Source organism: Diceros bicornis, chromosome 8, assembly GCF_020826845.1.
Source record: "Diceros bicornis minor isolate mBicDic1 chromosome 8, mDicBic1.mat.cur, whole genome shotgun sequence".
Lineage (NCBI taxonomy): Eukaryota > Metazoa > Chordata > Mammalia > Perissodactyla > Rhinocerotidae > Diceros > Diceros bicornis.
Window position 1 is genome coordinate 20,422,023 of NC_080747.1, and position 144,179 is coordinate 20,566,201.

At 40.5% G+C, this 144,179-nt stretch overlaps 2 protein-coding genes across 6 annotated transcripts; both read left to right on the forward strand.

Moving 5' to 3' along the window:
• The first annotated feature begins 6,800 nt into the window (after positions 1 to 6,800).
• Positions 6,801 to 68,669, forward strand: ZCCHC4 (zinc finger CCHC-type containing 4). 5 transcript variants are annotated; one of them, XR_009220949.1, is made up of 14 exons: positions 6,801 to 6,952; positions 7,724 to 7,842; positions 8,622 to 8,704; positions 20,461 to 20,736; positions 21,187 to 21,267; positions 30,484 to 30,556; positions 34,854 to 35,004; positions 36,833 to 36,933; positions 46,487 to 46,608; positions 47,102 to 47,177; positions 48,682 to 48,733; positions 49,249 to 49,393; positions 53,467 to 53,700; positions 68,400 to 68,669. XR_009220949.1 is itself a non-coding variant. In XM_058546826.1 (13 exons), the coding sequence occupies exons 1-13, from the start codon at positions 6,826 to 6,828 to the stop codon at positions 53,600 to 53,602; spliced, it is 1,542 nt and encodes a 513-aa protein (XP_058402809.1). In that variant the 5' UTR covers positions 6,801 to 6,825; the 3' UTR covers positions 53,603 to 54,170. The 5 variants fall into 5 exon arrangements, 3 of the variants coding, with proteins under 3 accessions (XP_058402809.1, XP_058402810.1, XP_058402811.1); XR_009220948.1 differs by lacking the exon at positions 68,400 to 68,669 and adding an exon at positions 63,279 to 64,606; XM_058546826.1 differs by lacking the exon at positions 68,400 to 68,669 and having other exon boundaries at positions 53,467 to 54,170.
• A 103-nt stretch (positions 68,670 to 68,772) lies between these two features.
• On the forward strand, positions 68,773 to 104,808 carry ANAPC4 (anaphase promoting complex subunit 4). The gene is made up of 29 exons (XM_058546829.1): positions 68,773 to 68,851; positions 68,943 to 69,081; positions 72,487 to 72,592; positions 74,330 to 74,462; positions 76,237 to 76,311; positions 76,456 to 76,482; positions 76,575 to 76,619; positions 77,268 to 77,352; positions 78,037 to 78,141; positions 79,526 to 79,609; positions 81,013 to 81,099; positions 81,511 to 81,575; positions 82,276 to 82,318; positions 82,432 to 82,508; positions 84,012 to 84,112; positions 84,219 to 84,270; positions 90,294 to 90,349; positions 93,062 to 93,108; positions 94,330 to 94,386; positions 94,724 to 94,780; positions 96,627 to 96,720; positions 100,047 to 100,144; positions 100,730 to 100,791; positions 100,870 to 100,908; positions 100,995 to 101,096; positions 101,902 to 101,976; positions 102,871 to 103,044; positions 103,940 to 104,063; positions 104,462 to 104,808. Exons 2-29 carry the CDS (start codon positions 68,953 to 68,955, stop codon positions 104,687 to 104,689), a joined length of 2,427 nt encoding a protein of 808 aa, XP_058402812.1. The 5' UTR covers positions 68,773 to 68,851; positions 68,943 to 68,952; the 3' UTR covers positions 104,690 to 104,808.
• Positions 104,809 to 144,179: the final 39,371 nt, after the last annotated feature.

Consider the following 144,179-nt stretch of genomic DNA (forward strand, 5'->3'; position numbering starts at 1 on the left):
TCCTTTCTGGCTGGGCTACAAATTAAATTGACATGAGACAGAATAACAGGAGAAAATCAAACAAAGCTTTATAACATGTATACATGGGAGAGACCCAGGAAAACTGAGTGATTTGAAAAAATGGCAGAAGCGCTCATCTTAAATACTATCCTCAGCTAAAGACAAAGAAGGATGTTGGGGAATCAGCTATGAGAGATTACCAGAAAAGCACAGTAAACGAGAGTAAGGTTAATATGCAGATTTAAGTCCTTGCCTTCTGCACTGATAAGAGTTTCTAGAGATAAGATCATCCCCCCTGCTTCCTGGTAAAGAGAGGGAGATACCTTTACAGATGGAGATTTCCTTTATAAATGTAAATGTCTCTTACAAAGGATAACTTCTACTTTTACTTGGTTTTCAGAGCTTTGATAAGAATGGGCTTAGCAAGGACCCTCCCAGTCTATCCATACCCAGTGTTATCTATGGTGATGGCCTGTCCTGGGGACAGGCCTTCTATCTTAATTCTTTTAGGCAGTTAGTTGGGGTGGGAGGACAAAGTTTCTTTCAGAGAAAATAATCGAGGTAAAGAGACATATTTTGAGGTGGCCAATTCTGATCCTCCACACACCCATGTGATCTCTTTTCATTCTTCCTGCAACTGGGAAGAGAGATGTATTATTATCCCCATGGTACACCTGAGAAAGGCTCAGAGACATTAAACCACTTTCCTGAAGTTACAAAATTAATTTGTAAGCAGTGGAGCAGGATTCAAAGGGAGGTCTGTGTGACTAGCTGTACTGCTCATCACCAGGCTGAACCCTACTGCATCACCTCTGTAGTCCCAACCTTTTCCCTTTGCCCTCTTTTTGTAAAAAATACTTTGCCAACCCTCTTGACTCTCTTGTAATGAAATTCATAGATAATATAATCTACCTAAATGCCTACTTTCAAATAAAACATATAAAATATTTAAAAATAAAAGGACAGAGGCTGGCCTGGTGGCATAACAGTTAAGTTCACATGCTCCACTTTGGCAGCCTGGGGTTTGCAGGTTCAGATCCCAGGCATGGACCTACGTGGCGCTTATCAAGCCATGCTGTGGCGGTGTCTCATATAAAGTAGAGGAAGATGGGTGCACATGTTAGCCCAGGGCCAATCTTCCTCAGCAAAAAAGAGGAGGATTGGTGGCAAATGTTAGCTCAGGGCTGATTTTCCTCAAAAATAAGTAAAGTAAATAAATAAAGGACAGTTACTTACAATAAAATATGTATTTCACATGTAAATTCTCAGCATGACCACACTGTTACATTGTAATGATGTAGTTAGATGCATATACTTTCTTATAATGAGTATACTTGGGTTTAAGATAAGGCAAAACTGAATTTTTTCTTTATATATGACATTTTGAAATCAGAGCTAAATTAGGATGTTCATGTAGAATCCCTGAGGTGGATAAGACTTTTGCTCAAAAGTACTCTCTCTCTCCCCTCCACCTCCATGGGAGGAGTGTACTTTTTCTTTTCCACCTCTTGAGTTTGGGTGTGCCAGAGTGGCCTGCTTTGGCCAAGTGGGATCAGAGCAGGAAGACGGAAATAAGGCTTGAAATGTGCTGTGCAGTGGGACTTCCTCTCTTGTGCCTCTGCCATTATCATGAGAAGAGCTCCTCCCAGGTGTCTGCTGCCCCTTCAGCCTGGGCCCCATGATGAGACACATGGAGCAGACCTGAGCCCAACCCAAACTAGGAGCCAAGCCCAGCTGACCAAGTTTGAAGCAGAACCGCCCAGCTGAGCCCATCCTACCTCAGCCAACCCCTAGCTAACCCACAGATACATGGAGGAGAATGACTGACTGTTGTTTTAAGCCACTTGATTTGGAATGGCTTGTTACACAGAAATTGCTGACAGATACAATCATCATGAATGTAACAGCTATAAAGGCAGAAGAGATGGGTTGCACTGAGGATTCAGATAATGTTGCCATGTTGCTATTGGTCATGTGAGTATTCCACAATGGTGAACATTTTTTTTTTTTGCTGAGGAAGATTCCCCCTGAGATAACATCTGTGCCAATCTTCCTCTTTTTGCTTGAGGAAGAGTCGTTCTGAGCCAACATCTGTGCCGATCTTCCTCTATTTTGTATGTGGGTCACTGCCATGGACTACGGATGAGTGGTGTAGGTCTGTGCCCAGGAACCAAACTCGGGCCGCTGAAGTGGATTGTGCCGAACTTAACCACTAGGCCATGGGGCCAGCCCCTGAACAATTTTTTTTTCTGTACAAAGCAAAGTATAATTTCCCCTTGATATGCCCAGTAGTTGCAGTCCTGGCATATTCAGATATATTAAAACTGTATGCAAATACTTTGTAATTGTGTAAATCAAAGTTAGATTCTAGACTTAAACTATAAACAGATTATTCATCTATATAAAGGTCTATCCAGACTCTAAAAAAAATTGTGCCAGACTCAGAGTAACTAATTATTTATTGCACAGGACTAATCATTTCAGGCCATTTAGTGCCCAGCCCCCACCCTCCAGAGTCCAGTAGTGCCCCCAATCACTGTGACAACCCAGAACACCTCCACACATTTCCAAAATGTGCCCTAGGAGGTGGCATGGCCCTTGTTGGAATCACTAGATGAGATAACTCAATAGTCCCTTTGAGCTCAAATATTCTCAGATTTTGTGAATCTGATTTTGTCATTTAATCAATAAATATATATTAAATGTCTGTTATGTGCCAGCAGTGTGGATATAAGAATAATACAGAACCATTGCTCTCAAAGGGCTTACAGTGTAGAGGGGAGCACAAGCCAGCTATTAGGCAATTTTAATGAAGAGCAATAATTAATACCACTGATGTCCATTCAGGCTACTACAGGAGCACGTAAGAGGAGCATCTGACCTAATCTTGGGCTTTCCCAGAGGATGTGATGTCTAAACCATCCTGAGGGAGGACTAGGTGTTAACCAAGCACACAAGGGTAGGAGGTGGACAGAGGAGAAGGAGCAGGCAGCATGCTCCATTCCCTGAAGAAAGGGCAGCATGGCCTGTCTGCTGAGACTGCAGAAGGAGCATGAGCACTGGAGTTGGGAGATCGTGGTTCAAATCCTGCCTCAGCTCTACTCCTGAGCCATTATCATAACTAAGCTTTATAAATTGCTCATTATGTTCCGAGCACTTTGGTAAATGCTTTACATGGATTATCTCTTTTAATCTTCCCAACAGTACCTAAAAGGGTAGGCACTATTATTATTACTTGTCTGTTATGGAATAAGAAACTGAGGCACAAAAGGTTAAGTGACCACTTGCCTAAGCTAAGTGGTGGAAGGGGATCAGAACCAAGACAGTCTGACTCCAGAGCCAGCGTTCTTCTCACTACCCTCCACAGCCTAACCTCTGATCTTGTCTCCTCAGTTGTAAAGTGTGTACAGTAAGAGCTCCCCTGAACTGACATATGGATGAAATGGTTCATATATTTAAAGCACCAGACACATTGATGGAATATTTGAAAAAATTAGTTATTATCCAAGTTCAATTCTTCCCTTTTTAAGGGAGGAGCATCATCATCTGGACAGTATATACTGTATATGATTTTAGTGACAAATCATATTTTTGAAACCTGAAGTGCCATTAAAAAAACCTCTATTAAAATTAAGTTTGATTACATATAAGAGAAAACACAAAATATAAGTGGCTTTCTTCTCACCTAAAATGAGTCAGACAGTCCAGTTTCTCTTACCTTTCTGCCTTCTGTCTCAATTTTACCTTAAGGTCCAAGATGGCTGCTAGAGCATCAGTCATCATATCTGCATTCCACCAGCAGGGAGGAGGAGGGGGGAAGAATAAGGAGATAAACCTCCCAGTTGAGCCATTCCTTTAAGGAGGCTTCTCTGAAGTTCCATGCAGGACTTCTGCTTAGTCTGGGATTGGGCCTGACTGATGGTGGGGTACAATAGTGCCCCTCCACCCCGAAAGCAGGCAACATCCCAGTGCCAGTCATGCACCAGAGCGCCCTGTGCATCAGGTAGAGGCTCGACTCCAGCTGAAACCACATAACCACATCTCCGCCTCCTTCTACCCCTGCCCTCTCCTGCTTTTCTCACCTTCTTACAGGTCGAGATTCTCCATGTGGGGCTCTGCTTCTAGGAACCCCACAGTATGTTCTTTTTTAGCCAAAATCTGCCTCCTTATAATCTCACCCGAGTTCTACTGTGCTGAGTAACCCAGGACAAATGGAATTCTCTTCCATATCGTAGCACCTCTATATATTGGAACACAGCCATGAGAGAATAATGTAATAACTAATGTGCACATATCATTTGGCTGTTGACACAGTGCTCTTGTGTTCATTTTCTCATGCACACTAACACTCCCTCTCCTTGGCGGTAGTGTTATTTTTACAGGTGAGGAAACTGAAGCTCGGATAGTGACTTCTCCAAGGTCACTTGGAAAGTAAGTGGCAGAGCTGGGCTCTCAGGGAGGAGGACTTAAGCCAAAGGCTCAGACAAGGTGTTTTAGTTGGCTAGGGCTGCTGTAACACAGTGCCACAAACCGGATGGCCGAAAACAATAGAAATTTATTCCCTCACAGCTCTACAGGCTCGAAGGCCAAAATCAAGGTGCCAGCAGGGCCATGTTCCCTCCCAAGGCTCTAGGGGAGGATCCTTTCTTGCCTCTTCCTAGATTCTAGTGACCCCAAGCGTTCCTTGGCTTGTGGCAGATAACTCCAGCCTCTGCCCACCTCTGTCTCTCTGTGTCCTCTCCTATTCTTATAAGGACACTCTCGTTGGATTTAGGGCCCATCCTAATGACCTCATCTCTATCCTTACCTCATTACATCTGCAAAGACCCTCTTTCCAAATAAGACCACATTCTGAGTTTCCAGATGAACATGAATCTTTGGGGGATACTATTCAACCCACTACCCATGGAATTTTACCTTTCACTAGATGTACTTGTCTCCAGGTTTCATTTCTATGTGTTTATATGGAATGGTCACTTTCATGCACATAAATACATGTTCTCTTCTGCACCTGGTTCCCAGCACTCATACTAGAGGGGTGCATGCAGGCAGGAAGACATGTGGAGGCGCAGCCCCCGCAGAGCGCTGATGGAGCGCCTCCCGGGGGTCCAGGTCCTCAGGTCTTCACTGCCTTCTGAAAGGCCCGCTCCAGCGGGTCTCCTGTTTGTCATGTCCCAGGACACATGCCAAGCCCAGCACATCAGAAATGACCAGTGACTGGCCGGCCCCGTGGCTTAGCGGTTAAGTGCACGCGCTCTGCTACTGGCAGCCTGGGTTTGGATCCCAGGCACGCACCGACCCACTGCTTGTCCGGCCATGCTGAGGCCGCGTCCCACATACAGCAACTAGCAGGATGTGCAACTATGACATACAACTATCTAGTGGGGCTTTGGGGGGAAAAAGGGAAAAAAAGGAGGAGGATTGGCAATAGATGTTAGCTCAGGGCAGGTCTTCCTCAGCAAAAAGAGGAGGATTGCCGTGGATGTTAGCTCAGGGCTGATCTTCCTCACAAAAAAAAAAAAAAAGAAAGAAATGACCAGTGAATCTCAGCAGCTTATCAAAGGGTGTCCTTACTTTTAGGGTGTTTGGTTCATCAGTGTTGTTGCTGTTTTTCAGAGATCTGAGGAGGGCTACACAAAGCCCTTTGTGTCCAAGGCCTTGCCAGCCCAACTGTCACAGTTAAGGCTTTTCAGCGGTGGGGAGAGAGAGGTTTTCTGTGCTTTACTCTCAGAAATTAAAGCAGAGAGAGGAAGTCAAGGGGCTTCATGAGTGTCTAAGTCAGCTCAGGCTGCTGTAACAGAATACCACAGACTGGGGGCCTTAAACAACAGGAAGTCATTTCTCACAGTTCTGGAGACGGAGCAGTCCAAGGTCAAGGTGCTGGCAGGGTTGGTGGCTAGTGCGAGCCCTCCTCCTGCCTGGTGGATGGCCACCTTGCTGTGTTCTCAAACAGCAGAAAGAAAGAGAGAGAGCACAAGCTCTGGGGTCTCTTCCTCCTCTTATAAGGGCACTAGTCCAGTTAGGGAGGCCCACCCCCATCGCTTCATCTAAACCTAATCACCTTACAAAGTCCCCACCTTCACTACCATCACATTGGGGGTTAGAGTTCAACATATGAACTTTGGGAGAATACAATTCAGTCTAGAGCAGTGACCCTGTCAGCAGGGGAGTCACGCTGCAGAACCAGAGAGCAGAGACAGCCATGGTAAAGTCTTTGTGGTGGTCCTTTGTCACTGGTGGTCTCCCCTGACAGTATTCCCCTTAAAGAGAAGTAGGTGCTCACTTTTATGTAAATAGGGACAGTTTTATTTCTTTCCCATGTATAAATGTCAATGGGCATGCAACTACAGTGTGCAACTATAAACGCTGTCCAAAAGGTAGAACATGAGAGTGTGACTTTGACTTTTAAAAAAAAGAGGATGGTTCCATCAAGCATCTGCACCTGAAGCTATTTCTCGCTGCTGTTGGTGGTGATACTGCCTTTTGGACTTAACAACCCGACCAAATTTTTGTTCCAAAGAGTCATCTCATTTCCTGGCTGTATTCTTACTAAACGAGCGTACTTACAGGTGCTGAGGGTGAGGCAGAAAATAGATGAACTTGTACAGGTCCCAGTTGGCTGCGAGTCGTCCCACCCACTGCGTCTGCGCCAGTCACGGGCAGCCCGGGGCAGGCGGGGACTGCGTTTGGGGGCGTGGCCTGCGCCCTGGCGGCCGCAGTTCCTCCCAAGCGCGCGGGGGCGCTGTGAGTCCCTTGTGGGTCGCGGGGACGCTCTTTCTCAGTTTTCTTGGTTCGGACTGAGGCTTTCGGGACGGCGGCGGGAAGATGGCGGCCCCCAAGGGCCGGCTTGAACCCGTGGAGCCAGAGGGGAACGCGGGTCGCCAGGGGAGCTCTGGAGTGGAGGTGGTGTTTCCCTCCGATCCCGCCACCCCCGCCCCGCTGTGCCCTCACGGTGGGTCTGCGTCTGGGCTCAGCCTGGCTGTTGGGCGCCAGGGGCGTGGGTTAGCCCGAAGGTGCCGTGGGCTTTTACGGCTCCCGGATTTTTATCTGCTTCTCTCCCCCCCACCGTGTGTGATGCCTGGAAAACGCCGCTTTCGCGGGATGTTCTTTTTTTTTAACTTACTTGAGAAAACGTCATAGAAAGTCCTCACGGTTGTGCTTTTGGCTCCATGGCTGTTACATCTCTCTTTTAAGGAAGAGGCAGAGGCGAGGCAAAGGGAATTCAAGTTATTGAGTAATTCCCATTGCTAAGTACTTGGGGATTTCATTTGTTAATTTGCTGTCTTTTCAATAAAAAAAGTTAGGGAGAACGATAGAATGAATTCTTGCTTAGAAACCAGATCGAGTTTTCTTCCAGCTTGCAGAGAGGGTGTGTCCAACTCTAAAAGGTCAGATTTTCACTGAAAGAGGAACTGAGCCGGAGGTGGCCAAGTGCTCAGTTCTCTGGACCTCCTCGTTTTAGTTTCGGGACCCAGGTCATCCACCATGTAGAGACCAGCTATACTGACAATAGCATTTTCTTTCTGGAGAGACCAGTTTTCAAAAATTATTCAGTGCCTGAATGTTGTGACTGAGAGAAAAAGAAAAATATTTATTAAATAGAGTAGTGGATTTAATTATGACAAATTGTGCATAAAACTAAAACATGTTTTATTTAAGGATAGTGAAAACTAGAAATGTAAATGACTATTGTTTTACACGTTTTTCCCTATTCTGAGACTAGGACCCACTCTTCTGTTTGTGAAGGTGAACCAAGGGAAAGAAGAAACACGGAGGTTTTATGCCTGCTCAGCCTGTAGAGATAGAAAAGACTGTAATTTTTTTCAATGGGAAGATGAAAAGGTATATCAACTTTTTGGATATATGTTTTTTTTATTTATGATGTTTGTGACACTTTATTGAGATGTCTAAACCAGTAAGACTATGCAGTTTGAGCATTATATGAGTTAAATCTCTTAAAAGAGATGAAGATGCCATGTTTTTTGGTTTGAAAGACTGGAGTTTATACTTAGTCTGGACTTGCTCTGATTACTCATATCTTAAACTACTCTCTTTAAGATTTAGTTCCCTTTAAGGCTTTGTCAGGTGTTAGTGTTGGGTGGCTAATCCTTTGTTTGCAAATATAGATTTCTCCCTAAAGAGTCTAGGTCATGATCATTCCAGGAAGTGTTATAGAAAAACGCTTTTCTTGAACATTTGCTTTGAACATCCTTTATACAGCTACTGGATGACCAATGAAGGCAATTAAAGATATAGTTATGAAAAAACTTGGTATCCTTCTGGACTCAGCTCCAATTAAAATTTCTGAACGTTTTGACTAGAAAATTTTAAGCTTTGTTAGGTTTATTGGAAAACAGTCTTGTATACCACTCTTCTGCAGACCCATTAAGATCACCATCTGTCTGGTAATCTCTCAGTGCTTTAATATGTTGGGCATTGCTTCAGATTCTTATAGAATTTTCCCAGTTTATATGTTTTGTTTTGTTCCCCTCTGAAATGAATGCTTGTTTACAACACTGAGCTGCTTGGATTTCTGGCTTCTTGATGTTGGAATGTGATACCAGTTTTTCTAAGATGGTAGCAAGTTTGATAGTGTAAGTGGGTTTTTTATTCTCTTTCAGCTGTCAGAAGCTAGACTTGCTGCCCGAGAAGCTCACAACCGAAGATGTCAGCCTCCTCTATCCCGAACGCAGTGTGTGGAAAGGTACTGATGCAGTGGCATTTTTGTTTATTATTACTATTTGTTTTTTCCTGTGACTTTAAATTTACTTGTTTTTAAATTTTTATTGTGGTAGAAATATATAACATAAAATCTGTCATTTTAATAATTAAGTGTACAGTTCAAGTCGCATTCATTACATTCACAGTGTTGTGCAATCATCACCACTATGTATTTCCAAAACTTTTTCATCACCCCAAACAAAATCTATCAACATTAAGCAGTAACTCCCCATTCCACCTCCTCCCAGACCCTGGTAACCTCTAATATACTTTGTGTCTCTATGAATTTGACTATGAAGTACCTCCTATAATTGGAATTATACAATATTTGTTCTTTTGTATCTGGCTTATTTCACTCAGCATAATGTTTTCAAGGCTCACCCAGGTTGTAGCATGTTATCATAACTTTATCCTTTTTGAGGCTGAATAATATTCCATTGTATGTATATACCACATTTTGTTTATCCTTTCATCCATCAGTGGACACTGGGTTGTTTCCACCTTTTGGCTGTTGTGAATAATGCTACAATGAAATTGGCATACAAATATCTGTTTGAGTCCCTGCTTTTAATTCTTTTGGGTATATTTTTGGAAGTAGAATTACTGGATCACATGCTAATTCTATGTTTAGTTTTTTGAGGAACCAACAAACTGTTTTTCACAGTGACTACACCATTTTACATTCCCACCAGCGATGTGCGAGGGTTCCAATTTTCTCCACATCCTTGATAACACTTATTGTTTTGTGTTTTTTTGATTATGGCCATCCTGGTAGTTGTGAAGTAGTATGTCATTGTAGTGTTGATTTTTTTTTTTTTTTGTGAGGAAGATCAGCCCTGAGCCAACATCTGACGCCCATCTTCCTCTACTTTATATGGGACGCCGCCAAGCCGCAGCATGGCTTGACAAGCAGTGTGTCGGTGCATGCCCGGGATCCGAACCTGCGAATCCCGGGCCGCTGCAGTGGAGTGCGCGCACTTAACTGCTTGTGCCACTGGGCTGGCCCATTGTAGTGTTGATTTTTATTTTTCTAATTACTAATGATGCTGGTCATCTTTTCGTGTGCTTATTGGCTGTTAGTATATTTTCTTTGGAGAAATGTCTATTCAGTTCCTTTGTCCATTTTTAATAGGGTTGCTTTGTCTTTTTGTTGTTGAGTTGCAGTAGTTCTTTATATGTTCTGGATATCACAGCCTTATCAGATATATGATTTGCAAATATTTTCTCCAGTTCTGGTAGATTGTCTTTTCACTTTCTTGATGATGTCCTTTGATGCACAAGAGTTTTAATTTTTTTTTTTTTGTGAGGAAGATCAGCCCTGAGCTAACATCCATGCCAATTCTCCTCTTTTTTGCTGAGGAAGACTGGCCCTGAGCTAACATCCATGCTGATCTTCCTCCACTTTATGTGGGACGCTGCCACAGCATGGCCTGACAAGCTGTGCGTCAGTGCGCGCCCGGGATCCGAACCTGGGCTGCCAGCAGTGGAGCACGCACACTTAACTGCTACTCCACGGGGCTGGCCCCCAGAGTTTTTAATTTTGATGAAGTTCAGTTTATCAATTTTTTTCTTTTATTGCTTGTGCTTTTGGTGACGTAGCTAAGAATCTATTCCCAAATCCAGTGTTTTGAAGATTTACTGTAATGTTTCTTTTTTGAAAAGTTAAAAGAACCATAACATTTTTGAAAAGCTGTAAAGATCTATTTTTAAAATCTACATTGTTAAAATGTTTTATTGGGTGAACGGGAATTGAGTGGTAGATTTAATTCTTTGACAAACCTGTGAAAATAATTCATTCCCCTCCTGTGTCATCGGCCTTGTGCTCTGTGTGCTGGGAGAAGCTCCTTAGGAAGCCCCTGCTCTGGGCTGCTGATGACAAATAGGTTTTCACTCTCAAGGCAACTCCTTCTGGCTGCCTGGGCTGCTGTGTTCAGAAGGATTCTGAGGTCTTGTTCAGGCTAAATGCAAAGGAGTAGTGGGCTCTATTAAAAACGTCTTTCTTGAGCTTCTTAGTAGATTTTAAAGTCCTTTGATGGAGGAGTCTTCTCTTGAGATAACTGGATTGCTTCTTAACTGAAGTACTTAATCAGTGATGTCTACTTACTATATGGAAATTCAGTCAACAACCAAAAATGTTGAAAAGGGAATTAATGTAAATTGAGCGCTACTGTGAGCTAGGCTCTATGCTGGGTGTTTTACGTGCGATATTATTTAATCCTGCTGAGTGGTTTACTTACATGAGAAAATTGAGGCTTGGAGAAGTTGAGTAACTTAATCAAGTTCTTACTACTAGAATGACTTAGCTGTGACTCAAACTTATGCTTCTCTGATTCTAAAATGTTATTTTTAAACATAAAAGCAGGTAGTAATATATGATGTGTAATGATTTCATTTAAGGAGATATAAGGAGATAAAACATAAGGAGTTAGATAGAAATATATCTTGAGAAGATTATCATGATGAGATGAAATAGAATATTGAAGATGCAGAAAGAAGACCATCGCCCATGGTTTCCCCCTTACCCATCGCCTTGGTCATTGTGTGTTTCCTCCTGGCCGTTTTTTCCTATGCCGAGGTTTGTTTGTTTTACAGGGTTATAGTCATAATGTGTACATGGTTTTGTACTCTGCCTTATCACTTGCTTTTATCTGATAAGTATGTTTTTCATGTTATTACATAAGGATATTGGTGATTCAGTTAAACTCTATAAGAAATTCTAGATGATCTTGTTTCCTTGCTTAATAAAATTTTAGTCTGAAGTTAAACCACTGTTCTTGTTTTTGTACTGCCAGAGTATGGTTTTTTGATAATAAAGAATTTTTGAAATTCATGTTTCATGGTAATTAGAATATAAAAGCACTGGCTAAAATAGGAAGTATTAAAGAATTTTTAAAAGGTTATTTGTTTGGCTTACTTATAGAGGTTACCTCACAGAATCAGGATTATTTAAAAAAGAAAAAGAAAATATAGATTTAGTAAGATTTGGGGACCATATTTCATCTGTTATCTAATGTTGATTCTTGAGAGCATTTCTTAAAATAATTTTCAACATCTTAAATCGTCTGTGACCCGTAGCCTTGGATTTTGTTTCACAAGCCTCTATCCAACCATCCATCCCTCTAATCATTTATTCATTCTTTGTTCGGATCCTGGGCGCACACTGACGCACTTGTCAGGCTGTGCTGTGGTGGCATCCCATATAAAGTGGAGGAAGATGGGCACAGATCTTAGCCCAGGGCCAGTCTTCCTCAGCAAAAAAGAGGAGGATTGGCATGGATGTTAGCTCAGGGCTGATCTTCCTCACAAAAAAAAAAAAAGAATTTAAATACTAGTAATGGAGTTGAGATATATATATTCAAAGATTATACAGTGCAAAGAAGAATATGTTACGTGTCAACAGTATTCATAGACAAGACGGAGTTCTCTGGAAAGTCAGAAGCATTACAGTGAACTTGTACCTTAGCTGCTCAATACAGTTTAAGGATATGGTGTTTGAAAACAGATTTTAGAGGATGAAGAGAAGTTTAAGCTTTTTGAAATGTAATATCATTGATTTCACTGCATCCATCACTTTGGAATTGATGCTCTGATGCTTTCTATGGAGTGAAAAGTTTGAAATCAGTCATTCCTCTAAAAATTTAAAATTCTGGCTTTTTAAAATCAAAGGCTTACTAAATTACCTATTCTATGTTACTAATTACTTTTTCTGTTAGTGTGTCTTCAGTTTAAGACTAGCAGTTCATTCTTGTGTGTAAATGGACCTAAGGATGGTGTGCTATTACTTGAGATTGTATTTGTTTTCTAATTTAACTTATACAACTCATTTATAAGTTATCTTATTAAATAACTACTATATTTGAAAGTATTAAAATGCATTTAAACATAGCTATTCTAGAAAGCAGACCTTTCATCCGTTATTGTGGAGTAACAGTAGGTTTTCATTGGCTTATTTTTGAAATTGTTAGAAAGGAATGGTGGTAGCTAGCAAGATAAGTAGATCTTTGTTACTTGATTTTTATTGTGGAACTGGCAGTGCTGCACAGATTTCTAGTTCTACAGAACAGGATTTGCTATTCATTTTTCTAATCTGACTCTTTGAACCATGCTTTATATTTCCTATGTGTTCAGTTGACAGATTTACATTTTGTGCCTGAGATTTGACTTTTCTGGTGGTTTTTAGCTGCCTGTTATGCCCTGAAATGTGTTATTCTATCATATAGTATGTTGGCACCCTTATTGTGACCTATGGAGTCTTAGGGAAGATATATTTTAATACTAAAATCAGCATTAATTTATGTGCATCCAGATAGTGTTGTTTAGTTGATGTTTCATTTAGTTATGTTTTTTTCAGAGCTCATTTAAACTCAGATTTCCAAGGTCTGTTATTAGGGAAATGCCATAAACATAATTTGTCTACTCCAGGAAAGGCAAATGGAACATCAAATGGAGATCAATAAAAATGACATTTCAAAATGCTAGCCTGCAGTTTGTGAATCATGCTGAGCCATGCAGCAGAATGAATTTCTTCTCCCCCCGGGTGCGTGGAGTAAGTACGAATGACAGTGCACTGAGTAATCCTTAGCTCTCGACAGTCTCATGTTCTTCCTACCAAACTTTTAAAAAAACCTTGTGTCTGAATGTTAAATTTGAAGAAGTCTATTTGAGTGATTATGATATGATTTTGAATAAGAGAAATTTGCACAAGATCTCAGTTTATCTTTTGTCAAGAGCAGCTTAATAAACTAGCAATAAAGTTTTCTGAAAGACAGTTTTGACAAGGCACAAAGATGTTTAAGTGGCGGTTCATTTAACGTGTTCTTTTTTTTCTTCTTTTAAAAATAATTGAACTTAGCGCCTTAACATAGTCCTATATGGTGGGTGAATTGTGACACTAGCCCCTCTTCACTTTGAATTTTCTTTCTTCTCTTCCTGGTGATCTCGCAGCTTCTCCTGCCTTCAGTTGGCATCGCTTGGTGTGTGGTAGGCGATCTTTTTGAGTGTATTTAAGTAGCAGAACCTGACACGACTTCATCTACTTGGAGATGTTTTTTCTCCTTTTTCCTATAAAGCCCTCGATTGTTGTCATCATTCTTTCAACGATGAGTGTTTACTTGACTGGTATCAAATGTATGCTCCGTTGCTCTGTTTTGGTGGCTGACTGCAGCTGTTTCAGCACTGAGTCACAGGGCGATGGCAGTGAGACTGCCAGCAGCTCCAGCCGTGCACAGCACCGCACTGAAGAGATGACAGCGTGAAGAAGCAGGGCCGAGTGTGCACATGGGTGGACAGTCCCAACTATGTCATGACCTCTCTGGCTGACGGCAGTTATAAAGCACATCTCAATGTCGTAGGTGCTAAAATGCAGAAAAACACGCATCCTAGAAATTATGAAATAGAGTGGTTGGATTTTGCTTTGTGATCCAGTCTGACAGGCTTTCTTTTAACGGGTGATTTTAGCCCATTTTCGTAGTGAGTATAACAGATACGCCTGGTCTTAGTTTTGCTGTATTATTTTATACTTTCTGTTTTTATTGCTTCTTTTTGTTGTCTTTCCCTATATGGTCTGTGTTTGCTTTTCCTTTTTCATGTGTGTTTCTTCTATGTTTTTGTTCTAATGGCTGACTTTGTAACTTTTTATACTATATTTAATCCTATTTTTTTAGATAGTCTTCATCCATCTAAAAATGAGAAATGATGAATTTAGTATATTTCTTCTATCTCTTTCCTTCTCTACAATCACTATCCAATTTTATCTGATTATTTCTTTTTAGAGTTAATCTTAATGCATTAGAATATCGCTTATAGTATTTTTACTTGATTTTTTTAGTTTTAAATTATATCTTTTGGGCTATCACTCTAAAACATGAGAAAATCAGTATATTGACACTATATCCCACTTTCTCTTCCTCTTCTTCTCTCTCTTTAATTTGGATTTATTTACATTTTGTACTGTAACTATAATACCCATATTTGTTTCTGTTTTTATTCTGTGGTTAAGTGGATTCAGTGCTTACTGATGGCCCGTTGGCTGTAGTCTCTTCATTCATCTCCTATTTGGTTGAAATTCATCTTCTAGCAATTTTTATTTTTTACATTAAAGTCTTAACCAAAAAATTTTAAATCAAAATCTATATGTGGCTGTTGTATGATTCCATTTATATGAGATGTCCAGACTGGACAAATTTGTAGAGATAGAAAGTATATTAGTGGTTTCTAGAGGTTGAGGGTAGGGGGAAATGGGGAGTGAGTGCTAATAGGTACGAGGTTTCTTTTTGAGGTGATGAAAATGTTCTGGAATTAGATTGGGGCAATGGTTGCACAACTTCATGAATATTCTAAAAACTACTAAATTGTACATTTTACAAGGGTGATTGTAAGGGGCCAGCCTGGTGGTGTAGTGGTTGGGTTTGGCACACTCTGCTTCGGCAGCGTGGGTTCACGGGTTCGGATCCTGGGTGCCGACTTATACCGCTCATTAAGCCAAGCTATTTTGTCCCACTTACAAAATAGAGGAAGATTGGTACAGATGTTAGCTCAGGGCCACTCTTCCTCAAGCAAAAAGAGGAAGATTGGCAACAGGTTTTAGCTCAGGGCCAATCTTCCTCACACACACAAAAAAAAGGGTGATTGTAGTATGTGAATTATAAATTTCCTTTTTTTAAAATTTTTTTTAAATTAATTTATTTTTCCCTCAAAGCCCCAGTAGATAGTCGTATGTCATAGATGCACATCCTTCTAGTTGCTGTACGTGGGACGCGGCCTCAGCATGGCCTGAGAGGTGGTGCGTCGGTGCACGCCCGGGATCCGAACCCAGGCCGCCAGCAGCGAAGCGTGCGCACTTAACTGCTAAGCCACGGGGCTGGCCCTAGTATGTGAATTAAATTTCAGTTTAAAAAAATCTGTATGTGGCAATAGAACAAATAGTTCTGTGAGGTTTTATAAAGAACAACACTCCCGTCTCCACCCATGCATATAAAGAAGACAGTGTAAAGAATCTCCTACACCCACACCCAACTTCATCAGTTTTCAACATGCGGCTAATTTTATTTCACCTGTACCCTCTGCCTTGACCTCCAGTCTAGGTGTTATATAATTTTATCAATAAGTATTTCTCTCTGTATCTCGAGATTAAAAAAAAAAAAACATAGTCACAATACTTTAAAAATACCTAAAAAAATGAACATTTCCTTAACATTATGTAACTTGAAGTTAGTACTCACATTTCTCTGATTAGCCCATAAATTCTATTTTATAACTGGTTTGTTCAAATCAGAGTCCAAACAGGGTTCACACATTGCAGTTGGTTAATATTGTTAATCTTTTATTTGTTGAAAAAGCAGAGCCGTTTGTCCTATAGAATTTCCCACATTCTAGATTTGGTTGATTGCATTCTGTAATGTTCAACATTTATTCTGTTCCCTCTATTTTTTGTAAAGTAGAAGTGTCTTCAAACTCAAGTTCAGTTCTGGGGGGCAAGACTCTTTTGTATGTGGTGGGGTGTATTTCCTTTTGTATCACATCAAAAGATAGATAATGGGGGCTGGCCCGGTGGCATAGTGGTTAAGTTCGCGTGCTCCGCTTTGGCAGCCCAGGGTTCGCTGATTCGGATCCTGGGCATGGACCTCGTCCACCACTCGTCAAGCCATGCTGAGGTGGCGTCCCACATAGAGAAACCAGAACAACGTACAACTAGGATATACAACTATGTACTGTGGCTTTGGGGAGAAAAAAGGAAAAAAGAGTAAGATTGGCAACAGATGTTAGCTCAGGGCCAATCTTCCTCAAAAAAAAAAGGTAATGTCTAGTTGTTCACTTTCTGATATTAAGATAGATCATGTGTTCAAGTGTAAGCCAGCCAGTTGTTAACCATACAGTTGATTTTGTATATTAATATTTTATTCTGCAATCTTGATTAGCTTGCTTGTTATATAACTATAGCAGCTTTTTTGAAGATTTCCTTACGACATTGTATGTACATGATCATGCTGTCTGTAAATAAAGAAGTTTTAATCTTTCCTTTCCAATATATGTCTTTCCTTTCTTTTTCTTGTCTTATTAAAGTGGCTGGAATCCCCAGTCAGTGTTGAATAGAAATGGTAGGAGTAGACATCCTTGCTGTGTCCCAGTCTTAGGAGGAATACATTCAGTCTTTTATCAGTATTGGTGTTAGCTATTGGTTTTTCTTAGATGCCATTTATCAGGTTGTGGAAGTACCCTTTTATTCCTAGTTTTTTGAGAATCTTTATCATGAATGAATGTTTGATTGTGTCAAGTGCTTATTTCCTACATTTAATGAGATGATCACTTTTTTAAGATTGTTAATATGGTGAATTACATTGATAGAATTCAAATGCTGAAGCCACCTTGCATCCCTGGGATTAATTGCACTTGGTCATTATGTAACCTTTATGTATTGTGGTTTTGATTTGCTAAAATTTTGTAGTAATTTTAGTTTGTGTTCATGAGGGTATATTGGTCTTTAGTTTTCCTTTAATTAATTAATTAATTAATTAATTAATTTGTGAGGAAGATCAGCCCTGAGCTAACATCCATGCCAATCCTCCTCTTTTTGCTGAGGAAGACTGGCCCTGAGCTAACACCCATGCCAATCTTTCTCCACTTTATGTGGGATGCTGCCACAGCAATGGCTTGACAAGTGGTGCATCGGTGCGTGCCCAGGATCTGAACCTGGGCTGCCAGCAGCAGAGCGCATGCACTTAACCACTACGCCATGGGGCCGGCCCCCGGTCTTTAGTTTTCTTATAATTTTTTTTTCTGGTTTTGGTATTGGGGTAATGCTGGCCTAATGAAATAGATTGGGAGCTGTACTTCCTCTTCAGTGTTCTGGAAGAATTTGTATAGAATTGGTATTGCTCCACTGTCTTCTTTTTTGCATTGTTTCCAGTGAGAAATCTGATATTCTTATCTTTGTTCCTCTGTACATGTCTTTTTTCCTCTGGTCTCTTTTAAGATTTTCTCTTTTTCACTGGTTTTGAATAATTTCATTATGATGCATCTTGTAGTTTTCTTCATGTTTCTTGTGCTTTTGGGATTCTCTGGCTTCTTGGATCTTTTGATGCAATTTTGGAAAATTTCAGCCATTATTTTCTCAAAATTTTTTCTGCCCACTCCTTTTGGGGGATCCATTTTCATGTAGTTAGGCCTGTCAGTGTTTCATTTTGGATAATTTCTAAGGCTGTACCTTCATGTCACCAGTCTTTTTTTCTGTAGTATCTAAACTGCTGTTAAGCCCAACTAGGGTGTTTTTCATCTCAGACAATTTTTTAAAAATCTTTATAGGTTTAATTTGGGTCTTTTTAATATTTTCAATGTTTTTACTTAATAGGCTCGTGCTTTTCTCTACCTTCTTGAACATATGCAATATAGTTATAATAAATGGCTTTAATGTTTAGGTCTACTGATTGTATCATCTCGGTCATTTCTGAGTCGATTTGAATCGATTGATTTTCTTTTTTTTCCTAATCATGGGTCATGTTTTCCTGTTTCTTTGTATGCCTGGTAATATTTGATTTATTGCTGGCAGTGTCAATTTTACCTTGTTTTGTACTGGATATTTTTTATTCCTTTACATATTTTGAACTTTGTTCTGGGACACAGTTAAGCTCTTTGGCTGTAGTTTGATACTCTTGAGCAGGATTTGGCAAACTACAGTCTGCAGGCCAAATCTGGCCATGCCTATTCATTTACGTTTGGTTTGTGGTTGCTTCTGTGCTGACAGAGTAAGTGGTGACAGAGAGATCAGATGGCCTACTAGGCTAAAAATATTTGCTGTGTGATCCTTTACAGAAAAGGTTTGTAGTCCCTTGCCTTTGAAGGCTTATCTTGAAGCTTTTGGGCTGGATCAGAGCAGCCTTTGGGGTGGGGCTAATTTCTCCCCACTCCTGAGACATTACCCTTCTGCGCACTCTGTCTATGGTTGTGTTTATGAGGTTTCTCTCTCTGGCTTGTTGGTAGACAACCATTCTGTGCCCTGTGTGTCTATCCAGCGATTGTTCCGCCTGCTCCTTTCCAGTGGTTCTCTCCCTCGCTGTAGTTTTTTCACGTGTGTGCTGATCAGTGCTCAACTAAAGACTTGAGGGGAGTCATAGCAATCGTGGAGCACTGCTTTCTGCTCCGTGTACTCCACATATATTCTCCAGTCCTCTGCCTGTGAATTTTAGCTGCCCCAGCCTCCACGAATTCTCAACTCTGCCTCATCAACTCATTGAGCTCTGTTTGGGTTCTCCATCTCTGTGCTGCCAGCTCTCCACGGGCAGTAAGCTGGGCAGTTGTACCACTCACTCATCTGTTCCCTTCTCTTACCATTCACTGTTCAGTCTTCCAGTTTTCCAATCTTAAAACTGTGGTTTCATATACTTTGTCTGTTTAAAAAATTTTTGAGGGCCAGAGTGGTAAATCTGGTTTCTGTTACTCTATCATGGCTGGATGTGGAAGTCTTCAATACTTAACATTTAATAATGAAAGGTCATAGTAGTAATTCAGTGTTTCTGTTGCTGAAGAGTGCTGGTTTTTTCCACTTGCATTTGAAGTCTGAGGGGCCCTTTTCTCTACTGATATTCTTACTTTGAATTACGATAAAAGTTTCTTCTAATATTGCTCTCTTTTTTCTTTCCAGTCATAGATAAAGCTGTCAGATGAACAGTTATCAAAGAAATAGAAACATTTAAATTATTGGCACGATAAGCTTATTTCTTGCTGTAGCCATTCAGACTATCTATTTGTCACTGCCTTGGGTGCTTTGAAGTGAAACTGTGCTTGGATATAAAAAGTTTTAAAACCCACTTTGATTCTATGTGAAGTTCACAGTTTTTACAGTACAATTCCAGAGTTTAGTTCGACTGAAATCGCATGACTCTTATCTAACGTAATAAGAATCCTTCAGTGCACTATTTGATGTATTTGCATTTAGACATTTCTGACCCGCTGTGAGCGGGTCAGAATAAATAAAAATAAATAAGATTATTTTTCTTTTGTTTTTTTACTGTGATTTTGTAGCTGGTATGTTTTTAAAACATACTAACCATGATTTATTTTCTTTCTTTAATCATCTCTAATAAAATGAAAACAGAAAAAAAACCCCAAAGTGGTGACTTTGAAATCAGGTACTATAAGGAGGACTTTAATGTAGTGGGATATCCAATTTAGTTTTTTTTCAGGCTTTGGGGTATTGTCTTGCTGTTTTGGGGGTGAGCTTCTCAGAACTGCCTCCATAAGTACTCCTAAGAATAGAGGGACTTTGTAGGAACATTTTTTCTTTTAGGAGGTAATTTTTCTTGCTAAGTATGCCATAAGAACTTGAAGAATGATTTTAATTTCTCATCTTAAAATGACTGTTATACTGAGCCAGACTGTTTAACACTTGAAAGTTAGAACACATGGATTTATCAATAAATTTAAACATGATAGTGGTCTCCATTACTACTAAGTTGTTTGAGTAATATATTATATTCACATTTTAAATGGATATTGATCTTCATTCACTGACTAAATTGGAGTATCTCAATTCTTGTGAAATTGCTGATTCTTTTACACTTTGTAGGTATGCAGCCAGACATCAATTCCAGCCACCATGCCACAGATTTTTCTTATCTTTGCTTCTTTATGCAGTATTCTTTAGGAAATAGTAATGCTTTTTGGATACTAAAAATAGCAAAAATTAATTGTCTTTCAAACAACAAACCTAAAATATATTCCTTTGTGTTTTTTTCTGCCTTGAAGGTACTTGAAGTTTATTGAGTTGCCCTTGTCTCAGAGAAAGTTTTGTCAAAGGTGTCAGCAGTTGCTCTTACCAGACGACTGGGAGAAGCATGGTGAGCATCCGGTGGTGGGTGATATTTCCATCACCCAGTTAAAAAGGCCCAGTCAACTCCTGTATCCACTGGAAAACAAGAAGACAAATGCCCAGTATTTGTTTGCTGATAGGAGCTGTCAGTTCTTGGTAGACCTACTTTCTACCCTTGGATTCAGAAGAGTACTATGTGTTGGAACACCAAGGTATGTCATATGATTTTTTAAAAACTTCTCCCATCACCACTATATAAACTGTAAAAACATTTATCAAGTAGTTATTTACTATGTGCAGAGCTCAGCATGAAGCTGTGAGTATACAAAGGAAATATAAAGCATGGCCCCTCTCTTAAGGAATTGGTGATCTGTATTCCATTTGAGAGGAATCTGTATACATTTCTGATATATGATAGGAGATTCTTTCTGATTTTATTCCTAAATTGTTTATCATTTTAGACCTCTCTGTTTCAGATAAGTTCTACTCTTTTAAAAATATTTGCAAAACTGAGACCTTGGTTATATCTGCCAAATTCTCTTCAGTGTTTCACTGAAATATGAGAAATATCGGGAGAACATTGATGGGGTTTTTTGTTTGTTGGCTTATTGTCTATGGCATTTGTAATTTCTTATTAAATTTGCTTTTACTAATTGCCTTAGGTTGCATGAGCTGATCAGGTTGAAAGCATCAGGTGACAAGAAGTCTAACATTAAAAGCCTTTTGTTGGATATTGATTTTCGGTAGGTTTACAAAGTATAATATTTATTCTCCTTCATTGTCTCCTTTTCTTTTTTTTTTTGTTATAATTTTATTTATTTTTTTTCCCCCAAAGCCCCAGTAGATAGTTGTATGTCATAGCTGCACATCCTTCTAGTTGCTGTACGTGGGACGCGGCCTCAGCATGGCTGGAGAAGTGGTGCATCAGGGTGCGCCCGGGATCTGAACCCAGGCCGCCAGCAGCGGAGTGCGAGCACTTAACCGCTAAGCCACGGGGCCGGCCCGTCTCCTTTTCTTTTTAATGTTTTTCTCTTCTTAATTGTATGTTACCTGTTACAAGCCTTTAATTAACATTTAGAGGTAGTAATTGGTTATAAAGCACCTTTTTAGTTATATAAATTCAACATGTAATCTTCCATATTTCAGACAGGGAGGCAGTTGATTTCTGTTTTTGCTGGTGTGCTTCCTAAATTTTCTCTCTGAATGTGTCTAGTTGTCTTTGGCTTATAATTTAGAGATAAATTCCTACTGAATGAAATTTCTTCTCTATGCATATTTTTCAAACATAATTCTGACCTTCCTCCAGGATTTTGTTTCATCGTGATGTTTTACGTGTGATAAGGAATTTGTTTCATATTTTACCAAATGCTGTATAGATTGTCTTTTACGGGACATAGCCCTAAAGTGAAGGGAGTGCCAACTAGTGAACAGACAGGTTCCAAGGCAGAGGATTAGCAAACAGATGAGCTTTGTGAGAGATAGTCAGAATTAAATGGCATCTGATGCGTTGAGACAAACGGAGGTGAGACAGACAGAGGCCCACACCTTGAATCTCCCCTCTGGTGGTAATTTAGAAGATACAGACCTTTGATTTATAACACAGCATGGCAAATATGTCCATCTACACTCTCTGTGATTCTGTAAATTTGAAAAACTTCCTAGTTTCTATAATCGTTTGAATTCCAGGAGTTCATAGTGAGTCTATAAGACACATGTTCTTAGTATCTTTTACATGTTCTTGAACATATTGAAGGAATCAGGCATTGTGTTTCTTTTTATGTAATCTTATAGAGTCTATTTAGCCAATATTCCAACATTGGTGGGAGAGAATCCATGAAATTACATATGCTTTTTCTTTCTAAAAACAAGGCAGACAGATTTTTAAAGTGAAATAGTCACAATAAAAAGTATAGTATTTATAATTTATGTTTCTTTAGATTTCCAAGTCAACTTTAGGTTGTCTGACTTAAAGCATCTCAGTTTCTTAGAAATAATCCACATTTTCTGTAACTACTCATCCTTTATTAACAGGACTAGCACAGTTTACTAATATCTGCTTGACATGAGTGATCCTCAGCAAAACAGAATTCCATAAGTGATAATACAGGCTTCTTAAAGATAAACTCAATTTCTTTTTTTTAAATGAGATATAATTCACTTAAAATTTACCATTTTGAAGTATATATTTCAGTGGTTTGGGGTATATTCACTATGTTTTGCAACTATCACCACTGTCTTAATTCTAGAACATTTCCATCACACTAAAAAGAAACGCTGTGCTCATTTCCTCTGACAACCACTGATCTGCTTTCTGTTTCCATGGATTTGTCTATTCTGGATGTTTTCTATAGATGAAATCATACAATATGTGACCTTTGTGTGTGGCTTCTTTCATGTAGCATAATGGTTTTAAGGTTCATCCATATACCATATAACAGCTTCATTCTTTTTATGGTTGTACAGTATTCCATTGTATGGATATATCAATTTCCTTTTTTAAATACCACGTTCCTTTCCTGAAGTATTACTGTTAAATTATTATAGGGGCTGGCCCGGTGGCTTAGCGGTTAAGTGCGTGCGCTCTGCTGCTGGCGGCCGGGTTCGGATCCCAGGTGCGCACCGACGCACCGCTTGTCAGGCCATGCTGTGGCGGCGTCCCACATAAAAGTGGAGGAAGATGGGCACGGATGTTAGCTCAGGGCTCATCTTCCTCACAAAAAAATAAAAATAAAAAATAAATTATTATAAATATATTATTTTAAAGGTAGAAGTTTAACTTTTGGGTTCTTATAATAACAATATTAACAATAATTGGTATTTATTGAGTGCTTGCCATTGTCAAACCATGTTCTCACTTGTTTGGCCCTCACAATAGCCCTATGAGATAGATGCTCTTATTGTCCTCGTTTTCCAAATGAGAAAACTGAGGTACAAAGAGGTTAAATAACTTGACCAAAGTTACACTTTATATAAATGGCCAAGTCAGGATTCAAACCTAGTCAGTCTGGCTCCAAAAATTAATTTAGCCTCTGGAAAGAACTTTGCTTTTGAAAGTGTATGTAAGCTTTTCTTACATAGCCCATTTCTCTCTCATCATGCTTCTATTTCGCCCTTCCTTTATCTATCCCCCTGCCTTGTCCCACAAAGGTTTTCAGATGAGAATAACTGGTTTCCAGGTTATTCATATATTTAGAATAAGGTACTCATATTAGTCAGGAATCTTTCACTGGGGTCGTGGAAATCCATTTATGTCAAAGACAATTTATTGGTGCACAGTACTGGAGTCTGGGATAAGCAGGCTTTAGTACAGTCGAGATCCTGGGCCTCACCAGTGTTGTTGGGGCTCCGTCTTTGTCTCTCCACCTCTTATTCTCTTTCTCTGTGTGTTGGCTTTATTCTACAGATAGCTGCCTTCATGCTGCAGGGACTTGGATGGGCAGCAGCTTTAAGCTTATATACTTTCAGCTTAACTGCCCAGTGGAAAGAGGCAATCTTTCCTGAGCACCCAGTAGTAAAGCTCCAGGGAGGACTCTGCTTGGCTTGGCTGGGGTCACGTGCCCATTCCAGAACCATCACTGTGGCCTGGCAGATAGGGTGCTCTGGCCAGCCTCTGGTCAACCACGTGCAGTAGGTTCTCCATAGGAAACGGGTGTTTGGCGGAGGGGCCTGCAGGTGCTGCAGAGACAGAAACAGTCAGATCTCCACAGCTGAATTATTCAGGACAGTATATCTCAGTTGTCAGCAGCACTCAAATTCCTACCTTTGGCACTTTTACTTCAGTGAAAGTGGTACAGTGTTGTCTTTCCAAGTTCTTTGAAATTACGTGAAAAATTGTACAATGATTCTGATTTCATTAGACATAAGTTTTTTCCAAGTTATTTGTGCTGGAATTGTTTATACACAAAGAAACCAGAAAAAATCACAGTGTTTCATCTTAAAGAACTTGTTTGAATTCCAAGGATCCCTGGTTTATTTATTTTTTTCCTTTTTCAGGAAACATGATCTTTAATTCTATCACCCAGAGCATTCTGGATTTTGGCTTTTTGACTTTTTTTATGCATATAAACATTTTAAAAAGTAGAATCGTAATATATAGTCTTTTTTTCCGCTTGCTGTATTTCAGGCATATTTTTTTAAATTGAGATATATTTCACATACATAAAACAGTGGTTTTTAGTATTAATCATGTGGTTGTGCAACCATCACCACTGTCTAATTCCAGAACATTTCTATCACCTTGGAAAGAAACACTCTCCCAATAAGCAGTCTCTCCTCATTGCCCCCTCCCCCTAGCCCTTGGCCACCATTAATCTACTTTCAGTCTCTATGGATTTGCCTATTATGGATATTTCATACAAATGGAATCATAAAATGTACGGCCTTAGTGTCTGGCTTCTTCACCTAGCATGATATTTTCAAAGTTCATCCATGGTGTAACATGTATCAGTATTTCATTCTTTTTATGGCTGAATAATACTCCATTGTATAGATATACCAAATTTTGTTTATCTATTCATCAGTTGATGGACATTTCAGTTTCTTCCACTTTTTGGCTATTATGAATAATACTGCTATGAACATTTGTGTATAAGTTTTTGTGTGAACATATGTTTTCATATCTCTTGAGTATTGTATTAGCTTGCTAGGGCTGCCATAACAAAATGACACAGACTGTGTGGCTTAAACAACAGAAATTTATTTTCTCACAGTTTTGGAGGCTAGAAGTCCAAGATCAAGGGGTCAGTCGGTTTTCTTTCTTCTGAGTCCTCTCTCCTTAGCGTGCCTTCTCACTGTGTCCTCACATGGTCTTTCCTCTGTGTGTGCACACCCCTGGTGACTCTTTGTGTGTTTAAATTTCCTCTTTGTATAAGGACATGAGTTGTATTGCATTAGGGTCCACCGTAATGACCTCATTTTAACTTAATCACCTCTTTAGAGGCCCCACCTTCAAATACAGTCACATTCTGAGATACTGGGGGTTAGGGCTTCAACAGATGAATTTTGGAGGGGACATAATTCAGCCCATCACAGGTCTCTACCTTAGGAGTGGAATTGCTGGGTCATATGGTAACTCTATGTTTAACTTTCTGAGGAGCTGCCAAACTGTTTTCCAAGGTGACTGCACCATTTTACATTTCCACCAGCAATGTATGAGAGTTCCAGTTTCTCCACATCCTTACTAACACTTGTTATTGTCTGTCTTTTTGATGTGGTATCTCATTGTGGTATTGTTTTGCATTTTATTGATGGCTAATGATGTTGAGCATCTTTTCATGTGCTTATGGGTGATTTGTTTATCTTTTTGGAGATATGTTTATTCAATCTTTTGCCCATTTTTAATTGGTTATTTGTCTTTTTATTGTTGAATTGAAAGAGTTCTTAATATATTCTGGATACCAGACCCTTATCAGATATATGATTTACAAATATTTTCTCCCATTCTGTGGATTGTCTTTTCACTTTTGATGAAGTCCAATTTTTTTCTTTTTTCTTTGGTTGCTTGTGTTTTAGGTGTCATATCTAAGAAACTATTGCCAAGGTATATCCAATATATCCAAGGTATGAATATTTACACCTAGGTTTTCTTCTAAGAATTTTATAATTTTAGCTCTTACATTTAGGTCTTTGATCTATTTTGAGTTAATTTTTATATATGGTGTGAGGTAGGGGTCTAACTTCAGTCTTTTGCATGTGGCTAGCCTCAGCATCATTTGTTAAAACAATTATTTTCTCATTGAATTGTCTTGGTACCTTACTGAAAACCAAATGACCATAAATGTATGGGTTTATTTTTGGACTCTTAATTCTATTCCATTGATCTTTGTCTGTCCTTATGCCAGTCCCATGCAATCTTGATTACTGTTGCTTTGTAGTAAGTTTTGAAATTAGGAAGTGTGAGTCTTTCAACTTTAATTATATTTCAAGATTGTTTTGGCTATTGTGGTTTCTTTGCATTTCCATAAGAATTTTAGGATTAGCTTGTCAGCTTCTACAAAAAAGCCAGCTGAGATTTTTATAAAGATTACATTGAATTTGTAGGTCAATTTGGAGAGTATTTCCATCTTAATATTAAGTCTTCCAGTCCATGAACATGAGATTTCTTTCCATTTGTTGAGGTCTTCTTTAATTTCTTTAAGTGTTTATAGTTTTCAGTGTACAAGTCTTGCACTTCTTTAGTTAAATTTATTCCTAAATATTTTATTATTTTTGTTGCTATTAGAAATTAAATTGTTTCTTTAATTTCATTTTGTATTGTTAATTGCTAGTGCCCTGATTTCCTTTTTAAAAAAATTGTGATAAAATATATATAGTATAAAATTTACCATGTTAACCATTTTTAAGTGTACAGTACAGTAGTAAGTACTTTCACATTATTGTGCAACCACTCTCCAGAACTCTTTTCATCATACCTGATTTACTTTTAATTTGAAAGATTTATGTGGCCCTTAAATCTTTTGCCTTAAATGCCATGCCTTTGTAGTTTTACTTTTCTTGATCCTGGGGTTGTAATTTCCTGTAGAGAGTAGGGGATGCGGATAAAGTTATTTTATAACTTATGGAATGCATTGATACTTTTTTCTTTTCATGTCTATAAACCTCTGTGTGTGTTGCAAACAGAAGCCGAAGGTGTTGTAGTAGGGATCTCCTAGCTTAGTGTCTTTGATACCGTACTCTACCGTACTGTACCGCTCTGAGTCAGTTCTGTAAAAGGTCAACGGTGGGCGTTGAGAGAGAGCTGGTTTTTGAAACACATCAGTAGCCAGAAGAACTCAGTCTGTTGCCTGTACTTACAGTATGGTGGAGTGTGTGGTTGGTTCAGATTTCTCACAGGGACTGCAGATTAAATCAGGAAAACATTCCTGTGTGGTATAGAGTAGCAGTGAATTGTTAGTTTTGGCACTTTTACTTTGGTTTGCTGTTTCCTATGAAAGGTCTTCCAGGCTGCAAGAGAACTGCTTCAAGCCCAGAGTTCTATGTGGATGTGCTATAAATATCCTTTTCAGGGGATCTCAGATATGAAGTTAACATTTGCTAGGATGGATTTCTATATGCTCTAATTTTAGCACGAAAGATGTGAAACTCTATTTGGCAAACTATCATCCAAATAAAGTTATATAAAAGAAATGAATTTCTTAGATTCATTTCATGAACTAATTTTATTCAGCTCTTGATTACATTTCCTGTATGTAGAGCATGTGTCACTCTTGGTAACTGACTCTCATTTAAAGAGAATGGATGGCCAAATTAAATGACTGTCCTTTTGAGCAGTTTTCAAGTGCATGCATTTCTGATTGGTTTTGTTTGCCTTATTCAATGGAGAGAATAATTCTTTGTGGCCAATTTCATTTTAAGAGGGTAATGTTGAGTGATTTTTCATAATTTAAAATATGAATAGTTATGCTTCCTTGTTTGTATTTGATGGAAACTTAGAGCTGAAATCTTGGCTTTTTTCTCTCTGCCTCTGCCCACTGCTGCCCAAAATGTTTTGGATAAGTGTGCTGTGCTGAATTTTATATAAATAAAATTTTCTTTGTTAGTTTTTAAAGATGACTATTGTGTCTTCATGAAGCAATAAAAAAAAGGAGAGGGAGTAGAAATATATTTAAAAAGGGATTGTATTTTCCTTTGCTCACACTCCCAAAGCAATGTGAGAGACAAGAAAACCTCAAATGATAGTTGACCCACAACTGTACTAGCATTGAGATAAATATGAGGTAAATAGGAAGAAGACATTTGTTTATTAATGGTCATTGACATTGCCTCACAGTTTTTGGAATGTTCATTGGGTTACGATATATAGTTTAAATACTTTTCAGTTATCCAAACCTGTTGTTTACTTTTTCAGTGCAAATTTATTTTTTATGGAATCAGATTTATGAAGAGTATCCTAAATGATATTAAGGGATCTTGTACTGAGAATGGCGAACAGCTGTTCTCCATCTCCACACAACAAGATATGGGCTTAGATTATAGGAGGAGAAATTTTGGTTAGACGTAAACATAACTCCCTAATATTAGGGACATTAAGACATAAATCTTTATAGCTTATATTTATTAAAATAATGATACCTAACATTTCAGTATATGCTGTGTAGCTGGCATGGTATTAAGTACTTTACATACGTTGTCTCATTTATTCTTACCAAGTCCTATGGAGTAGAAACTATTATTTTTCCCGTTTTGTAAATGAGTAAATTGAGGCTCACATAGATTAAATAGCTTAATAAGGTTACACAACTAATAAGTGTGAGACCAGACCATCTGACTAGAGAGCCTGTACTGCTAATCACAGTGTAATGGGAAGAGGATAAACTGGGGATGGTGACTCAGTTACAGGCGGTAATGGAGAACTGAGAGTAGATGCGGAAGCAAAGACGCGTTGCTCTCATGATTTGGGTAAAGAAGTGGTGGAAGTAAGGATGTGTCTCTGATTTTTTCCAGTCTTTTCACTAGGTTATGAATTCCATACAAGGGTGGTGTGGTTCATATGTAAATTGTTTGTAACAAAATTATTGACGTTCAGAATCCTATTGCGATAACAAAGAAGTTTCGATAATATACGAAAAACTGAGAAATCAACAAGGAAGACATTAAGACCCATACATATAAATGAGGAAAACATAGAGACAGAGTACAAATACAATTAAGGAATAAAGAAATCTCAGTCTTGTAAGAAATCAAATAAATACAAATTTAAACCATAAAGTGGTATGAATTTTGCCTAGTAAATTAGCAAAAATTTATAAAATGTTGGGGCCGGCCCGGTGGCGCCAGCGGTTGGGTGTGCGCGCTCCGCTGCGGCGGCCCCGGGGTTCGCTGGTTCGGATCCCGGGCGCGCACCGACGCACTGCTTTGGCAAGCCATGCTGTGGCGGCGTCCCATATAAAGTGGAGGAGGATGGGCACGGATGTTAGCCCAGGGCCGTCTTCCTCGGCAAAAAAAGAGGAGGATTGGCGGATGTTAGCACAGGGCTGATCTCCTCACAAAAAAAAAAAAAAAAAAAAAAAAAAAAAATTTATAAAATGTTAATACTGAAAGCTGGTACTCTTGATCATTACTGATTGCATTTTAAAGTAGTATGTTACAAGAATAAAATGACTCAATCAATAAGTAAATATCCCTCTTTCCTGGCACTAATTAAGTATGAAATGCACATACTTCTTTTTCTTATATATTAAGAAGCATATTTTATTAAGTTAATCTGCAATAGACAAGAAAAGCTGTATTAAATAATTTTTTTGGTTAACCACAGAAGAAAATAATTAATAGCTGTTGAACAGAAATGTTGATTCAGGATTTTTGTTAAAGTTATTAACTATGAGAGGTATATTTTATTTTTTTTACTTTTTTTGTGTGTGTGTGTGTGTGCGGAGATCAGCCCTGTGCTAACATCTGCCAATCCTCCTCTTTTTTTGCTGAGGAAGACTGGCCCTGGGCTAACATCCGTGCCCATCTTCCTCTACTTTATATGGGACGCCGCCACAGCATGGCTTGCCAAGCGGTGCGTCGGCGCACGCCTGGGATCCGAACTGGCGAACCCCGGGCCGCCGCAGTGGGGCGCGCGCACTTAACTGCTTGCGCCACTGGGCTGGCCCCGAGAGGTGTATTTTAATTGCCAACCCATCTCAAGCTTAAATTGCATAATAATCTAATCAGTAACCTGATTGTTTATGTATGATCTTCTGGTCCATAGGAACATGTGTATTTTATATATGAGTATTCCGTAGTTTTGCCGCTGGCTTTTTAAACTTGGGAACATAATTTAAGTCTGTTATTTGTCGACTTATACCAACTCCCTGAGGTTTTGCGAAAATATTTTTTATTTCAAAAAACTAAAGAATCATGAAATTGATTTTATTAAAGGTGTGATTTCATAGTTTTAAAATTTAGTTTATATTTATTTATTGTGTAGCTGTGGCTGGACAAGTAACTCCAATAATAAACAAATTATTTTACAGGTATTCACAGTTTTATATGGAAGATAGCTTTTGCCATTATAACATGTTTAACCATCACTTCTTTGATGGAAAGGTAAGAATTATGTTCATTATTTCTTTTTCCTCTTATTGTGGAAGAACAGATTCCAGTGTACCTCTTTCATTATTGTTCGCGAAAGTCCCTCAAGATCAAATTGTGACTGTTCCACCATCTATTAATATTTATTTTTGTTGATTCATTGAGTGTATATTGAGCATCTAGAAGTGATCATGTTGTTCCCTTTTTGTGACTTTTCACTGCTTTTTGGATAAGACCCACTTTCTTACCAAGGCGCACGTGGCTCTGTGATCTGAGCCCTGGCACTCTCCAGCCTCTCCTCTCCCTGTTCCTGCTTTGCTGTTTGTGTTCAGGGCACACGACTTTCATCTCAAACCGGCCTTTCCGCCACGGGGTCTTTTGCCCATGCTGTTCCCTCTGTCTCTGCTCTCTCTTTGCCTTCTTAACTTCATCTCATCCTTCAGAGCTCTGTTCCAAGTCTCTTTCTCCAGCCTCCCCTCGCCACCAGGCAAGGTTAAGTTCTCCTTTGTAGATTTATGATGCTGTAGCTAAATAATTCTGTGGTTAGTTGTTTGGTGTCTGTCTCTCTGATAAATTTTATGTCCCAGTTAAGGGATTTTATGGTTTTATTAAACTAATCCTTAAAAAATACACAGTGTCAAGAGTGAACCCTAATGTAAACTGTGGACTCTGAGTCAGAGTGACAATGACTTGTCAATGTGTGGTCATCATTTGTAACAAGTGTCCACGCTGGTGGGGAATGTTGATAATGGGGAAGACTATCCATGTGTGGGAGCAGGGGCCATGTGGGATGTCTCTGTACCTTCCTCTCAATTTTCCTGTGAACCTAAAACTGCTCTAAAAAATAGTCGTAAAAAAAAAAGGTAGTGGCTTAAAAAAAAGCTTCTTTCAATATGATGTTAATAATGTCGCTGTGAATAAACAACCTAGCCAAGCTGATACTGATAGTCCTAGTTTGAGCTCTTTGTCAGTCCTATTATAAAACAAAAACTATAACCAGCCAAGTAATCACACCTGACAGGAGGTTGGCCAAAAACGTTTTGAAATTATCAAGACTACTTGAAGTGTATCCATACGTATATGTGTATATATCAATTTTTTAAAAATTGTGAACCATGCTTAAGTATATATTGTGCTTTAAGATATTAGCTAATGATAGAATGAAAACCAGGCAAGACTAAAAAACTAAGCATTCAGGAAATGAAAACGAATTCTAGATTGTTGGTTGGGATTGAAAAATGAGTCTCCTGATTTAGTAAGTATAGCCAGTGATGCACTCCTTCCATCAGAATCAATTTAGCATTGGGATATATATTTTTCAGCTGTGATAGCCCTGAAAACCAAGTATTGAAATAAGTAGCAGTTAGAATTAGACGTATTTCACAGTTTCCCAAAGGTCTTATGTGGTTGATGATCACTAGGATTTGAGAAATAATTAGATGAGCATGAAGGAGAGCGAGGAATTGAAAAATCACTTGACAATAGATAATGAGGGACTTCTCAGCTAGGACAGTGGCAGTGGGAAAAAGAGGAAAGAAGTGGATTCTGTAGGTATTTAATGGATGAAACAGAAAGACTTGGGGATAAGCGTACCAGGGGAGAAGTCAAAGATGACTTGGTGGTGGCTTGGATTTGTATTTCATTCTTCTAAACAGAGGGTGGGAAGTTTGGAAATGTTGTGGGGCTGGTGGGGTATTGATGTGAAGGTGTCCAGTATGGCCTCTTGAAACCATGTGGCCTTGAGTTCAGGGGTGTAGTCAGGGCTAGCGACATGCTAGTCAGGAAGTAACTGAGTTTATATTACTGCTTGATGCTGCTCTAGTGGGTCAGGGGTTGGTTTGTTTATTTGTTTTTAATACCATACCATGATTTTGCTTTTTATTTTGAAAAACAATGGCAAGAGTAAAATTACATTTAAATACCTAACAGTTGGCTAGCAATTTTATATATTTTAAGAAAGTAACATGCAATTAGCCTTTTTCTAAGAAATTCTATGTGACATTTACTGAAAGTTTATAGAATTACCTTATAAGTTTCTAAAATAACAGTTGGAAAAAGCTGCCAAGACTGAGCTCTGCTTTTTCTTTCTCAGAAGAAAACCGTTGTCCAGCTCAGGCTTTCCTTTCTCTGTATTTTAGGAGCAGCCTCTAAGCAGCACTGCAGCTGTAGAGACTGATCTACAGAAAACTATTGTTTTAATGATTTTACTTTCTACCCTTTTCCTACCTACTTCCTGAATCAAGGTTTTCAGTAGAGATTTACTATCTACTAATCAATCAATAAGTATTTAAGCGTCTGCTCGGTGTCTGTGGAGGTGTAGGGGGTACGTAGAGGCTATAAGCTCTGCCACTGCACGTAAGCACTTTGCAGTCCACTGGATTAAAGAGCAGGAGTTCCCTGCACAGAATTTTCTCGGAGCAAATAATACGGTCTTTCAGGTAATAAAAAATGTCATATACCTTAATGGTAAAGAGGGTTAAAATATGCAGAGGATGGCTATTTAAAATGCCAAGCACTTTTTTAGTGATAACTGAGATGAAGAAAAGAGTTGTCACTGTCAACATTGGTGGCATAATTGAGCATCTGTTTTCCATAGGTGGTCAACATTAGGACCCTCAGCAACTCATGATGGGACGTTACACCATTGATCCTTACCTGGAAAGATTCTTTAATGTTTTTTTAATCTAGTTGATTTTAGGCATAGTTTACTTATTTTTCTTTTTTCTACTTTTAACTTTAAAGAACTTGAAAGCTTTTCAGGGCCGGCCTAGTGGCGTAAGCGGTTAAGTGCACGTACTCGGCTTCGGTGGCCCGGGGTTCGCTGGTTCGGATCCGGGCACGCACCGACGCACCACTTGTCAAGCCATGCTGTGGTGGCGTCCCATATAAAGTAAAGGAAGATGGGCACGATGTTAGCTCAGGGCCAGTCTTCCTCAGAAGAAAGAGGAAGATTGGCATCAGATGTTAGCTCAGGGCTGATCTTCCTCACAAAGGAAAAAAAAAAAAGAATTTGAAAGCTTTTCAGTAACATCATCGGTACTTTAAGTCCTTGTTCGTGTAGGCAGGTTAAGAAAGTGCCAGGCAGTACTTGAAAAATGATTAACTTTCTTGACACACCATCCTTTTGTTGTAGGACTTCCAGTAGGAAGTTAATAAAGACTCTCTTGGGGAAAAGCGATTAGGATGTTGTGGATTTTCCTCTCATCAGTTGGGTCTTCTAAATTGATTTAGTATTAGAACTATATATATATATATTTTTTGTGTGTGTGTAAGGAAGATCAGCCCTGAGCTAACATCCGAGGCCAACCCTCCTCTTTTTTGCTGAGGAAGATTGGCCCTGGGCTAACATCCGTGCCCATCTTCCTCTACTTCATATGGGACGCCACCACAGCGTGGCTTGACAAGTGGCGCGTCAGTGCGCGCCTGGGATCCGAACCTGCGAAGCCTGGGCCGCCACAGCGGAGCACGCGCACTTAACCACTGTGCCGCTGGGCTGGCCCCTAGAACAATATATATTTTATTGTAAAGTACATGTAGGTTTATTAAAGTTTAAAATGCCATTAAACTTTAAAATCTTATGCCATTTTGTATACTGTAAGTGTTGATTTGCTTTTATAGATGAATACTTGAAAACTACTACAAAGTCAGTAGACTAGTTAGTATTATAGGTATATCTCTTATTAACTTCTCCCAAAGCAAAAAATGATAAATATCCTAGACAGTGGTTAATGTTTACTTTGCAATTATTAAAAACACTTCAATCAATTTATTGGGAAAAGGTGTTAATAGCATGATGTCATGGCCTGGATAAGCTTTGTTATTTGTGATCTTTCATTTATTTACTTACTGTGCATGTTCAAACATGTCTGTCATTTACCTGGTACTCAAAAACATGTGCATGTTTAACTGGTAATTTGTAGCTCTTATTAAACTGAACTCATGGCAGGGGACAAAGCAGATAGGAAAAAAAATCTCTTATTCGTCTTTGTGTCTCCAGTGTTTAGAGCAGTCCCTGCTTCTGTTTGGTGAATTGAATATAGCATTTTAGATAGTCTTCATGGGTAATGAGTTTCTCTCTTTTAGGTTACTAAATTTAGTTAATTTAACCATTTGAAATGTGTAGTCCTCTGATAGTGATGGTGTTTGAATTTGCAATTTAAAAAACCTGCTTCTTAAGGAACACAAAGATAACATCTTACGGGGGCTGAGTGAGAGAGGCTTCAGGATGTCACTGAGGGACTCTGGGGTGGCAGGATGGGTGAAGTTTCGGTCCTATAGTCCTAATTTAAAAATGAATTTTTATTTGTTCCAGGCTGCCCTTGAAGTATGCAGAACATTTTTACAGGAAGATAAAGGTGAAGGAGTCATTATGGTGACAGATCCTCCTTTTGGTGGCTTGGTTGAACCTCTGGCTATTACATTCAAGAAGTTAATTGCTATGTGGAAAGAAGGTCAAAGCCAAGGTGTGTAGTTTATTACTTACTGCAAAGTAAACACGTATCTATGTATCTGCTTTCTGTCAAATATTAGCAGAGCTCAGTGAATCAGAGCACTGATAAAATATACATGTCTTAGGTTCCTTTCTTTTTTTTAACAATAGGCTTATTTGATGATGTGGCAGACTTCATTATCATGATACACTTTGTATTAGCCTAATCATGTGTTTTTAAAATGGCTCATAGGTAAAACATTTGTTTGTGGTAGGCATAAGAAGACATTATGAAGAATAGCAGTGAACTGTTGTCATTTGTTCAATAAATATTTACTGAGTGTCCACTATGTCCCAGGTACCGTTTACTTGCTAGAAATAGGGTAGTGAACAAGACAGACACATATCTTTGCCCTCCTGGACCTTATATTCCATGTTTCTGAAGTCTTGCCCAGAATTCTAAGAGTGCACCCAGCATCTGGCCCAGAACTCTAAATTGTGCGAAAATTTGAGTGGGAAGATTGGACATCCACTAGCCTAACCGTGGTTATTAGTGGCACATAGATGCCCACACAGATAGAGGTGGGTTAATGGCTGGGGGTTATTGTTCTGTTTAAAGTGGCTTAGGGGGCCGGCCTGGTGGCGTAGTGGTTAAGTTCATGCTCTCTGCTTCGGCTGCCCCGGGTTCGCAGGTTCAGATCCGGGGCGCACACCATACACTGCTTGTCAAGCCATGCTGTGGTGGTGTCCCATATAAAGTAGAGGAAGATGGGCACGGTAACCCAGGGCCAGTCTTCCGCAGCAAAAAGAGGAGGATTGGCAACAGATGTTAGCTCAGGGTTGATCTTCCTCACCAAAAAAAAAAAAAAAAGTGGCTTAGGACTTTAAAGTATTTTGTATAATTATCTCTTTAGTTGGTACATTCCTTTTTTAATTTCCAGCTTGCAAGTTAATAAACTGTAAGAGTGTCAGGAATTTGTGATCAAGCTTCTCCATTAACTGTGCTACATAGACACTGTGCTTTGAGGACAGAATGCAAACCAAATCTAAAACATGTCTCATAGTGTTAAGTATTCCACTTATTTTCAGTTCGTAAGTTCACTTATCAGCGTGGATAAAGTCAGTGTTATTGGGGAAGCAGGAAGAGCTTTGTGGGCTTCAATTCCAGTTCTGCCATTTATTAGCTGCATGAACTTGAACAAGTTCCTTAAATCTTGTGGCTTCAGTTTCCCCATCTATAAAATGGGATTATTAATATCTAACTCTAGGGGTTATTGTAAGGAGATAATATATAAAAAGTACCTAGCATTGTGTGCAGCCTATACTAGGTGCTCTGTAAATAATAGCTGCGTCCCCTGCCTCTCCTAGAGTTATTTGTAAGAATCTTCCATGATTCAGAAACGATTGCTTCATCTCTGAAAATGGACGTAATGAGCTGTGGCTGAGCTAGGATCAGATCTAAGGCTCTGCCTTCTAGTCCAGGGTTCCCTCCACCGCATCACGACTACCTTTGTGCTTCAAAGTGATGCTTCTTTTTTATTGCCCACTTTTTTGGTAATATCTTTGCCTTTACCTAGACTGTAGTTAGTGATATGCATGTAAGGATTACTTTTACATACCCTTTGTAGCTGTGTTTAGATATAAAAGAACTTTTAGCTATAAAAGATATAAAAGTTTCCATTGACTTTGGGAAAGGTCAAGTTATAAATGGCACTCTGGTAAACATTTTCTCTTTTTATACGATTTGAGTGTATTGAATGATTTCATTTTGTCCCGTTACCATTTCCAGTTTTAGATATCTGTTTTATTTTTTCTTTAATATCAGTTTCTTGTTTTCTTTCCCCTTTTTTGTGATCCATTAGATAACAGTCACAAAGAACTACCCATTTTCTGGATTTTCCCCTATTTTTTTGAATCCCGAATTTGTCAGTTTTTTCCAAGCTTCTGCATGCTGGATTACCAGGTATAGTAAATATTCTGTTTTCTGGCATGGTTGGGGAATGGATATTCTGCTTAAATAAATATTCTGATAAGACCATCCATTTATTTAAGTAAGTGAAAATACTATATAAGCTGTATTAAACACTAAAATTATACCATATGTAGCTTACCAGTGGTTCCTAAATGTCCGTAATCTGTAGGGTGCTTGTTAAAAATATAGATTCTTGAGTACCAAAATAAAACTACTAAATCAAAATCAGAGGGTAAAATCTCAAGAAAAAAAATATTTTACTAGGCTTCCCAGGTGATTCTGATGTGCAGCTAGGTCTTAGACCAACTGATCTAATGTTTTAAAATCACCAGATTTCACAGCATCCCAGGATCATCATTATGAACGTGGGTTTTCTCTGTTCAGAGGTTGTAGAGAAGTAAATCACTTTTTCTGGTCAGTGGAATGCCATGTACACTTTATTGTGCCACTCAGAGGATGCCAGGAGCTCTAAGGAGACGTGTGCCCAAGGTTGTGGGGTGTCACAGAAGCAGAGCTGCTGAGGTCTGTTTGTGAGTGTGAGTGTGCTGATTCAGGGTAGAATTGACTAGACCACCTTCACATCTCTGCCCAAGGCCCCGGGAACCTGCTTTCGATGACCATAGACACCAGTGGCCACCGTAGCTCCACTCTGCCCCTCAACTCATTTTTCTGCTTTAATGTCGACTTTCCTGTATTCATTTCCTTGGGTTCTGAAGTTAACTCCATTGTCACCATCACTATGTGTGGTCACCAAGTGGGCACTACTTCCTCTTTTGTAATTATATTTTTCTATTTGAGTTTTCTGAGCAGTTGACTAGCCTCTGATTAAGGCTTTTCAGCCCTAGAACTGTAAATGTCTTCACTAGTTGTTCCAAACCAGCACTTGGTTCTAATCTTTCCAATCTGGAAGGCATATACCATTATGAAAATTATTTAGAAATTCTGAAAGAGACAGTGTTACCAAAAATGAGAGGACAGACCCTACCTGTGATTCCACTTCAAACAGCAATATTATAATTTTGAAGTATTCACTTCCAGTCTTTTTTAAAAACACTTTTACATATTTGTAATCATGGCAGATGAATTTGAATTTTACTTTCTTACACAGTGTCTTATATAAGTGTACATTTTTAAATGTACCTACATAATCTTTATGCTTTTAAGAACTTTAAATCATTTCATTAACAGGCTATGTTATCATTTTCTTCTTTTTGGACTTCCAGGTTGCTTCCACCTTTAAGGTACTATAAATAACACTGCCATAAACATCTTTTATTCATATCATTTTTCCATATTTTACATAACTTCTTTAAAATAAATTCCCAAAACTAAAATAGACTTCCAGAAATTATGTTACCAAATTTAATGGACATTTTTATCGCTGTTGAACCATATTAACAAGTTCCTTTCCAAAGTATGTAGCACAAGCCATTTTAACTTTGACTTCTTGAGCTCTGCTTTGGGCAGAATCCACATCATAATTCTCAAAGCTGGTTTACTTTCCTCTTCAGGGCACCAGTTTTCTGTGTCTTGTCAGAGGGATGCTTCTAGTATTACATTTGTGGTGCAGAGAGAGCTGACATATCCTAAAGATGTTAACTAAGTCAACAAGTGTGGGTGTGGAGGAGCACCTGCTGTGCTCGACAGTGAATAATTACCTAGTGCAATGCTTGGCACATGGTAGGTGCTCTATACCGTTGAATCAATAATTGAATGAAAAAGAGCATGAACTCTGGAGTCGAAAAGGAACTGAGTTTTAATCCTGGTTCTGCCACTCACTAGCTAGGTCTACACGTTTTATTTAACTCTCTGAAGCTCATCTTACCTGTTAAATGAGCATAGTAATAATATATATAACTCATAAGGTTTTAAGAATTATATGAGATAATACATTAAAAAGGCTTAGCCGAGGCCTTGACACACAGCAAATGTAGAGTCAAGGTTATTGCTATCAGCATTGTCGTAACCATCGCTATGTTGTCATCATTCAGATGGTCCCAGGGTGGGGGTAAAACTCTTCTTCAGGTCCTTTTGTTGTACAGTATCTGAGACATTAAAATTGCAAAACACAAGATCCCTCAGAAAACTGTTTCATCCATGTTTAGAGAGATGAGTTTTCACTGTGGACAAGAGTTTGAAATGGTGAGGAGGCAGAGGAAGGCAGATCCAGAATAAAGCAGATGAGAGAGATTAACGTGGAGTAACCAATTGTTGTTTGTTTAGACAGCCTGTGTTACTAGGAAAGAACGTTGAGAAATATTGGAGTTTTAGTTTTGAGAAATAGTTCCAAAGCCCAAGCTTATTGAAAATAATTATACAATTCACAGTATTGGTGAAAAAAGGTTCTAATTAGGTCATGTGTATCAGACAGGGTGAAAAGCAGTCTTTTCAATAAAGAGAAAGCCAACCTTTGAAAAGAAAAATTAGAATAAAATCTATAAAACAAAAGAAACCTTTGTTTTTATGACTCCTACTAAAGATAAGAACACTACTGCCCATTACATGCTCAGTTGGAGAAACTGATTTGGCTGTATCTCCTAGTGTATTTATTAACCTTATTTGTTGTACTTCCCCTTTGATGATTTTTCTGCTATTTTTTTTTTTAATTTCTCTGGACCTATTATTATCCTTTCTGAGCCTTTTTCTTTCTTCTGTTACTTTAACTTCATTTCATGGTATTTTTTTTTTCTTTTATATTAGCACCTTCATCAAATGAAAAATTTGCAAGTCTGCTTTCCTCCTTACAGATCTTTTCCCTCAGACCTTGATTAGGCCTTCTTTCTGACATTGCCTAAGATGATTATAAGCCCCCAAACCACAATGCAGTAAAAAAACCAAAATCACTAAATCTCTTTTTGTGAAATACTTTTCAGGTAAGAGGAAGGTGGAAATGCTGCAGATCTTCATAAAATACAAATTATGTAGACTCTTCAGTGATAAAGCACTTGATGAGTACAGACAAAAATAGTTAGCAGAGACCTAGAAAACCAAGAGTTTTATTAAGAGAAGTTTAGAAAGGAAGGATGTGATAATGAAAAGAAATTCTGATTTAGAGTCAGAAGAAGTTTGAGTCCTCGCACTGCCTTTTAGAGGCTAGTTAATCTTGGCGGAAGTCACTTTATCTTTCCAGGTCTCTGTTTCCTTCCCTATAAAATAAAATGATTGAACCAGAAAAGGGATGGCAGATAAGTTTCACATTTAGTGCTGAGCTTGATAAATTGTTAGTGACTTTCTGGAGCATTTGTTGAGACTATGAGGTTCAGTGGCAGAAAGGTGTGTGATTGATTAGCGATGTCTGCCTCAGGGTCAGGGTCAGGGAGTGGTGGCATTCAGTTCCTGTATTAACCATCTCTGAACTAAATCATCTCAGTTCCTTTCCACCTTGAACATGCTATGATCTCTTGTTTCTACTTAATCTGGGACATTTGTCTGGATTGTTAAAAGTAGAGCTCTGCTTTTTTTTAAAGCTGTCTTTTTTTAAATCATCTTGTACAGAAACTTTTTCGAGGCTAGTTTCATGTTCAGAAATGAAGATACTTTTTTTTTGTGCATTGTTTCTATTAAAATAAAATAAAATAAATAGAACTCTGTAATATTATATCAGTTAAGCCTCTGATTTTAACTATAAACCGGATGTCTGCTTTTCTGCTCTCTTGGATTTGTTAAACTTGGCCTGAACCCCACTTCTGAGGTTTTTTTTTTAAAATTTTTTATTTATTGCAGTAACATTGGTTTATAACATTGTATAAATTTCAGGTGTACATCATAATACTTCTATTTCTGCATAGATTACATCACGTTCACCACCCATATACTAATTACAACCCATCACCACACACATGTGCCGAATTATCCCTTTCACCCCCCCCCCTTCCCCTTTGGTAACCACCAATCCAATCTCTGTCTCTATGTCTTTGTTTATTGTTGTTATTATCTACTACTTAATGAAGGAAATCATACGGTATTTGACCTTCTCCCTCTGACTTATTTCGCTTTGCACAATACCCGAAATGTCCATCCATGTTGTCACAAATGGCTGGATTTCATCGTTTCTTATGGCTGAGTAGTATTGCATTGTGTATATATACCACATCTTCTTTATCCATTCGTCCCTTGATGGGCACTTAGGTTGCTTCCAAGTCTTGGCTATTGTGAATAACGCTGCAATGAACACAGGGGTGCATGTACCTTTACAAATTGGTGTTTTCAAGTTCTTTGGATAAATACCCAGCAGTGGAATAGCTGGATCATATGGTAGTTCTATCCTTGATTTTTTGAGGAATCTCTGTACTGTTTTCCATAGTGGCTGCACCAGTTTGCACTCCCACCAGCAGTGTATGAGAGTTCCCTTCTCTCCACATCCTCTCCAACATATGTTGTTTCCTGTCTTGTTAATTATAGCCATTCTGACGGGCGTGAGGTGATATCTCATTGTAGTTTTGATTTGCATTTCCCTGATAGTTAATGATTTTGAACATCTTTTCATGTGTCTGTTGGCCATCTGTATATCTTCTTTGGAGAAATGTCTGTTCAGGTCTTTTGCCCATTTTTTAATTGGGTTGTTAGTTTTTTTGTTGTTGAGATGCATGAGTTCTTTATATATTTTGGAGATTAAGCCCTTATCAGATGTATGGTTTGCAAATATCTTCTCCCAATTGTTAGGTTGTCTTTTCGTTTTGTTGATGGTTTCCTTTGCTGTGCAGAAGCTTTTTAGTTTGATGTAGTCCCATTTGTTTATTTTTTCTATTGTTTCTCTTGCCTGGTCAGACATGGTGCTTGAAAATATGTTGCTAAGACCGATGTCGAAGAGTGTACTGCCTATGTTTTCTTCTAGAAGTTTCATAGTTTCAGGTCTTACATTCAACTCTTTAATCCATTTGGAGTTAATTTTTGTGTATGGTGTAAGGTAAGGGTCTACTTTCATTTTTTTGCATGTGGCTATCCAGTTTTCCCAACACCATTTGTTGAAGAGACTTTCTTTTCTCCATTGTATGTTCTTGACTCCTTTGTCAAAGATTAGCTGTCAAAGATTAGATGTGTGGGTTTGTTTCTGGGCTTTCGATTCTATTCCATTGATCTGTGTGTCTGTTTTTGTGCCAGTACCATGCTGTTTTGGTTACTATAGCTTTGTAGTATATTTTGAAGTTAGGGAGTGTGATACCTCCAGCTTTGTTCTTTTTTCTCAGGATTCCTTTAGCTATTCGGGGTCTTTTGTTGTTCCATATAAATTTTAGGATTCTTTGTTCTATTTCTGTGAAAAATGTTGTTGGAACTTTGATAGGGATTGCATTGAATCTATAGATTGCTTTAGGAAGTATGGACATCTTAACTATGTTAATTCTTCCAATCCAAGAGCACAGAATATCTTTCCATTTCTCTGTGTCTTCTTCAGTTTCTTTCAGCAATGTTTTATAGTTTTCGGTGCACGGCTCTTTCACCTCTTTGGTTAAGTTTATTCCTAGGTATTTTATTCTTTTTGTTGTAATTGTAAATGCGATTGTATTCTTAATTTCTCTTTCTGCTACTTCATTGTTAGTGTATAGAAATGCAACTGATTTTTGTATGTTGATTTTGTATCCAGCAACTTTACCATATTTGTTTATTACTTCTAAAAGTTTTCTGGTGGATTCTTTAGGGTTTTCTATATATAAAATCATGTCATCTGCAAATAGTGACAGTTTCACTTCTTCCTTTCCAATTTGGATCCCTTTTATTTCTTTCTCTTGCCTGATTGCTCTGGCTAGGACTTCCAGTACTATGTTAAATAGGAGTGGTGAGAGTGGGCATCCTTGTCTGGTTCCTGTTCTTAGAGGGATAGCTTTCAGTTTTTCACCATTGAGGATGATATTAGCTGTGGGTTTGTCATATATGGTCTTTATTATGTTGAGGTACTTTCCTTCTATACCCATTTTATTCAGAGTTTTTATCGTAAATGGATGCTGTATCTTGTCAAATGCTTTCTCTGCATCTATTGAGGTGATCATGTGATTTTTATTCTAGAAATGAAGATACTTTGACAGGAATTTCTGATAAATGATTGTAAATTACAAGATGGCAACTGGAATAAAAACTCAATATATAATAAACATAAAACATTTAATGGGTTTGGAGTGACAAGGGGAATAACACACACACACACATATATATATAGTAACTTTAAATAAGAGGTTCCATGGGATATGGAGAATATGACTTAAAGATGTTGTTGTGGTTGATGTTGGTTATGGAGCTGACTAATTCACTTGGGATCTTTTGGATATACTAAAATTAAATAGAACACAATCCTTAGGGAATTACAAAAGTACATATACTCTGTTTTATTTCATCTTTGTTTCCTGGCCTGATGCTTGGTGCATAGTAGGTGCAAAATAAATGTTAGTTGACTTGAATGTCTTGGTTTCCATTTAACTAGTTTCAGTCGCGTGTTACAGAAGAAATTTGCGTACAGATAAAATTAAGTTAGGAATTGCAGAGGTTTTGTGCTTTCCCTCATTTCTATACAGTACTTCATCACATTAATCAGTTCCATGGGAGAAATTTTCTATTTGAAAATGCTTCTCATCATCATTGTGAGTGAAATGTCAGGGATAATGATGGGAAAATGGTGTATCAGGTCTACCAATAGTGATATGCAATTTGCAAAATTGTGTTTTCTTTACAGCACTTCCATAGGAGGTTTATTTGTGTGGATGAAGCTATGAAATATGGATGTATGTTAGAGGTACATTAATTTACCCTAGCAGCATGCATTTTACATACCATATGTTTATAGTTAATTAGTACAACAAACCCACATTTAAAAATAATAATAATCTCAATTAGGTTATGCAAAATCAAGCAATCAACCACCTTCCTGACACATACATTCTCTGACTCCTTGGGTAACCATAAAGAAATTGTTCTTTTTTTCCTCTCTTCCATCTGCTATCTATTATATTGCATGGAATATTCTATTTACTAGAAATCTTTCTAAGATACTCTTTTCCATCATTTGAAAATCTTCATAAGATTCTCTTGGGAAGAATTTTCTTTCTTATGACACTTGTAAAGGTTCAAAATATCTTTGTTGAATTTATTAAGGCACCATATATTTATTGAGTACATAGGGGAGTGCATTAGGGAAAAAATATAAATTAAATCATTTTAAAAGACAGCTACTTAAGGTACTATTTTAAGGTGATTTTGAAGTAAAATCACTTTTGTGTATTAGCTTCTAGTAGGTAACATATATTCATAGAATTTTAAAGTTGGAAAGAAACATAGAGGTAATGTCAGCTCACTTCCCAGTGTAATAATCCTCTCCACTAAGTTCATGACAGGCAGTCGTCTAGCCTCACTTGAGTGCTTTCAGTGAGCAAAGTCCTACAGCCTTACAAGGCAACTCAATTTATTTAATAGCTCTAATCGTTAGAAAATTTTCTCATATTGAGATAAAATATGCTCCCTATTAACTTCTAACCATTGGTCCTGCTTCTATTCTCCGAAGCAATGAAGGATAAGTCTAATTTCTATTCCACATGACACCCCTTCAGTTATAAAATAGCTATCAGATCCTCCCAGTCTTCTCTTTTCTGAATAAACACTCCCAGTATGTTAAAGTATCAATCTTATTCATTCCCCTTGCTTTCAGTAGAAATGAACTGGTTTTATCAATGTCTCTCTTAAAATGTAGTGACTGAAGGCAGCGCTTCAAATGTGATCTAACCTCGTCCTTTGCTTGTATGATATTACACTTCTGTGGAGGCCAGCTGTGAGCCTGCACCAGCTTTTACACAGACCAGAACCCCCTAGGGTTTTTTTCACACTGTCCCTTGTAACTGGGTCTCCTTATCCTGTACTTTTATTTTCCCCACTGCTGAATCTTCCTGAATTTGTTCACCTGTAAATCTAGTAGGCATTGGCAGGGCCGTAGAGAGAGCTTAGGAGTCTCCTATTAAAGGCCTCTCTTCCATTGTCATCAATTCTGTACATTCTTTTTGTGTGTGTGAGGAAGATCAGCGCTGAGCTAACATCCATGCCAATCCTCCTTTTTTTGCTGAGGAAGACCGGCTCTGAGCTAACATCTATTGCCAATCCCCTCCTTTTTTTCCCTTTTTCTCCCCAAAGCCCCAGTAGATAGTTGTACATCATAGTTGTAGATCCTTCTAGTTGCTGTATGTGGGACGCCGCCCCAGGATGGCCGGACAAACGGTGCATTGGTGCGCGCCCGGGATCTGAACCCGGGCCGCCAGTAGCCCACCCAACTGCCAAGCCACGGGGCCTGCTCCCCATTCCTTACATTTTTGTGATTTGCTTATTAAATACCTAGCTTGCAAGCCAGTTCTGTTGGAAATTCTTAAGTGTATTCTTTTCTAGAATCGTAAGAATTCATTACAACTTATTTGCAAGTTGGGATCTATCTGTATTGACCTCATAAAAATCTCATGGTGTTCTTATGGATAATCTAAAGCAGTGATTCGCAAACTTTAGTGTACCGGGAGGGCTTGTTAAAAATACAGATTGCTGGGCCCCAATACCAGAGTTTCTGTTTTATTTGGTCCTAGGTGGGGTGAGAATTTGCATTTCTAACAAGATCCCAGGTGATGCTGATGTTGCTGATCTAGCCACTACACTTTGAGAATTACTGATCTAAAGAAAGATGGACTTAGTGGCCAGTTGGATTCATAGCAGGTTTAAAACCAAATTGAAAATGTGTATAGATAATAGAGAGGTTGAAGGAGACGGGAGCAAGAAGCTAATAGAAATCATGCTTGTTAGCTTCAGTTTACTTTCAAGATAATCTGCTGAAACTGGAAGTTGAGTTAGGGATCTTGAGGAGAGAGGTAAATGTTTGCAATAGTCATCGTGGGGAGGACAACTGTAGTTCTGAATCTCTCTCTTCATGTCCATCTTTCTGTCTGTCTCTACCATATACCAGGCCCTGAACTCACTGTTTTACATTCATTATCTCATTTAACCTTCACAACAACTCTAAGTATCAGTAACCTCCTTTTCCAGATGAAAATTATGCAAATTTGCCTAAGGTCACATAACAAGTGAGTTGCAGAACCACTGTCTGGCTCCCAGACCTGTGCTCTGTCAAACAGGGTAGTGGAGGCTATACTGAGGCTGTCCTGAGACTTGGTAAGCTGAAAAATGTTATGTAGTGAATTTCACAACAAAAAATGAAAAGCTCCAACCAAGCTGGTGCATATCTTCAAAGGTGGAATTTTTTAATGCCAAAAGCTAAATTCTTAATTACATAATAGCCGTTCTTGTAAAGTCTGTTGTATTGAATAAAAGATTAGAGTTGTTCTCTTAATACTAGGTGACATGTATTTGTCATAACAAATTTTACCTTTTTTATAATGAAATTTCACTGCCATAGAGGCCTCTCTGAGGCTGTTGATTAATAAGTAAACTCTTGCTTTTAAGAATTTCTTATTAAATACTTTGGTTTAACTTGTATCTTGGCATCAGCTTGTTCATTTATTGCCTAAAGAATCTTAACGAATGTTGACTCATTTGATTAAATTTTCTGTTTAAATTTTTTTTAACTTTCTAGGTCGATTATGATAATCATGCACTTTATAAACATGGAAAGACAGGTCGGAAACAGTCTCCTGTGCGTATTTTCACCAATATTCCACCCAACAAAATAATCCTTCCTATTGAAGAAGGGTATAGGTAAGATCCCAGTGGGACCTTGAAATACATGAGTCACTTAAAATAAAGTTTCACATATCTAACATTAAAATGTTTTTGAGGGGCCAGCCCGGTGGCACAAGTGGTTAAGTGCGCACGCTCCGCTGCGGCAGCCTGGGGTTTGCAAGTTCGGATCCCTGGTGCACACCACTTTTTAAGCCATGCTGTGGCAGCATCCCATGTAAAGTAGAGGAAGATGGGCATGGATGTTAGCCCAGAGCCAGTCTTCCTCAGCAAAAAGAGGATTGGCAGATGTTAGCTCAGGGCTGATCTTCCTCACAAAAAAAAAAAAAAAAAAAGCTTTTGACTCATGTACTTCTTCTATTACTTTTAAATTTGGCCCATAATTTTATATTGAATTGAATTCGGATTACACCCAGTTTTTGTTAACAAGTGCCTTGTGAACTTTTGTCTCCTCTATGAATCTCAATAAGTATATGCAGCTGATTTCTCCAAGTCTTTCTTTCCTCCTTAGATTTTGCCCTCTGTGTCAACGATATGTTTCCCTAGAGAATCAACACTGTGAGCACTGTAATTCTTGCACATCCAAGGTATAGGTTTCTTTAGAATGCATTTTTATTCAAATATATTTGGTTTTATTTTAGATTGCTAGTTTTATTACATTTGTTTAATATTGTTAATTTTATAATTTGTATTATTATTTATTAATTATACCTTAATATAATATTTTATATTCTAATTATAAAGTATAGCAGGCTTTTAAAAATACTTAGTTGCCTGCGTCGTCATTAACATTATTTGAATTCATTTTTATATGGTACTGTATGTAACTGCTAAAATTATTAGTACAGTGTTTCAAATAAGGCACTAAATGAGTGCTAAATTTTGTTGAGGGCAAAATTAAGGTGTTTCAAATAAGGCACTGAACTATTAGATATCATCACTGTTCTGATGAAGTAGCAACTAATAACATGTACTGTGCACATTTTATGAACCAGGCCCTTCCTAAGAGCTGTACTGACGTAGACTAACTCATTTAGTCCTCCCGACAGCCCTAGTAGATAGCTACAGTTACTCCTCGCTTTTTACAGATGAGGAAGGACTACAAGGGATGTACCTCTTATTTATTTATTTTTAAGTTGCTCTGTTATTTTAACTAAATCCAGTCAGAAGGAACATGTGAAGTTTAGTTTGGCTGATAAGCATGTATTATTCTCCAAAGGAGAGGCTGTATTTTTATAACTATTAGAAAGTACACTTTTCATGATTTTATAATTTTATTACAGGTTATACTTGTTTTTAACTATGGTAACACATCTGATTACATATATTTTCAATTAGTTTAGACATTATCTGTATACTTCACTTAAAAAAATTATGCCCAGATCATACAAAGTTCAAAATGAGGAAAACAAAACTTTATTTTTCAGAGTTGCACACCTAAGTGGTAAAAATAGACAAAAGCAAGGAAGTAACCATCACAGAAACAGAACAGGTGTTACTCAGAGGGGAAGGAGGAATGCTGGCCTGGGAAGGGGCATCTGGGGACGTGTCTGGGGGCCAGTGGCATTCTATTTCTTCACCTTTGGAGTTAATCAGTGTTTATAATACTCATTAAACTGGACATATGTGTTTTATGCACTTTTCTAGGTATGTTTTATTTCACAGTTAGCAAATTACCCAAATAGTAACCTATAATCGCTGCCTTTCTAAATTATATTAAGTTCTCAAATATGAATTTATTAAGGATTATGCCAGATAGACAATAAAAATTATGAATCATTAATTCTCTTGAAATTTTCATTGAGTCCTTTTTTGTGCAGATTGAGTTGCTTGAGCTGAAGTGGAGTTTCAAGATCATTTAGATAAATCCCCCAGTTTTAGACTTAAGGAAATTGGGACCCATCAAGGAGGCATTTGAGTTGAGTGGAGAAATGCATATATTAAAATCAAAGTATTTAATTGTGAAGCCCTGGAAAGTGAGAAATAAGGAATGAATAATTTACACAGATTTTAATAAGACATTTTAATTTTTAATTGTGAAACTTGATTTTTAGTGACGAATTAAACATAATTTAAAAATTCTTTTTGTAGGATGGCAGGAAATGGAACCATTGCTTTCTCTGCAAAAAGTGTGTAAAGCCTTGTAAGTATTAAGACATAGTGCTTGAGAACCTATGAAAACATCTGAATTTTTCTTCATCTAAATAGGATTTTTATTTAACTGTATTTATAAAAGAAAAAAATTAATATGGAGACCTGCATTAATTTACTGGCTTTTTAATTTTTATAATTACCAAAATGTATGTTCTCTCCTTCATAGAGGGATGTGACTGCTAACATGCTTCAGTGTGGCGTTTGGTTTGGCTTATTTTAATAGGGCTTTGTGTCATTCAGCCAGCCCCTGTTGTGTCAGTGGCTCTCAGCTCATGACTCATTGGAGAAGGGCTGAATTTGTTGCCATGTATCAGAAAGAAGTTAGCTGGTTTACGTGGGATTCCAACCTCTTAACCTTGACCTCTTTAGCCAAATTATAACCAGCTATGCAAACGAGTCAAAATATTTGAAGTAAACACTATTTAGCTTCCCTATCATAAAGGTTAATAAAATGAAAAATTACATTAAGTGAACCTCTTCTAAAACTTAATTTTTATTTTACAGCCTGGATCCACTGTAGCATTTGCAATCACTGTGCTCTTCCAGATCATTCTTGCGAGGGCCCTAAAGACGGCTGCTTTGTTTGTGGTGAATTAGATCATAAACGTAGTACTTGCCCTAACATCTCTACATCTAAGAAAGTTAACAAGTTAGTTGAATTCTTTTATTTACTAGAAAAAAATTTTCCTTCTGTTTTGTACAGAGCAATCCACAAAAGTATGCAATAGTTAGAGGATTCAGCAGTGCTAAATTAATTGTTGCTTTCACTCTTACGTATTGTTTACATAGACAGAGGAGGGAGGATATGGAGATGAGTCAAAGAGCTTAAAATTTTACAGGTAAGAGATGAAAATAAGCAAAATAGAAGGTAGAAAATGGCTACCTTTATATCTCCTGTGGTTCATGTGAAATTATAATTTGTGGGCTGAGAGTTCAGGCTTTACTGAAGGACATGAAGTTTAAGTCGGGACAGATCGGATATAAATGAGTGATAGCAGATAAGGCTGGAGAAGGCATTTCAGATGGAATGCAGTGTGTAATTCCACAGTGGATACATTGGAAAATGAAATTATTTCTTTAAATTATATCAGACTTCAAGAAAAACATTTAGATATTTAATATTTAAATACTTAAAAATTTTAATTTTGGGGGGCCGTCCCCACGGCTTAGCGGTTAAGTACTCACGCTCCGCTACTGGCGGCCAGGGTTTGGATCCTGGGCGGGCACTGACGCACTGCTTCTCCGGCCATGCCGAGGCCGCGTCCCACATACAGCAACTATAAGGATGTGCAGCTATGACATACAACTATCTACTGGGGCTTTGGGGAAAAAAAAAAGAGGAGGATTGGCAATAGATGTTAGCTCAGAGCCGGTCTTCCTCAGCAAAAAGAGGAGGATTAGCATGGATGTTAGCTCAGGGCTGATCTTCCTCACAAAAAAAATAAATAAATAAATAAAAGTTATAATTTTTATCATTTTTTTCTATGATTATTTTCACTTCTACCAATATTTGGCATTGGTTATAACTCAGAACAAAGTTATACCAATGACAATAGCATATTTAGAAAAACTGTTACTATTTCAACTGGGCTAACTTGAATGATTACACGTTTTTTTTTTAAACTAAAAGGGATGATAGGTATTGCATCCTCTTGTTTTATTGATATGAAAACCAGATAGCCAAGTTTAACATTACATGAAAATTGAGATTAGGATAAAAATTTTGAGCTATCAAATGACTTGTGATGAAAAAAAATCTATTAGTATTAGATGCATCTGATGCTTTAGTAACTATGATTGTGTTAGAATTCGTTTCCCTTTATTTTTTTTTACTTTTTTGGTCAGTGGAAATTATTTTTTTCCATTAAGGCCCAGCCATTTGAATTCTGCCTACTATTTAAACTGCCTTTTTCTTTTTCTTTCTTTTTTATCAAATTTACTTTTTTTGTGTGTGTGTGAGGAAGATCAGCCCTTAGCTAACATCCATGCCAATCCTCCTCTTTTTGCTGAGGAGGACCAGCCCTGAGCTAACATCTATTGCTAATCCTCCTCCTTTTTTTTCCCTTTTTCTCCCCAAAGCCCCAGTAGATAGTTGTATGTCATAGCTGCACATCCTGCTAGTTGCTGTATGTGGGACGCGGCCTCAGCATGGCTGGATAAGCGGTGCGTCGGTGTGCGCCTGGATCCGAACCCGGGCCGCCAGTAGCGGAGCATGCGCACTCAACCGCTAAGCCACGGGGCCGACCCTCAAATTTACTTTAAATATTTCCACTAAGTAATCCAGTAGAAGTGGAATTTTTTAAATTAATTAAAGAGGTCTATTAAAGAATCTTGTAAAATATTTTTCTTTAGAAGCCTTCAAAAATAGAATACAACCTAATAAACTATTGTCTGGGGTTGTTACACTATTTACAGTGTAATTCTGGTTGAAAACAAGAGCTAGTAACATGCTCAGCCTTTGATTCTATGATCTCATGATACATGGAAACTGAATTTGCATTTTGGTGATATAGTGAAGGCTCTTCATTGGTTCTTAAATAACCCTGGCTAGTCTATTTGGTAGTAAATATATTGTTTTCATTGAGGGAAGTCATCTAGTGTCTTTTTGTACTAGATTTTGCAAAGTTTAATTCAAAGAGCAAATCCCATAGGCTGTAGTATACCTGATAATTCTTAAATAGTATTACTTTCTTCTCTCAGAGAAGACTCCTAAACTCCTGTTAATAGTTATCTTCAGGTATTGCTTTAAAAAATTTTTTATAATGAAATTGACAAGTTTTACAATAGTAAAAAATAATTTTAATACCCTTTTTAGCATATGTGGCATAAAAGATCTTTTCATCTTATGTATTTTATAGCTGTCATATTAATTTGTTTTTCCTTGGTATTAATTTTCCTTTGGTTGTGAACTGGAATGATGCTGGCTCCCTCTTGTGGTTAAAGCTCATTTTATTAGTTACATAAATATCTGTGACTAAGAGGACAAATGCTAGGTCAGTTTAATTTTAAGGCAAAATAAAACAGTTAACTGATTTATACTCAATCAGTTCATCCCTGTTGAAAGACTTTATCTCTGGAAAGTTTTGTTTATTCATATTACAAATGAATATTTTCTTTCTGTTTGTGTTTACTGTATCCTCTAATGAAATCTGGTTCATGTTTAGTTCTTCTTCTAAGTGGATAAGCCAAAGAAAATTTGTTTAAATTTTGTATACAGGCATGCATAGCTTCATTGACTTTGCCATCAAGAGATTATACTTCATTAAATTTGCTGAATCATCACTTATCAGGACATTATCCTACTTTTAAAAAATGGCTGGGCCAAAAGGAGATTTATATAACATGCACAAAACAGCATAAAGATGAGTGTTTTATTTTGAACTGATAGAACACCCCAGTCCATACTGCAGAATCTAAATATGGAAAAATTTAGTTGTCAAGCTAAATTCTGAATAATAGTCATATGGAGCTATTAATAATAGCTAATATTTATTTAGTGATTATGATATGCTTAGCATTTTACGTACCTGAGTAATTTATAGTAGAGTATATAGTATCAAGGTAATTAGGAACATAGGTTCTAGAATCAAGCTAGTTCTGCCACTTCCTCCCTGGATGATTTCATAGCCTCAATTTCTTCCCCTAAAAAAAGTTAGGGAAAGGAAAGGGAAGGGTGACATCTGCCTTGTGTCAGTCTCCTAGCTCTCTGAAGGCAAAGATTATGCATTCATTTTTGTATTCCTCACACTTAACTTATATGCTGAATGAACAATAAGTGAGGCCTGAGTTTGGTCCACTGGGGGATTATATACTGTTGATGAAGCTCCTTTCCCAGGTTGGTCCTGGGAAGATCAAGAGTAAGCTTTTCCCTGGGACTTGTGGTTTAGGAGAAGGGAATCTAATGACTGATAGTGCTGGGTAGCCATGGGAAGTTTCCAGGTTTGCCAGTGCTGGCAGCCCCAGCCCATTCCTTGCTTCATGATATGATAAATGGCATGATTCTGCTAGCTTGGAGAAAGTGAATGAACAGACCAGTAATCTTTCTCAGCTATAGATTGCCTGTAACTTAGTTCAGAGGGCACCAGAAGCAAAGGATCTGTTTTTTTCTGAGTGGTTTAACGTTTTTAGAGGGTGAGTTCCAACTTGTTCATTTTGAAGCTAGTCTTCAGGAAGACAGAGACCACTAAATGTGGGCATCCCTTGTGGCACGTCAGGACTTTAAGACCCCACTGAGGAAAGGAAAATTAGCTGTAAGACTTATAAGTTGGGCCTCTTTAGTGTTGTCAGTTTTTTCCATTGTGCTATTTCATTTTTCTACCTCTGCTAACTGCCAAATTTATCTGTCCTTTTTCTGAAAAATGTAATTCGGCGATTTGGAGATTGAAGTGCTGAGTTGAGCAGTACAGATGTACCAAACCTCCCCCCCAACCAAATTCTAACTCATTGGCTTGACTATTTACCTCTGTAGTGTGTTTGTCTCAGACAGATTGTTCTAAATCTGTAGTAACCATCTTTCAAAGAAATTTCTTTTCTCAAACATTTTGCTTGGTCAGGCCTCTACCTCCTTGTTATTATGGTTAGGATTCTGAGGATTTATGCTTATAATACAGTAAATTCTTTCCCTCTGTTTTCTTATTTGGTTAGCTATTTAATTAAACTTCAACATAATTACATAATTCACTGTGCTCATTCTACAAAATAATTTAGCACCTTGTTTTTCAGAGCTGTCAGAAAGCAGAAGCAAAGAAAAAGTAATAAGATGAAAATGGAGACCACTAAAGGACAATCCATGAATCATACATCTGTTACAGGGAAGAAGAAAAGGAAAGAAAGAGCCCATCAATATCCTTGCTCTTAAATGTCCAGTGACTTGAGAATAAGAAAGATTTATAGTCCAGCCTTTGATGCCATTTTCTGAAAGTGCCACACGGGACTTAAATTCTGTCGCTTTCAGAGGTATGAGCCTTTCTAAGCTGGATAACAGGCAGGTGGTATTTGCTGGTTTATAGACCCCCTCAGCAGCCTCTCTGGAGACCTGGGGAGTTGCTCCATCCTTAGCTGCTTTACTAGCTCACTCTGGGCCTTTTTTCTCTCTTAAATCTCTTCCAATCATGTTATTTTAGCCTCTTTTATCTGAAAAATGGGAATACACCATTCTTTTTCAGAAAGTGTCAGAAGAAAATGAAAAGGAAACCTGAGGTTTTGTTTACATTGAACATAAGCGTATGTTAAATTATATAAATGTTTTAAATTAAATATTAAAATATTGTACAATGGCTTAAACTCCACTTGTAAAGAGAATTACAGCATATAGTTATTTTTAGACAGAGTCTGAAGATGATGGAAGGAATTTTGACAAAGGCAGTCTAAAGATATAAAGATTATAATTCTGGTTGCATTATTATTAAATATTTATTTTTCATGTACTTTTTGCAGTTGTCCTTTGATGGTATAGAATCAGCTAAATAATGAGGTATTTAGAATTATGACTTCTGTCATCTCAGTGTCTTTTAACCTAGGCAGTAAGTGTCTCTCTTTGTAAAGGAGTAGCAGAAAGCAGAATAGTTTCGTGATTAAAACTCCTCATTCCTAATTTGACTAACACTTCCTGGCTGTGTGTCCTTGGCCAGGTCATTCACTCTCTAGAAGCCCGTTTCTTCATTATCATAACAGGGATAATAGCAGTTACACCTCAGGTTTGTTTTGTGATTGAATTAAATGAGACACATGTGCCTGGCTCTCAGTTCTCCTGTTACTGGTGAGAAATGTTAACAAGTGAAGATGGCTACAGAGCCCTAATGGTAATCATCCACTGTTCCAGTCTTATAGCACTGAAGGGAGTAGTTTGAACTCTGAGAACACGCAGTTCATCTCCCTATTTCTCTGCTAGGCATCTGACATTATCTCCTTAAGACTGAATAATTTTGAATGGCTTGCATTTGCATAATGACTTTTCTCTTGTTCTCAAACAACTGGTTTAGAGCAAGTTTGGAGGCATCTTTGCTTGGGATTAGCTAGAGTCCTGTGAGTAAAGGTGGAAGAACTGCCCTCATCTGGTATTTAAATTCCATCTGGTGTTTAAGTTAGGACTGTTTGATGTCTGACGTGGAATACTCACGCGTGGCCCTGATCAGTGTGTTAGTGGTGTACATCAGGTGACATCAAAAGATGAGCTAAGCTCCTGGGTTAACAAGCATCAGAAAACTCTTCTCTTGCCCCCTTTTTTTCCATGGGTTGCTATGGTGATAGGAGGAGCAGATTTGGAGGTGATTGGATGAGAGATGAACCTTGTAGACTCACCGTGAGGGTTCCCTTCTCTGATTCAGGCATGGATATTGACATTGCCTGACTTGCATGGTGTCCATTTAAAATATATTGAAATCTCCCCTGAAACTCAGATACCTAAGGGACGATGACTGCTGAAGAATTGGGTCCTGATGGGCAATGGTTTATTATCATCACCATATTTCCTTAGTTTTAAGATACGGTCAATTGTAAAATGCACTATTGATGTAATCATAGCTTTTCAGGGGAAAAACTACATATCTCATTAATTATACATATTAAATTTTAGACGTATCTTATTTCAGAAATATTGAAATGTGAAATAAAAGTACATCCTGGAATTGAGGAAATATGGTATTAATTATAAACAAGAATTATGTATTTTAAAACTTTGTTACCTTAGAAAGCTAAAAATAGTTAATTTGCTGATTCTGTTCTTGTGTTCAATTATTACTAATTTTAAGGACTTAATCTCTTCTTTCTTTTCTCAGAGAATAAAGTAATAGGATATAAAAATGTCTCTGAGAGGTAAAGTGTGATGGGAGATGAAGTCATTTGTTCTAATTAGAAATCTGCATATCTGAACATTAAAATACCTACTCAAAACAGCAAGAGAAGACAATCCCTGAAATTTGACAGATAAAACTTTCTAAGCTTTTTTAAGGGACATTTAAAAAAAATTATTTTATTGAGGTCATATTGGTTTATAACATTGTATAATTTCAGGTGTACATTATTATATACCAGTTTCTGTATAGACTGCTTCGTGCTCACCACCAATAGTCTGATGTTTATCTGTCACCATACATATGTGCCCCTGTACCCCTTTCGCCCACCCGCCCATTCTCTTCCCCTCTGGTAACCACTAATCTGTTCTCTTTATCCATGTGTTTTTTATCTTCCACATATGAGTGAAATCATATGGTGTTTGTCTTTCTCTGTCTGGCTTATTTCACTTAGCATAATACCCTCACGGTCCATCCATGTTGTTGCAAATGGGATGATTTTGTCTTTATTTATGGCTGAGTAGTATTCCAATATATATACCACATCTTCTTGATCCATTCATCAGTTGATGGGCACTTGGGTTGCTCCCACGTTTTGGCTATTGTGAATAATGCTGCAATGAACATAGGGGTGCATAGATCTCTTTGTGTTGTTGATTTCCTGTTCTTTGGATAAATACCCAGTAGTGGGACAACTGGATCATATGGTATTTCTATTTTTAATTTTTTGAAAAATCTCCATACTGTTTTCCATAGTGGCTGCACCAGTTTGCATTCCCACCAGCAGTGTATGAGGGTTCTCTTTTCTCCACATACCCTCCAACGTGTTATTTCTTGTCTTGTTAATTATAGCCATTCTGACAGGTGTGAGGTGATATCTCATTGTAGTTTTGATTTGCATTTCCCTAATAATTAGTGATGTTGAACATCTTTTCATGTGCCTGTTGGCCATCTGTATATCTTCTTTGGAAAAATGTCTGTTAATATCCTCTGCCCATTTTTTGATCGGGTTGTCTTTTTGTTGTTCAATTGTGTGAGTTCTTTATATATTATGGAGATTAACCCCTTGTCAGATATATGATTTGCAAATATTTTCTCCCAGCTGGTGGGTTGTCTTTTCATTTTCTTCATAGTTTTCTTTGCTCTTTAGTCTGATGTAGTCCCATTTGTTTATTTTTTGTTTCCCTTGCCTGAGTATACATGGTATTTGAAAAGATGCTGTTGAGACCAATGTCAAAGAGTGTACTGCCTATATTTTCTTCTAGGAGTTTTATGGTTTCAGGTTTTACATTCAAGTCTTTAGTCCATTTTGAGTTAATTTTTGTGTATGGTATAAGATAATGGTCTAATTTCATTCTTTTGCTTGTGGCTGTTCAGTTTTCCCAACACCATTTATTGAAGAGACTTGCCTTTCTCCATTGTATGTTGTTGGCTCCTCTGTCAAAGATTAGCTGTCCATAGATGTGTGGTTTTATTTCTCGGCTTTCAGTTCTGTTCCATTGATAAGTGTATTTGTTTTTGTGCCAGTACCATGCTGTTTTGATTACTATAGCTTTGTAGTATATTTTGAAGTCAGGAATTGTGATGCCTCCAGCTTTGTTCTTTTTTCTCAGGATTGCTTTGGCTACGTGGGGTCTTTTGTTGTTCCATATAAATTTTAGGATTCCTTGTTCTATTTCCGTGAAGAATGTCATTGGCATTATGATTGAGATTGCATTGAATCTATAGATTGTTTTAGGTAATATGGACATTCTAACTATGTTTATTCTTCCAATCCATGAGCATGGAATATCTTTCCATTTCTTATGTCATCTTCGATTTCTTTCAATAATGTCTTATAGTTTTCAGTCTATAGGTCTTTCACCTCCTTGGTTAAATTTATTCCTAGATATTTTATTCTTTCTGTTGAAATTGTCAATGGCATTGTATTCTTGACTTTTCTTTCTGCTAGTTCATTATTAGCGTATAGAAATGCAACTGACTTTTGTAAGTTGATTTTGTACCCTGCAACTTTGCTGGAGTTGTTGGTTATTTCTAATAGTTTTATGGTGGATTCTTTAGTGTTTTCTATATATAGAATCATGTCATCCGCAAACAGTGAGTCTTCCTTTCCAATTTGCATACCTGTTATTTCTTTTTCGTACCTAATTGTTTTGGCCAAAACCTCCAGTACTATGTTGAATAGGAGTGGCAAGAGCGGACACCCTTGTCTTGCTCCTGTTCTCAGAGGGATGGCTTTCAGTTTTTCACCACTGAGTATGATGTTGGCTGTGGGTTTATCATATATGACCTCTATTATGTTGAGGTACTTTCCTTCTATACCCATTTTATTGAGAGTTTTTATCATAAATGGATGTTGGATCTTGTCAGATGCTTTCTCTGCATCTATTGAGAGGATCATGTGATTTTTATTCCGCATTTTGTTAATGTGGTGTATCAGATTGATTGATTTGCGGATATTGAACCATCCCCGCGTCCATGGAATAAATCCCACTTGATCATGGTGTATGATCCTTTTAATGTATTGCGGAATTCAATTTGCCAATATTTTGTTGAGGATTTTTGCATCTGTGTTCATCAGTGATGCTGGCTTGTATTTTCCTTCTTTATGTTGTCCTTGTCTGGTTTTGGTGTCACGGTAATGTTGGCCTCACAGAATGAGTTAGGAAGCGTTCCATCTTCTTCAATTTTTTAGAGTACTTTGAGAAGGATAGGTATTAAATCTTTGAATGTTTGATAGAATCCTCCAGAGAAGCCATCTGGTTCTGGACTTTTGTTTTTTGGGAGGCTTTTGATCACTGTTTCAATCTCCTTACTTGCGATTGGGCTATTTAGATTCTCTATTTCTCCTTGATTCAGTTTTGGGAGGTTGTGTGAGGTCTGAGAATTTATCCATTTCTTCTAGGTTATCCAATTTGTTGGCAGATAGTTTTTCATGGTATTCTCTTATATAATCCTTTGTATTTCTGCGGTATCCATTGTAATTTCTTCTCTTTCATTTCTAATTTTATTTATTTGAGCTGATTCTCTGTTTTTCTTAGTCTGGCTAAGGATTTGTCAATTTTATCTTCTCAAATAACCAGCTCTTAGTTTCATTAATCCTTTATATTGTTTTTTTAGTCTGTATTTCATTTATTTCTGCTCTAATTTTTATTTTTTCCCCCCTTCTGCTGACTATGGGCTTTGTTCTTCTTATTCTAGTTCTGCTAGGTGTAGTTTAAGATTACTTATTTGAGATTTTTCTTGTTTGTTGAGGTAGCCCTGTATTGATGTAAGTTTCCGTCTTAGCACCACTTTTGCTGCATGTTGGTATGTTGTGTTTTCATTTTCATTTGTGTCCAGGTAATTTTTGATTTCTCCTTTGATTTCTTCATTGATCCAATGGTTGCTCAGTAGCATGTTGTTTAGTCTCCACATATCTGAGACTTTCCCAGCCTTTTTCTTGTAGTTGATTTCTAGTTTCATAGCATTGTGGTCAGAAAAGATGCTTGATATGATTTCACTTAATTTTCAATTATAATATATTTATATAATAAATTTCATAAATTTCAGTTAAATTTATTGAGGCTTGCCTTGTTTCCCAACATATGGTCTGTGTTTGAGAATGTTCCATGTGCACTTGAGAAGAATGTGTATTCTGCTGTTTTTGGATGGAATGTTCTATAAATATCTATTAAGTCCATCTGGTCTAGTATTTCATTTAAGGCCACTGTTTCTTTGTTGACTTTCTGTCTGGATGATTTATCCATTGATGTAAGTGAGGTGTTGAGGTGCCCTACTACTATTGTGTTGCTGTCAATTTCTCCCTTTAGGTCAGTTAATAGTTGCTTTATATACTTTGGTGCTCCTGTGTTAGGTGCATATATATTCATAAGTGTTATATCCTCTTGGTGGAATGTCCCTTTTATCATTATATACTGCCCCTCTTTGTCTCTGTTTTTTTTTATCTTGAAGTCTGCTTTGTCTGATATAAGTATGGCAACACCTGCTTTCTCTTGCTTGCCATTAGCTTGGAGTATCATCTTCCATCCCTTCAACCTGAGCCTATGTTTGTCTTTAGAGCTGAGCTGTGTTTCTTGGATGCAGCATATTTTTTAATCCATCCAGCCACTCTGTGTCTTTTGATTGGAGAATTCAGTCTATTTACATTTAGAGTGATTACTGATATATGAGGGCATAATATTGCCATTTTATCTCTTGTTTTCCAGTTGTTCTATATTTCCATTGTTTCTTTTCCCTTGTATTTCTGCCATTTCATTTTGGTGGTTTTCTGTGGTGGTTTTCTCTTTATTTATGATTTGTGGCTCTGCTCTGATTTTTTGTTTAGTGGTTGCTGTGAGGTTTGTATAAAAGATCTCATAGAGGAGATACTCCATTTTCTGATAGCCTCTTATCTCCATTAGCCTAAGCAGGTTCCATCCCTTTCCTCTTCCCCTTCTGAGTTATTGTTGTCACAAATTGTTCTTTTCTGTGCTGTGAGTTTGTGACTAAATTGAAGTGTTCATAGTTATTTTTGATGTTTTCCTTCCCTTTGTATTTTATGTTATAATTAAGTGTTTACTAACCTATTCTGATATATCTGAAATTTTATGATTCTGTTTATCTCCTTGCTCAAGGTTTTGTAAACCTTTGCTTTTTAGTTTTAGATGGGAGGGCTCCTTTCAACATTTCTTGTAGGGCAGGTCTAGTGGTGATGAACTCTCTCAGCTTTTGTTCATCTGGGAAAGCTTTTATTTCTCCATTGTATCTGAAGGATAGTTTCGCTAGACAGAGTATTCTTGGCTGAAAGTGTTTGTCCTTCAGTATTTTGAATATATCATTCCATTCTCTCCTAGCCTGAAAGGTTTCTGCTGAAAGCCTGATAGGGCTTCCTTTGTAGGTTATTTTCTTGTGCCTTGCTGCCGTTAATATTTTCTCTTTGTCATTGACTTTTGCCAAATTTAATAGCATATGCCTTGGAGAAGGTCTTTTTGCATTGATGTCATTAGGAATTCTGTTGGCTTCATGTACTTGTAAATCCAGTTCCTTCACCAGGTTTAGGAAATTCTCAGCTATTATTTCTTTGAACAAGCTCTCTGCTCTTTTCTCCTCTTCTTCCTCTGGAATACCTATAATCCTTATGTTGCTTTGCCTAATTGAGTCAGATATTTGCCAAAGAATTTCATCATTTTTTAAAAATCTTAGTTCTCTCTCCTCTTCCACCTGAAGCATTTCTGTATTTCTATCCTCTAAATCACTAATTCTGTCCTCCATAACATCAGCTCTATTTTTAATGGATTCTAGATTATTTTTTATCTCATTAATTGTGTTCTGCAAATCTAGAATTTCTGTTTGGTTTTCTCTTTAGAGTTGCAATCTCTTTGGTGAAGTAGTCCTTCTCATTAATTTTATTCCTGAGCTCATTGAACTGTCTGAGTTTTCTTGTAACTCGTTGAGTTTCTTTATGACAACTATTTTGAATTCTCTGTCATTTAGATTGTAAATTTCTGTAACTTCAGGATTGGTTTCTGGAGACTTGTCATTTTTCCTCTGCTCTGGAGTGTTAATGTTGTTCTTCATGGTGTTTGATGAATTGATCCTTTGCCGGCACATTGTGGTAGTATCAGATCGCAGATTCCACCTGCCACTGCTTGAGGGGGCAGAAGCTGTGGTTTCTGATCCTGCCCCATCTGCTGGAAGTTGCGCCAGTAGGGCTCCTCTGCATTTGTGCACTGGCCAAAGCTGCTTGGCAGGTCACGCACACATGCACAGGCATGACCTCTGTGCCTAGTCAGCAGGTTGCTCTGGTGTGGGACCACTGCGCTCAGCAGTGGACTGGCTGAGCTGGTGCACTAGGCGGGAGAGGAGGGGCACTTTCTTTTGCACACACGCTGGCTCGGCACTTGCAGGCAGCTCAGGTGAGCTGCTGCGCTTGGTGGGGGGCTCCTTCGTGGGGGCTTAGCCATGACACTTGGTAGGGAGCATTCCCATGGGCTGTGCCGCCGTGGCATAGTGGGTGCTCCTGTAGGCTGGGCTACCACTCTGAAAGTGTTCATGCACAGGCTGGGCTGCCCCTGACTCTTAGTCATGCCAGCCACTGTGTAAGGACCTGCAACCTAGATCGCTGCCTCTAGGGAGGGGGAGGGGTTTGCTCACCTAGTTCCACTGCTTCCTGGGGATCCATTCCCCCCACCTTCAGATGTATGGCTTCGTGGATCTCTCAGATGTCCCATTGTGCTGTGTAGGGAATCCTCTGTTGGTTAATGAATGTCCTTTTAGTCGTAACTTAGAGGGAAGAGACAAAGGGAACAACTCACCCTGCCATGATGCTGGTACTCCTCAATCCAAAGGGACCAGTTTCTTAAATAATTATAGCTAAATTTCATTGTATTTTTTGCTTATATTACAACATTTAATGAACTACAAAGTCATTCTGAGGCCCTGAATGATCAGATTTCAGTTTTCTTCCTACATTTAGCCTGATACTTAGACTAATTTATTTCTCCAATATGCCCCAATCTTTTCATCCCAGTCTCTTCTTTCTGTTTGAAATATTTCCCTCATAAAGCCATCTATTAAAGTCTTATGGAGCCTTCAGGCCCTGGCCCAATCCCATTCTCTTCTGGGAAGTCTTGCAGTGAGTCCCTGATACCAACCAGTACCCTTCTCTCTGAAACTCTTGGCATTCTGCTCCATATTTGAGGCACCTGTCATGTATTATTCTGTGATTATATTTACAGATTCCATTTCCCCAAAAGATTTCAGTTTCTTAATGTCAGTACCCATAAGTGTGTCTTATGCATTGTAGGTACTCAATAAAGACTTGATGAAAGCGTTGATTTTTCTAGAGGTTTTCAGATAGGTGTATTAGTTTGCTAGGGCTGCCATAACAAAATATCACAGACTGGTGGCTTAAACAACAATAATTTGTTTTCTCAGTCTAGAGGCTGGAATTCCAAGGTCAAGGTGTCAGCAGGTTTGGTTCTCAACCTCTCCCCTTAGCTAGCAGATGGTCACCTTCACACTGTGTCCTCACATGGTCTTTCTTCTGTGTGTGTGCATCTCTGGTGTCTCTTTGTGTCCAAATTTCCTTCTTATAAGGACATTAGGGCCCACCCTAATGACCTCATTTTACTTCAATCTCCTTTTTAAACACCCTATCCCCAAATATAGTCCCATTCTGAGGTACTGAGGGTTAGGACTTCAATGTATAGATTTTGGGGGACACATTTCGGTCCATAACAGTAGGCATGCCTAAGATATGGAGAGGATTTGCTCTTTCCTCTTTCCCATAGGACTGAAAAAAGGAAAATAGACCTAAACAATACTGGGAGGAATTTCGAGTCAATAGCAGGACTGTCCTAACACCGAGAGTTTAAATGTTGGGATGTACTGTGTAAGCAAGATTGGCAGCCTGATCTGGAAGTCTTTACACTTAGAATAATTCAGTTTTCATGTTATTTTAAGAAAAACACTTAAGTTGATGTCTGGCCCCTTCAAAGTAATCTACAAAATACTAGGCATTTGGGAGAAGTTTGACTAATTTTTAAATATAAAATCACAGCCTACAAAAGGTCCTGGTCTGGTGCCACCTCCTTTGCGATGTCCTTGTTGGTGTCTCCAGTGGAACAGTACATCTCTTGCCAGTGAAATAAAAATATGTGCATGTTTGTGTCTTTTCATTAATACTTCTTTTAGTTTTTATATCTATTTAAATTGTGCCCTGTATTAGAATGACTTTTTGTACTTGTTTCCCCTGTACAGATTAGAAGCTTGTTGATGGCAGGGGCCTATGGACATCATTATGTGTGTTCACTGGCTCCTAGAGATGTGCCCTGCACACAGTGATATTATAGAGACAACCAACGGCAGCACGTATGACCTCATTCCTCCTCCCACAACCTTGGGAAGCGGGCAGCCAGGCTAGCACATTTCTTCACCCTCCAAGTAGTAGCTGCTCATAAATACAGATTGAGTGAATAGAAGTACCATTTAATATACCACTTTATGCCTCAAAACCCTAACAGCTATGTGAGTAAGAAGCTAAAACGCTTAGAGCTGCCTAGGTAAGCAAAGCTTGCTCAAAATGCAAAGGGAAATCTAATGTCACTTATTTGATTTGATTTTAATTGAAACATTAGGACATAGGTTAAATTACTTGAGGGTCAGCTAAGAAGGTCGTTGCAATAAAGTGAAGATAAGATCTCTACTGTTTGATTTCAGGCGATTTAGTATAAATGTTAACTCAGCAAGACTGAGGGAAAAAAGCATCAAAAGTGAGCAAGCAGCTCTCAGAGCTCTGAGCTGAGTTTTATCCCTGGACATTAGCTGGACAGTCACAAGATTCTCACGTTGTTTAGTTGCTTAATACCCCTGCAGACTAGAAGTGTAACATCTGGTGGTCTCTCAGAAACTAAGCCTGAGTAGATGGGCCAGTTTCTTCATCTGCAAACATGGAGGCGAGGAGTGGGAGAAAACTAGAGATAGCCTGAACATTCCACATGCTTAAAGAGGACAAAGGAAACTAAAGGTGCTACCTAGTAACTGTACAATTAATACATGAGCCAGGTAAATCAAAGAAAATGAAAAGCAACTCTAATCCTACCACCCAGAGGTAACCACTGTCACAACTTCTGTGTATGTTCTGTCAGATAGTCTTGTCTAAATAGCTATACAGACAGACACACTCTAAAATTCCCCCACAAAAATGGAATGGTAAATACATACTGTTTTGTAATCCTCTCCTTTTTAGAAACATGTTGTGAACATCGTTTTATATCTACCACAATAGTAGTATTCTTCAGTATCGATGTACCATATTTAAAAAAAAATTAATCTGTGGTTGGACATCTAAGTTGTTTGTATTTTTTCCCTATTGTAAATGACTCTATGATGAACATACTTAAAACCAAATCTTTTCTTATTTCCTTAGGATTGTAGGGGAGGAAGACAAATCCTCTACCCTCTAGGTCCTTCTGGCTGGGCTATGAATTAAATTCACGTGAGACAATAACAGAGAGAATCAAACAAAGCTTTATAACATGTATACATGGGAGAAACTCAGGAAAACTGAGCAACTCAGCCATCTAGCCAAAGCCACCACGTTAAATATCATCTTCAGCTAAAGGCAAAGGAGGATATTGGGGGTAGTGGTTTGGGATTTCAGAGGGGAGGAAGACAATTTACATGGAGATGGAAATGCAAATGTTTGTTAAACAAGTTTTGGTGGGCCAAAAATGGGCTTGTTGGTGCCTCTCTAAGACACCTATTTTACATTATAGTATGGCTGTCTTATGGTATTATCTCCTTCCTGGAACAGGCCTTCTATGTTAAATTCTTTTAGGCAGTTTGAGGGAAGGTCAAATGTTCTTCCTGAGTCTTTTGAGCCTTTATTGTCTTCAGCTCGAAATAATCCACATACCAGAGTGGCGCATCTGGGGCAGCCTGCCCTGAACCCCATCAGGATAAATTCCTATACAGATGAATACTGGTTCTGTAGCTCTTATTAGAACTTCTCCCTCCAGATGGGAGTCACATGAGTTGGTCTCTGAATTTCTTTCCCAGAACAGCAACTGAAGTGATTGTGGGAGACAAACAAAACACTATGAATTGAAACAATTTAGTCTCACTCTGCCAGGATGGAACATCTCCCAAATGCACTTCATACTTAAAACTAGCCTTTGAGTAGTCATGGTGGATTGTCATATTGAACAGTGTTGAATGGTTGCTCCAGCACCATCTTCTCACCCTCCCTACTGTGTGCCTGCCATGGGGTTTGGGAGAGGGATGACTGACATCCTCTCCAGCTCTTGGGGGAGGACTTTTTTGGGACATAATCCCATCCCCTTTACCTGTGATTGATTTCAGCTAGGCTCGTAATGTTGGTTTAATCACGACGAAGCTTAGGACTTGAGTCTTGTGATTGGTGAAGAGGCGTTTGTTGTCCTTCTGAATGAGGAAGCATATAGCTCCAGTTGCTGTTGTCAGTCTTCCAGTAACCACATGGTGAGATGCACACCCTGAGCAGGGTCCCTGGTGACACCAAGTTGCTGGATCTAGCTTGCCCTGAAGTTGGCATTACTGCTGGACTTGTAATTTACATGAGCCAGTACAGTCATGTGTTGCTTAACCATGGGGATACATTCTGAGAAATGTGTAGTTAGGCGATTTCATTGTTGTGCAAACATCATAGAGTGTACTTACCAAACCTAGATGGTATAGCCTACTACACAACTAGGATAAATGGTACTAATCTTATGGAATCATGTCATATATGTGGTTCATCATTATGTGGCACATAACTGTACATTCTAGTTGTTACTTGTGCCACTTTGAGTCGGGTTTTTTTTTGTTGCCTAATGAATACAACTGTCATAGGACAGAGAGGGTTTTTTTTTTTTTTTCGTGAGGAAGATTGGCCCTGAACTAACATCTGTGCCAGTCTTCCTCCATTTTGTATATGGGATGCCACCACAGCATGGCCAGATGAGCGGTGTGTAGGTCCACACCTAGGATCTGAACCTGTGAACTCTGGGCTGCCAAAGCGAAGCGCATTAACTTAACCACCATGATACTGGCTGGCCCTGGGCAGAGAGGTTCTAACACCAACCACCATCTACATTTATTTCTCTTTCCAGCAAATCCAGTCAATTTGCTTATTTTGTATGTTTCACCTATTTTATGACTTCAAAATAACAGCCTTTCATATGGCCTAGGTTAGTCACATCCCACACACTCCATCTTCCATCCCTGGACACAGGGATTCCCACATCTTTGCTCAGGCCCCGACCCCTCCCCTTCAAATCTGCCTTTCCAGCTGCCTGTTGGCCATTGCAGATTTTCACACCACCCCTCCACCTGAAGGTAGTCCTCACTGAACTCCTTTGCTCTGGTCTACTTTCCCCCCCTTCCCCCTCATACCCCAGCCCCTAATCCAAGAACAACCAGTTCTCTTTCCTGAGTCTGTGCATCCAAATATCCCAACCCTTGCTTTCATTCCCCAATCAAATCAATAATCAGTTCTTGTTATTCTACTTCAGAAATGTCTCTGGACTCACACCCTTCCCAACTAGTCTTCCTGCCATCTTTACACCTCCAGTTCTTCCTTTCTAACCCATCATCACCCTTGTCACAAGACTTAAGGTCCTGAATAACCAATGAACCAGTGTGATGCTGTCAACAACACCGCCCCTCCCCCCCCAATAAATCTCTGTTGGCAGCTGCCTGGCCCTTCAAAATCCAACCCCATACCATTATAACATGTGGAAAGATACCCTCAGTATGAGCTAGCCCAAGGGGTGTAACGATCAAAGAAAACAGCCTTGCTACCAAAAAGTTATTTCAAAAAAGCTAGTTCTTCCATTTTATTTTTCAAGAACTAGGAAGAGGATACACAGAGCATGGAAATTCTTCTTGAAGTCTATTTTCCCTTCCATTTCCCTCCCCACCCCCTTCCCACTTTCCATGTGCCTCCTTAAAAACGACTGATGCCCGATCTCTGGCATTCCCCTTTCCTCTTGATTCTATGCCATAGAAGCACAAATAAACCAATTTGACTAAGCAGTGTTTTTCTTAGAGAATGAGGAACGCAAAGAAATGGAGTGGGTCAAGCTAAAATCTTTATGGGGCAGTGGGAGAAAGAAAAGGCTGGAAACACTATGTGTTAATAGCTCTTGTTCTATGGCTACTTTGGATCATTTCCAGTAACAATCCCTGCCCCCCACTCCCACCAACACACATGAGGTTCTATGGCCATATAAAATTATTTGCTGTTTCCCGGCCACATCTGGAACTCCACACCTGTGCTGTTTCCTGTGCTGTAATACCTTCCGGGAAATGCATACTCTGCTGTGAAGTCTTCATAATATGCATGTCCCATAGCACGGTGTATGTATACCTGTATTAACAGTCCTTTGCATGTGTTGTATGAGGGTTCATATTCATCATAAGTTTCAGGAAAATAGGCATACAGTTTCCATGAGAATGTTAAGTGGATAGATATCAGACCCCCACCATCCAGATTATCCATTCTTGCCACCCCAGAACACTAACACCCGAAAATGCGTTTCATGAATAACAAAGGCAAGTCCATTCTCGCCTTAAAAATGCTGCCTCTGCAAGAAGTTGGAGGACATGCTACATTGCAGCAAAGGCAAGGGAAAAAGCCCATCTGTGAGAGGGAGCAGGGCAAGCATCAAATCTAGAGTTAAGAACAGTGCCTGGCACAAAACAGTGCCTGGAATATTTGTTGCTGAATGACATAGTCTACCTCTGTAACCTACTTCCCAGGAGCAAGATCCAGATAGAGGGCAAGAAGATGGGGATTGTTGAAAGTGGAAGATCATGCCGCCTCTTTCCCCTTTGAACAAGTAGAAGTTTTTTTTTTTACCATAGATTTTAAATTCAAGAATGTCAAGATGATACTGTCAGATTCAACCCAGGTCATAACTTGTGGGAACTTGAAACACAACTGACACATTTAAATGTGTCCTGTATAAAGAAGCATCAGATGGATTCTGATTTACATGTCGGCCAGGCTGACCAGTGAGCCTTTTAGGGCAGAACCCAGCCCCGTGCATAAGTGTAGTCCCAGATTGTTTCACACCGTAGATGCTCAAATCGCTATGGGATAAATCCTGGATGAGCCCACAGTCCTCATTTATTATGGTGGGGCTACTACTACCCGTAAGTTGTGAGGCTTAAATGGGATAAAAAATCAAGATATTTGCCTACCTCAGAGGTTTTAGAGCCGGGCCCTCCCACCTTGGCTGCAAATTTGAATCACCTAGCGAGTCTTAATAAATGCTGGGTCCCCTCTCGTATTAATTCTCTTTTACTTGGTCTGGGGTGCTGCCTGGCCAAGGGGTTTAAAAACAATCTCTCCAGGTGATTCTGCGGAGCAACCAGGACTGAGAACTACCTGTTTAGAGACTGTCACAGGGGGCTCCAGCTGGTCAGGACCTAAAGTTGCCGTTCCTTTTCGTCTTCCCTTCGTCTCTGAGGCCTCACCCCTACACCTATGACTGTCCATTCACCCGTATCTGCGAACTTCCGGGAAAACGGAAAAAAACTGCGGGCGAGCACACACACGTGTAGGCACGCCTTACCTACAGACTGGAGCGCGGCCTCAGAGTCCCGGCCGCCTGCCCTCCTCCAGCCCCGCGGCCCAGTCTCCGCATCCGGGTCCAGCCGCCCGCCGCTCGCGCCCGCGCCGCCTCCCTCCTCTCGCGAGGAAGTCCGGGCGCCGGAAGTGCCCGGACCGCGCGGCGGCGGCGGCAGCCGGCCGAGCAGGGAGAGAGGCTGCCCGGGCCGTGTCGGTTGCCGAGGGGATGTGACAGGTACCCCCGCGGTCGGGGCTCTCCGGGGAGGGCCGCGGGCGAGGGCGGCGGCGGGGTCCCCTGCTGGCCTCCGACTGGGGTGTTGTTGCAGGGCCGCCCCCATGTTGCGCTTTCCGACCTGCTTCCCGTCCTTCCGGGTGGTGGGAGAGAAGCAGCTGCCGCAGGAGATCATTTTCCTCGTCTGGTCACCCAAGCGGGACCTCATTGCCTTGGCCAACACTGCGGGCGAGGTGAGTGAGCCGGCGTGGAAACCCCGAGAAGAGGAGCGCGTCACAGACTGCCCCAGCCTCAGTTTCCCCTTCTCTGGACTTGCGGGCCACCTGTCTACCCCGCCCCTCCCTTCCGGCCAGCTGTAAACTTTCAGTGAAAGGATAAGGGACCGTATACGGGAAAAATAATTTATATGCCCATTTTCCGTATTTTATGGTGAAGACAACTCTTTTCGCACAGCTTAACATCATCGTACAATCCTGCCTCCCAGGTCTCTTTTAGTCATTTATTTGTTAAATGGGCTTTTTAAAAGCCCATGATGTGTCACTCCTGAGCTAGGCATAGTAGTAGATCCACAGACCATGCCCTAAGTTTGCTTACAGTTTAGTAGCAGAAGAAAAATGAATTATTGTCAGTGTGCAAATGTGCGTGCATGTGGCTGCCACAGAGGATATGTTTAAGAATCTGTATTCTGTTGTCCATATTTTATACTACGGGTTGGTTAGCCACATCCCATTTAAAATCCCTTTAAATTACACAGGGAGTGACGTTTTACTGAATTCCTAATGGAATGTGCATGAAGGTTGTCAGCGTTTCTAGTTCAGGTTATATTACGCAACATCAAGTATAACCCGGTTGTACCCAACTTTCTCGTAAGGGTTCTTGCTACCTGGCAGCAATTTTGTAAGGAACCTTCACCTGTGCATCTTTCCTCCTTTGGCCTTTTGGCAGATTTCCTGATAGTTATCTGGTCAGGTGAGAGTTGTGTTGGGTGCAGCCAAGCTTGGAAACTAGGTGGTAAGGAAAACTCAGCAGCCAGAGAAACTTAGCAGCCTGCAAAGCTGCGTCACTATGTTGACTTGTCCCCAGGTTATTGATGTCTCCTTTCTCAGGCCCTCCATCAAATCTTCTAGTCTCCCTCCTCTGCCAGGGTGCTTTGGAGCTCTGTCATGGCTCTAGAGGGGAGCACAGATAGTACAGCCACGGCAGTAGGAGGGAAGGGAGAGAATAGGGGCATCAGTGTGATCAGATAGATGTGTTGTGGGCACTTGTTGCTTCCATTTTCTCAGTGAAGAAGAAAGAGCACTATCTAGGAGTGAGGATGGAGAAGAAAATATTGGAAGTTTGAGGAGAAGGGAAAGGTATGGAAAAGCTGACAAAGCAAGTGGACTGGGGAAGCCTAATAAGATTACTGGTTAGTATTAGGAGCCACCCAAATTCAATGGTCTTGTAGTTTGAGGGAAAGCAGTGAGCGTGGTTGTATGTGCATCTTGTATTCTGTTCAGCTATGTGGGTGCAGGCATGGCTGGGTTTAACCAGGATTGTTTTGCAAGTTTGGTAAAGGAAGAGAGATGCAAGAGGGTTAAGTTATATGCAAGAGGAATTATTGTCATGATGAACCTTGGATTCTAACCTGATTAAGGAGGGAAATGAGGGCATGTGTTGGGTGAGAAACAATGAATAGGTGGTAGAATCAATAGGTCGTATGACATGGTGAGGTTGAAGAATTGGAGTTGGGTATTAGTAGTGATGAGCTGGAAAGATAGAGGTGGTGGATGGAAAGTGGGAAGTTTGAAACTGAGATTATGGTAACATTGTAGTTGTTGGTAATGACAAGGTCAAGGGCGTGACCCTGGAAGTGACTGAAGTGAGGTAGAAGATGTGATCATTGGAGGAGAGGTAGTTAAGAACTAAAAAGCCAGGATTTTGTAGTTCTTGAAATCACCAAGAATGATGATGAATAGTGTTGGAGAGAATGGAAGAGCCAGGAGTCCACATCTTCAGGGAATGAGGGGAATGGCTTAGGGGTCTGTAGACAGCTGCAGTTAACTGGGATAGCAGGTGGTATGGTCTGATTGCGTGTGATTCAAAATTAGAGGATTTTAGAGACGAAAAATCATCCAGAAATGGCGTCAAGCATCAAGGAGGAAACCTACTTCATGTCCTAGCCCAATGGTAGTCCAGGGGATGTGGGACGCAAAACAGCCACCACCTGAGAACGCTGCGAGAAAGCAGTGGCCTCAGGTGAGAAGCACAGTTCAGAGAAGAGAATGAAGGTATAGGAGATCTTGATGATACCAGACCATGAATTCTAGAGCACAGAGGAAGGGTTTCAGACATAGGAATGGCAGAGATGGGCTCAGGAAAGAGCATGGAGTCTTGGGGATGAGCGATTCCTTGGGAAGCTCGGCTTTCCTGTGGTGACTGGTGTAACCATGAGTGAAGGACGCTATACAGTAAGACAGGGAGTGGTGGTAGAGCTGTGAGTGTGGGGAACTAAGAAGGTATGGAGGGGTCTTCAGGAGCAATTCTGAGGCCTTTTCTTCCTTATTTTCAGTGGTTGTGTAGAGGATGGAGTAGGGGCAGTCTTATTTTTGAAGCACAAGGGGCTTCATCTTGACCTTCCAAGGTGGGAATTTACTCGTGTAGAAATGGGGGTTTAGATTGGCTAAGTGACTTGTCCAAGATCTATGGCCAGTGAGTGACACAGCTGAAATTAGATCCCAGTTGTCTGATTCCAAGTTCAGTGTTATTTGACTATATTACAACTACCTTTGTAGTGCTATTTATGTTATTTCTTTTTTGTTATCTTCTTCTTGGACAGACTTCTTAATAGGTAAGTTTCCTGTTGATGTAGAAGATAGGAAAGCGTATAGGGTGCAGGGTTAAATTAGACCTTCTTGTTTCAGCATTTCTTTGAAAATGTCTTAAGTTCATTCAGACACAGAATGAATTCTTCTTCTAATTTCTTCTGATAGCTAAATATTACACTTAAGAGGTGATAATTTAAAAATCTTTAGTGGGGGAGCCGGCCCCATGGCTTAGTGGTTAAGTGCTCGAGCTCCGCTACTGGCGGCCCGGGTTCGGATCCCGGGCACGCACCAACGCACCGCTTCTCCGGCCATGCTAAGGCCGCGTCCCACGTACAGCAACTAGAAGGTTGTGCAACTATGACATACAACTATCTACTGGGGCTTTGGGGGGGGGAAAAAAGGAGGAGGATTGGCAATAGATGTTAGCTCAGAGCCGGTCTTCCTCAGCGAAAAGAGGAGGATTAGCACGGGTGTTAGCTCAGGGCTGATCTTCCTCACAAAATAAATAAATAAATAAATAAAAAATAAAAATCTGTAGTGGGGAGGCCGGCCCCGTGGCTTAGCGGTTAGGTGCATGCGCTCCGCTGCTGGCGGCCCAGGTTCGGATCCCGGGCGTGTACCGACGCACCGCTTCTCCGGCCATGCTGAGACCGCGTCCCACATACAGCAACTAGAAGGATGTGCAGCTATGACGTACAACTATCTACTGGGGCTTTGGGGAAAAAAATAAATAATAAATAAAAAATTAGAAAAAAAATCTGTAGTAGGGAATCGAAGTTTATTTTATTTTTGGAAATGGATTTTTATTGTCTGCTATTATATCTGTTTTAGGTTTTACTTCATCGACTTGCAAGTTTTCATCGAGTTTGGAGTTTTCCACCAAATGAAAATACAGGAAAGGAAGTGACTTGTCTGGCTTGGAGACCAGATGGCAAACGTAATGATAGTTTTATAAAAAATACTTTTTACAAAAGTGTTCTGTAAAGAAAGCTTATTTCCTCAAAGAATTTATTGTTCTCATTATATACTAGAATTCTAAATACCAGTTTTGGAACTTTGTTTTTTAGAATGCTTTAAAGTATTTTCATAGAACTCATATTAGTTCTACCATCTTGTTTCTTGGCCTAGATATCTCTAAAATGGAATCTGACTTCTTGGCAAAGATAACTCTAAAATGAAATCTGAGGGAAATACAAACTGTTCTTTCTGCTGTCTTGTTGTCCTGCACCATTAGGCCCAAGCTTCACCTGCCACTCATCATTCAGTTCACTGCCATCATGGCCTTTTTCTCACAAAAATGTGTTTTAGCATTAAATGTGTGGTGCATAAATATTCTCTTTGCATGTATGTTTGCCTCACCAGAAGGATTATCAGCTCTGACGCCATTCCTTCAATTTCTTTGTGATCTTTCTCCTGCTGGTGCCCTTTATGTTATAGCTTATTATTTTGTAGCTTGTTATGGCTCTGATGTCTGAACTCTCCTCTTTCTTGTGTTGTTTTTACGGTGATGTGTGTTGTTTTTATAATGACAGTTATTATTTGAGCTGCTATGCACATCCAGTCAGTACAGTAAAATGCTGTAAATCATACAGCTTACAGTTCATTTGTATCATTGGTGTTTAAAAAAAAAAGCTGAATTTTTTTGTAAAATGATATGTACTCCTCATTGCTTAATTTTTTTCTAGATAAATATGACTAAGTACATAAAAATGCCCTGAAAGTTTATCACTTATAGATAACAACTGTTTCTATCTGTACTCATTTTGTTCAGTTCCTGTTTTATCTTTTATTTTTTAAAAAAAGAGTATGTGTAAAATTAGAGGACTTTTGTAGGTAACATTTTGAGATCTTGAACTATTCATCCCAAAACAGCAATATCTCAAAAATAAGTTGTGAAAATCAATGTGTGTTAAAAGGTATTTAAGTAGGTGATATTTTTATCATTAAAAAATATGTCTCCTGTTTTTGGACAGTAAAATAAGGTTTTGTTAGAAAGTTATTTCCAGATTGCTTCAAATTGTTTTAAAGAAGAGGAGGCCAGAATTGCCTCATCCAGCAAAGTTGCCTGTCTTGGTACACAGTGAAACTTGTAGACCTCTATTTAAAAATTCTTAAATTTGATATGTTAGGAATATGGTAATAACTTATGTAGAGAAACGGTACGAGATAATTCAACCACAGTCAGAGAGGACGATTCATCAGTATTTGATGGCCCTATTTCCCGTTAGGAGTTAGAAACGAAGAAGAGAGATAAAAAGTCTTTCAAGAACAAAGCAGATGGACTCGCTTCTTACCTTTTAGGCGTATTTACAGGACCAGTATCTCTTGGTGAAACGATGATATTGTTTATCAGTTGAGGCTGGTTCTGTATTTTCTACTTGGCAGTGGGGTTCCAGTCTAGACGCTTTGAAAGGTAAGACGTTAAGTACAGTACACGAGAAAGTAGATCGCTTGTGAGTTTGGGCACTTGAAAATAAGTGTAGATAATAGGCTCACTATGTACAAAGATCTCTTTTAGTTTTTAAAACATTACTTGAAGGATTTTTAGGTCAAATAACTCCTATGATTACAATGTGTTTAAAATAGTAAAACTGGGCAAGAAATGAAATACCCCTTTACTCTTCTCAAATTTTTCTCTCGTTTATTCTGATTATTTCTTCTTATCTTGTTTTAGTTTTGGCCTTTGCTCTTGCTGATACCAAGAAAATTGTTTTGTGTGATGTAGAAAAACCTGAAAGCTTGCACTCTTTCTCTGTGGAGGCTCCGGTTTCTTGTATGCATTGGATGGAAGTGACTGTAGAAAGCAGGTAGAGTAATGAAGAAAAACTCCAGTAGTCACAATAGGACGTTCATGAAATTTTCATTTTTCACAAGGGAAACTTAGGAGTATTTGAAAGTTGAGTATATGAACATCGCATCTTCCTTTTGGTTTTACGTTTATCAAGGTGAAATTTTTTAATGCTTGGGTAGAGGTTTTTTTTCCTTCTGAAAAATTATGTTTTCTTATTGGAGCAATAATGCCTGAATGAACAAGATTTTTCTTCTCTCTTTAGTTACTTTTAGTAGTTTATATTAATGACTTATACTTTCAACTAATGTTAATTAAAATTACTGATTAGCAAATTGAAGTTCTGTTTTCCTTTTCGCTATTTATTTCGTCTGGAGCCTTGTTTTTTTGTGTCTTAGTAAATATTCTTAGAGGACGAAAAGTGCTAAATTGAGCATTCTGTTTTGATGCTGACTGGATTCTTTCTGTGTCCATGGTCCCAATAGTTTCCTTGTTTTATGACAATAATTTTACTTTGGTCTACATAGTCAAGTAATATACCAGATTTGTAGTAAAGATGGCCTAAGGGATCCGTGGGTTTAGCTAATACTGAAAAAAACAATTGTTTCTTTTTGGAGGAAATGTGATAATTTTCTTTCCATTAGCTTTTCCTTTCTTATTAAATTTTAAGTTAATGTCAAATGAATTTTTATTTATTTTTTATTTTTTTATAATTTTATTTATTTATTTATTTTCCCCCCAAAGCCCCGGTAGATAGTTGTATGTCATAGCTGCACATCCTTCTAGTTGCTGTATGTGGGACGCGGCCTCAGCATGGCCGGAGAAGCGGTGCGTCGGTGCACGCCCGGGATCCAAACCCCGGGCCGCCAGCAGCGGAGCGCGTGCACTTAACCGCTAAGCCACGAGGCGGGCCCTCAAATGAATTTTTAAATGCTGAATATTAATTGACAGCTTTCCTAAGGGGGCTTGGAAAGAATTGGCTAGCAAGGATCCAGCAAAACAGAGGATTAATCCATCATCGAATAATCAAGGATTGTGAATGGTCATGTGAATTTATAGAGGGTTAAGGGAGCAGAGTGTACCATGTAATTTCTATCCCACTTCAGTTACCTGCTAAGCGTATTCCTCACACGCTTTCTGCTGATAGTTTAGAAATGTTGTGTGGAGATTTCAGGGTCTCTCAGGATACCTACTTTGTGTTAAAGTGGGAAAAAAATGCTTGTCAAGTCACTACTTTTTCACTTGCTCGTTCCTTTATTTCCAACCTTATTTGAAGGTAGAATTAAGAAAGAAAAAGAGATAAATAAGACTTTCAACATGCATGATGTAGTTTTATGTACCTGCCAGGTTGTCGAATCCCCAAATGTATGTAAACCATAGGACCTGTAATTAAATTATCTAATAATTGCAGTGTTCTTTAAAATTACTCTTGGTACTCATATGTTTAGTGTTGATTTTTAGATGAGAGTTAAGAAATCATAAATTCTCAGTATCCAAATAATACATTTTATATGCTGAGAAAATTGTTTCTTAATGTTTGTTCCTCTAAATGTAAAGTGGGTAGGCTGATTATTTTGCAGAAATAAAGCCCTTTGTAAAGGAAGAATTTCCTACTCTTCTATTTCTCATTTACAGTTGTTATAGTGACTTTTACATGGTAAAGTGTGTGGGGCATCTGTTTACTTGGTAACGTGTAACGTATGAAACTGGGCAAGTTTTTAAAAAATTAACATTTTTTAATGGAAAGAGAAGTAAAGTGGGTATTTGTATAAGGCTTTTTTTTTTTTTTTTAGTGTTCTAACATCCTTTTATAATGCTGAGGATGAATCAAATCTTCTCTTACCTAAACTACCTACATTGCCAAAAAAGTAAGTATCAGAGTTTAATTTCATTGGGATTTATCTTGCAGACTTCTCTTTCCTTTACTTTTAACACTGTGGCAGTTTTCTCCTGCTTTTTAAAAAATATATTTCTGTTGAGTAGTTTTTACCCTAATCTCTGTTTTTCTCTAGTTATAGCAACACCTCAAAAATATTTAGGTAAGATATACTTTTTTTGTTTGCAAGTAAGATAATCTTTTGTTATTTAAAGATAGAGTTGAAAGATAACCCAATTTATTTTTGCATTTTAGTGAAGAAAATTCTGATGAAATTATTAAGCTTTTGGGAGACGTCAGGTAAGTCTTTCAGATATCTTAAATAACAAGTCTAATTTCTTAAAATTGATGTTTGATATTTGAGGCAGTTTTCAGAGTTTCAAGGTCACTTCCTTTATTTGTCATGTTATTTCATTGCTGACATAAATACCTCTCAACAATATACAGACATTAATATATGTTATTTGTTTTTATTGTATGGTCTTGATTTTGTTAAGTTTTAATAATATTATAATGTACGTTTGTTTATTTTAATAACTAAAGGAAGATAGAAGAACTAGAGTTTCTAAAATTTAAATATTCAAGTTATTTAAGCCCATTTAATACACTTAGCATCAGAGCCATGATAAAACTGTGCTTTGTATTAGCTGGGACAAGGATTGTTATTGAGTATATAAATACAGTCGTTGTTAAAATAATATTTTCTTGTTTTACTGTAAACTGATTTTTTTTAAGGCAAGAGAAAATTTATGTTGTTCTTTTGGGGGAAAAAAAAAAAGAATAAGCCCAATGTGATTGAATATTGAGCATTGGGGAATTTGTTTGCTGTTTCCATTCCCCTGCAGGGAGCTTTAGCATGCAGATGATATAAGAGCAGAACAACTTATATCTTGGTGTAGGAGCTCCTCTTTTCTGTTGTCCTCAGCTTGTTGCGTTGTTTTTAATTAGGCTTAATATTCTAGTCCTTGGAGGAAGCTCTGGATTTATTGAGCTTTATGCTTATGGAATGTTCAAAATTGCTCGAGTCACAGGGGTAAGTTTTTTCTTTAAAATTTTTTATATTGTTTCTCTGAGAATATAGCAGCCAGCTGATTCGTGGAAAAAGAATAAAACACTAGGTTTTTTCTCAGTTTCAGTTATTGGAATTATTTGTTCTTAAATGTTAAGAAGATAATTTTTTTACTGAGATAAAATAATAGTGATATGATATCCATAAAGATCAGGGGCTGTTAGTGGAATTAAAGTTTTTTTTTTCTTAACAAAAAGATTGATATGATACACTTGATTATGATTTGATGTTTTTCTAGCCTGTGGTGGATAGGAGCTACAGTTTGTGATTGAAATGTGATGTAAGTCATCAGAAACTGTTTTATGCTCAGTACTGCCTGCCATGGTTGTTAAGTCTCAGTCTTCTCTGTAGCTTTTTCATCTTATTCTTACCATTCCCTAAAGGGGTAAAAAATACCGTAGGCTGTATGGAATGTGTTGGTTCTCTAGCACTTGATTTGGGACCCTTGATGAGGGTTGGGGGTGGGTGTGTGTGTTTTTGTGTCCTTGCGACTAGGCAGATACCTACCTTCATCTGCTACATAGTGTATGTAGCTAGGTGTATGTGTTTCTGCTTTTCAGAGCTCTGAAGTTTTTCTTCTGTATTATTGTAGGCAGATGCCACCCAGCAGTAATACTAAATAGACTGGGGGATTTGACTGTGTTACAGATTGTTGGTACTTGTCTTGCATTATGTTTATCAAGTGATTTGAAATCATTATCCGTGGTCACAGAGGTTTCTGCCAGTGGTGCTTCAGAAGTTTCATACTTTCAGGTGAGTATTGAAACCTGATAGCAGTAGAGAGTAAATATGTTTTTTAAAGGTTTTTATTATCCACATCACTGGATTCTAATGGTCATGGAAACAGAACAAAGCCAAAAAATCGACTTGGAGCTTCTAAATGTTATGTACAGAATCTTATTATAGTGAATATCTTGTTATTGTTTCCATGCCCAGTATAGTTTTTTATAAAAAGACTGTTTAGATGGTCTGTTAATGACCACATTAATTAGTTGCTATACTAGTTCATCTTCATACCAAGTGTTTTCTCAGGACTCTGACCCTAATATTAATAAAAGCTAATATTTATTACTCGTTTAATATGTGCCAAGTACTGAGTGATTCCATATAATTCATTTGAATCCTCACAGCCACCTAATGGGTAGATACAGTTATTATCCCCATTTTATAGATAAGTAGATGGGCACACAGGAACTGTGGAACCTGCTCAGTCACGGAATTGAGAAGCGATGCTGGGCAGTGTGGCTCCAGAGTCGGTGCTCTTAACCAACACATTGCCTCTTGTGTAAGATGGTTACTTAATGTTGGGAAAAAGCTTTTTTATTGTGTGCTGTTGTATTGTAGATTGTGGAAACTGTTTGACTTGGCTCCTGTAGAGTATTGAGATTGTAGCCTTGCTTTCAAGAAAATCTTCCCCAAATTTTCATCTCAACCCAGCCACTTACCCTAAATCTGTGTGAACTCTCAAACAAAAGTAGAACAAAAAAGATGCAAGATGCAGTGTGTATGAAGCCTTCCAGCGTTCATTGTTGTATTCACAGCATCAGAGAACTGTTGACTTCCTGATTCACTGGAATGGTTGTTTGTATTTGCTCTTCATCTTAATGTTCTGTGACAATATGATTTCCAGGATTGCATTTGGTGCTATAATAAAATGATTCACCATTTCTTTGAAGTGTATAATAGGTATTTTTTAATAACAGCTTTATTGAGATGTAATTCACATACACCATTGTAATAGATATTTAACTTGTATTATCAATAGCCTATAATTCCTTTAAAAATTTTTACATATATTTGTTATAATTTTTTAAATTCCTCATAATAGCGTTAGAGAATAGATTATTACATTTTTCCTAGCTATTTAGAGGAGATTGCTAACCTAGAGAGGGTGATCTGTGCACAAACACAGAAGATTAGAAAATCCTAAGGTTATGTTCTATTCATCTCCAAACTGTTATGCTCAAAGGGAGCAGAACTCTGACAGTCTTTCTGATACATAATTAGACTTTACATAATTAGACATTGACTCTTCTAAATTACAGGATTTTTTTTTTTTTTTGAGCTAGGAGAGACTGATTTACCCTTAAAAGAAGTGCTACTGATTATGACTAACTTTATTATTTTGATTTTACAGCTTGAAACCAATCTGTTGTACTCTTTCTTACCTGAAGTAACTCGGATGGCCAGAAAGTTTACTCACATTTCAGCTCTTTTACAGGTATTTATTTGTAGCTTGTTTCATGTGAATATTTACTGTAGATTTCTAATGTTCTGTAAATAAAAAACATGAAAATTTTATGGGGCCGGCCCGGTGGTGTAGTGGTTAAGTTCTCATGCTTGGCTTTGGCAGGCCAGGGTTCGCAGGTTCGGATCCTGGGCGCGGACCTGTGCACCGCTTATCAAGCCATGCTGTGGCAGATGTCCCACGTATAAAGTAGAGGAAGATGGGCACGGCTGTTAGCCCAGGGCCCATCTTCCTCAGCCAAAAAAAAGAGGAGGATTTGCAACAGATGTTAGCTCAGGGCTAATCTTCCTCACCAAAAAAAAAAAAAAAAAAGGAAAGAAAATTTAAAGCTCACTATCTGCTGTAGAGGTGTCTAGTCTGATAATCTTATAATATCCATTAAAGCAAGAAAAAGAAATGTAATGGAAAATCTACTCCCACCCATCTTTGTTTCTTTGAAAGAAAAGAAAAAAGTAGTTTAAATTTTTAAAAATATTCCCACAAATAAAATAACATTTAGGAATTTTAAAAGTTTTATTGCAAATAAAGTATTATGGAAAACAGTCATCATATCGGTTAGCTTTTGTGCATAATAAACCCACCTCAAATTAGCTCATAGTTCTGTAGGTCTCTGTCATAGTCGGCAATTCGGGCTGGGCTCAGCTGAAAGGTTCTGTTGATCTGAGCCAGGGTCAGCTACTATTGGCTGGGTTTGGTCATACATTGGCAGTCAGCTGGCTGACCTAAGTGTCCTTTAGCTGTCATGGCTTTGTCTACGCTCCACGTTCCTCATCTCCCAGCAGACTAGCCCAGGCTTGTTCAAGAAGTGGTGGCGGTGGCAGGGATGTCAAGAGTGCAAGTGGAAGTGTGCAAAAAAAGCCTTTTGAGACTTTGGACTCACAGTGTCACTTCTGCTGCTTTGTGTTGGTCATAGCGAGACACAAGGCCAGCCCAGATGCAAGGAGTGGAGAAATCAACTCTACGTCTGGATAGAGGAGCAACAAAGAATCGTGGCATTTTTTTTCAGTCTACCACAGTCACTAATTTACTTGGTGTTAAAGATTTCTGGAAATCAGTATCTATCTAAGGATCCTGTTTGAAAATTGAATAGCTGACCGAACCAGCATTTTGACACTTAGTGTACATAAAACATCTTATATGTAAAAAGCTAGAGGATATCTGTTTTACCTGATAAAAACTTAATTTAAGAATGTTTGATAATTAAGGGATTATCTGGTGTTAGCTATGGTCTTCTTTCTCTCAGGCTTAACTGAGTTAAAAGTGACTGAAAGTGAATTCTGGATTTCTTTTGAGACAATTGACAGTAAGAAGGACATATTTAGTTAATATAGTGATTTAAATATTTCTTACTATTTTAATTTTTTTTTTGTTAATAGTATATAAATTTGTCACTAACATGTATGTGTGAAGCATGGGAAGAAATACTAATGCAGATGGATTCTCGTCTCACCAAGTTTGTGCAGGTAATGTACCTGAGGTTTCCCACGGAAGGAGTTAAAGAGTGCATGAAAACCTTATTTATGTTATGAGGTACGTGAGAAAAATCGTTCTGATTTGTAAAAGGCTAAGAACATGATTTCATATATGTTGGTCTAACCTCAAACCACTTTCTCAGAGGGAAAGGACTCTCTTCCCATTGGTACAACTCAGGTGGGGACAGGATTGTGAAGTGGAGTGGGTGGGGCTTGGGGGATAAGAACAGGTGTTGGAAGAGCTGACTGGCTGTTTTCCAGTAACTGGTATTCAGATAATCAGTTTATATATGGATTTGAAGGAAGGGTAAGGAAAAGAAAGAGAGTCGTGCTGCTGTAATTTTGAGTAAATAGGCTTGTAATTTAAAAAATACATATCATGATTTTATCTGTTTTGTCTAGGAAAAGAACACAACCACATCAGTGCAAGATGAATTCATGCACTTGCTGTTGTGGGGTAAAGCAAGGTAATAAACTCATATTAGGTACTCTTGCTTTTCCTTTTTTTAAAGTAATTTTTTGTTACAAAAGTATTCATATTTATTGTAAAAAAAAAAAAAAAAAGAAAATTCTGGTGCACAAGAGCAAAAAAAATAGTATATATCTTTCTTTTCTTTGCACATACTTTTTATGTAAATGTGATTGTGTGTGTATAATATATATCATATATATTTTTTTTAACTGTATAAAAATTTTACAAATTTTGCATAGCCAAATCAATCTTTTTGTATAGAATTTGCCTTAGTGTTATTCTTAAAGCGACCTTTTCCATCTCAAGGATATTTAAAGATTGATCTGTATTTTCTTCTAGTTTTTTTATGATTTATATTTTATTCCATTTACATGTTCCAGATGTGATTTATTTGGTTATATGCTGTGGAAAACTAACTTCTTTTTTCCTAAATTTTTAGATAATTACCCAGTATAATTTATTGAATATTATACTTTCTCCTTCCTGATATGAAGTGCCAGTCTGTTTCTGGACTTTGTTGTTTTCTTTTCTGTCTATTCCTTTGTGAGTACAACAAAGTCTTAATTTTTGTTGGGCTATTTCTTTTTGTTTATTTTGTTTAAAAATCTTGTTTATACTTTGAAATTTACAAGTTTTAAGTGATGCATTCAGATTTTGAATAGAAAAGACTAAAAATACTTTCTTTTTCATTGTAGTGCTGAACTTCAGACCCTCTTAATGAACCAGTTAACAGTAAAGGTGCAGTTAAAGTATCTTTGTATTTAAATGGCTTTGAACACATTCTTATTTTTTTTTAGAATGGCATGTAGTATCTTATTTGTATGCTAAATATATTTTCTTCTCTTAATTAGGGCTTAAAAAAGCTTGGCCAGTCTATAGAGTCATCGTATTCCAGTATACAAAAATTGGTTATAAGTCACTTACAGAGGTATGAAGGTGATATAGAATTTTTTGGTATTGTATCTACATGTACTTGGCATTGGTCTTCTTTCTGCAACCTTCTCTTCATCATCTGGCATTCTCTTTTTGAGCTTTTTCTAGCTAAAATTGTTGCATTGGCATCTTAGGGGAATCTTGAAGTGTCCAAGATTTAAAGAATCAATAATGATATAATTCTGCTTTATGAAAAAATTTCCCAACATCTTTTCACCAGGCTGGGCCCTGTCTGGGCTTTTTTCTCATCCAGACAACCATGAGGTATATTTTGAATAGGGCATATACCCTTTTTTGAGCATTGAAATTAAGTATATTTTTATATCATTCTACAGTTTACAAAGCATGTTATGTATTTTTGCATTTAACACCTTGGCAAGATGTTGGTTATGATTATCCTCATTTTACACAAGAAGAAATTGAAGTTCACAATTGTCATATGGCTTGCCCAATGGTATTAAGTGTCAGAGCCAAGACTTTGTCCCAGATCTTCAAGTCTCCTGCTGTTTCTATCCACAGTTACCTCACTGAAGCAGTTTGCAGGTAGATGCTCAGTGTTTGACGTAAATTTAGATAAATCCCTTTATGTTGAGTCCCCTAGCCCTTACTACATCACCTCTCCCTGGGATCACTGCAGTACCCTCTGGCCTGGTCTCCTCCAGTCCACACTGTGCCCCTCAAATGTCTTCTCCATGGTGGATCTGTTAATGTTACTCTTACTTAAGAATTTCCAGTGCCTTCCCATTGCTCTTAGCACCCAGACCTTAGCATAGCCTTTAGCATATCTGCCTCTCTGCTTCATCCACACTGGTGGCCTTCCCAAACTTGACTTTTTTTTTCTCCCGCCAAGGGCTTTTGTACATCCCTTTTGCCTTCTAGAACATTCCCACCCTTCTCTTCATTTGAACTCTTCAGTCCTCAGCTCAAATATCGCTTGTTCAGAGAGGCTTTCCCTCATCCCTTAGATTAGATGAGATTCTGCTGTTAGATCTGCACTGCGTTTGTTTCCTTCAAGGCATTTGTGGTAGTTGGAATGATATGCTGTCTGATTGTGTAGTTATGACTGTCCCCCCATTAGCCTCGGTGCTAGGAGGACCGTTTCGTTTTCTTCACCATTGTGTCCCCGGTATCAAGCACAGGGACTGATCTAAAGTTGGAGCTTAATGAATGTTTGTTGAATGTTGAATACATAGCTGTTGGGTGAACAAGATGATCATGTATGACTATCTTAAAAGGGCCAAGACTAACTATGGAACATAATTTGATCTTCTTACAAAATTTAATGTTGTGGTCATGTGTTCACCTCAGTAGTCATGACGACTAAATGATCTGCTACAGTTTTTAGAGATAATTTTGAGAAATAATTATTTGTTATGCAAAGAAAAAGTTACTTTCAGTTTTTATTTCTGAAAATTGAGAAGTGTTCAGGTAAGGTAATAGCTGCCTGCCACCTTGATGATGGCAATGATACTGATTTATTTCTGCTCTGTTTTGATAGTGGCTCAGAGTCTTTATTATACCATTTGAGTGAACTGAAAGGAATGGCTTCATGGAAGCAAAAATATGAACCTCTTGGACTAGATGCTGCAGGAATTGAAGGTAGTAGTTTAATTAATAGAATACGTTATACTTAATACTTAATAGAATACATTAAACACACTTTACTTATTTGAAAAATGATATTTATTAATTTATTTCCCTTTAGATGCTATTACTGCTGTGGGTTCCTTCATACTCAAGGCAAATGAACTTCTTCAGTAAGTATTGGGGATACCTGGAATCATTGACCTGAGAATATTTTACCTTTTACTTATAAATAAGAACCTAGCAAATTGTCATGATTTTCTTAAAATGAATTTTTAAGTTTTTATCAAAATTATTCCTTTACATGATTAAAACAAGCCAATAGCAGAGCAATTTGATAAAGCATTGTTTTCCTGTCCCATCTAGCCTCACCCCAGGTCCTCTCTCCGGAGGGAATCCTTTTTTAACTCTTGTAACTGTTTCTGTTTTTAGTTCTTTTATAAGTTACCTGCATATTTTCTAAATTTTATGACTGTACGCTGCATTTCTTTCATTTACCGATTTTTAGAAATTATACTTCTCTATGTTTCTGTTTATTTTATTTTTCCTAGACTTTGCTTTCTTTTTTTCTTGCATTGTCTGTCTTTATCACATCCTTAGGTTCTTTCCCTTTCTCAAGAGTAGTATCATATCCCTGGAATTCCCCTCTGTCCCTCCCTTCTTTAGCCTTCCATCCGCCTGCATCAGTCTGCATGTTGTGTTCCAGCTCTCCTGCCAGCTGCCACACAGGCATTTTCCCCGTTGCTTTCATGGATTAGATCCAGACTTCCAGAATCTCCTCTGTTTCTTGGTTCATTTAATCTTTTTGCTGGAAAACATCATCCAGTAACTTACTCAGAAAGCAGATATATAAGGATAAACATTCCGTGTCCTTTTGTATCTTTTCTCCTACCTTCACACTTAATTGATGGTTTTGACTGAGTATAGGATTCCAAAAGGGAAATCATTTTCTCATAGAGCTTTGAAAGTATCACTCCATTATATTCTGGCCTTTTTGTTGCTAATGGAAGGTCTGGTTCTTCTGATTCTCATTTCTTTCTTGGTTTTTTTTTCTCATCTCTAAAAGCTTTATTCTTTATCCTTGATATGTTGAAATTGCACAATAGTGTTTTTAAATGTGGGTCTTTTCATTCATTATGCTAATAATAAGAAAAGGCCCTTTAACCTGAATTCTATTGTATTATTTTGATAATTTTCTCTTCTCTCTCTCTCCTTTTTTTTTTGGCTAGATTTTTGTTCTAGAATCTAGTTGGTCAGATATTAGACATCGTGGATTGATTCTCTATGTCTCTTATTTTTCTTCTCATATTTTTAATCTTTGTCCTTTCTGTTTGCCGAGAAATTTTCTTGACTTAATTATCCAACACTATCATTCATCACAGACATTTATTGAGCATTTAACTATGTTTTAAACACTTCTAGATGCTGAGGATATAGCAATGAGCAAAACTGATAAAAAAAATCTTGGCTTCGTGGATCTTTTATTCTAATGTAATGAGATAGACAATAAAGAAATGAATAATTAAAATATATAGCAAGTCACATAGTGGTAAGTAGTGGTGAGAAAAACCAAGCAGGGGAGGAGGACCTAGGGCATGCTGGGGGTAGGGGTGTCATTTTATATAGGTGGTCAGGGAAGATCTCACCGAGAAGAGGATGTTACGGAGAAACAGGAGGGAGTGAGCCCTGTTGATATTTGGGGGCAAAAGAGACAGCAAGTGTAAAATTCCTGAGTTTGGAGCATGCCTGGCATGTTTGAGGGACCTCAAGGAGCCACTGTAGCTAAAGTGAATTGAACGACAGAGTGTGAGAGGTGGGAGATAAGTTGAGAGAGGTCATGGCGAGTGGCCACGTTGTCTAGAGGCTGTAGGCAGTTGTATGGACTTTGGCTTTTACTCTGGGTATAATAAGAAGCGCTTTGGGAATTATGAGCAGTGGAGTGACAGGATATGACTTAGGTTTTAAAAAGATCCCTCTTGTTATTTACTTAGTGTTGGAAATAGGTTATAGGGAGGCAGGAACAGAAGCCAAGAGAGAAGTGGTCAGAATTTGAAGTGGTCAGATTCTGGATATATTTTGAAAGTAGATACAAGATTTGCTGAATGATTGTATATGGTTGGTGAAATAAAGGAGTCATGGATAATTATGAGATTAGGTCCTGAGCACCTAGAAGAGTAGAATTGATGTTTACTGAAATGGGGAAGACTTGGAGAAGAATATATAAAATATATGTGTGTGTTTTACATTCCTCAATTTGGATTTATCTGATATTTTTCATGATTAGATTCAGGTTATGCGTCCCTGGCCTGAATACTACATATGAAATTGGTGGAGCGTCCTTCTCAAGATGTCATATCTAGAGACAAATGATGTCTGTCTACTTCCCTGTAGTGATGTTAATTTTGATCACCTAGTTGGTGTGTTAGGCATATTAAATTTGAAATGTCTGTTAGATACAGTGGTGGAGCTGTCCAGCACATTATTGACTATATGAGACTAACGTTCAAGGGAGGGGTCTAGCCTGGAAATGGAAATTTGGGAGCCATCAGCACATTGGTGTTATGGTTCAAGCCATGGCCTGGATGAGATAGTGAATGTGCTTAGAGAAGAGGAGAGATCTGAAGAGTGAGTGATGGGCATTCCGACATTTAGAAATGGGGCTGATAAGAAGCTAGCAAAGGAAACTTGGAGAGGTGGAAAGACCAGGGGAGTGGGTGTCCTGCAGGCCAAGCGAAGAAAGTGTTTGCAAGAAGGGTTGAGGGATCGGTTGTCAAGTGCTGCTAAGTCAAGTAGGATGAAGACCAAGAATAGAATGGATTATCAGAATATTGTTAGAACAGATGATTAGTAACCTTGATAAGAGCCACCTTGGTGGAGTCACGGGAGCTGGTATGAGACAGAATGAGAGCAAATGCAAAGAAAACAGCAAATGTAGTGTCTTAGGAGGTTTTGCTATAAAGGGAATGGCCAGTGGTTGAAATCGGTTGTTGGGTTTTTCTACAATGGGAGAAATTAGAGCATGTTGATATATGATGGGAAGGTTCTTCTAGAAGGGCAACACTTGATGATGGCAAAGAGGGGGAGGATTGCTAAAGCAAGAGTATGTGAGAAGGAATGGGATCTGGTGCATCAGGGAATGGGCTGGAAAAATAGTTCATCCATAGTTATGGGAGAGAAGGCTGAGAAAAGGGTCACAGATGCTAGTGTATGAGCAGATGGGGGCTTGGGGACGTTCACTTCTATTGTTCTTATCATCTTAATGAAATAGGAACTGTCGTGTCATCAGCTGAAGATAAGGTTGGGGAGGTGGTGTTGGAGGTTTAAGAATAAAGGAGAAGCTCTGAACCAGTTGTCTAGCACACTAGGAGAGCGAATGAGCTCATGAAACAGGAGGATTGCTGGTAGTGCCAAGGGCTGCTTGGTTAGTGTTCACCAGAGTGTTCAAGTGAGACCAGTCGGCATGGCTGTGTGGTTTTCTCCAGTCAGAGTCAGCTGCTGGAGTGGGGGCATAGAATAGGGGAGCAGTTAGGTTTACTAGGCTTGGAGAATAAAACGAAACAATGGGAGGGCAAGGGAATTGAAGCAAGGACATGATTAACATGATGAGCCACGAATCTGCGTGGGTTTAGGAGGGAAGTGAGGACGTGGAGGAGGAGAGACAGTAAAAGGGGGTAGAACCAGTAGGCCGTAGTCTTGGTGGGACGAAGGTTGGAGTGCTGAAGAGAGGTCAGTGGGAAGATAGGAGGTGGTTGTTGGTGAGTCGGATGCCTGAAATTGAGATTTAGAAGGTTCAAGGTGGTAATGCCAGGGTCTAGAGAGTGAACTTTGGAGCAAGTAGCTAAGGTGGAGTGGAGGACGAGATCGTTGACCTGAAACGTTCTATTGAATTTTTTATTATGGCAGTCCTGTCTTTTAATTTTCAAAAGTGTTTTCTTGTTTCTTTAATCATTTTTCAAAGCTGTGCTCTTGATTTGTGGATATGACATCTTCTCAAATCTCTCTGAGAACATTAATCAGATTTCTTAAAAGTTTCCACTGCTCCCTGAATTATCTCTACTTTCTGGGTCACTTTTCTGTTTGCCTTGGTCTCTCGTTGCAGACTGCCTTCAAATACCTGATGCCCCGTTGTTTACTCGTATTTATTCATAAGGCAATTTAAAGTTGCTTGGAATCTCTGAGTGCGGGGTGGCCCAGAGCCCGCACGAGTGCCAGAGTGTGCGGAGTTTTGCTGTGGGCAGCCAGTGCCCACAGGGAACTGCCTCAGCTCTTTCCAGTTTATTCCGTTTCTTTGAAGAACCTGTTTATTTTTGTCTGGAAGGTAAACCCCTAGGCGGTCATGTTTTTTGGGGAAGAACATATTGACCATTCTGTATTTAAGTTTGTCCTCTTGTGTCCAGCCCCACATGTCATCCTAATGGCTTCTGTTGAACCAGACATTTCTAAGGACGAGCGTCTTTGGGGTTCTGCAGGGCGGATGGCTCTTTGCTGCCCTATGTGCACTGTCTGGCATGCGCTGCCCCTGTTGAGCTTTGTCGGTCTCCAGTCCTACGTTGGCTTTTGACGTTTATGTATTTTATTTTTTGTGTGTGTGTGAGGAAGGTCAGCCCTGAGCTAACATCCATGCCAATCCTCCTCTTTTTGCTGAGGAAGACCAGCTCTGAGCTAACATCTATTGCCAATCCTCCTCCTTTTTTTCCCTTTTACTCCCCAAAGCCCCAGTAGATAGTTGTATGTCATAGTTGCACATCCTTCTAGTTGCTGTATGTGGGACGCGGCCTCAGCATGGCCGGAGAAGCGGTGTGTCAGTGCACGCCCGGGATCTGAACCTGGGCCACCAGTAGCGGAGCACGTGCACTTAACTGCTAAGCCACAGGGCCGGCCCTGATTTATGTATTTTAATTTCTTTTTTACTGTCCTCTTTTTTGTGTGTGAGTTTATAACACATACACCCCTCCCCACCAATTCACTATAATTTTAATGGGGTTTTAGAAGGTAGAGGTTATAGATGCGTGTCCTCAGAAGACAAAATGAGTGGAGAAAGGACACTGCTTTTCCTGCACGTTGAATTCTTTTGGTTCACTATATTTGCAGAGACTAAATATAAAATATAAAGCTTTCCGTGATCACTTTTCAATATGAATGAAAGGTAGTTTATTTAATTTCTTGCTCCTTTGAGATAAGTAGAATATAGCATTATTATTTTAGGTTATAGATGGAGACACTGAGGCAGTGAGAATTTTGATGTTAGCCTATAGCAGATCAGTGGTTGCCTGGGGTTGGGGTGAGAGTATTGATTGGGAAAGACAGAAAGGAACTTTGTTTTTCTTTTTTCATTTTTGCTGCAAGAGAATTTAACTTTGTTTTTCTTTTTTCATTTTTGCTGCAAGAGAATTTTGATCATATTCCTTGGTAACAGGAGAGATGTCAGTTTTTTATGTCAAGTGTTGTACTGTATAGGGATAGGTTAATGATACTGACCTACCTCTCCAGTAGTATTATGAAACTTAATGCTTGGAAGGGGCTTTGAGATTTAGGAATGAAAAGTACAGGTATTATTTGCTTAGAGTAATTATCTTACAGATGTGAGCTTAAAGAGAATTTTTTTTTTTAAATGATACCCATTTATGTATTGAGACACAGTTTCATCAAAATGAAGATGACTTCTACTTATAACTTAATTTTGGGGGTACATTTGTATAAATCTCAAGGAAATTCAGTTTTTGAGATCTCCGTTTTTGTAAGGATCAAAAATCAACTACTGAAAATAATATCCATTGATAGCAGCAGTAGTGACATAGTACAAATTTATAGTAATGATTTTCTGTTGGGGTTGGTGTTTTCTCTTCTTACTGACCAGTAAGTATTTTTTTTTAAACTGAGAATAGTACTGAAAACTGTTTTTTTCTGATTTCTTTGCAGTGTTGGAAAAGAATTTCATACTTTACTGAATGCTAGGAAAGACTATTACACAGTTTGTGGCAAGACTGTTATAACCAGTTAGAATCGGAAATTGCTCTTCTGAAATTTTATTTTTAGGTATTTGTTTGATTTGTAAAATCTGCTGTTTTAAAGCTTTAAATGTCATCCAGATAGGGTAAAATAGAACAATAAGGATTATTATATTCCATGAAAATTGAACAATGGTATATGAACCCCACGTAATAATTTCATTTCTGATTTATTTTTATCTTTTTAGAGTTATAGATAGTAGTATGAAAAACTTCAAAGCATTTTTTCGATGGCTCTATGTGGGTAAGTTAAATTGAATGAAGCATTTCTGTTATTTTAACACTATTTAAAAATTGTAGGAGTGTCAATTTAGAATATTTCAGTTACTCTAGTAAAATTTCAAATATATATAAAAGTAGAGAGAATAGCATAAATGGTGAACTCCCTGCTGCCCTTCTCCCAGTTTAGAAGTTTTCAACACGTGGCCAATCTTATTTCTTCTGACACTTGTCCATCCCCACCTCCCCACAGATGTAACTTGTAGCATTGATTGTCTCTATGGCTCACTGATAGTTAACCCTTTTTTACCTTGTAATGTCTCCTTAGGTTAAAATAACATTTAAAATTTTATGTATTTATTTATTTTGCTGAGGAAGATTCGCCCTGAGCTAACATCTGTTGCCTATCTTCCTCTTTTTTTTTTTTGCTTGAGGAAGATTCACCCTGAGCTATCGTCTATGATCGGTCTTCCTTTCTTTTGTATGTGGGTCACCACCACAGCATGACTTGACAAGTGGTGTAGGCCCATGCCCGGGAACCAATCCCAGGCTGCTGAAGTGGAGCGCGCCAAACTTAACCACTAGGCTACCACACCGGCCCCTAAAATAACGTTTTTAAATCCCTGCTATGTATTAGGCACTGTTAGGTGTGAGATTAAAAAAAAAAGGAGAGAAAAATAAGATACAGCCTCTGCCCTTGTGTAGCATATCTCCTGTTATACTCTTGTTTTATACTTTGGTCTCCTGTCTCTACATCTATGCTGTCTATTATGATAGCCATTAGCCACATGTGGCTATTTAAATTAGTTGAAATTATATATTTAGTTCCTGTTAGACAGTGGTGCTCTAGCTAAATAGAAAGTAGACCACTTGTGGCCTTTCTTTGTATCTCCACAGTATCTTTGCGTTTGTAGGTAATTCGTTAACCGATATTTATTAACTTGATATTAAATATTTTAATGCCCACTCTGCAGTGTATGCCTATTTTATTTAGGCCCATTTGTACTGCTATTTTTGTGACATCTCTTAATATCTTTGAAATAATTCAGCATACATTTGTCTCCAACATATGCAAAATTTAGTTATAAATGGAGTTTATCCCATGTTAAAATTCTAAATGGTAAAATAGAAGGTAAATTACCTGTAATATGCTAACGTCCTTTAAACGAATGCCCAAATCTTAAAGTCTGATATCTTAAAAACAGACTTCATATTTGTCAGCCTAATATAATTGCTTTTGATTAAAAAAATGAATCCCATCTGCAGATGTTGATATTTAAAATTCTTAGATTTTTCCCAAACCATACCAACACTAGCCAGAATGGGGAGCCAGAGTGTTTATCAAGCCGGTCTGTTTAATATCAGAGTTGTTAATCAGAATAAATTATAATATTAAAACTGAACGAGACCTTAGAAATAATTTATTTTGCAATCAAAGTAGTTTGGTTTCACTTATAATTATTGGAGTAGTTTAGGCAGTTATATTCTTATTGCATGTCCTAACTGTAACAAGAAGCCGGGTTAGAAGAGAAATGGAGTACTGTTCATTCCTCATCACTACAGCAGGACGTCATAGAAAGCCCACTGCATTGCAGAACTGGAGACCTAGTTGTAGTCCTGGCGCTGCCACTAGTTAGCTGTGTAACCTTGGTTTGTTCTTTTGTAAAATTTAATCTCTGTGAAGGCAGAGACCTCTTTTATACTACTGTATCCCTAGTACCTATAGTACACTCAATAAGTAATTTTTGGATGGATAGATGAATGAATGATGGAACTAGATTATGACTGATTTTTCAGATAATTTAGAAGTTTGAATTGATTAAACACAGTTTCTAAAATTATCTGTATTTGCAGAAGCGCATCCAACATGCTTTTTCCCAGCCAAGAAGCATGGTTAAACACTATGCAAAAGCACATGCAGCACACTTCTTGCCTTAGGTGGATGTAATACAGAAAACATGGTACTGATGAGGACAGCCCTATGAAAGGACAAAAAGAGTCAAGTGCAGATATTAGATTAAAGAAAAAATATAAATATATGCTGTCACACGGCCCTTAACGGTGGCCATATGTTCTGAGAAATATGAAATCGTTAGACGATTTCGTCGTTGTGTGAACATCATAGAGTGTACTTACACAAACCTAGGTGATATAGCCTACTACACACCTAGGCTATATGGTACTACTCTTATGGGATCACTGTCATATATGCGGTCTGTCGTTTTCTGAAATGTCGTGGTGCATGACTGTGTATATACATGTAAGTGTGTGTATACACACATAAATCTTAGGGCAGATATCTTCATGCAGTAAAAAAGCCCAAGGGAAATAAACACATTGACATTCTAAGGCTTTTGGAGGAAAGAATTGCTTGCAGATTTTGGGAGAAGAATATCATGAGGTTAGAAAGAGGAATCCTTGCTCATGTTATCTCAGCATGAGACAGCAGTTAGATTTGTCTGTCTGGAGTGGCGATGAATTGAGTTGAAGGAGAAAATGAAAAACAATAATTTAGGATGGTTAGACCAACCATTTTGAACCTGAAAATATAAATCAAATTTAAATTCTTCACTCTTTAGTTTTTGGAAGGAAAATAAGTTTTCCTTGGTTGAAAAGAAGTTGTTGAAAATTGAAGATTTAGTATGGTTAAACACATTTAGACTTTGAAATGCAACTATAATTAAAATTATGTTTGTAGTTTTCCTTTAAAGATAGTTTTTTAAATTTGTATTTCCAGCAATGTTGAGAATGACAGAAGACCATGTGCTTCCCGAGCTGAATAAGGTAGTACATAGTAGTACATTTTTCTAATGTTTTAATATTGCCCTGGCTGAGCTTGGCTTTGCTGGTTGTCTTGGTACTCTTATACAGTTATTAGTTAATGGGATGTTAGGCTGTAGAGCCAAGACAGATCTTAATAAGCCTTCTTTTTTTTTCTTTTTTAAGAAATTTGGGTGTTTTATGTATTGTTTTCGTCTCACAGAATACCTTTATTATGGCTGTCTATAATTTTCATGTTTGTATAGGATTTTATAATCTATATAACTTAGGGTGTTTGTATTCCTTATTAAATCTTAAATGCGTTTTTATTTTCCTTGGAAATCTAGTACTTAGGTATTAGTCCCTAGGTTGATGTGTGGTAAGCACCAGTTTCTTTCTGACTATAAGGATTGTGACAAGTAGCAATGGAGTCTCCTTCCAGGAAGATCTTACAGAATAAGGCAAAATTCCCACTTGATTCCTACAGCTCACTTATCCTCGCCCCTGCCCAAACTGTCTGGTTCCTATGGATTAGGTAGTTTTGAGCCTGAAAAAATGGAGAGCCTTAAAATTAGCCTGGGTAGACTAGATGAGTAAGGGCTCACAACTCTTAGATGAGGTAGATCTTTTGTGCTGTGGATGACTGGCCTTGCACACCGGGGAAGTTCACGTTAGCTGTTTCTCTGACAGCACTCTTACCTTTATTTTGGGAGTTAAAATACGTTAATTGTTGGGAGGGACCTCAATGTGTAATTTTGTGAGGGCTGAAAAACTGGGATGGGGTGAAGGTAGAGTCATTGCAAGCAGCAGAGGCCAACACTGAAGCAAGCAGTTAATGCAGTTGAGTTGCAGCCCTTAACTCAGGTTGAGGTGATTTACCTGGGCTACAGTCCCGCAGTCCCAAAGGAGGGCCTCTGCAAACGTAGTCTGAGCACAAGGCATAAAATAATAAACAAACAACCTTAGGCCATAAGGAGTTCTGTAGCTGTTGGATTCACTGATTGGAATATGGGTTTAAAATGTTTAAGTCCATGCTTCTCAGAGCCCCAGGATTTCATATTTTCAGAGTTGGCATAATCTCCTGGATTTCTATTGATATTCTTTGAAGGAACTTTGCCTATTTGTCCCATGGCTTTTAGTAGGTAGTAAAAGAAGTCACGCTTCCTATTACATAATATTTCTTTTATTGGGAAGCTTTCTTTTATCTTGATTTGTTTTCTTTTTGGTCCTTTTTGGTTTCGATAGATGACTCAAAAAGATATCACCTTTGTTGCTGAATTTCTTACTGAACATTTCAATGAGGTAGGAAATTGGTATTTCTATAATGCTGTTTTTTTTTTTTCCAAATAATTGCAATAAACCTGGGTAATGGTAAGAAGTAATCAAATTTAATCCAATTTAATTGAAGTCCTTAGCAATTATACTTTTTAAACTATTGAACTAATTAATGACAGTACTTATTTATTAAACATAAAGCCTATAAATTGGACTTTTGTTTGTACGTGTGTCTTACAATCCATTAAAAAAAAGAGTAACTCCCACGATCAGCTCTCTTAAAAAATAAAGTTTTTGGTTTAAGATTTTTTTATTTTTATTTTGTGCGTTGACTTAAGAATTAAACTATGTTTATTTTCTCTAGGCTCCAGATCTTTATAATCGAAAAGGAAAATACTTCAACGTTGAAAAAGTTGGTCAGGTATGAGCTTTGGATTGAGCTTAGTTTTGAGTTTATTTTTATTTTTAAAAACTAATTTTAAAACTTTAGCAGTGTTAGTCTTTATTATCCAAAGTTTATGGAAAGTAATATAATGTCAGGTTATATTAGTAGCCCTGCCCTTTTAGTAAAACCTTTTTACATTCTTAAAATTATTGAGGACCCCCAAGAGCTTTTATGTGGGTTGTATCTATCACTGGTAGATACTACTAGGTATTAGAAATTAAACAGAATAAAAAATTATTTGTTAATTCATTTAAAAATAACAACCCACTTACCATTACATGTTAATATAAATATTTTTGATGAAAAATAAGTATATCTCACAAAACAAAACTTGGTGAAGAGTGGCATTGTTTTATATTTTTGCAAATCTCTGGCCTAATAGAAGACGGCTAGGTTCTCATAACTGCTTCTCCCTTTAGTCTGTTGTGATATGTTTTGGTTAATGTATGTAAAGAAATTCTGACCTCACACAGATATGTAGTTGGAAAGGGAGGAGTATTTGAAGTGCTTTTTAGATAGTTATGGATATTCTTTGATACTACACCAAATCCTGAAAAGGATAGTATCTTAAAGGTCAGTTTCAATGTGGAATCTAAATTGCATCAGTGGACTTTTCATACTCTGATTCATTAAAATCGATTCATCTACTGTGCACTTTGCATCTTTTACCCGTGCATGATTTTGTGATAACTCAAATTGGTCATTTGGAAAATATTGGCTCACTGAGTTAGGCAGATCTTCCACATTGACACCTTTCTTCATACAGTATCCAAAAGTCAGATTTCAGTAATATCGTTGCCAGTCTCATCAGACAATCTTTAAGTGCTATGAAGCTGTCAAGCACACAGTAGCAGATACAGATTTTCCAAAATTTTAAATTTTGTTTAAATGTTTAAATTTTATCATTGATGACAAATACTGTCACTGTCACAGGCTCACTTTATTTATTTTCAAGAAAATCTCTGCCAAATACCCAAGAATGAGTAATCATAGTTGGTCTGCCAGTCATTCTTTTAAGTAAAAATGGAATTTCATTAACAACAAAATAGTTCCTGGCTTAACTCACAACTACATTTTCAGAAATGCTTTTCCTCATGATAACTGTCATGCTTTGGTATGCAGCAAAAGTGCTTTTTGTATACTTTCCAGTTCCATCATACATAATATTGAAGAGACTTGTACTCAAGGGTTGAGATTTAATAAAATTAGTAATTTTAATGACTTCGTCAGAGATTGGGGAAACCGTGAGGATGTGACATCAAGGAATACAGTGACTGCTAGTATGGGTTGGGCCCACACCTTGCTTCTTGGTGAGGGTGCCAGCAGTTTTCTCCACCTGTGCTTTTGACCATCAGTGCAAATGTCATTACAGCAAAAAGGGCAAATAACCTCTTGGTATTATTATGAAAATAGTATTGACCTCGTGGATCCCTGAAAGCATCTTGGGGACCCCCAGGGGTCCATGGACCACACTTTGGAAACTACTGCCATAGAGTAGTTTGACACTTGATACTTTTCACATCAATTTGTAAACTTACATAAAGTTTAAAATATGCTTCATGAAGATGGAACATGAAATTTAAACTCAATTTGTGGTCTCTACATGTACACTGTTCTAAGTTTTTAGTAGTTTGCAGTTTGTTTAGTTGCTTGGCATTTAGCAATTTTTGGTCACCTCACTTAGAATAATAGCAATGCACTTTCAAAGGACTTGGCAGTATAATAAAATAACCTATTAAATAGAGTAATCTTAAATATCAACAATTTTTGGAGCCTAATTCTTTGGTTTACTAAATTTAAATTTTTAATTCTATATTTCTAGTACTTGAAAGATGAAGATGATGATCTTGTGTCACCCCCTAACACAGAGGGAAACCAGTGGTATGACTTTCTTCAAAACAGCAGCCACCTTAAAGGTATTTCATGAACCAAGTAGATTTTGGCCATGTTTGTATTTATTTGAGACCAGTGCATCAGCTAACAGTTTTGCTGAACACTTGCTGAATACTTATCTAAGTTCTTTAGGTTTATCTTTTGTGTCCATTTTATTTGGTTAGAGAAACAGCAAAATAGCAAATAGTGGGTGTCATTACCATGATCAAAAACACTCTAATATTTACTGTGATGTAGTAAGATTGCTTATTCTTAAGTATTATATTGTCTGTTTTCCACCCTATAAAAAATAGGATATTGGGAAGAAAACAATAGAGCCTACTCGTCAGAGAAGTCTGTCCTAAAGCTTAATGATGCATCACTGTATTCTCCTGAGGTTGTAGTTTTTTTATTTACTTGTTATGCCTTTCATTCTCTAGGATCTCAAAATGTCGATATGGTAAAACTTTATCCAGCATTATTAGAGATGCAGCACAAAATAGCAACCATTGAATATGTCAGAACTTCATTTTAGATGAAAATATTTTTAAAGCAGGTATTTCTTTGCTTTCTCAAAGAGTAATCTGACCACAGTTTAGCTAGTTCTTAGATCCTTAAGGTAGTAGCCACATACACGTATCACCTCCTTTAAAACCTTACAAGAACCTTTGGGGTAGGTACTTGTTATTCTCATTTTACTAATGAAGAAACTGAAGGTTAGAGAGGGTCCAGGATCATACACGCTAGTAAGTGATAGAGCTAGGATTCTGCTAACTTCAGGGCCTGAGTTTTTAATTGGACTCAGTCATAATCTCTGCCACTTCTGTCTGGTTGCTGCTTATCTGAATGAATGAATGAGTGGGGAAGGGAGAGAATTCTCTGAGGCCCAGAACTTTGCTTATTGCTTTTTTGTTTTAACCCTAGAATCCCAAATTCTTTTTCAGAGCAGGACATATTTTGTATTGCTTGAGTCTTAAGATCACCAGAGAGATGTGTTGTTGTAAGTTAGCTATTGAAATGAGAGAGAATAAAGGAACAGCTGACTCAACTCATTTACTAAATTTAATCAGGATGCCCAAGGAGTAAGGAAGGCTGGGGAGGGCTGATGGCAATGTACCAGGAGTGGTGGCACCTGGATCCTGTCACTGTATTGGGCTAATACCAATCTAGGGAACTTTGTTGGGCTAAAAATAGGTCTTACCTTTTTTTCCCCCTCTATCTTCTATGGCTGAATAGAAAGGCCTCATCTTAGCTACAGGCCTCATGTTTAACCAAGAAATACTTTAGATTAACTCCATCTCTTAAATGCTTGAGGTTTTGCTGGTATGTGAGTTTGGACAAGCTCATTAATCTCCCACTTTCTTCGTCTAGTATGAAGTAATGCTAACTATCATTATGGAACTGTTAAGAAAACTTTAATGAAACTTCTTTCTAGCACTTTGCAAAAATCAAGTGCTAAATACTTAATGCATGTACTTGCCTGGGGTACATGAGAGAGTCAGTGTTGAATAATGGGTAAAAGCCGGTGCTCTGGGAGCCGGACTGCCTGCGCTGGAATCTTGCTCTACTACCCTAGGAGTGTGGGTGAGGACAAGTTGCCAAACCTCTCTGCCTCGGTCTCATCTGTAAAATGAGGATGATAATAGTGCCTCCCTCAAAAAGCTGTTGTGAAGATTAAATAAACTAATCTGGATAAAGCACTTAGAATAGTGCCTGGCACGTAACACACAGGCATTCAGTATGCTGGCATCTGAGCTGTTTTTACTCAAAACGCTTCTGACACCAAAAAGAGAGAGTTTTTTTCCTCCTGAGACCAATTCTGACACCAACTGGGTGTCTTACAGTTCAGTTCTGACACTAGCTACCCAGTTAGTGCTGGGCTCCACAGGTTTAAGGGCTCAGTCCCACAAGACTGCCCCCGCTTCACAATTCAGTCGTAAGTGTCAGGTCTCATGATTACCCACATTTCTGTCCCACTTGGCTACAAAGGTATGAGTTCCCACAATTCCCCTTGCTTCAGATTTGATAATTTGCTAAAATGGCTCACAAAACTCAGAGGAACACTTACCTTAGGTTTACCAGTTTATTCTAAAAGATACGCCTCAAGAACAGCCAAGTGGAAGAGATGCATAGGGCAGGATAGTGGGTATGGGTGCAGAGCTTCCATGCCCTCTCTGGCACACCACCCTCCCAGCACCTTGACGTGTTCACTGACCAGAGGCCCTCTGAACCCTGTTGTTTAGGAGTTTTTTATGATGTTTTCATTATGTGGGCAGGATTGATTAAATCATTGACTGTTGGTGATTGAACCCAACTCCAGTTTTTCTCCCTTCCCTGGAGGTTGGGGGATGGGGCTGAAAGTTTGAAGCTTCTAATCAAGGCTTGGTCTTTAGGGCAACCAGCCTCCATCCTGAAGCTATCTAGGGGCCTGCCAAGAGTCGCCTCGTTAAAACAAATGATGCTCCTATCACCCTTATCACTCAGGAAATTCCAAGGGTTTTAGGAGCTCTATGCTAGGAACAGAGGACAGAGACCAAGTATCTTTCTGTGATACCACAGCATCTGTCACCTGTTGGGTGCTTAAAATGTTAACGTGATTAAAATTCATGTTATTCAACATAGCTGGGACATGAGGTGCTGTAAGTGAGGGAGGCCTACAGAGTGCAATAGAAGAGTCAGGCTTGGGTTGAGTCATAAGTCTAGGTCCTTGGTCATTTTCACACTGGGCAACTGCCTCATTTTCCTAAACCTCTTTTTTTTTTCCTTCTGTAAAGTGCAGAATATGATGCTTACTTTGTATAGCTGTTATAAGAAATAGAAATAACAAATCTAAAAAGAACCTAGCATACTTGGTGTCAATAAATGCTGGATTACATATTACTTCCTACTGATAAAGTAGCCTTTTCAGAAGTAAAGAGCTTATTTTCATAGCACTAGTTTCTTATCTTCTGTTTTTGTTTTTAGTGTCATACTCTTCCAAAAATAAATACTGGATTGCTGTTGTCACTCATTGTGGCAAAGAGTAGAGAAGAATGAACTTTATTTCATTATATGTCTTATGGTTCACAAATCATCCCTTTCTTCTTAGCCAACAGAAGCATACGGTTGGATTTTGGTGGGAAAGATAGAATATAGAATAATAAGCTGGAGGGACTCAGCTTGTAGTAAGTGTGGTTGTTTTTAGTGGGTGATGATGAAAGGCAGAAGGCCATGGTCATTTTTAGCGAGGTTGTGTGAGGGTATAATGAAGTGACCAGGGAGAGTTCCACCATGAGATGAGCTGTGCAGCTGGCTCTAACAGTAGATTGTTTTCTCCTAATCATCTGGTTTGTTATAGCTTTTTTTTGTTTCTGTTTTTGTTTGAAACCAGAAAGTCCTTTGCTGTTTCCTTATTATCCTCGAAAATCATTGCATTTTGTGAAAAGACGGATGGAGAACATTATTGATCAGTGTTTGCAAAAGCCAGCAGTAAGTTTGAAAGAAATGCGTGTCTTTATATAGGAACAAGAGTATATACAATATGTGGCTCACTTATATAAATGATCATAGTTACTAAGATGAACCATATGAAAATGCTGATATTCAACTGTTTTTGACTAACAAAAAGGGCAGTTTCATATGGTTCACCCTAATATTCCCTCTTGTTGTTAGTTTCTTACATGCATTAAAATACAAATAAGTACAAGATTATTGAAAGCGTTGGCATCTTTAGTATTTTATTTGTTCCCAGAACAAACTTACTATAAAAAACGGTCTTAGTGATAGAGCTGATGTGTCTCTTGTTTACTCCCGAAGGAGGGAAGATTGATGCTATGAGACTAGAGGAGGTGGTTCTTAACTTGACGTGTGCTTATCTCCAAGGTCCTTTTCAACTCAGAATTTTCTCTTTTCGTTACTGTTGTGACTGTCATTAAAGTTTCTTGTGTGAAAGGTTTGGTGATATAGATGATTTTTTACTTGACTTGAACAGTGTCTGTCAGTCACTTTCGGTAGAGTATTTATCTGTATGTATGTAAGTGCTCGAATAATATTTTTAAATCTTACTTTATTTAGGATGTAATTGGAAAATCGATGAATCAAGCAATCTGTATTCCATTATATAGAGATGCTAGAAGGTAATTCTGTTTACCTTTTGAGTGGTATAATTCAACAGCCAATTTAAATTTTTCTTACTTTTTTTTCTTTTGTTTTAGTGAGGACTGTACACGTAGATTGTTCAAATTTCCTTTTCTGTAAGTGTGTGTTTCTCTCCTATCTCATATGAACAGTACAATTTTATTCTATGCACCTATTTTTGACATTAATTTTTTTTCTTTAGGTGGAATAATAAAACTTCAAATCTACATTATCTTCTTTTTACTATTTTAGAAGAGTCACTTTATAAAATGTGCATCTTAAGGAGACATACTGATATTTCCCAGTAAGTGTTAATCTGAAGTTTGAATTGAAGAGATAAAGGTTTTATTATTTTTAATAATAAAACAGACAGCTTTTCTTCCCTACATTTCAGGTTTAGGTAAGCCAGCTTATGACTTTAGGCTTGTCACTTAACTGGTATTAGTCTTAGTTTTCACGTCATTAAGATGATAATGCCAGATTAGGAAGCTATATGATCGCTTTTAATTCTAGATTATTTAATTTTGTGTTGGTATATAAATATTACATGTAGGATTTTTTTTAGGGTTAGGAAAACTACAAGAGCAGAACACTCAGCATTATATCTCATAAACTTTTGGAAGTTCAAAGCTGTATTTTGGGTTCCTTATACAAAAGATTTTTATCTCAGGTTAAGTGTGCCTTTTGTTAAACAGGGGGCCTCGCCTATAGAGACTTCTTTTAGATCCCAAAGTAAAAGTTCTGAAAGATAATTTATATTCAAAATACCATTAGTATCTTAAATGGTTTTAAATCTGAATTTGAAGGAAATTTTTTGAGACCAGATGTAGCCAAAGAGAAATAATTTAGTTGATCTAAATGTCCTTAATTTTCTAAGGTATTTGCTACATGGGTGACTAAGATTTTAAACCAAGTTGTAATTTTGATGTTAGGTTTATCTATCTAGGTGTTTAAATTAGTTGTCAGTGTTCTAGAGTGAGCGTAATGGTATTTTGATCTGGAATTTGGTGTTTGAAAATTTGGTGTTTGAACTGTTCTTTCAAGCATTTAGATTATTGGCCATCCAGGTTCTTCCACAAAGTCTTCTTTTTTCTGCTTCTTTCTTCAAGATCTGTAAGTAACGGACTAATGGCTATTAAATTTGGGAGCTTCACATATGCCACAACCGAAAAAGTGAGAAGAAGGTAAATCTTGACTCTTGTTTAGATGAGATGTATATATACATATGATATGTGTATATGTTAATAAGTGAAATGATAGGAATATGGTTAGACTCACTTAAGTGATGATATACCTAGGACTTCCTCATTTGCAACATAGCTGGCAGGATTGATTACGTATTTTATACTTAGAGAGTGATTTGACTTAGAGTTGAACAGCATCTAACTGCCCTGCAGCAGGAATTTATGTAGCGTGGTTTCCTGTAATTAATACTTCTGAGCTCCCTGTCAAGAAAGTAATGTGGTTCCAGCAGGCAGATGGCTAAAGTTCTTGTTATGACCAATAAAAATGTGAGGTGATATTGTTCTCACTGCTCTGGAATTTTCTTAGGATACAAAAGGGCAACAATACCTAAGTCATCCCTGAGGCTTTGCAGAGGAAAGAACTGACACTAATCATAGACCAATCTTTTTCTTACCTCCTTTCCTTCTGTAAAAGTTTTTTATGATAACATCTTTAAAGTTGTTGTATCTTCATATGTAAATCTTTTTACTTTTCAGTCTTGTTAACTCTCTTTACTCAATATATATATAAGATATCATTCATGGAATTTCCATTGGCTTAAGGCCTGACCATTGATGTCAGGAATGTCCTGGAACTGTGAACCAGCTTCACAGATTTTTCCTTTTTCATGATTACCTATTTTTAGGGCCTAGTTATATTTTTGAATGATCACTACAACAGGTAGCTGTGATTTTAGTGCAAAATAATGATATGTTTTAAACATTATTGTATAGAATGTCTCTTGATTTTTTTTTATCAGTTTTTTTGCTTGGTACCAGTATAATGTTATGCATACAATATTTTCTCAGTAGTTCTGATCATGTTTGCTATAACACAACTTATTTCAATTCTAGCACCTACAGTTGTTTAGATGCACAGTTTTATGATGATGAAACTGTAACGGTAGTTCTGAAAGACACTGTAGGACGTGAAGGAAGAGATAGACTTTTGGTCCAGTTGCCATTGTCTTTAGTATATAACAGTGAAGATTCTGCAGAATATCAGTTCACTGGGACTTACTCTACAAGGTAACTAACTCATTAGTAAGATTGTCTTTCTGATATAGTTAAATGTTTTTTAATGTGTATCATACATTCTAGTTCTTTAGGTATGCTAGCTAAAAGGTTAATAGGGATAATCATAAAATCAACTGAGCAGAAATACTCCTGTTTTTTCATTTAAAAAATACTGGCTTCAGGGGCCGGCCCAGTGGTGTAGTGAAGTTTGCACGCTCTGCTTTGGTGGCCTGTGGTCTGTGGGTTTGGGTCTCAGGTGCAGACCTACACACCACTCATCAAGCCATGCTGTGACAGCATCCCATATACAAAATAGAGGAAGATTGATGCAGATGTTAGCTCAGGGACAATCCCCCTCACCAAAAAAAAAAAAATACTGGCTTCAACAGCTCTTCTGTCCCTTTTCTTGACTAGTAAATCAAGAAGTATTTGCTGGAACAAGGTAGGGAATTATTTGGAGTGGAGAAGGGGGCTTCTGTTAGTTCTGTTTCCAAGGGTAACATCAACCCCAGTTTGTAGTAGAATTAATTATTTTAGATTGCTTTTAGTGGTTTCCTTCTGGAATTAGAACTTCAGTAGCCACATGGAGGGTACATGTCCAGTTCCAAGAGATGGCTTTAGTTGACTGAGATTTAAGTAAGCAGATCCCTCCTCTAATTTAAAAATGTATCCATTTGCTTTTCTTGAAAGGGAATCAAAACCTTACTAAGTTGATATCCTGCCTATTTGGAATGACAGTATTTTCATAGAATATAGTATCACAGCTTTTTTATATGGTGGCTGGTAGAATTGTATTGGTAATGGGAATGTTGGTAGAAATTGAACCCATGGGTGACCATGATACTACCCTAGTAAACCGGGGAGAAGATCTGCTTTTCATTCCTGGGTTGGTTTTTCCCCTCTCTAGGCTGGATGAGCAGTGTAGTGCTATTCCCACACGTACCATGCATTTTGAGAAGCATTGGAGGTTGCTGGAAAGTATGAAAGCACAGTATGTTGCTGGGAATGGTTTTCGAAAAGTGTCCTGTGTGGTAAGTATCTACAGATTGTTTACTGACTAAGAGTAACAGGAGGAAGTGACTTTGGATCTATAAGTTCCTTTCAGTGCAATCATTTTGTGATGTATTATTTTTATTGATTATGAGCATGTAGTGGCCTTAGCTGTTTAGTTCTCTTGTTCTGAGAAAGCTTACTAAGTAATTAATAACAATTCTAGATTGTAATTTTCATGAAATTGTCATTGTTGTATGTGGAGATCCTTTTACACAGAATGTAGGCTAAGCTTAATGATTTTGTTGTAAATTGATGGGAAAAGAACTTTCCTATAAAACCATTCTTTGTTTAAACTTCTGATTTCTAATTCTTTATATATAATGTATGAGTTAAGCCATTAATTGTAACATTTTTTATTTGGCCTTTTCTTCCTTAGTTAAGCTCAAATCTCCGTCATGTGAGAGTATTTGAAATGGACATAGATGATGAGTGGGAGCTCGATGAGTCTTCCGATGAAGAGGAGGAGGCCAGTAATAAGCCTGTGAAGATAAAGGAAGAAGTGTTGTCCGAATCAGAGGCAGAGACCCAACAGGCTGGTGCTGCTGCTTTAGCTCCAGAGGTAGTCATTAAAGTGGAAAAGCTTGACCCTGAGCTGGACTCATAATCTAGCTTGCCGTTATTCTGTATGTTCTCATTATGTTGGAAAGGACATAGGAGTGTCTTGGACCGCTTTTAATTTTCTTTGTATAACACAGAAATAAACAGTAAATTTTATTTTTTCTTGTTCTACCTTATCTTTTTTTAGTGGTATAGTCACTGTGATAGACTTTCTTTTTGCTGAGATTTCTTTTTAATACTGTGTGCAGAACTAATGTTTAAAGAAAACATAAATTGAATGTGAAAAAAAAGTTTAGTCTTTTCTGTCAAAGGGTAGGTACCAGGAATTCCTGTATCAGGAAGAAATTACATTTAAATAGTCATTCGTCACTGGAAGTTTTGATGCAGTTAGTATTTTTAAAACAGACAACGTTTTATTCATATTTTTCTATCTTCCCCTTCTAGTTCATGTTAGATCTCCAGAAGGCTTCCAAAATTATGTTTTCAAAATAGCTTATGCTGATTTATTGTAATGCTAAATAAACCAAAAGATGGGACTGTCTTGATGATCTAAATAACAAAAACACTGACACCTCTGTGATTATCTTTTCTCATTTTGTTACAGTATTTGAGCTCTGAATTCTTTGAATTAGCAGTGTTTAAAGTGTCTTTTTCCTCTGTTGAGAATTGGCCAAGGACTTGTGGCTGTCTGTGGGGCTGACTCCTTGGGAACACGAGAAATACGGATCAACTAAACATAGTATTAACGCAAATGAGCTACTGTTGATTCCTAAAGCTCATTCCTGAAGTAGAATAGTATTCTCATGTGACTTTCAAAGACTTTCCATTTTATATATGAATTCTAACATCAGTTCACTGATAAATGAAAGAATCACTTTTTAAAGCTTTAAATATCTTGAGGCAGGAAGATAAACTATAACCAGGTGAGTGGGTAACTGCAGGATTGCTGTGTCCTTTGCCTGTTTCTTTAATAGGGAGCTATTACGCTTGGATTTTAGGTACAACTCGTTGGCTACTCCAGGTGCCTCAGTTGGTCTGATCTTTTTGTGTTTTGAAGGGAAAACTGAAGAGAAGCCACTGTTGGGTGCATGAACATGGAGTTTAGAACTGTGGTCTTCTGGAGACTGACCGTGCTACCTTGCACATAACAGGCCTTAAACATGATTAGTATATAATTTACATAAATGTTCATTGATGCTCTGTGTTCATGGCAAAGTGCAGAATGTCTTGACTTAGCTTTTGTGAGCAAGAAAGGTGAACTGTCAGATGACGTTTCAGAGAAATTATATGTTGTAGGTATGAGAGGCATTTGAGAGTGAATGCATTGCACAAATTTACCACATAACATTTAAATAACTTTGATGGATTTGGGGGACAAATAATTACAGCTTGTTCTTAGAATGAATTACAATTTCACAATAATCAATCAGTTCTTTATTAGACAGTAATCTGTCCCCTGTGACTTCATTGCATTTATAAAGATTTTTTGGTATGTGCATGTTTGCTTTCTGCTGTTCCAGTATAGGGATACATTAAAACCAAGATTTCCAGCCTCCTCCCTGATCTTGAACCAACGATCAGGAGTAGTTCTATTGATGTGCCAGCTATCCCCTAACATTGAGTTAAATTAGTAATGTGAGTCATTCCTAGTTATAGGAGGATAGTTTTTTCATTAATGCTTTTAATGTATGTGATATATCAAATATTTAGGAACTGGGTTTGTATTATATCAAAGTGAAAAAAGTTTAAACTGATATCTGAATCACTTTAAGTTTAGAGCAAATAATTTTGTTTATCATTGTATTTTTAGATATATGCCATCATTTCCACACCGTTAGAAACTTTGCTTTTAATATTTAGAACCAATTTGATTGTTATACACTATCACCTTTTTTTTTTTTTTTTTGTGAGGAAGATCAGCCCTGAGCTAACATCCATGCCAATCCTCCTCTTTTTGCTGAGGAATACTGGCCATGGGCTAACATCTATGCCTGTCTTCCTCCATTTATATGGGATGCTGCCACAGCATGGCCTGACAAGCGGTGCATTGGTGCGCACCCAGGATGCAAACCCGGGCCGCCAGCAGCAGAGCACGCGCACTTAACCACTACTCCGCGGGGCTGGCCCCACTATCACTTTATTTCTAGTATATTTAGCAGCAGCTGCCAAATTTGAGTTTGACTTTAGTGAACGACAAGTCAAGTGTGGGGTGTAGGTCCCTGGGCAGTGGGGCTCCCCAGTTACTGGCTGAATGTGGAACTCCGGGCCCTGACCTTTGTACAGGGGGGATAATTGAGTTCCTGTCTCAGGGTTTGAGGACTAAATGAGGGCACTAAATGTTTGTAGAGCATTGTGGTAGACACATAATGAGACACCTGATAGAGATTAGCACTTATTACAATATTCTCTGCTGCTCTTTTCTGGGATAAATTGGTTGGTTTTTTAGAAATTTGAATAGTTGGTTTTTTTGGCCAGACTTAATAGGACTGTGACAATAGTCTTTCTAATTCTCTGGCTTTCTAGTTTTTTTGCTTTGTTCTTGATTTTTTCCCAAAATAAAAATTTTACACTCAGCAAAATGCTAAAACATTTTATCTTCTTTATTTAGAGCATTTGAATATAAATGTGAAGAAAACCATTGTGGTGTAGCCTTGAGTTGATGATGCCATAACTAGGGGAGTCTATATATCTGAGTTAATCTAAATACTTTCTCATCCTTGAGGAAGTCTAACAAGCAAACGTGCTAAATGCTTATTTCCAGAGGATGCTGTAACCAACATCATGAGGTGCATGATTTCAACAGGGGCACATTAGTTTCTTTGGCACCTCTTGAAGTTGTGACAGTTGTCTGTAGACTGTTTGCATTTATTGAATCTACATTTGACTGTCCAGCATACCATTTTTAGTTCTCACTGAGCAGAGGGAGATGGTACTTAAGATTACACTAGGTCAAGGTCACAAAAACCTTATAATGTGAGAGTAAGGAGTATATTAGAGCAGAAAATAGTATTTGAACTCTTATGAGGAATATTCAGTTCAGAAATTGTCAATTGGTAAAGGGTTAGTTCTAAGAAATGAATTGTTAATATGGTAGGTAATCAATGTTTTTCACTTTCTGAGCGAACTAGAAGACGATTTCCCATGAAGCACATACCACCACATCAAAATTGCCTGGGCCAGTGATTAAAAGTGCACATTTGTGGGTGCCACCCAAGCCCATTCAATCAGAATGTGAAGATAGGGGTCCAGGCCTGCATTTTTAACCAGCTCACCTGATCTTATACCCACTAAGGTTGAGAACCATTGTTTTCCTACGGGAGCTATTATTTAGTAATTAAATGTTTATTATTATTATTATTTTGTGTGTGTGTGTGTGTGAGGAAGATTAGCCCTGAGCTAACATCCAATGCCAATCCTACTCTTTTTGCTAAGGAAGATTGGCCCTGGGCTAACATCTGTGCCCATCTTCCTCTACTTTATATGGTACACCGCCACAGCATGGCTTCACAGGCGGTACGTTGATCTGTGCCCGGGATCCGAACCTGCAAACCCTGGGCCACCGAAGCAGACTGTGCAAACTTAACTGCTGTGCCACTGGGCTGGCCCAAATGTTTATTATTTTTAGTTTGAAGTTTAAAAGCTGCTCCCTTAGATGCTTTGAAAATTGATGTATTCTTTTCCTTAAAAATGACCCTAACTGGTGGTTAATTTCACATGCCAGATGCTCACTCTTCTGTAAATCTGTTTAAATGATGGTAGGCATAATTGTACCCCAACTCTCTTTATGCACTGCGCCATGTAGAAATGAATCCCTCAAGGCCACATTTCAGCCTTAAGAAGGTCACGTTCAGCCAAGTGGTAGATGCTGAGTTGGGTCTGTATGTGATACCGAGCAATGGGCTTGCTCTGCTCACCGTGACCTGAGCCAGTTAATCACAATGAGTTAAGGATCAAGAGGAAGTTTTAATTCAATTAGCCAGCTTAAGTGGGGACATGGCAGACTAATGTCTCAAAAAACCATCTTCAAGGATTACAGAATATTGAGGCACTTATGTAGAGAAAATGGGCAGTGAGGAGGGGTCCAGGGATGTGGGTCTCCAGATGTGACGGGCTCCAAGCATTATATTGTTCCATTCTTCTGTCAGCTGTGATGGATACCTTGTAGGTGTGTTTCCTGCCTTTGGTCAGCCTGTTCTTGGAGAGAAACTCATAGAACAAAGGTTTAATTTATCAAGCTATAGGGGAGTACATATGTAAGCGGGGGCCCTAAATCAGGAGAGCATGTGAATTTTTTTAGAGTACGTGCAGTAGAGCAGCGAGTAGTCACACAAAGGGGCTGGGGCCATTTAGTGTAACAAGATGGCCTCACTTATGTTCAGTTACATATGGGCCATGCAGGTTAGTAATGGGCCATTACAGCTTATAAATGTCACCTTTCCTCAGGTGTGTGCAGTCAGACTCACAGTGCCCCCAGACACGAAGTGTACTGTGTGGTTACCACTGTAGGGATGACAAATCTGTCTGACGACATGATTAAATGACACTTGTGCCAACTTGATAGACGTTTTAAACGTTAAAACGAGGAGACAAATTTGTAGTTGGTGCCTCCTGCCATCCAACTTCCAGTGCTCTCATGTAGCCCCAGACTGGAAACTTTAGGGATGGTTTTGTTCATTTCTGTATTCCTGATTCCTATTGCAGAGTGAGCATTATTATTATTAAAAGTTATATTTTTTCCACTGCTCAAATAGTAGAACTAGGTATTTGGGAGCCCAACTAGATGAGTAGCCAGCTGCTGTAAACTACACTAGCAATTGTCAACCTTTTACGTGATGCTGCAAAACTTTCTAACGTTGATAATATGTTACTTCCCTATTTCCTTTCCACCACTTATTTTGTCTTGCTAAGTTATTGCAGGAAAAGGTGTGAAGGATAAAAAATACATATATGGTGTGGTTTGCTTTCTTGGGATGCAAAGTCATGATCTAGTGGCGGAGTGTGGATAGCGAAGGTGCTGAGACCCTGGTTGTGGGGCCCTACAAGGTGCAGAGCCCTTTCCTCCCTGGGAGAGGAGGAGCCATCAAAGGAGACCCAGGTGACTGGTTTAATGGAAGCCCCTGCAGGGCAGCAGTCAGCCGTGTCAAATGCTGCCAAGAAGTGGAGAAAGGGAGTGACGGAGAGTTGGCTGTTGTCTGCAAAATTGAAAGTTAATGGTGACTGCATTTCGAGTAAACTTCAGTCTCCTTAACATGTTCTCCAGGACTGCCTGCTCTGCCCCAGCGCTCCTCCTCAGCGTCATCTCGGGGCTTTCCCCCGCTTGTATTGGCTTTCTTTCCATTTCCTGAAGGAACTGAGTTCTTTCCTACTCCAGAGCTTTGGGACATGCCCTTTGCCAGGAATGTCCTTTTCCCAACCCTTCACGAGGTTATTTTCACTTATTCTTAATTCCTCAGCTAAGGTTATTTTCACTTATTCTTAATTTCTCAGCTAAGTGTCTCTTGCGCGGAAAAGCCTACTGTGATGTTAGGAGTCTCTTACCCTTTCCCTTCATATCAGTTGTCACAATTTGTAGTTAGGTATTAATTTTGTGCTTATTATTTTATTGTCTAAATTGTATTACAAACCCTGTGACATCAGAGATCACGTCCATTTTGGTTCCCTCCCTGTACCCAGTGCCTGGCACATGGTAGGTGCTCAGTCATATGTGATGATCGGATTACCAGATCTCTTAGCCTACAGCAAGGTGGACACTGTGGTTTGAAATATAAATGATAAATTATCCTGAAATTTAACAGCATTGCAATGTATTGAATTTGCTCACAAATGGGTTGTATTTCAAAATTTGGAAACTGGTTATTTGACAGTCAGATTACATTTCTCTATAGAAAAACTGTCATGGTGGGTCCAGGCCTGCGCTCACTGAAAATAACAATTACAAATCTTCCACAAGCTCAGCTCCATCCAGATATTGGAGACCTTAGACCTCGATTTCCAAATCAGGCTTCCTACTCTTCAGCCTCCACATAATTTTTAAGGCCTTTGTTTTGTGAATTTAGGATAGAAATGATGTTTTAAAAAGATGATTTTTTGGGGGGCCAGCCCAGTGGCGTAGTGGTTAAGTTCACGTGCTCCACTTCTGCGGCCCAGGGTTCGCAGGTTTGGATCCCAGGCGCAGACCTGCACGCCGCTCATCAAGCCGTGCTGTGGCAGGTGTCCCACGTATAAAGTGGGCACAGATGTTAGCCCAGGGCCAATCTTCCTCAGCAAAAAGAGGATTAGCAACAGACGTTAGCTCAGGGCTAATCTTCCTCACCAAAAAAAAAAAAAAAGATGATTTTTGGTATTAAAAAAAAGTCAGTGGTGACACTGACAGGAACTGTTCCCAAGAAGTGTTAACGCCAGGAGCCCTGTTGGAGTGGGTGTGGAATGGATGTGAGGTGAGGGAATGGAGACTGCAAATGGAGGCGACACTCAAGAATTTAGCTGTAAGAATTGTAGTGGGGGTCAGTCAGGGGCAGCAGGGGACATGGATGGTATCAGGGGACTCTTTTTTAAAAGATTGATGATATGAAGGCCTATTTATACATCCATAGGAGTGATCCACTAAAGGGGGAGAAACTGACCATTCTAGAGAAAAGGGGGAACATATGTGAGAGTGAATCCTCAAGAAGGCACAAAGGGCTGAGACCCAGCGACCACAGGGAAGGTCAGCCTTAGCTTGGAGCATAATGTTTCTTCCATCCTAACAGAAGCGTGTGGGACGTGCTGGCGGGTAGTGAAACTGGTGGTGGTACAACAGTTTTCCCCATGAAATAGCTGTGACGGTCTCGGCAGAGAGTGATGAGGAGAGGAGAGGTGTGACATAGTCACCCCAGAATGGGACAGTGAATTTGCTGAGCAAGTGTTAGTGTTGAGGTCCACAGGAGATTTGTGGTATAAATTTAACGTGACTCCAGTTAATAGAATCATTTCTCCCACTGCTCAGCTGTGGGGTGGATTAGGTGGAGCGTTGGGTTTCATCTGGGTTGAGGTTGTGTCAAACCATCACACGGAGGCAGGTAGAGGAGGGGGTTAGGGAAGGTAGTGGAGGAGTAACAGGGTCAGTGGCTTAGAAGGTGGAGAGTTGTGGGGTTTAGAGTCGGAGGGATGGACAGACAGAGGCGATGGCCAGAGGGCTGTTAGCAGTGACTAGTACGAAGGTGGTGAGTTCATGACAAGTGTAACTGACGGTAGTGGGTGCTACTGGGGAAGGAGAAAATCACAGGAACTAAGCAGGTCAAGACTGAGTGGCCAGGGGTTTGGGATGGCTCATCTGTGTGAGCTGCCAAAAAAGATGACAGCAGTAATGGGGGAGAAAGTAACGGTGAGCTAGGTGCTGAGGTCCCCAGTGAATGAGGAGTGGCCACGCGATGAGATGACAGCAGTGAGGGGAACAGAGGGGAGGGGAAGCTACAGGTGCTTCCAAGGCTTCCGGGGCTTTGAAAGGCCGGGAGGAGGGTCAGTGACAGACTTAAGGTCGCTTAGTAAGTAGTGAGGCTCGGGTTCAAACCCGGGCGGGCTCAGCAGAGCTGACTGCCTGAGAGGAGCTCGAAACAGATACCCGTGGTTATAGAGGACACGGTGCAGAATAGAACTACCAAGCCAAACGCGAGCGTGGGTAGTGTTTTTAATTCCCAGCCGTAGGTTGGTACTTCTTAGATCTGGGAGATAAGATTACAGGTCAGTTCTGATTTGATTTTAAAGCTGCGCTCAGCAGCTCTCCCCACTGACGCTGGGAAGGGGGTGTTTCTGGTTGCTATCCTGCCTAATCTTGCCTTTAGTGCGCTGCTGATTGTGGAAACAGCCCCGTGTGGCAGAGTGAGGAGGTGGCCCAAGGCGACTGCTTAGGAGAGAGGGCTTGACTGTGCCCTGGCTGAAGGGTCCAGTCAGGGCCCGGAGGAGCACACACTGAACCATCCGTCTTTCCCCTGCATGACGGTGCAGTTCAGGGCCTCCCCACCTCCGGGTCAGGGGGGTCCACAGTGCTGAGCCTCTCATGGGTCATCCAAAGCATTCCTCTGGGGGAAATGCCCAGTCCAGGGGCTCTGGCTGTTTAGGGAACGAGGCAGTTGCCAGGCCCCTAGGAGATGGCACCGGGCTTCAGCTGACTACTTGCAGACCCAGGAGGGCCTAAACCCAGCTGGACCTGGGAACCTCTGGATCTGCCAAATCGCACCCCAAAATCCCGAGTGCTGGGGCCACAGACATTCTGGCGCCAGGCCAGACCTGACCAAAGGACCTCTTCCTGCAGCTGCCGCCCCCCGCCCCCTTCTCCTGTCTACATTTGGCTTTTCAAGGTTCTCCTGTGCAGAAGCCTGTCATGCAAAAGAAATAGCGTGGGAGAGACTGCAAGGGGCTTTATATGTGTTATCTCATAATTTTCTGAACAGCTCTGCAACGAAGGAATTGCTATCCTTATTTTACAGAAAAGAAAAAATGTTCAGAGAGTTTCTGTGGGTCCTAATCACACAGCTAGTAGGTGGTAGGGCCTACTACCAAAGTAGGGCCTACTGTCAAGTAGCTAGTAGGATGCAAAACAGATGGTCTGACTCCAGATCACAAGCGCTAACAGTGACTGAGTACCTAGTAAGAGCCAGGCACCATTCCAGGCACACTCTGTGGGTCGCTCATCTAAGCCTCACCACAATCCGACAAGGTAAGTGCCATTATTAGCATCATCTGCATTTCACAGATGAAGAAACTGAGGCACAGGCAAGTCTTCTAACTTGTCCACAGGAATTACACAGGAGCGGGGGAGGGAGAGGGCTGTGAAGCCAGGCAGTCTGGTGCCGGACCCTTGCTTTTAGCCACTGCACTGGCTACCTTTCTGGGGTCTGTGTTGTTCCCAGACAGGGCTCTCCCTCCCCATCCTGGCTGCCTTGCCCACGGCCCTGCTCCCTGAGCGCAGTCTCCCTGCAGTATCGTGACCACCCTACTGTCCGTGTGGCACCGACTGACAATGACGACCGGCTTCCACTTGCGCTGAGCTTCGTTCTTGCCAGAGCTCCTTCATTCATAATCGCTGTAGCTCTGTGAGGAAACAGGCCGTGGGAGGGAGTGACGCTTTTTGTTTCTGCAGACACGGGAGTGGTGTGTGGCAGCGCTGGGGATCAGAACCCCAAATTCTGACCCCGAGATTAGAGTGGTTTCCTCCAAGACAACACCGCCCACAGCCAGTCTCTCTCTTTGCCTCCCGAGGAGGTTCGTGTGTGTGTTCAGGTCTCAGAGAGACAGAGCTGTGTTCTTTCTCCAGAAAGGTTATAGAGGGGAAGCTGCCCACTGTACTTGAGCTGTGAACCTTCTCTGTCCCATTTCCCAATTCATCGAGATTGTTTTGCATTTTGTTGGTCTACAGACTTCCAGTAGGTAAAGGCTTTCATGGAAAATGGAAAGCTGGTGAGCTCGGGGAGAGGCAGAGAAATGATCTTCAGAGAAACGATCTTCAGAATGGGCCGAGCAGAGGGCACATTTGCAGTTTGCAATAGGGAAACGATTCAAAACACAGAATGCTCCGTTGTGAACACGGTGAGAAACACCGTGACTCCGTGAAATCCAGACCAGAAAAACACATTTGGCCCAGTAATCGTGGGCTAGGAACTATAATAAATGCAGTGTCAAGAAAATAACAGGTCTTCTGGTTTTACACCAAATAGCTCAGAGCATCACATGCCAATTATCCTATTTACTCATCCAACATGTAAAAGGGAACGGATGGGGTGAGACAGTCTTAGGTGGAGCAGGAAATGTAATAATGTAGTTTCCACTGGAGAAATGGAAGTTGAAGGAACAAATTTGCAAATTGCCTCAGCAATTTGGTTAAAACTTGAGCCTTAGATCTCTCAAATTTCTAACCCGGTACTTTTCACTCCCCTTAGTTCCAATATTAGCGCAGTGGCCTGTTGATGTTTAATTAAATGTAACACTAATTTACAACTAGTCTTGCTCTGGGCTGGGCAACAGGCAGGTGATACGTACCACCTGGTCCAGCCCGTTTCCCCAAGCTGGAGAGATGGATGACGGTTTGCTGCCAGAAGGTAGTTGAGAAGATGACACTACACAAAATCACTAGAAAAGAAAACAAAGATGGTGTGTTTTATGTGTTGAAGCAAAACAGAAGGGAGTGGTGCTGCTCTGGGGGAGACGTATAGGACATGTGTCCACCTAATTTAGAAGACTAAAGATTTGCTGTCCCTTGCCTTCCCTCCATCGGTCCCAGAGTCCAATTCAAATGCTTTTTCAAAGCTTCCCTTCACTCCTCCCAGCCCCACCACCTCAGCCCCAGGCTGCAGTCATCTCTGCCCTCAACAGATTTCTCACCATGACCATTGTGCTTACTGACAGCTAACTACTGGTGAGGATCTGGACTAAATGCACTAGGGTATTAACTTGTTCAGCTGCCCCCGCCCCATCACCCATAAGAAAGGAAGCGTTATTAATCTCTTTGTCCTGAGGAGGATGGAGAGGCCCAGAGAGGTTAGGTAACTTGCCCAAGGTCACACAGCTAGTGAGGGGTGGGGCCCAAGTTCTAGGTCATACACTGCACTCTGACATCAACCACCTGCTCCCTTTACTTATAAATAATGTACACTCCTCTTCTGGCTTGTGAACCTAGGGCTGCCTGGATGTAAATTCTAGGTAAAGATCTGTGCCCTGCGAGAAGCCCTGCACCCGAAATTGATGGAGGTTGGGCACCAAGTCCTGTTTGGGGAGCCATAGCGCCCCCTGGTGCCTGAGAAGTCTAACTTTACCCCAAGCCGGGCACCGCCAAGGCTCCCAGCCCTCAGGGCCAGGTCTGCAGAGCTGAGCCACCCAAGGTAGGAGGGAGCTGCTCCCCACAGCTGTGGCCATGCGCGTTTCTGAAGGTGCTCTGTGCGAATGCCGCAATCCAGGAAGCCCAGGCACAACATGGGCTTTCTGGCTGATGCTGGGTCGCCAGGCAGTACTCTGCGAGGCCTCCCCACAGGGAGACCCTGTGGAAGGGTCCCCAGCAGGAGACAGTGTTCCTAAGATCTTCTTGGCTTGCCGGTTGGAGGATGGTCGGGAGCCCCTGCAGAGGGCAGCAGTTTGCTTGTTTGTGCTGTTCCTGCCAGGTCGGCTTCATGACATGTGAGTTTGACACAGGGCCTCATACTCTGAAGGGCCCAGGCTTGGTGCAGTGCTCTGTGGAAATAAATGAAAACCAACCAAATGAGAACAAGCAAAGGCTGATTATTCCGAGCTTGCTACAGCAAGGGAGGCAGTCACTGCATTTTGGCAGAGACTGAAAGGCAGGCAGAGGGGGTGGGAACGCTTTATAGTGGAGAAAGGGGGAGGCTTCCGGTGTGCCCTGATGGGAGGCTGTTGGCCCTGGGAAGCTGGAGGCGGGCTAACTAGAAGCGGGGCATCCCTGTGATTGGTTAGGGGTGTATATTGAGCTGTCTCTAGTTGGTCCTGAGTTGGAAGCAGAGACAAAAATTAAGGAAGCTGTCAGTTACTGATCAAGTCCTGGCCATTTGGGGCTGATTGTTAGAGGGATTATTATTTGCCTTCCTGGGTTGTCACTAGAGATGGCAGCCTGACTTCCTACAAGAAAGAGTTGTATAAATCAGCCTGGCTTCTTGGGCTGGTTGTTGCAGATAAGGAGTTGGTTTCCTGGGCAGGTTGCTGCAGGCTGTGTGTCAGAGTTCTGTTTTTATATCTGGTCTGGCTGTTGACTGTTTGTGTATTCAGTCTCTCACCCTGCTGTTGCCATCTTGAAATTCTTGACAAGGGGCCTCATCTTTTCATTTCACGCTGGGCCCATTCCTGCGTTCATCTTTGGACTCACGACTAAGGAAGACTTCACGTGTTTTTAGTAGACCCTGATCTAGCTGTAGTTTTCAAACTTTTACTTAGAACGGGAGATGGTGTTCACCAAGTCCTGAGGGCCTCCTCCGGGAACAGGGTTCAAACCCCCAGGAGAAAGTCCTCAGGGCCTTGCTGACGAGCCTGTTTCCTTCTCAAGCTGGCAGCCCCTCTGTTGTGTTTTGTCCATCTTGGTATGGCCAAGGTATTCTGGGCAGTGTGGGTATTCAGTGAGTGCAGGCCAAAAGAAACTTCTACTTTGGGTCAAATCTCACTAATTTGGATCCTGTTAATTTTAAATAGAGAAGTTTTGGTCTATTTTTGAAAAAAAGATTTGCTAAGCAAATGACTGTACAAAAAGCTTGCAGAGAGGAAGGCAATATTTAATCTATCAAGAGCAAAATTTTCAAGGACTTAATCAGCATTGTGTAATACAAAACCAATGAGTTACCTTATAAATGTAAAATCTAATTTCAATGCATTCGTTGCTGTTCACGTGTTGGAGGAGGTCAACAAGAGGACATGACCACTGGTTGACCCTCGAGGTGGACCTGGGCAATTAGAGACTCCTCAACCCCTCCCCTGGCCTTGGAATGTATGTTTTCTTCCCACCGTTCCCACACTAGCAGCTGTATCAAGGACACAGCCTTGAGAGAGTAAGGTGTTGTTGAGACCATCTGGAAGGCGTATGTGACTGAAACTAGTTTAGGCCTCGATATAAACTTCTAAGATTCTGGCAGGCAGATGTGGAGATCTTCTTGTCTTACAGCCACTCAAGACAAGCCTCGTATGTAAGTTCCTTTGCTTCTTAAAGCTGCCACCTACCCATCTGGAGTGGTCTCCCTCTTTCTTCAGTTTCTTCTTGCCCTCCATGTTGGGGGGTCGGTTTTGAATTTCACCCAGGATCTCCTGAGGTTGCAAACCAGCATCGCCAAAGTAGCTCCTCCAGCTCACTACTTGTAGACTTGTCAAGGTGCCCCAAAATACTCAAAAGCAAGAAAATGGAATCTTTTTATAATGATTTGCTAATTTTGGCTCAATGCCAAAAGGCAGACTGGCTTTTTCAACTCTTGCACTGAGGGCTCTTTTAAGTTGTTCTCGCTGCTCCCATCGCAGGTTTCCTAGAGTACACCCAGCCTGCATGGGGTTTCCCTGCAGTGCTTGCTCCCTCCCTTCCCTTGTTGGGACCGGTCCCTCTGCCCTGGCGTCTCACCTCCCTGCACAAGGCTGCCGCCTTGAAGCAGTTCCTCATCCCCTCCCCAAGTCCTGACAAAAAGCTCCGGGGGCAGACAGAACCAGCTGCCAGGCCACACTCTACCACTTAGTAGCCGTGAGACCTTACCTAGGCTATTTAACCTCCAGATCCTCATCTTTCTCATCTGTGATGCGAGGATAGTGAGCCTACCTCGCATGGGGTCCAGGCGAGGGCTAAAGGGGATAGTGTTCACGTACGGAATTACCATGTGCTGGCCCAGGTCCACACTCAATAAACCCAGCCATTGTTACCCTCACGCCCTGACATGGTTAGCGCTAGCTTTTCATCACCATCGCCTCATGGCTTTGGTTAAATTTTTCTTTCTGGTCAAAGAAAATTTCCTCCTTTAAGTATTACCTCAGACATCAGCTCTGGCTTTGCCTGCCCTCCAGATTCTCAAAGGATGATCGCTTTTCTCCACTGAGGGTATTCAAGAGAGTATGACACAGGGGCTGTTGGCAGCTGCCAAGGAGGTCTTTCCTAAACTTTTGGAAAAACAGTAGCATGGGCTGGAGTAAAAGTGTGGGCTCCCAAGGTGGCCCAAGCAAGCGGGAAGAGCTCATTTGCATGAAGACTGTTTTGGAAGACGTCCTTCTGCTCTCCAGTCACGCCCCTACAGCAGACTGGTGGGAAAGGGCCGTGGACACAGTCAATGGGGACTAATCACCACCAGCTGCGGCACCGCCGCCTCACTCCACTCCCGGCTTTCCTCCCTGCTTCTCCTTCTGACACTGGCAGTTTGAAGACTATTGTGTCTGGCTGGTACCTGCGTAGGTGACTCATGGGACAATGTCATCAGGACACTTTTGCAAACACCTGGTGCTTACCTTGGTTCCGAGTGGCCGGAGAAACACAATAAGGGCTCACTAAATGCCCTCCCTGGCTGTGTGCCCCACTGCCCTGGTTTCTTGGTGACCTTGATGCCTCCTGCCCTGCCTTCAATACTTTGCGCTCTTCACAAAGGTCTCCAGGAAGCCTGAGGAACACCTGAATTATGGACCAGAAAACAAGATTGAGATGTAGTTTTTTTGGCTGAACCAAACCCAAGAGTTTTTGAACCAAAGGTTTTTCAAATATGAGTACCAGCTTATAATCGGTGGGGAGAGGACCATAGAAAATGTATTACACAAAACAAGAGGAGACTTTTGACCTGCTGCAGCTGGCCCTGGAGTTGTCACAGCGGGAGGCCTGCACCCCCTTCACCATCACCCCAGAGTTCATGTCACCTCTGTTTCCTGGATCCCGTATCTTCCTCTTTCTAAGTCAACACCCCTGTTTGGGGGGAGCACATTTTCCAGAAGCTTCCTGAGAAAGGGTACATGGGAGTAAACTTTCTGAGACGTCTTATCTCTGAAAATGTCTTTGTTCTGTTCTGACATCTATTGATAGCATGGTTGGGTGCACATTTCGAGGTTAGAAATCATTTCTCCTCAGAATTTTGAGGGCATTGCTCCTTTATCTTCTAGCTGTCCGTGTTGCCAGTCACCTGTCCTTCATCTGTGGTGACCTGGTTCTTGGTTTTGTTTCTGTTTTCTCCTCTGGATGCATTTAGAATCACCCCTTTTTCTCCAGTATTCTGAGATTTCACAATGATGTGTCTTCATGTGGGACTATTTTCATTTGCTTACTGGGCTCTTAATGGACTTTCATCTGGAAAGTCATGCCCACAATTTACAAATAATAATAAAATATACAATACCCTTTGCTGTAAATTCTATATGGCCAATTGACTCTCATAGAATGCTTTCATTTTTTGTTGTTATTGTTGAACTCTTGTACTGTAACCAGCCTTTGGTTGCAATTCAAGCATGATTTGACAAAATCAGACTATGAATAAATACCTGTTTATTACCCAGTTCAGCAAAGGAGGTGGTCATCTCATTGATGAAGGAGTGTACTCCCGATACGAATGTTATTTAAATTTTGGTTTATGTTAAGGAGTAAGACAAAAGTCAGACAACAAAGATGTTGGACCTCACAGACACAGCAGGCATAAATAACCTCAAAAGCATGGATAATAGTAACATGTTAGAAAATGGAATAAAATTTTGTAAAGTAATTAGGAAGTATAAATTTTGAGTATTCATTACGTTTGCTTTTAATGCAGTTTACTTGTTAGTTTGTATAGTTTTAAATAGCGGCTGTATTTAGCAACCGGCTTGAAAAATTCCTGAAAATGGAAAAAGCGGCTCTCACAAGCCTGGACAAGACTGCTCTATCTCGCCTTATGTCCTTCAAGCTTGGGGTTGTGTGTTCAGTTTCCTTCTCTCAACATTATCTTCGGGAGATTCATCTGTATTGTGTGTGGCAACAATCTGTTATTCTCATTGCCTTATCATATTGCATTGAATGAAGAGACCACAATTTATTTATCTATTCTGTTGATGGGCACTGAGTTGTTTTCAGTTGGGGCTATTAGGAATAAAATTGCTATGACATTCTTGTGCATGTATTTTGGTTACCATATACAAGCATTTCTGTTGGTATATACCTAGGAGCGGGTCATAAGGTGTATGCCAACCGTTTTTCACAATGGTTGTACTCATTCACACCCTCAACAGCAGGGTATGAGTGTTTCAGTTGCACCATCTCTTTGCCAAGACTTGGTATTGCCTGTCTCTTTCATTTTAGCCATTCTGTTTGGTGTGTAGTGGTATCACATTGTGATTTCACTTGCTTTTGCATATGACTTATGAAACGGAACACCTTTTCATATTTTATTGGCCATTTATAAATCTTCTTTTGTGAAGAGCTCGTGCTAAGGTCTTGCCTGGCGGAGAAGGAAGCAGAGGGAGGCCAGAGATGGACCCAGGTAAAGCAAGGAGAACTTTGGGGCCACCATTTTATTGAAAACTTTTGGTATCTGCAAGGACTGACCCCAGGGCCACTGGGAAACAACACCTTGTTATTCTGAGATGTCCCTAGCTGCAAAATTCTGTTGTATGACGTGGTGCCTGCCAGAAGGCTCTCTCTCTCTCTCTCTCTCAAGTGAGCTGGAATACATAAGGAATGTGATAGCTCATTAGGGAATGTGTCCCAGTCTGACTCACGGAAAGGCTGGTGTTTGTCCTAGGCCATTGGAATTTCTAGCTCCCACCACTGTTTCTAACAGAGTTTACTCTACAATACCCTATAGCCATTGACCATAGCCTTATTGAACCTATATGAATCAGCCCCTTAGGGCCCATATTTGGTTAGAGGCAGCATAATCCTCTCCACTTATATTGAGTCTCATTTAAATATCTTTCGCACTCTGCAATGTTTATAAAGAAGATGAAATTCAACACCCCTCTTCTTCTTCTCTATAATTCAACTTAACCGGATAATTTTCCCCTTTCAAGGTCTGCTGCCGTGTAGATGGAAAAGCTCCCAGTGCCGTATCTAACTAGCTGTGTGGTTTTGAGTAAGCCACTTTATCTTTCTGCCACTCAGCCTATTCACCTATAAAATGGGTATATCCACCTCACAAGGATAGGATTCTATCAGATAATTGATGCAAAAGCAAACCACGAACCTCAGGTTACTGGAAAAATGTAGATTATTATTTATATTAAAGTTTGGACTTGATATATTTAGTCATGCAAACCTATGAGAGGGCACCTTAGCGAAGTGTAGGCCTTGGGGGCCAGAGGCCATGGATGGTGTGGGGAAGGAAGTAAGAGTGACATAAGTAGACTCTGGAAAGCCACAACAAAATTTCAATCTCTGGCTGGCTTGCAGCAAAAGCAGGAGGCTGAGTATCTGAGTTGGTGAACTTGCCAATGTAGAAGTTCATCCAAGCCCTGGAGGGAGGCATACATTTAGTTGGGTATCAGATTGGTCTCTATGGTATTTAGCTAAACCCCTCATGGTGCCTGCAGCTTTAATTTCATAGTTGTAGGTCTGAAAGAAGCATTAGGCCCAATATTACTTCTCTTGCTTTTTTAAAGATTACCTTCTTCTTCAACATCATCACCACCATCACCATCATCACCATCATCACCTTAATCCTGGTCTTTGCCCACCTGTCCAAGAGTCTTGTAATCTCTTTGCCCTTTTTTAGGAGTGAAAAAATTGTCTTTAAAAATCACAATTTACAATGAGAAATACAATTTTCTAGCAATCCAGAGACTCGTGTCTGGCAGCCAGGGCATATTTTCTCTGTAGTAAAATTACGTGAGATGCCAACTTTTGAACTGTAAGTTGGCTGGTTCACCCAGGCCGACCCGAAGGACAGACTTGCCTGGAGGTGAGCTATGTGGGCCAGGCTGTCAGGGAGCTTCAGTTGTCACATTTGATTTCTGCAGAAGGGGAACACCAAGGCCATGGTGAGGGTCCAGCTTGAGAAAGAATCTGTTTATTTTTGGAGTTTCTGATAAGGCTGAAAACAGGGAAAATAACAACAAAAAAAGGCTGAACATTCAAGAAATCCATTTCACTGATACTAATTTTACCAACTTCTCTGGGAAATTCCAACTTGGGCAACTCTGAAGTGATAAGAAAGCACCAGCCACACATTTTTTCTCTCCTGGGGGAGGAGGGGAAAGGCAGACGTTGTCACACGTTTCTTGTAGAGGGAAGAGGTCAACCCCGGAGTGAGCTGAGTCAGCCTCAACCTCCTCCCCAGATGGCGTCTCACTCCCTCCTCTGCTGGTCACCCACACGGGCCCTGCTGGGAAGCTGGCAGGGTCCTGGCGCTGGCTCCACTCCCTGCACTTTCTGGCCCACTGCCTCGGCTCCCCCAAGCTGCCCGGGGTCAGGAGCAGCTCCAGAGAGTCCTGGAAAATTAGCAATTTTACTTTTCCTTGGATATACTCGGGTATTTTCATGAGAAATAATTATCATGTATTACTTTTGTAATTTTATTTTATTTTTATTTTATTTCATTGTTTTGGTGAGGAAGTTTAGCCCTGGGCTAACATCTGTTGCCAATCCTCCTCTTTTTGCTGAGGAAGATTGGCCCTGAGCTAACATCTGTGCCCATCTTCCACTATTTTACATGTGGGACGCCTGCCAGAGCATGGCTTGATAAGCGGTGTACAGGTCCACGCCCGGGATCCGAACTTGCAAACCCTGGGCCGCCAAAGCAGAGTGTGCAAACCCAACCACTACACTGCCACTGGGCCGGCCCCTACTTTTGTAATTTTAAGAGTCATATTAAGAAAATCAAAACTCAGGAGATTTGTTTGGTTTCCGCTGATTCTTTCCTCTATTCAACCTATATTCCCTGGGTGTATACTATGTACCAGGCTCTATGCTGGCTCCCACAGATACAAGATGAGGGAGACCCTGGCCTTGCCCTTGAGTGGCTCGAGGAGGACACAGATAGACAAGTACCTAAAGGAGATATGAAGTGTAGGGGCTGGGTAGGGGAGGCACCAGACAAAGGAGCGAGAGGGGAGCTCAGCCTGTGGGAGCCTGGGAAGGCTTTATCAGGAGGCAGTGCTCAAGCTGAATCTGGAAATATGAGTAAGTCGTCCCTAGACAGACGAGGTAGGGAACGGCATTCCAGACAAACAGCACAGCCTGTGCAAAGGCTTAGAGATGTCAATGAGTGGCTCACCTCCCCCAGCCCACAAGTGTTGAGTATGACTGGAGTGTTCTCAGAGAGAGGGATAAGAAATCTGGCCTGAGAAGTGAACAGAGGTCAGATCATGGAGAGACTATGTGCCACGCTAAGAAGTTAGGATGTCATTTATTCATTCAACAAAAATTTATTGAGTACCTCCTATGTGCTCTCATCATTGTGGGCACTGACGGTATATATTGATCAACACCAAATCCTTGCCTTTATGGTCTTACATTCTAATGATGGAGAGGGATGGACAATAATCCAGTAAACAAATAAATCAGTAAGATAATTTCAGGGAACGGCACCAACTTACAAAGAAATGTGAAGCCGGTTAGGGAGCTGAAGAAGAAGGAAGAGGGAAGAAGCTGCTATTTTAGGTTAGGCAGGACATTCCAGAAGAGATCAGAATGGGGCGCAAGAGAGGCCAGGTGAATATCTGGGATGGATTTACTCCTGACGGAGGGAAAAGGATCTGCAGGTGTGTGTAGAGGACAGGAGAGGAGGGCAGGCAGAGGTGGTAGAGGGCCGGATCACAGGGCCTTGGGGGAGATGGTAAGGCCTGCAGGTTTCATCCTAAATGAGATGGGACACCACTGGAGGACATTAAGCAGAGGAAGAACAGGATCTGACTTCTGCTTTAAAAGAATCACTCCTGCTGCTGTGTTACGAATAAAACGTGGGGGAGAAAGGGCAGAACGAGGCTGACATGCAAGGAGCCTCTTGCAACAGTCCGGCATGAGGTGACTCTGGACGGGGCAGGGGTGGCAGCAGTGGAGTGGTGAGAGGTGGTCAGATTCTGCATACCTTATCCCCCAGATCAGTGGTTCTCAAAGTGGGGTCCCTGGGGCACCACCTGAAAACTCGTTAGAAATGCAGATTCTGGGGCCGGCCCTGTGACGTAGTGGTTAAATTTCCACGCGCTCCACTTCAGCGGCCTGTGTTTGTGGGTTCAGATCCTGGGCGTGAACCTACTCCATTCATCAGCCATGCTGTGGAGTCATCCCACATACAAAACAGAGGAAGATTGGCACAGATGTTTGCTCAGGGTGAATCATCCTCACCAAAAAAAAAAAAGAAGAAATGCAGATTCTCAGGCCCACCCCAGCTCTGCTGAGTCAGAGATTCAGGGGGTGGGCCCAGCAATCTGTGGTTTAATATGCCCTTCAGGTGATTGGGGGCAAGTTAGAGAGACACTGCCACTATGATGGTGAGGAGTCCTGAGCAGTTTGAGCCAGAGATGGGACTGGATCTGATCTACCCGTTAGGAAGATGGATCTGCTGGCACTGTGGAAAGAGGCGTGGGGGGCCCGCTAATCAGCAAGAGGTGACGAGGACGCCATGAGGGCCAGTGTGACTGGGGATGACACAGAGGAGGAGAGAGGCAATAAAGTAGAAAATAGCTAATATTTGTTGAGAGTCAGTTACATGCTGGGCACTGTGCTGTCTCACTTGGATTATCCTGTTTAATCCTTGCAGTTGCCCTCAAAGGTAGGTTTTATAATCATCCCCATGTAACAGATGAGGAAACCGAGGCTTATTGAAGTTAAAATACAAAGCACAACATGCACATCGTTGTGAATATAATTAATGCCACCGAATTGTATGCTTGAAAATGGCTAAAAGGGCAAATTTTATGTTATATATATGTTATCACAATTAAAAAAGTTTTTTTTAAAAGAAAAAAACCCCCAACAAACAAAAACTCCCAGACCATTTCATCTGTGAAATAGCCAGAACTCAAACGCAGGCAGAAGGAACCCAGCCCGAGCTCTTCAACACTGTGTTTTGTGTAAGACGTGGACGTGACAGGGCGCGAGGTTGGAGGGTGGGGCATCTAAAGAGTGTTCATGTCAATGTATTACTGTTTGGCATCTTACAAACATACATCACAGTCCAGTTTCCAAGACCAGAACGCTTACGGCTCGTCTTTGCTGTTTTCCTTTTACTCACCCGCTGTATCCAGTCTGGATTATATTTTTGAAATATTTCCTGGGTTCCATGCCCTACTCACCATCCACAGTGCCACCATCTGGCTACTGCAGGCCAGAACTACCAGCAGCCTCCTCACAGGCTTTCGAGGCTCACTCACAGTTCTTCTCCAAACCATACTCATTGTCCTAAAATCCTGGGGTCATAGTGGACCTCTTTACTCAGAAGCTTAGAGCTCAATTTGTTCCCCAAGTCTGATGATCCCCAGGCCTTGGAGATGCCAGAGCGACTCTTCTAACCAACACCCTGGTGGGCTCTTCTTAAAACCCTCCAAGGGCTCCTTTTCTCATTCAGCATAAAAGACAAAGCCGTAAGTGAGCAGCCCCTGAGTGATTCTGCCCGCATTCCCCATTCCCCCACACACTTACTCTGCTCCCTCCCCTGTGATCACTCAGCTTCAGCCTCACCAGCCTCCTTGCTGTACTTGGAACTTGCCAGGCTTTGCCCTCTGCCTGGAACACTCTCCCACAGACTCTCTGGACCGCTCCTTCTCCTTCGACTCTGCTCAATTCGACACCCTATTTAAAACCGCAGTTCCTTCCCCAGGCACCCTGGTCTCCCTTACTCTGCGCTGTTTCCCCCAAGGCTCCCATCACCTTGGCACATCGTGATATTTTGAATCCACGTCTGACTCCCTCTCCAGTGAGGACAAGGACGTTTGTTGTTTGGTTCACTGACTTATCTCAACCCCAGGGCACATAGTAGGTGCTCAACAAACATCTGTAGACTAAGTGAGTGAATGAATGAATGAAGGGCTATTTTCCCAATTTCCCTAGGAAAACCTTGGGTTGTATCATTTCCTTCTTAACTCGGCTGCATTCTGATTCTCAGTGAATCTTTAAGCTGCTTAGGGCAGAAGTGGAGGCCGTAGACTGTGGGTTTCAGCCCGACTTGGAGTGAGGATGACGCCAATGCCTCTTCCCAGGCCAAAGGGCAGAAGGAAGAAATGGCGTGCCCACGCGGGGCTCCTCTGTCCAGCGCCCTCAGCCTCCCTCCGGTCCTGGCCCTTCCCAGGGGGGAAGGCAGGGTGGGAGGAGCAGCCAGGGAGGGGACTCAGAATTGGTTTGCATTCTTGGTAGGGATGGGGTAGGAAGACCACGGGCACTGGAGATGCTCTTGTGTCTCCCCCGTCTTTAACTTCTCTGCCTCTGGCCACGTTTTCAAACCCAGCTCGGCTGGCAAGGGCACAGGAAGAAGAGCCGCAGCGAAAGCTTTCATTTTGGCGCCTCTTTGGTACAGCGGGGCTTTCTGGTCGCCTTTTCTAACCCGGCCAGTGGGTCTGGGCTTCCGCATCGCCTTTCTGCTGTGTGCTCCCAGCCGCTCGCTCCGGAGCTGCAGTTGGCTCCTTTGCCGAGGAGGAAGTTTGCGCCCCAGGCGTTCGGGCCCTCTGGGCCTCGCCAAGACGTGAACCTGGGCGACCTCGCGTCCAGCTGGCTTCTCTCCCGCCTGCATTCACAGAGCTGTCATTTTCAGAAGTTGTAACACTGCGCCCCCCATGCTTTTAGTGGAAATCCTAAAGGCTGCGAAAACTGAAGTTTGTTGTTATTTTGGTAATGAACCTGAATTTGGTGGCAAACCTCATCTGAACTGAGGCTATCAGCAGTTCTTTATTTAGTCCACCGAGTGTGAAGATTAGTATGTTTTGCTGCAGAAATATGAATGTGTCTAATTGTGTCGTGCTATGTTAATATATTTAATTGTTGTGTGCTGTCCCAGACGCCCCGGGGGTGTCAGAGACCGTGCCATACTGCACTGCATGAACATTCTTGAATCGGAACCTTCTGAATTTCGACCCACAGCTGACCCAGGGTTTGGATCCATGTGTGTCCTATGCCAGGGACACAGCAGGGAGTAACCTCTCCGAGTAAGACGGCCTGGCTTGAGCTAGCACACACTGGCTGCATGGTCTTGGCAAGGCCCTCTGTTTCTCCGTCTGTAAGATGGCAGCCATGACGGTGCTCTCACAGCACTGTGACAGGTCTGCCTCTGGCTATCTCACCACCTGCATCTCTCATCACTTCCTTGTGTGTCCCTCTTCTTGGACCCATTCTCCCTGATGTCTCCACGCCTGCCTCCTACCCCATGATTAGAGTCCACTGTGCTCCGAAGTTGCTTCCCCAGAGAGGCCGCCTGATCCTATGGATGAGGCATTGGTCTCCCCTGGCCCCAGTCATGTCTGCTGCCCTTCTCCCACTCTGCTTTTCTGCCTAGCACGTGTCTCCACCTGCAATGATATTATGTGACTGTTAGTTTACTTGTCAGTCGCCTGTCTCCCCGGTATAGAATGTAAGCTCCGCCGGGGCAGAGTTTCTCTGCCTGATTCGTGGCTGCCTGGCCAGCAGCCCCCATGGTGCTCAGTGTGGAGCGCAGTAGGGGGGTAGCACCCTTCGCAAGGGTGCCCTCGTGGAGCCCCGTGACGAAGGGCGGCAGGACCGGGACAGACTCGCCTCCCTTCCCGCCCTCCCGTCCTTCTGTCCTTTCCTCCCTGAACGCCACATGGCTACAGAGTTCTCATTTTATTCTTTGAAGGGGTTGGAGGAGGCCGAGGAGAGCTGCATGTGTGTGGGAGTGGGGGGTTCTGACATAGGAAAATGAAAGGTGATTTTGGTTTCTCTTGTCAGGACCCAAGGCCAAGCTGATTACATATTTCCTTAAATGCCCTTTTAGTGTGGATTTCGGGAAATAACTCAGAGGAGCATTGCTCTCTGCCTGCACTGTGGAATTCTTGAAACCCTGGAGTTGCTGTTTGCTTTTGGCAAACCAGCCAACAACCCCCAGAAACCTGAGGGTGGAGATAAGCTGAGGGCTCTGCGGGAAAGCCAGGCATCCTGGGTGTGACAGTTACTGGAAAAGCCTTTGCTTCTGCAGGTGTGTCCTCGGGTTTCCTGGTACCAGGGACTGGGGAGAGTTACCTGGCGAGGAAGACAAAGTTTTCCTTAGTCCTTCGCAGTGCTTGAAGCCTCTCCAGCGATTAAGCAGAAATAAGTCAAGTGCTCTTGCGGGCAGCCTGCATATCAGGTGATTCTTAAAACAAACTGAAGCAAACACTGGGTTTCCCAGGAGTGCGCCCTCCGGGATTCCAGGACACCAGGGTCAGAACCACGAGTATCTCTTACAGAGCTGGGAGGGCTGAGCCTGAGTAGGTCGGAAGTACTTAGGGACACACGGGTGAAGTTAGTTCATTAAAGGGGTGATTTGAAATATTGAGCCCAAGGGTCCCAGAATGAAATTCATGAAATATTAGAGACCTTGAAAATTTATGCATAATTCCACCAAGCAGAAGAGCACAGCAAGTAATATAATGAGCCGCCGCGTACCTGGTACCCGGGTTTATAAAATTCACCATTTTGAAGAGACAGTGTTACAGGCACAATTGGAACCCCTATGCATCCTTCCCCAAATTCTTTCCCTTTCCTCTCTCCCTCTGAATTTGGTTGTTATTCCCAGGAATGTTTTTATATTATTAATATGAATATTGTCTCCACAAATAACTCTATTGTTGTATATGTTGTTAAATTTTACGTATTGTATATAATATAAAGCTTTCATATAATAATATATGATGTATATATTTACATATATATGTACATTATAAATTATTATGTCACTATATACGGCCTTCTGCAACTTACCTTTTTTTGTTGTTCAATATTATGCTTAGGAGATTTGCCCACATTGATACACATGGTATGGTACACATACCTCAAAACTAAGTTTCTTTGTCCTGTCATTCCTCACAAATTTATCATTTCTTTGTGTAAAAGATGTATATACTGCCTGCTTCATTCTCTCTTTGAGCATCATTTCTTTATGATCTCCAATATATACGTATTATATATGTTATATTATATATAACACAGAGCTGTAGTTCAGTAGTTTCACGTCTGTAGAACGTTCCATCATGTTAATACACCATAAGTTATTTATTCATTCTTCTGTTGATGGGCATTTAGGCTGTTGCAAGTTTCTGCTATTACAAACAATACTTCAGTTAACATTTTTATACCAGGGTCCTTGTGTTCTTGCTAGAGTTTCTCTAGAGTGTATATATAGGAGTGGAATTGCTAACTCAAGAAGTCTGCAAATTTCTTTAGTATCACCAGATTGGTCCCTGAGGGGTCAATACCAGTGTAAACTCTCACTGGTAGTGTGGAAGTGTTCCTGTTGCTCTGCATCCTCACCAACACATCAATGTCGCCAAAATGTTTCCTCCCTGCGAGGTGAAGTTTCCAGGCCTTGACACAGTCTGTCAGCAACACTCCCAGAAGCTGAGGAAAAAGCCCTTCAGTTCTCACAGGGAAGCAGAAGCCACTCTAGGCCCTTCCCTCTCTTCCCCATACTCTCTCTGCCTTTCGCCTCTGAACACTGTGCCTGGCAGGCTGGCCTCTCTGGGTTGTATCAGGCTCGTGAAGAGGAGGAAGACTATCCTCTACCCACTCTGGGTCCCTTCTGGCTGGGCTACAAATTAAATTAACATGAGACCGAATAGCAGGAGAAAATCAAACAAAGCTTTATAACATGTATACGTGGGAGAGACCCACTGGGTAACTCGACAAAATGGTGGAGGTTCTCTTCTTAAATAGATTCAGGTAAAGACAAAGGAGGATTTTGGGGGTGGGGGGAGTCAGCTATGGGAGATTACCAGAAAACCACAGTAAACAAGGGTTACTATGCAGATTTAAGGCCTGGCCTTCCGCATTGACAAGTTTCTAGAGATGAGGTCATCCCCCCTTCTTCCTGGTACAGAGAGGGAGATACCTTTACAAATGGAGATTTCCCTTACAAATGTAAATGTTTGGTAAACAGAACATTGCTAAGAATGGGCTTAGCAAGGACCCTCCCAGTCTATCGATACCCAGAGTTATCTATGGTGATGGCCTGTCCTGGGCACAGGCCTTCTATCTTAAATCATTTTAGACAGTTAGTGGAGGGGGGGGTGTCAAAGTTTATTTCAGAGTCTTCTGAGCCTTTATTGTCTTCAGCTGGAAATAATCTACACACCAGAGTGGCACATCTTGGGGTGGCCTGCCCTGAACCCCATCACTCGCCTACCTTTTGCCTTTCTTGGGTGGGGGAAATCCTCTCTCTTCCCTTCTTGTGTTCTTATGGCTGGACAAATAATAAAGTTGACACAAGAGCAGATTAACAGGAGAAAAAACCAATTCAATATGTACGTATTGGAGATCATAAAGAAATGATGCCCCAAGAGTGAAGGAAGCAGGCAGTATATATATCTTTTACACAAAGAAATGATAAATTTTGAGGAATGACAGGACAAAGAAACTTAGTTTAGAGGTATGTAATTAGTGAGGAATTTAAGCTTAGTTTAGGCTTGAGGGAGTAAATTAGCAAAGTTTGTTTCTTCAGGCTTCTTGGCCCTGAAGTCCCTAGCTCTGGTGATAAGGATGCAGGGAGAGCACCTTTCACATGGGAGATTTATTTCCTGCTTTCAGGGGGACAGAGACAAGAGGGTCAGAATCCGCTTTTTGCTTCTCAGGTAACTTTAATTCAAAATAATCAATATGCTGTTGTGGGATACTTTGGGGTGGCCTGCCCTGGGCCCCAACACCTTCCTGTTGGGTTTGACCTGAGGGAGAGGCATGGGCAGGAGACAGTGGATGAGAGGAGAAAGAGGTCATGGTGTTTACTCCCTCCACCCCCATCCTGGTGGAGGTGGCATTCTGCTTTGGCCCGAGTTCCCCCTGGGCCAGCTCCAGCTCCCCCTGGGTTCCAGTGATGCTGTTCTCTTCCCTTGCCCATCCAGGCCTGGGTAGAAATAGCTCCCCACTGTTGCTAGTCTCCAGGGGCTTCACCAGCCTTGTTGGCTGCCCTAATCAGCCCACTTGTTGTAAATAGTAACTATAATCCGTTTATTAAGCTCACCAAGTAAGCCCTTGGAGTGCACCATCTTGCTCCTTCCCTGAATGATATACTTTTTGATATATTTTATAACTCTAATATTTATGAATACTATCCTTCATCTGGTTTTCCCCAGAGAAGGGGAAACAATGGGCCACAACAAAGTGACATTGAGATCTGATTCAGGCCTGTGAGCTCCTGGGTTCACTCACCAGCCAAGTGACTTTCCCTCAAGGATTTAGATTTGAGCCCCAGCAAAATGACCAATGATTTCACACCACAGACCTGCTTTGGGGGTTCCTGTAGATAACCAAACCTGTCAATGTTAATTCTGTGACTTCCAAGGGGCTACTGTACCTTCCTGAAAGGATTGCTGTGAGAATAAGAGTTGATAGTATAGGTCAACAGCAGAGGGGCCCGTGGCCCATCCAGCCCCTTTGGATGAATTAGGAAGATGCCCCTCCCTTTGGGTACTCGTGGCCTTGCACTGAGCTCGGCAGGCAGAGCCTTTCCTGGGGGCGGGGGGAGAGTGCCCTTGTGCAGTCCACAGCCTATACAACAGTATGCAATAGCCCTGCTAAAGTCTGCACTTGGTATCCTGCATCCTGACCAAATGGTGGTGAACATCCAGTGGATCCTGGATTCAGGCAGATCTAGGCTCAAGTCCCCGTTTATCCTTGGTCTACCCCAGAAAGTTCTGTGGCACATCTGGCGAGTAGACTCTTCATGTGTCTAAGGAGAGTAAAAGCCGCCCCTACTTTGGAGAGCTGCGGTGAGGATTAAATGGAGGAAATGTCTGTAACTTGTATAAACAGTGTTGGGCACACAGTAGGTGCTCAGCGAGTGCTATTATTCTGACTTAGTTGCCGTAAATGTCCATTGGTGTTGTTATTTGCAGTCAGTGTTGGTCCCCACCTTTCCTTGCAGGCAGGGGCCCATGTTGGGGGGCGCTGCTGTCATCTGGGGTCTGTGCTCTGAGATGATTTCCCTCCTCTCACATCCTCCTGCCATAACCACCCAAGGGACGGTTTTTCACTCGGAGATTCAGGGCCTTGACACCATCACTTTTGCTTCTTCCTCTAAATTGCTTTCTGATACTCCTCTCTCCTTCCCTCTCCCCTCCTTCCTTCCATCTCTCCCTCCCTCCCTACTTCTCTCCCCTCTCCCTCTTCCCTCCTTCCTCATCTCTCCTCCCTCCCCTCCTTCTGTTCCTCTTTCTCTTCTAAGTAGCTACTGAGCCACAGAGACCCAGTGCGAGGCGAGGCGCCAGGGACGGGAGGTGAACAGCACGCAGGAGCCCAGAGCACTGAAGAATCTCAGTCCCGCATGGCCCCATGCCCAACAGGGTTAGTACAGGCCACCAGAAGGGAAAGTTGCCTGCTGGCCTTGACAGAGGGTCATTCACAGGGAGACCTCTGGCTGTGGGAGAAACAACTTCTCTGGATTCTGGTCTCCCTGTCTTCTCTGCCTTGCTCACTCACCTTGGGTGGTTACAGCTGGAGGATTTCAGAGGAGGAAGATCACCTCAGAGCAGCAAGGCAAGGTCCTCTAACTGCAGAGTTGGTGCCCCTGACCATATGCTGGGTGGCTCCTTGGCCTCTCTGCTCTCCTGGAAGGAAATAACCACTCGGCCCCTTAATGGAGCCTATGCTACGGCCTCCCCACTCCCCTGCCCAGCCTCTGCCCTAGAGGGAGACAGTTGGGGGAGGAGGAAGAGATGGTGAAGAGGTCAGGAGAGTGTCTCCCCTCTCCAGTGCCCAGAATCAATCTTCTCCTCCCAGAGTAGGGGGTCAGGCCAAGGTCCCCAGAGAGGGCAGTGGAGAGAAACGGCCAGGACTCTGGGAGGAAGTGAGGACCTGCAGGGCCTAACCTCTCAGCACCCTCTTGTTTGGGGAGGTGGTTGGGTCAGCATGGCATCTGGGCAAGGCGAGTCCCCGAGCTTTGTGAACTTGGTTTGAACTTGTGTGATGAAATAGATGATTTGGTTTCCTGGTGAACACTGTTTGAGAAAGATCAACGCCATGTGGGTTTGCTAAGAAAGGTGAATGTTTTCCAAAACAGCCTTTTCAGAGAAAGAGAAAGAGAGAAGGAGAGAGAGAGAGGAGGGAGCGAAGAAGAGGAGAGAGGAAGAGAGAGAGGGAGGGAGAGGAGGAAGTGGCTCCCTCTAGTGGGCAGCAGTGGTAACAGCGTTAAACTGGAGCAGTTACCCAGAAGGGGGTGAAGAGGTGGAGACATGTAAGAAGAGCTGCAAATAAACGTTGAGTGGTTTCTCCTCCTGGAACCCCCTACCCACTGCCCTCCCAACATACACACGCAGTGGCTTCCTTGACAAATTGACTCCTCTGCCCCACAATATATTTTAACAAACATTCACCATGCATCAGACCTTAAGTACTGTAACAACAGTAATCCATTCAATTCTCATAACAGCCCTGTGAAGTAGGGTTAGCTGTGTTTTACAGAAGAAGAAACAAAGGCACAGAAAGGTTAAGTAACTTGCCCGAGGACACACAGCCAGTAAGTAGAGAAACTCCCGACCAAGCCGGAGCTGTGGTCCTCCAGCCGCAGTCTGGGCCCTTGACCGTATGCAGGGTGGCCTCTTGGCCTCTGGTTTCTCCAGACCTCTTGTTGTGTTTGGGCACTGATAATAACACCTCCACCATCTGCCTTGTCATCTCTAGAGTTACGGTTGCCAAATCCCTTTACTATTTCACATCCTTCGTCTCACTGTGAAGTAGGAAGCACAGGCACTATTATCATCTCCTTTTTACAGATGGAAAAATGCAGCCTCAGAGAGGGACAGTGACATGCCCAGTGTTGCACAGCGGGTAAGCCGTAGAGCTGGAGTTGAAGGCAGGTCCTCTTGCTCCACTCCGCCACTCTCCCTGGGGCCTCCCTTGTGGTAGCTCCCAGCGGCCGTTCTTCCTCGGGACAGGTCCTCTGCTCCGTCTCACTTTCCATGTCCTCTCTCTGAACCAGCTTCTCTCCTCTTCATAATCTTCACTTCACTCCTGCCCTGAGGTCCCCTTGTCCACCCTCTGAAATAGTTTCCATTTCACCCATTGCCTTTGCCCTTTTGCGCCCTCCCAGGCCCCAAAATGTCTGTTCCTGGCCTGTTGTCTCCTTTAGAACATTCTCCACACGCTATGTTGCCATTTCCCTTCTCCCACCTGGCTGACAGAGGTGTCCTCAGGGCCACAAAACATCTTGGGGAGGGAGATGGGCACCCATCCTTTCTCAAACTTTTCTGTACATAAGAGGCCCACGAGGTGGCTGTTAAAAATTCAGATTCCTGGGCCACAGATATTGCGTCAATTGGTCTGGGGCATTTTACACAATTCTCTGAAGTGATTCTGATCCAGGGGGTAGCACAGTTTGAGAACAATGCTCCCGACTGTGTGATTCTGGGGTGGATTTGGGCACAATGCTGAGCCTCTGGGGGGTCATTCCAGTGTACGCCTCGAGTCAGAGCCCTGATAGTTGCAGCTGAACTGAGAGCTGTGGTGGGAGGGCATGGGACATGGCCAGAGGTGGGGCTGGGGGTTTCCGGAAGTACGGTGGCCAGTGGCCTTGGCTAACTGGCTGTATGGATGGGCTGCTGACTGATGGAGGCTGCATTAGTTTCCTAGGTCTGCTGTAACAGAGTACCACAAATGGGGTGGCTTAAAACAGCAGAAATTTATTCTCTCTCACAGTTCTGGAGGTGAGAAGTCTGAAATCAAGGTGTCAGCAGGGCCACGTTCCCACCTAAGGTTCCGGGAAGGAATCTTCCCTCGCCCCTTCCAGCTCCTGGTGTTTGCTAGCAATCCTTGGCCTTCCCTCACTGATGCATCGCCCAATCTCTGTCTCTGTCGTCATGTGGCCGTCCTCTCCCTGTGTTTGCTCTTCTTATAAGGACACTGGCAATGTTGGATTTAATGCTCTCCTACTCCAGTATGACCTCATCTTAACTTTGAATTAGTTACATCTGCAACGACGCTATTCCCAAATAAGGTCACATTCTCAGGTGCCCACTAGGGATTGAGACTTCAACGGATCTTTTTCTGGGAGGACACATTTCAACTCTTAGCAGAGGGGATCACTTTGATGCTTTTACTTGGGATGTGTATATGTATAAGAATCTTCTCTTTGATCATAAATGGAGAGCAAATAACATTAAATAGCATAAAATATCATTTTATGTATTTAGTATTAAGACTTGGCTTTTACAAAAACACGTGGGAAACTATTCACAGATATAAATTGCTTGACTGCCGATGAAGAACTTCCCCAGGGTAGATGGAGGGAAGCAGGACCTGAGGTTGCAGGTGTAGTCATGTGGGGGCCGGGGCCCCTGAAGGTGGAAGGGTGAAGAAGATATAAAGAAGGTGATTTTAGACATTCCTAGAGGGTGATTCATAACCCCCTCCTTTGTTTTCACTCACCTCCCTAGACACTGGAGGTTGCTGGAAAGATAGGTCCTGGTTCAGAGCTCTGTTCCCAGCTTTGTTCAGATCACACAAGCTCTGTGACCTTGGACAAGTTACTTAAAGTTTCTAGGCTTCAGGTTTACTTGCGTTTTTCATGGTAAGTGGGAAAAATATAACATGAAACATAATCTGCAGGGTTGCCATGAGGAGTAAAAGAAATAATGTGGTGGAGGAGGAGGTTACTTATAGGAACCCGGTGGGAATTATTTTCCCTTCCCCCCCTCCCCTCCCTCCTTTCCTTCCAGGAGGAAATGTGAGATAGCGGGATAATGATCTTAAGTCACTCCACTCAGTGGAAGGCCATTGTCTGTCTGGAAAATCTCACCATGTTGATGTGTGATGAGTGGGCACCAAGTGAGTATGGAATGATGTACTTGTGGTGGCAGCGAACATGGGCACCTTGCTCAGCTCTGACAAGCAGCACACGTAATAACTCAGGTTATGCTCCAGAAACTCTACGAGGCCATGCTATTGGTTTCCCTTGTACAGATGAGGAAGCTGAAGTACACTTTATTCATCCTCATCTTCATCCATTTATTGGGTACCTACTATGTGTTGGCTTTTAGTAGTTGAAAGAGGACAATGGGGAACACGCCATGAGAGGATGGCACCATGGCTAGCCCTGGTCCAAGCTCTCTGTACTTACCAGGGGATTCTTCAGCTCAAGACTTAGTGGTTCCAATGTTTGCCATGTAGAGTCTAGAGTTATTGAATTCTCACTCATTATTGTTGAGAAATATTAATCAGTTAATCAAAAGGTGATCTAACATAAAACTTGATTTATAAGTAAAATTAGAGGGACAGGAACATATTCAGGTTGCCTTTCCACCTCTCTCTTTGTTCTTTGCCAAGTTTACTCAGGGTCATTGGTTGGGAATGAGCAGACACTTATTCCAATGGATTGCTTTAGAAAACCATTGCTCTTTCTGGAATCCTATGGATGTAAAACTAACCTCACCGATATAAACATTTAGGTGCTTTGGGGTCCTCCAAATATAGTGCAGAACAATTGATGGTGGCATAAATCTTGAACAATCAATGGACAAGGCCTCTGGATTAGATAGAATCATCCCCTTCCACCCCCTTTTGTCGTGGGATTTCGTTGCCATGGTGATGAGAGCTTGGGGAGGAGATTGAGAACACATTGTAATATGGGAACTTTAAAATCTTTGTGGAAATGTGACAGCTTCTCTTGTCTCTGAGCCCCCCTTGGCCTGGGACATGCCTGACTTGGGCAGCAGAATGGACGCTCTGTGGGCAGTAAAGGCCCACATATGATTCGGCCAAGTGGATTCTGCATTCCTTAAGCTGCTCTCATAACCAAAACACAGGAGAGGGTCCTGGCAGCTGTTGGGCTGCATTGGTGTTCCTTTTCTATTTTGATATTTTAATCTAATCTCTTTCTTGGCTCCTCCTTGCTCCTCCCAGGTCCTATTTTTAGATTGTTGTGCCCTCTTTGATCTGTCTGGAAATGAACACTCTGCCTTGCCCAAAAAGATAACTGTGAGCTTTTTCCCTGTGGGAGTGTGTCTGTTTGCTCATGCCCATCACCCTCCGCATCTCACTCACCTTACTGAGATTGGGCGATTATTTCTGCCCGGGGCTGGAAACTGAGTGTGGAGAGCTGATGGGCAGCATAACCGGCCACTGGTCAGCAAAAGCAGCAGTGAGATTGGCATCCTGGGGGCTATTTGGACCATTTCCTCCCCAGAGCATGTTCCTCTTGGTAAAGTCCAGTTGGAAGCATTTCTGAAGATGCCTGGGAAACCAGGGCAGCCTGGGGCCTGCCCCAGTGGTCTGGAGCTGCTTTTGACTTCCTTTCTGGTTCAGCTTTTTAATTAATTGAGAGAGGAAATGCTAGTTAAAAAAATGCGGGGGGCGGGTTGGGCTGCCTTGACAGTGGATGGTTATATTAGTCTGTCCTGTCTTCTCGTGGGGAGGTTGCAAACAGGAAGCCTGCTGGCTGGTCATCATTGCCATCATCAGCAATGATGGTTAGCGCTTTCTATGCACCAGGCACTGTCCTAGATATTGTGGGGGATGCAGACCTGATCCCTCCTCTCAAGGAGAAAATAATGTAGCACAAAAAGTTATGTGCAAAAATAACTGCATATGTGAATCAAAGACCCAAACCTGAGAGCTAAAACTACAAAACTCTTAGAAGGAAACATAGGGGAAAAGCTTTACGACGTTGGATTTGGCAATGATTTCTTGGATATGAAACCAAAAGCACAGGCAACAAAATAAAAAAATAGGTAGATAACATCAAGGTTAAAAACTTCTGTGTGTCAAAAGACACAATCAACAGAGTGAAAAGGCAACCCACAGAATTGGAGAAAATATTTGCAAATTACCTACTTGATAAGCAGTTAATCTCCAGAATAGATAAAGAATTCCTACAAATCAACAACAAACAAACAAACAATCTGATTTAAAGATGGGCAAAGGATTTGAATAGACATATCTCCAAAGACGACATACAGATGGACAGTAAACACGTGAAATGATGCTCAACATCACTAATCACTAGGGAAATGCAAACCAAAACCACAGCGAGATACACCACTCCACATCTATAAGGATGGCTACTATCAAAAAAACAGAAAATAAGTCTTGGTGAGGACGTGAAGGTCTTGGAACCCTTTTGCATTGCTGGTGGGAATGTAAAGTGGTGCAGCTGCTACGGAAAACAGCACGGCAATTCCTCCGAAAGTTAAAAATAGAATTACCATATGATCCAACAATTCCACTTCTGTGTATATACCCAAAAGAATTGAAAGCAGGGACTTGAAGAGATATTTGTACACCCGTGTTCATAGCAGCGTTATTCACAATGGGTAAAATGTGGAAGAAATCCAAGTGTCCATCGATGGATGAATGGATTTAAAAAATGTAGTATATACATGCAACGAAATATTATTCAGCTTTAAAAAGGAAAGAAATTCTGACACACACTACAACATGGATGAATCTTGAGGATGTTATGCTAAGTGAAACAAGTCAGTCATAAAAGGACATATATTGTATGCTTCCACTTACATGAGGTACCTAGAGTAGTCGGATTCATAGAGAAAGAAAGTAGGATGGCAGTTGTCAGGGGTTGGGGAAAGTGGGGAATGGGGAGTTGTTATTTAATGGGTACAGAGTTTCAGTTTTGCAAGATGAAAATAGTTCTGGAGATGGATGGTGGTGATGGTTGCACAGCAATGTGAGTATACTTAGTGCCATCGAACAGCACACTTAAAAATAGTGAAGATGGAGGCTGGCCTGGTGGCGTAGTGGTTAAGTTTGAGCATTCTTCTTCGGTGGCCCAGGTTCGCCAGTTCAAATCCTGGGCGCGGACCTACTTACTGCTCATCAAGCCATGCTGAGGCGGTGTCCCACATAGAAAAACTAGAAGGATCTACAACTAGGATATACAACTATGTACTGGGTCTTTGGGGAGAAAAAAAGAAAAAGAAGAAAGATTGGCAACAGATGTTAGCTCAGGGCCAATCTTCCAAAAAAAAAAAATAGTGAAGATGATAAATTTAATTTCTTTGTATTTTACCACAATTAAAAAAAATTGTCAGAGCCGGCCTAGTGGTGTAGCGGTTAAGTTTGCGCGGGCTCTGCTTCAGCGGCCCAGGGTTTGCAGGTTCGGATCCCAGGCACGGACTTGTCAAGCCATGCTGTGGCAGGCATCCCATATAAAGTGGAGGAAGATGGGCATGGATGTTAGCCCAGGGCCAATCTTCCTCAGCAAAAAGAGGAGGAATGGCAATGGATGTTAGCTCCAGGTTGATATTCCTCACAAAAAAAAAAAAAAAGAAAAAAAAATTGTCGACAATTCAATGACATAGGTACTATTACTATTCCCATTTTACAGATGAGGAAACTGAGGCATAAAGAAGTTAGCAGACTTTCCTAAAATGAGACAGATAATAATGACAGAGCTAGAATTTAAATCTGGGCAGTCTGCTTCCTGCAAATATCCATCTGGCCCATCCTTACTTCCTTTGGGGCTCTGCTCAAATGCCCACCCCACCTCCCCACCCTGGTTTCCCACCCTGCACAAAATAGCAGTCCCTTCTGCCCGACACACTTCCACCCCTGATGCCCTGCTTTAGTTTTTCTTCTTGGCATTTATTATGACTTGACTGTAATATACTTATTTGACTAATTTTTTATCATCTGTCTCCTGGCTTCATGATGGCAGGGAGTTGGATTTTTCGTTTATCACGATGTCCATGTGTCAGGGACACAGGAAGCACTCAATAAATACTTGTTGAATGAATGAATCAGACATGTATTGGGTACCTTCTATGTGCCAGATGCTGGGAATGTTAATATATCAATGAAATCTAGTCCCTGACTCCAGGTCCCCTGGTCTGGTGGAGAGATGGACAAGCGAGTAGGTGTTTATAATCCTTTATGTGCGCCAAGAGCCAGGGCAGTGGTAAACAAAGGGGGATCACCCAGCCTAGCCTGGGCAGGGGCCAGGAAGGCTTCCTGGAGGAGGAACAGCCCCCTAAGCTTAGTTCTGAAGAATGGGTTGGGGATGTCCAGATGAAGAAGAGCAGGAAGGGCTTTTTAGGCAGAGGGAACAGCATGTGCAAAGGCCCAGATGCCTGAAAGAGCAATATTTAGGAGAACCCAGTTAGTTAGTGTGTGGGAGGGATGGGGAGGTTCGAGTCCTGAGAGGAGGCCCAGGCAGATCTTGAAGGGCCTCGTTGGTCCACTAGAGGACCCTGATGGATCTGTTCCTCTCATTGTCTCCTTTTCTGTTTCCCACATTCCAAGGGGGTGCCTTGTTTATATTAAACCTTTTTCCAGCTCAGTGGGGCCTGGGATTCCATCAGTGATGTTTAGAATTATCACAAATACAAACGTCACTGGGAAAGGAATGGAGACTGGCATTCATCAAGCACCCCTCCTCGGTGTCTGAAACTTGGTTTGCCTTAGGCATAGAACCTCACAACTGCCCTGGGCGGGGAGTAGATGAGTTCTGGTAGGTGCCCATTTTCGAGGCCATGTCGCTGATTCTCAGCGGAATTAGGCCATTGCTCAAAATCACACTGGTGGCAGAATCAGGATTCGAACTCAAGTGCACCAATTCCAGAGCCTGGGTGTTCCTGCAGTGTGGAGGAGAGACTCCCCTGTTCTTGTTCTTCCTGACTCCTCTCTGAGCCTTGACTCCACGGGCTTATGTCACCTGATTCGCCTAGCCCTGCAGCGACAGTGGAACCTTATCTAAGTGTTGGGTGCAGACACGCAGCCCACAGCAATTCTTCTTTCCAAAGCCTCTTAAAAGATTGTAGACCATGGCTAACGCTCCTCCTGGGTTTCATCAACTGGCCAGGCAGCGAAGAGGACACCTGGGTTTTGCTGATAAAACCAGGAATCCGGCACCCAACTTGCAGCCTGGGAAGGAATTATTGTTTCTCTTGAGATGCTTGTGTGTGTCTTCTTCACTAGGGCTTGGCTAGGCAAAAGCTGTGTCATGCATGTGGCATGCACAGCAGAGCTATGCGGGTATGGGTAGCCCCAGGGTCTCGGTAATGTGGAATAAGGGTGGTGGATGCAAATGAGATTTAGACACTGAAAATTCCCCCTATAAAGTTGAGACAGAGGGCAAAGGTTGGGCATTTAAAACCCAGAAATAGATGGGAAAGTGAATTCCATCTTGTTGCCCAATGGAATGATGTAAGCAGTCACCCTCATTGTGACTCATTGAAGTGTATGCATTTCCTCAGCTAGAAACTCTGGGTTTCTGTGTCTGGATGAGCTGTTTCTTTTCAGCGACAGTTGGTGCCCTGTGTGTATATGTGTGGCTGGGTGGATCAATGGCCCATCAATGGCAGACACAGTTCTGTCTTCCCGGAACAGTGAATGAACCACATCTTGGTGTTCCTGGGGAAGGGAGCCATCAGAGCTTTGTGGTTCAGCTGGGGGATGAGCTCTTAGTCATGGTCAGTTTGAGGGAAGAAAAGGGCACTGGATGATCCAGGATGACCCAGGACCCACCCCTTTGGTAACTGCATCATTCATTCACTCATAACATTCATTCCACAAATATATATTGTCTTTGTTTGCAAAGCTGCGAAGGAGAGCATTTGCTTTTATCGGTTAGAAAGGAAGTTTCCAGTGGCTTTTCGTAACTGCTGGCTTCGCTCCTAACACTTTCCATGGTGCTCCCCTGGAGCCCCCTGACCATTGACACTCTCCACCTTCTCACCCAAATGGAAACCAGGCTCTATCCCGAGGACCCCATTTCCACTGCTGCCCTCTTAAGACGAAAGGGCTTAGTTCTCTGCACCCACACCCAGTTCAGAGTGGGTGGTACTCTCTACACTTCCTACTGGGGTTTTTAGTCCCACTGGGGCTCTTCTCCTCTCCCCACTGCCCACCTCCTTGCCCTCTCCTTGTCTTGGTCATTTGGTCACCCCGACATGCACTCCCAGGGGCTGTGGATACCTGGCTTACCATTTTTTGTCCCAATCTGGATGCAGTCACACTACCCGGGCGCAGCGCCCTCGCCTGTTCTCCCAGAGGGCTGTAACATAAACCTCCTGCCTTAAACCTCCAATACCTCCTTCCCATCCTCACTCTCAGCTCCCAGCTAGCTTTCTATTTCATTGAGTAAACAGACGCCAGCAGAATTGATGCTCCACCAGCCTCCCACCCACGCATCTGCACTCCCGCCTCTCCTCCCATTTCGGTGGATGACCTCTCACTCTCTTTGCTGGGCCAATCCCGCCTGCCTCACCCTGCAGGGGTCTCCTCTTTCCTGCATCCCTAGTTTCCCTCCTTCTCCTGGGTAATTTCCATCAGCATGCAAGTGTGCTATAACGTCTTCTGTCCTTTGACCCACAGCTGTCGCCCTCTGTCTCTGCTCCCTCCCCACAAAACTCCTGGAAGCAGCTGTCTCCACTTCCTGTCCTCCCTTTCTCTCTTGAACTCACCCCAGACTACCCTTTGTTCCCACCACGACCTATAAACTATAAACCGCTCTTGTCAAGGATCCCAGTGACCTCCGCATGGCCAAATCCAGGGGTCATTCCTCAGTCCTGAGTGTCCTTTACCCACTTCGTGCAATTGGGCACCAAGTCTTGTCAATCCTGCCCCTGAAATCTCTCTGCCATCTGCCCGCCTCCTCTCCATCACCATTGCCCATCTCTGGTTCAGGTCCTGGCCCCTTTTCACCCTGCTTGTTATAATAAATGTCCTCTACCTTTTCCCTCTCCAAATACTCCTTCCTCCCCCACAGACGCCAGAATGACCCAAATCTCCAAGTTCCAAATCCAACGTTCAGGAATTTTTAAGCTCTTCCTTTTCTTTGATCACCCTGTTGACTTATTCCTGAGATTCTCTCCTACTGTAGATGTGTCACTCTCCTGCTCAAAATTCTTCAGTGACTCCAGCACCTATGGGATGAAGGGAAATCTCTTTTTCAGGGTTTACCAGATGCCTCTGGATCTGGTCTTGAATCCTGCTAAGGCTCACCTCCTTATTCCTCTTTGCTCCGAACTTTGGTCCAGCCCCTGTGGTTCTCCTGACTTGCCACACTCCCTCTGATCTCCATTCCTCGCACACACAGTTTCCTCTGCCTGGGATGCCTTCTCCTTCCCCTGCCTCCTTTTCGTCTTTCAAGTCTCACTTATCAATTTTCCTTCCACAGATGTTTATTGCATTCCTGCTACATGCTGGACTTCGTGCCAGCCCCGCAGAGTCTGAGGCCTCCGCACCTCTTTGGTGGTCTCACTGCTGTCCCACATACCTACTTCCTAGAGATTTTCATATTATGTAATTGTTTGCTTGTATTTCTTTCTTCCCACTAGATCATAGCTTTTTATCAGTGTGTCCCCAGAGCCAGGTCTGTGTTTGGCCCATGATAGGTAATAAATCAATATGTGTTGAAAAGATGAATGATCAGATGGCCTCCAATGGAAGCACTTCAGTAATCAGGACCCCGGTATCTGAGCCATTGCCTCCTAGTGTTTCTATGGCACACAGCAGGAGTGATATGTTGATTCTGAGGAGCTTCGTTGAGGATTTTGATTGGGCTCCCAAAATCAACAAGGGCGCTGTTAGAGATTTTGTCTTTTCTACTAGATTGCCCATTCTCTGCTGTTCTCCTGTCAGTCTTCACTGAGGGACAGAGCCTGGCTTCCTGTAGGATGAGGGGATGAGCTGAGCTTGGATTTCTGCATCCATCTCATCAGTGTCCTCAACAATGGTCAGCCCAAGAGCCAGGGGAGTGTGGATGCAGGGAGTTCTGAACACAGTGTAGGGCCGAGCCCCAGGCTCTGGAAGCTGGGGTTAGATGAGGCAAGTCAGCAGAACAGATATCCGTGGATCCACAGATTCTCATGACCTTGTAATCATATGAATTAATTTAGCATTCCAGATACCCAGTACCCTACAACTTTAACGGTTCAAGTCAACAAATGCTAGGCTTCCTTTTTGACCCTGCAGAGCCTGTGCAGCCTAATAGTGGTCCCTCTGGATTGTAATTATTGTGGACACGTTTGTCTTCCACACAGATGGGGTGAGGGAGTCCTTTAGGGTG

Coding starts and splice junctions, on each gene's coding strand:
- ANAPC4 (XM_058546829.1), top strand. CDS start 68,953: ATGTTGCGCTTTCCGACCTGCTTCCCGTCCTTCCGGGTGGTGGGAGAG. Junction 69,082..72,486: donor TGGCCAACACTGCGGGCGAG/GTGAGTGAGCCG, acceptor TATCTGTTTTAG/GTTTTACTTCATCGACTTGC. Junction 101,097..101,901: donor AGACATACTGATATTTCCCA/GTAAGTGTTAAT, acceptor TCTTTCTTCAAG/ATCTGTAAGTAACGGACTAA.
- ZCCHC4 (XM_058546826.1), top strand. CDS start 6,826: ATGGCGGCCCCCAAGGGCCGGCTTGAACCCGTGGAGCCAGAGGGGAAC. Junction 6,953..7,723: donor CGCCCCGCTGTGCCCTCACG/GTGGGTCTGCGT, acceptor TTCTGAGACTAG/GACCCACTCTTCTGTTTGTG. Junction 48,734..49,248: donor CAAAAAGTGTGTAAAGCCTT/GTAAGTATTAAG, acceptor TTTATTTTACAG/CCTGGATCCACTGTAGCATT.